This window comes from Dama dama, chromosome 25 (genome assembly GCF_033118175.1).
Source record: "Dama dama isolate Ldn47 chromosome 25, ASM3311817v1, whole genome shotgun sequence".
Classification (NCBI taxonomy): Eukaryota; Metazoa; Chordata; class Mammalia; order Artiodactyla; family Cervidae; genus Dama; species Dama dama.
In genome coordinates, this window is record NC_083705.1 from 71,527,698 (window position 1) to 71,671,876 (window position 144,179).

The 144,179-nt window shown below is 44.7% G+C and overlaps 2 long non-coding RNA genes across 2 annotated transcripts; both read right to left on the reverse strand.

Moving 5' to 3' along the window:
* Positions 1-47,337: 47,337 nt before the first annotated feature.
* On the reverse strand, positions 47,338-61,552 carry LOC133046468 (uncharacterized). The gene is made up of 3 exons (XR_009690512.1): positions 60,929-61,552; positions 47,688-47,860; positions 47,338-47,577 (listed from the first exon to the last, which is right to left on the reverse strand). It is a non-coding gene; the product is annotated as an uncharacterized LOC133046468 (long non-coding RNA).
* A 494-nt stretch (positions 61,553-62,046) lies between these two features.
* On the reverse strand, positions 62,047-93,521 carry LOC133046750 (uncharacterized). The gene is made up of 3 exons (XR_009690555.1): positions 93,400-93,521; positions 91,785-93,310; positions 62,047-62,576 (listed from the first exon to the last, which is right to left on the reverse strand). It is a non-coding gene; the product is annotated as an uncharacterized LOC133046750 (long non-coding RNA).
* Between the last annotated feature and the right edge of the window lie 50,658 nt (positions 93,522-144,179).

Here is a 144,179-nt window from a genome sequence, read left to right on the forward strand (position 1 = left end):
CCCATGGACTGAATTCTCCAGGCCAGAATACTGGAGTGGGCAGCCTTTCCCTTCTCCAGGGGATCTTCCCAACCCAGGGATCAAACCCAGGTCTCCCACACTGCAGGCGGACTCTTTACCAGCTGAGCCACCAGGGAAGCAGAAGTGTGTTTATGGGCAATTATACGCATCTTCGCACGCATGCATGCTGTCACTTCAGCCGTGTCCGACTCTGTGCGACCCCACAGACGGCAGCCCACCAGGCTCCCCCGTCCCTGGGGTTCTCCAGGCAGGAACACTGGAGTGGGTTGCCATTTCCTTCTCCTACATGCGTCTTAGTGGAGGGCATGGTTCAGTGTGTTTTGACAGGTACACACGTTTTTCACCACCTCCACAGTCCATATATAAAAATTCTATTCTTCACCATTCACCGTCTACCCTTTAAGCCACAGATAAGAACAGATCTGTTCATCTCACCTCTTCTAGAATTTCAGAGGCCAGCATTATGCACCCTGCATCATTTTCCCTGGTTTCTATCACTTAGCATAACGTTTTAAAAGTTTACCTCACTGTCTGCATATGCAGGGAGTCACATTTTTCAAGCCAAGTGAAAGGATATGGTTTACATAAAAAATTTATTATATTTTGCAGATATTGGGAAATGGTTTTGTTCCCACTTTGTGGTTATTTTGAGTAACTGCAGTGCATTTTCCTAGTGACTAAGAACACTTAGCACAATTCATCATGGGCATTCTTTCCCAAGAACTGTTGGGAAAGTTAGTTCAAGAACTGTTCTGTTCAAGAAAGTTCTGTTCAAGAACTAATTCTTGTTGAGTTATTTCCCTTTTAATATTTATTTTGTGTGCATGCTTCCTATGTGCCATATACCCCTATTTCACACATGACATACATGAAGACATTCAAAGACTTTGGTTATATAATTGACAATATGTACTTTCATATATTATCTATACATATATAATTTCCTTATGTCATATAAGCATAACGTGTACTTGTGTGTTTACTTGTGTGTGTATATGTTTCAATGTGCATGTATACATGCATGTGTTTTTCACTGATCAACCCTCTTACGTTGTTGTGATGGAGGAATAGTGTGTGTTTTGATAAAATCAGGCATTTCTTTTTCTAATTTTTTAAAATTTTTTCCCCTATCATATTATCTAAAGAGTCATTGCCAGGGTAGTGAGAATCCCCAAGGTCTGCCACAATGGCAACACGTCTCTGTTTCCAGGAACCATTTTTTTTAAAGCTATATTCATTTAATTTTCCCTAGAAGTTTAGATCTGTCCATGTTTATTCTCCTTTCAACATGACTTGCTTTCTATTTGCAATTTAACCTTGGAACTACTGCTCAGATTTAATGTGTAGACAAGCCATCCTTGCCACTTGATAGTTACTTGACCTTAGAGGATATATTTCTTCTCTTTTGAAGATCACATTGCTCACAGGCACTAAGGTTACAGCTCACACTTAATCTTTGGGGAGATACAAAGAAAATCCCAATTATATGTTAATTTTCTCATTATTTTAATCAACCATCCTGAATATGTTTTGTTTTTAAGGTTGAACGGAGAATGGGTAGCAAAACATGTCACAGGGAAAAAGAAAGAAAACAACACTTATGTTGTTGAAGGTAAGTATGACTGTTTCACTGGTCAGAGTATGTTTGGGTGGAAATCTTGGTCTCAACTTCCTTCAGTTATCCCACACATCTGAATTCTACTCCAATGAACAATTAGAGGTGTGGGCAAGCTGCAGTCCCTGAGATCTCCTAGCACTTTATTTTGTCGTGAGCAAAGGGTACACACACACACGTTAGAGGTCTCCTCCTAATTATGAGTGCTTCTTTTGAGAATAACATGTGCAGATGTATATGTCATATGGTTCTCACAGGTAATTTACAACAGCCTTACAAACTGACATCTCAGTGGTCTATTTGAGTTTGCACATCGTCATTCAATTTTTAAAAACAGTCTTAAAATATCTTAATTCACCCAAGATACGATGGATGAACTTAAATGCAAGGAAATCATCCTGAATTCAATCATAAAAGCAGCTTCTATTCAAAGCACTGGAGATGCTGCTAAGATTTATATCTGTAAGCTCTTAGTAACGGCAGTAAACAACATTCCTAATTTTACATGGCTTAAGGGATACCTATTTGACTAAAATTTAAATTTATCAGGTCAATTGTAAGGAAAGTAGGAATAAAAAAGTCTTGCCTGCTTTCCTTGACTGCTGTCATAACAACTGTAGCATTCAGCGCACCCTTGGAGTGAGACCCACATCAGGACAGGATGTACCATTGCTAATGCTCTCAATTGGCCATAATAAATCTAATTTAAAATAAATTAAGATTGGGTTGTACATATGTATATATATATACACACGTATGTATTTGTCTTTTCTCTCTCTCACAGATGAGGGTGAAAATAAATTTGAAGTTATTTATGCATCTGACACTGTTCTGGTAATAAGTGTTGTCAACAAGGATAAGAATAGAAAATGTGGGGAGATACAGTTGGCTGGAATATTTGGTACGTATGATACCCTCATATCCACATTGACATGGTCATGAAACATTTCCATTGTCAGTACTTTTCTTCAGAAAATCAGTATGTGGTGACAGTATCCATTATTCAGTGTATAAGACCTGCCTCTTTTTGTTCAGTGAGTTAAGGACCCTGGAACATAACCTACCAAGAAAGGAGATGGTAGGGATGGGAAGTATCAGGTCATCAAATATTTCTACATAATTCCCACCTGTTGACATTAAAAAAAAATTGAGTTTTACTAGAAGTAGTTTGTTTTTAATTGGAGGAAAATTATAATATCATGTTGGTTTCTAGATTTTTTAAAATACGTATCAATTAATTTCAATCCATTACTTTAATGAGGCTACTCTCAATTTCTTCAGCATACCGTGTTCTCGATGAACTCTAAGCCTTTTTAAAAAAAAATTTTAAATCAATTAATTTATTTATTTTACTTTACAACATTGTATTGGTTTTGCCATACATTGACTTGAATCCGTCATGGGTCTTTTATACTAAATCTTTGTTCTGCTCAATTTTCAAATGCACTGTTCTGTGAGCATCGACATCATCCCCAAATAACCACACAGAAGCACTGAGAGGTGTGTACCATTGGGACATCAGGGGTCTATTTCAGAAAAGGTAGTGGGTGGACTAGTGGGTTAATTAACGAATACATCGCCTCCCACTTTCATGTGTGATGTGATGGATGTGTCTCTGTCAGGGCAGAACCGTGTTTCCCATTTATCTGGATCCAGAACAAGACCTGAGTGGCAGGTACAGGTTCCAGGAAGTTGATAAAGGAGCAAGTAGGTTCCATACTGTGATGGATTGAGCCCCAAATTGATGGAGTTCCTGCGAGTCTTTGGGGTCCTCTTGCTGATGCTAGTGGGGTCCTAGTTAGAAAGTTGCACTGGGATTAATTCTTAAGACAGATATCTGTGTCATGGGAAATGATAACTCCTTGAGGCTTAATTTATAACAAGGGAAGAGCTGATTTGCACATTCTACTTCTTGTTCTGCTTTCAGAAATTTCTCTGGGTTCTAAGGGGCAAAATTCTGCTTTGTGTATGGTGTTTTTCAGTTAAAGTAAATGATATTGAAGAGAAAGCCTTGGAGATATTCAAGGAGCTGTTGAAACTGAAAGGAATTGAAGAAAAACATATTGTGGATTTCTTCAAAAGTGGTAATTGAATTACATTTTTTCATAAATATATCATTTACCTGATACAGAAATATACTATCAGGAAGCAGATCAATTTATTTGAAGTTTCTTTCTCCATAAATAATCTTTTATATATGTAATTACTTAAAACTTGAAAATACTGGGGAAAGGTAGTAATCAGTGGATCATTTTTTCCTGTTGTTTTGATCTTCCCCCAGATGACTGTCCTCCCTGTGCAAAACTATGGAGTTCAATAAAAGCTCAGTGTAAGTGAAAATATTTGTTACTAATGTCTTTCCATTAAATCAATCAGTAAGGACACATGGTGATTTCATACGTGCCAAACTTTGCAGGTAATGATTTTTTGTCCCAATAATTTATATTCTATAGCCAGATAATTTTTTCTGTTCCATTAGGTAATTTCTCTTCTCTTGAGACATGTTAAATTGCAGATGGGTTGGTTGATTAATGCTGAGCAGTTTTGGTGAAAAAGCGTTATCCTGCAGGAATCTTGCAAACCAGGGTCATCAGAGAGAAGCAGTGACTGCCACAAGTTGGTAGAAACTAGTTAATGTTCCCTTCAGTCCTGATCTTATGGTTGTCAATACACATCTCTACACCAGGAGAACTGGGATTAAAGAGAGCTCACGTTTTCTGCAAGACCAGTGTTTAACCTCACATGATTCTGATAGAACTAGTAAAGGCATTCCAACCACACTGTCTGAAACATGCATTTGGTTTACATTCCCCCTCAGAAGATTTTCTTAAAGTGAGATCTTTAACTTTCTACACGAAGACAGCCTCAGAAAATGAAACTGGTCTAGGCTAAAGTGTGGCTTTCGATTTTCTGTTGAGGAAAAAAAAAGTGGAAAAACAAGCAAAGAAAAACACTAGCTTCCTGGTGAATATGATAAGAAAGATGTGGTGCATATAGTCAACGGAATATTACTCAGCCACAAAAAAGAATGAAATCGTGCCACTTGTGGCAACATGAATGGACTATATACTAAGTAAAGTAGGTCAGAGGGAAAAGACAAAGACCACATGATATCACTTATATGTGGAATCTAAAATATGACCCTATGGAACTTCTTCACAAAACAGAAACACTCTCACAGATAGAGAAAACAGACTTGTGCTTACCAAGTGGGAGGAGGATTGGGGACGAGAAGGACTGGGAGTTTGGGGTTAGCAGATGCAAACCATTATTTACAGGATGGACAGACAACAAGGTCCAACCGTATAGCACAGGGAACTGTACTCAGTACTCTGTAAAACCTAAATGGGAAAGGAATCTGAAAAAGAACAGATATTAATATATGCATGCATAAACTAATTGTGTTGCCGAGCACCTGAAACTTAATACACCATCATTAGTCAAGTATACTCCCAAATAAAGTTAAAATTAACTCTTGAAGACCCAAAAGACAAAGCTTGTGGAATTAGAGGCATGTACTCCAATCACAGAGCCTGTAAATGACCTTTAGATGAACCATCCCAGTGAACATGCAATTGGAAATCTCCTAGAATGAATTCCAAATGGGAAAGGTCACCCTATATGAACATCTTTGGGAAAATTCCACCTGGACCAGCATATCACAGAGATGTGGAGTATTGAGGTCCACCGGGAATCTGCCCGTTGGATCGGCTACCAGCTCCTGTACCTTGGACAGCCTGCTGCCTGAGGCTCACCCTTGTCAGCCATCACACTGTTGGCTCTACTAAACTTTTGGTCCTGTTTTATTCACCTACAGAAAGAGTCACTGAGGCCAGACACGTCTTCTTCTGCATGGAATCAAGATCACCAAAAGAAGATGACTTTCGTGATTAACATGGTCCTTCTCTCCACCCAGTCACACTCCCTTTCCCATCTCATCTCTCCTGGTCACTAATCATGTCCTTTCTGGTGGTATTTTGATTTCTGAGGGTTTAAATAAATTGGTTTAATATACAACTGACATACGTGTGTCTGTATAAAAGTCCCCTATTTTAAAAGACACAAATATGCTTGCTAAATTTAACTCTCCAGAAAAACAAGCCTTTAATAAGATAAGTGTTCATCAGAGACAATTCTGATGAGGAGTAAATAGAGATGTCCTAGAGGTGTTTAGCGGAGAAGGAGAAAAATTACTAAATCACCAGGGCACAGGGTTATGGATCCTCTTATCATAGGGAAGGAGGCAGTCTGGTCATGAAAGATGTCCCTAGGGAGCATCTTATTGGCTACAGGGCAAGGAACTTGCATTCCACTCACTGAACTGCATAAAGAGAAAGTGCAGTACGCCATGGGCCATAACTGAGGGGGAAAATGCATATTCTGAGAGCACCAACACTTCTGCAATTGAGCTGAAGGACTGATATTTCTTAATGACTTTATCTCTAGTGATCAGTGGTGGCCAGCATATAGGCCTTGGTCAATCCATTGTACCATGAAGCCAGTGCAGGGGTTGGGGACAAGATGACTGACAGTTCAGTCAGGAAGTTGTCATTGTTCACAGCATCTAAGGATGCTCTTCCACTCTCCCACACGTCAAAGAACAGTGGACGCTAGTATTTTGAAGGAAAAGTGATTCCCACTGTCCTGGGCAGGGCACCTGATCACCCCCTTTACAATCCGAAAGATCTAGCACCCTCAAGACGTAGAACTTACGGGGCTTCCCTGATGGTCAAGTGATAAAGAAACCACAGGGGTTACTTTGCCAATGCAGGGTACACGGGGCTTGACCTCTGCTCTGGGAAGACCCCACATGCCTCAGGGAAGCTAACCTGTGCACCACAACTCCTGAGCCCGCACGCCTAGAGCCCACGCTCCAGAGAGAAGCCGCTGCGATGAGAAGCCTGAGCACCGCAACCAGAGAGTCGCCCCACTCACTGCTGCGTGAGGAAGCCCGTGCTGCAAAGAAGACCCAGCAGAGCCCAAAACAAGTCAATACATCTTTGGGGGGAAAAGGAAAAAAAGGTATAAAATCTATTTGAAAGTTTGGGCCAAAATTTAGAAATCTAGTCCAAGTTCTGGGAAAATAATACTAGACCAGCTGCTGCTGCTAAGTCACTTCGGTCGTGTCTGACTCTGTGCGACCCCATAGACGGCAGCCCACCAGGCTCCCCCGTCCCTGGGATTCTCCAGGCAAGAACACGGGAGTGGGTTGCCATTTCCTTCTCCAGTGCATGAAAGTGAAAAGCGAAAGTGAAGTCGCTCAGTCGGGTCCGACTCTTCACGACCTCATGGACTGTAGCCTACCTAAGTGATACTTAACAGAATAAGTGTTTTAGCTCCTACATAGACATGTCCTCCAAACCGGCTACAGCTGGCAAATTTGAAAGGCACAAGGAGCGAATATTTATGGTTTAGCTGGTAATAACAGAGGTCAAGGGCGGTGTTTAAATCCTCCCACTTGTATAGAACAGTGCCTACAACTGGAGTTCTGACTCCGGTCTTCACAGCTGGTCTGGAAATGCTGGATTCGATAGGTGGATACACATATGCAACTGAATACAGAGTAAGGGGATGAATCTCTTAAGGGATGTTGGAAGACAAGATCTGGCTTGGCAAGTCAAAAATTGTGAGATTTCATATATACACAGACATGTACATACAGACATATGTATGCATGTATTAATACATACATGTGTGTACCTGTATTTTTATATCAATATTAATAAGGAAAAAAAACAAATTATCACCACAAATCCAACAGTTAAAGAGCACAAGGAAACCATGAACAGATTTATGTTACTAGGATTAACACTCCTGATGAAATGAACACACTACTTGAAAAATGTGCAACTAAAATTGATACATGATGAAACAAAAAATTTCTACTGTCCTTTATCTATTAAAGAAACTGAATACAATTTTCCACAAAGTTGAAGGTCAAGAAGATTTAACTGAAATTTTTCCAAGAAGTAAGAAGAAATATCACTAAACTTAGAAAAAGTCATCCATAGATACGTATGAGTTCATATGAAATTATTCTCCATCCTAATTTGCTCCTTAATCCCCTAGACAGACTTAGGTACTTCCAATAGATATGTTTAAACTCTGTATATGTCCACATGTTTTTTCATGAACACACAAATATACTAAGATATTGGAGAGTTCAACAGTCTTGAAACGTATTCATGTTTATTTAAAATGCTAATATTTTTACAGATTGCATGGATTCATAGAGATCTAATTCATGAATCCAATTTCTTACCCTTTTCACTATGAATGTGTCATAGCTACTAGACCGCTAAATTTATTTCTAAATGTTTCAACACCACAATCAACAAACCTGTTAATGTCTTCTATGTGTATCAGTTGTTTCATAATCCCTTTGCACGAAATGCCTCCTCAAAGTGAATGCACTTCTGGGGACTTCCCTGGTGGTGCAGTGGATAGGATTTGCCTTCCAATGCAGGCAGTACGGTTTCTACCCCTGGTCGGGGAGCCAAGATCCCACATGCATCGGGACACGCATCCCAGAACATAGACAACAGAAGCCATTTTGTGACAGACTGAATAAAAACTTTAAAAATGTTCCAGGTAAAAAAAAAATTTCTGAACAAAAAGTGAAGGTACCGCAGAATTTTGATAGATGCAACCAGCCAAGGGGACCTTTCAAACCACATTTGTGTTTTCTGTTCTCACATCCTGCTGAGTTCTCACAGATTCACTCTTAACTCACTCTTCCAACGATCCTCAGAGGGTCACTTAAAACCCTTCCCTGTGGAAATGTTCTCTTTCTGAAAGTAGACCTCAAACACAAACTCTAAATTCCCACATTTTTTTTAAGCGAAGCATTCATATTTTATTTACCTATATTTAGGTAGCATTTATTTTTAAATTTGCTTTTAATTGAGGGATAATTGCTTTACAAAGTTATGGTGGTCTCTGCCATACATCAATGCCAATGAGTCATAATGAGACATATCCCCTCCCTCTTGAGTCTCCCCCCGCCCCACCCCCTCTGGGTCATCACCAGCACTGAACTGAGCCCCCTGTGCTATAGCGGCTTGCCACTAGCCATCTGTTTTACACGTGGTCATATATATATGTCAGTACTACTCGCGACCTCTTCTCCACCACCTGTGTTCTCAAGTCCATTCTCTGCATCTGTGTCTCGATTCCTGCCCTGAAAATGGGTTCATCAGTACCATTTCCCACCTCTCTTTATTCTTCATCCTACAACCTATAAACAAATGATTCAATTCGGCAATTATTTGAGGGCTGGTATGTATTCTATTTTCATTGGAAGACAGTTCACCGCATAATGCAAGTCTGTCTGCTTCCTGCTTATTTGTGAGGCTTAGGCTCTTGTTGGCGCCACACTTGCATTTGTTGAATTCAGGCCAACGGGTGGACAGGAGAATCTTACAGAGCACACGTTGTTTGTTACGCACATGTAGGTAAACATTCGCAGCACATTTATAGAACTTTTTTCCTATGTAGTATGCTACTGTCAGATAAAGGAGAAATCAAGACATTCTGCAAAGAAAGGAAACTTTCCTCCCTTGCGGCGCACACCTTGAGAAGGGCAGGTCACTGTTGTTGATGCCTTTGGTTTTGAACCTGGCATACGCTAACGCCATGACAACTAGAGTAGGGTGGACGGGTGGACAGCTCAATTCCTATTTAATTGGTAATAAAACGTTCGATCAAAGACTACATCCAGAGGGTAACCGACTGAAATACCCACAAAGGAATTAGCTGTCCATCATTTAAAAACAAAAACGCATGCTATATGAAAACAGACACTGGAACAGATCGTCCTCTTGGTTAGGAGGAGGATAGGGCCCACTGCGGGGCCGGAGGAGGCAGTGAACACTTTGTGCTCACACACTCCTCAGGTCAGAGAAACAGGAGGTTTTTAAAGCATCCCTTAGGAAATCATCTTAAATCACACACTCAATTTTAGTTTTAGAAAATAAATTTTGAGCCATCTCTGCAATGTTAAGAAAATAATACAGGAGAGGGGGATGTGTGTCCTGGACAGTTTATTCCAGTTTGGATCTCAAGGCTTAAAGGAAAATAAATGTTCCTGACCTTGAAATATGGGATCTGTATTGTGATTCTCACTCACTCTAAAGGTCAAATGTCCAGATTCACTTAAGTTTCCCCAATCCTCATTATTAAGAGGACAAAATGCCATAAAAGCTTATCCTTGCCAAGCAGGATATTGAAGATGACTTCTGTGTAACCTTGGTCTTAGGAGGAATGATCAGTGGTTCATGATGCGTCATGCTAACACACCGATTCTGTAAGAAGCGGCACTGATTCCCATCCTGTCCAGCCACTGGGACACCGTCAGCCTCACCAGAAGAACCACCAGGGCCACCAGATGAAGGTTCTAGTGCTGAGTCTTCTCCTCGGCCTGGTTTGTGCTGCCCAAGAACGGGAAGCTCAGAAAGGTCACTCAAAGGTACCAGGGGTAGTCTGAGCTGGGAGGAGGTCTTGGGAGTGTGTGTGTGTGTGTCTTTTTTGGGATTTTATTTTGTGTATCCTTAAGCCTAGCCATCTCCTTCCAACTCATAATCAGCTCATTAACTGGCTCTGTACCTGTTCTATTTGGTCTTTGTATTATCTCTACTGTCTGTTATTGACTCATGCATTTTTACTGCTCTTGTAACAGAGAAAGTTCTTGTTGTTTGGTCATATCCATCTCTTTGCAACCTCATGGACTGTAGCTTTCCTGGCACCTCCGTCCATGGGATTTTCCAGGCAAGAATACTGGAGAGGGTTGCCATTTCCTTCTCCAGGGCATCTTCCTGACCCAGGAACTGAACCTCCATCTCTTAAGTCTCCTGCATTGGCAGGCAGATTCCTTACCACTGAGCCACCTGGGAAGCCCAACAGAGAAAGAGGATCAGCTAAACAACTGTCGAGTTGGAGTTCTTGCATTTGACATCAGAGCTCAAGCTATATCAGAAATGTCTCAATTCCTTCTTTTGCTCTGACATTATTTTTTACATTATTTTATAAATCCTGCTTTGTTCAGTCAAGTTAGATAATGTGTGCTGATTTCCACAAGGGATGGTCAACTCATGAGGGATGGTGTTAGATGAGATAAAAAGATAAAGACAAAAATTTGAAAGGGGAATTTTGCCTTTAGCTTTCAAGAGAATGGAAAACCTTGTACATCACATCCAGTTACCAAGAGAAGACTGGTGAGGCTGGGCTGTTCAGGGTTGAACTTCCATAATCTTGAGTTTGATGTTAAAAAGGACTCAATAGACTTTAACTTTTACATTAAGTAAGTAAAAATAACCCAGAAGGAAAACGCATGTAAACCCCAAGCCTGAGGGAGGGTGTGGCTTCCACGTCTCCAGGGAACTCTCAGGATTATGTTGATAGCAGGACACCCTGAGTTGTGTGGCTGAGCAGGGTCTCTGAGCTGGGGGGTCTGGTGGGGGTGGGGGGCAGTTCCCCTAAGAGCCTCCAGGGAATGTTCTGGAGCCTTTGCTTAGACAGGAGAGTCCCCGAAGCTCCACTGGCATCAGCTCATTAAAGGAAGGAGGAACACAGCAGAGAGAAGAGGTCCGTGCCTCAAACCCCACAGTTCCAACCAGGGGCTTGAACCCTTCCTGCAGAATTTGCAAGAGAAAGTTCCCACTGAGCCCGAGAAGCTGAGGGCAGGGGGAGAGCACATGGTGACCTCTGCCCTGCGGGGCTTCCTCGGGGGGTGACTCATCACCACTGAGTTTACTCAAGCCGTCATAGCCCCAGGGACCACTCAGCGAAGGTCCACTAGACAGCAGATGGTTTACTAGGAACATGCAAACTCAGGTATGTATTTTGAGGAATAAACACATTAAGAAAATACAACTAAGAGCTTTTATGCTTGGAGAGATTGGTTTATAGATATATAAATACATATGATGTTATATTTTATATATCATATGTGCATATATTTGTTAGTATACTTATAATCAAATTGCAACCACACATAAAGATATATACTCTCTCTCTCTCTCACACACATATCCTATCTCAGGAGATATATCTGTCTATTTTCTCTAATTTTTTGTAATTTTGGCTCTCAAACTCTCTACTAAATCATTGCCATGATTGTGAGAATCCCCAAGGTCTATCATGATGGCTACACCTCTCAGTTTCCAGAAACTACTTAAAATTATGGCTTGTTCTTTTTTCCTAAAATTCTGGTTTTCTCAATGTTCATTTGTTTTTAAACATGTTTCATTATGTATTTGTACTTTATCTTTGGAACTAATGGTCAGATTTAATGCGCCAGCAAGACATCCTTGTCACTTGATAGTTACTTCACTTTAAACAATGTATTTGGAGAAGGAAATGGCAACCCACTCCAGTACTCTTGCCTGGAAAATTCCATGGATGGAGGAGCCTGGTAGGCTAGAGTCCATGGGGTTGCAAAGAGTCAGACACGACTGAGCGACTTCACTTTCTTTCTTTCTATATTTCCTTTTGGAGAAGGAAATGGCAACCCACTCCAGTGTTCTTGCCTGGAGAATCTCTTGGATGGAGGGGCCTGGTGGGCTAGTCTATGGGGTTGCAAAGAGTCAGGCAGGGCTAAGCAACTAACACACACACACACAAACAACGTATTTCTTCTCTTTTGAAGGTCTCGTTATACACAGGCACTAACGTGATACTTGATACAGGATCTTGGGGGTGAAACAAAGAAAATTCTAATTATATGTCAAACTTCAGTATTTTAATCAACCAACTTGAATGTGTTTTGCTTTTAAGGTTGAGAGGAGAATGTGTAAAATAAAGTGTCACGGAAGTAAAGCAAGAAAACAATACTTATGCTGTTGACTGTAAAGTTTGAGTCTTTCGCTGAAAAGAGAATGTTTGGGTGGGAATCTTGGTTTCAACTTCCTTCAATAACCCCGTACACCTGAATTCTACTCCTACTAAGAATGAGAGGTATGACTGGGCACCTGTCCCTAAGATTTCCACGCACTTTACTTTGTGATGAGCAAAAAGTTCAAACACTTGGCTTGGAGGTCTCCTTCTGATTAGGAATGTTATTCAACAAGAATAAGTGCGTGTGTAGTTCTCATGGACAAATCTTGGACATCTCATGGACAATAGCCTTACAAACTAACATCACATGGTCTATCTTGAGTCTGCCCATCTGTGTCAATCATCTGCAAAAACAATCTTACAAAGTCTTCATCCATCCAAGGTATGGTGAATGAACTTAAATCTGAGAAATTCTATTGAGTCCAGTCATAAATGCAGCTTCTGTTCAAAGCAGGGGGGATGTTGGCTGAGATTTATATCTCAAAGTCCTTATATAAGAGGATAAAATGGTTAGATAGCATCATGAACTCAACGGACATGAATCTGAGCAAACTCCAGGAGATAGTGGAGGACAGAGGAGCCTGGCGTGGTACAGTCCATGGGGTCTCAAAGAGTTGGACAGGACTTAGCAACTGAACAACAACAAGTTCTTTATAATGGCCCTAAACAACATTCCTGAAAGACCCTGATGCTGGGAAAGACTGAGGGCAGGAGGAGAAGGGGGTGACAGAGGATGAGATGGTTGGATGGCATCACCGACTCGATGCACATGGGTTTGGGTGGACTCTGGGAGTTGGTGATGGACAGCGAGGCCTGGCGTGCTGTGGTTCATGGGGTCGTAAAGACTCAGACACAACTGAGCAACTGGACTGACTGAAGTGAAGGGGTACTTGTGTGACTGAAATTCAAATATGTCAATATGTGATAAGACCCTGGCCTAATCTAAGCAGTGGTACAGTGCCTATATGATGAACACAAAAAAGTAAAATTTATCCTGAAATATTTTTCCATACTTTCATTAATGACTTTTAATAAATGATTATTTTTCATTTATGCTTTCATTTTCTTTTTTTTTTCCATTTATTTTTATTAGTTGGAGGCTAATTACTTTACAATATTGTAGTGGTTTTTGTCATACATTGACATGAATCAGCCATGGAGTTACACGTATTCCCCATCCCGATCCCCTCTCCCACCTCCCTCTCCACCCGATTCCTCTGGGTCTTCCCAGTGCACTAGGCCCGAGCACTTGTCTCATGCATCCAGCCTGGGCTGGTGATCTGTTTCACCCTAGATAATATACATGTTTCGATGCTGTTCTCTCGAAACATCCCATCCTCGCCTTCTCCCACAGAGTCCAAAATTCTGTTCTGTACATCTGTGTCTCTTTTTCTGTTTTGCATATAGGGTTATCGTTACCATCTTTCTAAATTTCATATATATGTGTTAGTATACTGTATTGGTCTTTATCTTTCTGGCTTACTTCACTCTGTATAATGGGCTCCAGTTTCATCCATCTCATTAGAACTGATTCAAATGAATTATTTTTAATGCCTGAGTAATATTCCATGGTGTATATCCATTCATCTGCTGATGGGCATCTAGGTTGTTTCCATGTCCTGGCTATTATAAACAGTGCTGTGATGAACATTGAGGTGCACGTGTCTCTTTCAGATCTGGTTTCCTTGGTGTGTATGCCCAGGAGTGGGATTGCTAGGTCATATGGCAGTTCTAATTCCAGTTTTTTAAGAAATCTCCACACTGTTCTCCATAGCGGCTGTACTAGGTGCTGGGAAAACTGGTCAACCACTTGTAAAAGAATGAAACTAGAACACTTTCTAACACCATATACAAAAATAAACTCAAAATGGATTAAAGATCTAAATGTAAGACTAGAAACTATAAAACTCCTAGAGGAGAACATAAGCAAAACACTCTCTGACGTGAATCACAGCAGGATCCTCTCTGACCCACCTCCCAGAATATTGGAAATAAAAGCAAAACTAAACAAATGGGACCTAATGAAACTTAAAAGCTTTTGCACTACAAAGGAAACTATAAGCAAGGTGAAAAAACAGCCCTCAGATTGGGAGAAAATAATAACAAACGAAGCAACAGACAAAGGATTAATCTCAAAAATATATAAGCAACTCCTGAAGCTCAATTCCAGAAAAATAAATGACCCAATCAAAAAATGGGCCAAAGAACTAAACAGACATTTCTCCAAAGAAGACATACAGATGGCTAACAAACACATGAAAAGATGCTCAACATCACTCATTATCAGAGAAGTGCAAATCAAAACCACAATGAGGTACCATTACACGCCAGTCAGGATGGCTGCTATCCAAAAGTCTACAAGCAATAAATGCTGGAGAGGGTGTGGAGAAAAGGGAATCCTCTTACACTGTTGGTGGGAATGCAAACTAGTACAGCCGCTATGGAGAACAGTGTGGAGATTCCTTAAAAAACTGGAAATAGAACTGCCATATGACCCAGCAATCCCACTCCTGGGCATACACACCGAGGAAACCAGATCTGAAAGACACATGTGCCTTCATTTTCTTATTCTAATATATATATATATATATATATATATATATTTTTGGCTGAATCATGAGTGCTCTACCGCCTTTAGTTTTCTGCATTTTTGCAATCCTTTTGAGCTGTATTTTCAGAGTGACTAAAAAGGGAGAAAAACAAAAAAGCAGCCCTTCTTGTAAGGTCTTGGGAACCAGCAAGTGCGGCCCCCAGCTTGGTTTGGGGGGGCCGTGAGGAGCACCCACAGCAAGCACAGCGCCAGCAGTGCCTCGATGGTGGCAGGACGCCCAGCGGATAGTCTTCCTCTCTCTGTCCCATCTCCGTCATTAACTTGGAACACAGTCAATTCAGTGATGCTGCAATGCCCACCTCTGTCACAGTTACACCACTGCTGATCACTGATAACCCAAGAGCATGCGTAATCTGACTTAAATTGTCACCATGTGACTCAAGACTCGTGGACAGAATGGGCTTGGGCCAGTTGTATGCACTAGTCTGTGGCTGTGAGACTGTGAAGCTGTTTGGGCTGCTATTTCTTCCCTTCCCCAAGCATACTGATGATTTTCAGTATTTCAGATACTGAGCAACAGTGTTTCCATGTTTCAGGAACTTGGCCAAGCAGTTTCACATCCCACCTTGCTAGGTGATTCCAAACAGATATGATGGAGTCCAGGGGAGAGAGAATGGATTTAGAAGGTTTAGAGGTAACACACAGAGGGTCAGAGCTGCTTCTTGTCCAGACACACTAGGCAGAGAGGAGGGGCAACCCCCGAGGTGGGGAGGGAGCTCATTGCTAGGTAGTCTCTGCCTGTACATCCCAGCCAGTAAGCCTGTCTTCACACCAATAGGCATGGCAGTGGGCTCTGTTATAACCCAGGCTGAGGGGCAGATGAAACCCAATAATGAAAATAAAGTGTTCAGAAGGTTGCCTGAACCAGCATAGGCACAGAGGAACACAAGGTTGTGAAAGGTAAATTGACTTTGGCCAGTGATCAGTGCCTGGTGGGTGCTCATTGATGGCTGACGACAGATTGACAAGAGAACAGGGGCCTGAGAAGCATCTCAGGAACAATTTCCAAAGCAAAATGGTGACTCAGCAGGGTTCTGTCTTTCCTTCACAACCAAGCCAAGAAATGAATTTTGTACATCACTGACTTTGTTTAAGTAACTGGGGGATCACACAGAGCTAGGAAACACCTCCTTTGGATGTAACAAACAGGAATGTTCTGATGGGCATGCACATCTAGACCATGACCATCAGGGTGAACCCCTATAAGCCCTGGAGCCACCCCTGCCTCCTTGACCCCGCCCATCATGGTCCATGCCTATCTGCTGCTCAGACACAGAGGGACCGTGATGGTGTCCATGCCCACCTGTCAGAGGGATGACCTCCTGTTTGGAAGCAAGAGGAAGACAGGACCCGCAAGTGGCTGAATGAGATGGAAAGAATGGTTTCTACCCTTTGGGCTCATGAATATGTTCCGGAAAAGGCAAGATCACCCAAACTGAAAGTAAGAAGGCACAGATACATATCTGAGAAAACTTCTCCAAGATTTTGGAAGACCAGAAAGCATAAGACTTCAGCATGTGATATTTTTAGTCAGAAGCAATCCTCAGAGAGAGGTTTTGGGAGACTATTTATCCAGGTGGCCTCAGATCATCCCCCCAGACCACAGTCTTTTATCTGAACACATACCGATTCTCATCCCATGCAGGCTTATTATGAATCCGCCTGCATTTCTTTATTCTTGTTTTTAGCATTTCCATCCCACGTTGACTATTGTATTTCCTCTGTTACTTGCAGTAAATACACCCCGAGTTTCTGCACATACTAAACCCCGCGACCACTATACCTGTCTTCTCGGGAGAGTCACCTGTCATCTCTGAAGGGTTGTTATTGTCATCACCTGTTTCCCTGAAACCCAGCATATGGTGTTTTATATGGAATGTAACGCATTGTTATTCAACAGTGAACCGTCAGGAGAGACGGAAACCAGGCTTGATATACCTGATTTAGAACAGGAAGAAATTGATTATACCCTTGGAAACCGAAGAATTATCATTTACTGTGCTCTGCTGTTCACGAATATATTGCACATCAGGAGCTGAAGGCGAGCTTCGGGAAATTAACATAAACTGGGGTTATTTTTACCTTGTCTGTAGTTTGAAAGTAGCACTCTTCGGAGGAGAAAGTCATGAAGCACTATTACCAGATGTTGTTTTGGGCAGACTTTAATTATCCTCCTAACTGGTGCCTGTCTTCTTAACAGTCTCCAACAGAGACAGCTACTAATTCATTCGTCCCTGCGTTGTTATCCTTGGAGGGCCGTGCCCCTGGGATTTGGAGCCCTTCCTATGTGTCTGCTGTTCCCCACAGGCCCGAATTGTCAATTACAGAATGCCATCTGCAACTCCAGCAAACAGGCCAAGGTTTGGGAGTGTAAGTGGGCAAAAGTATTCTCTGTGGATAACAAGTGCTAAAGATTGTGACAATGCTCATCTGGAAACACCAAAAACTGGCCATAGACAAATATAAGTGAAATAGTTTTAAAGGGGATTATTAAGGGATGGGTCACTTTTATGAGGACGAACTAGGCTGTACCACACGCAGAGGCAATGAGACTATGACCTGTAAACAGCGGACAGCCCCCTATAATTTAAAAACAGAGTTTCTGATATAAGCCATTGTGAAGTTTAACCAGGACATTACTTTCCACTTGTCTGACCTAAAAAGGATTGCTAACGGTGTATTAGTAAATCACCAAATTACCTAGAATATTCCAGGCTCAACCAAATATCTAACTCCTTTCCTCATAGAATGAATATCTTCCAATGTGCATCATTTACGTTTATTAAAATCATGTCACAGGCATACCAGCATGGGGTGATTTTTCCAATATTATTGCACAATTACCATTATAATACTAATAGAAATAAAACGATTTAAAGTCAATTGTAGTAGTGACAGCAAGGAAACCAACTCACTGTTGCCATTCGGAAATTTTGAAATCAATTGAAATAGTTGGTCATGCTTAAACCTTATTGAGGGAAATAGCCTTCAAATATATTTTAAGTCCCAAATCCATGTGTATTTCTTTTAAAGATTTTTGATGTGGACCATTTTTATAGTCTTTATTGAATTTATTCCAATATTGCTTCTGTTTTATGTTTTGGTTTTTGGCCATGAGGTACGTGGGGTCTTAGCGCCCCAACCAGGGGCCAGACTCACACTCCCTGCTCTGGAATGGGAAGTGTTAACCACGGAACCACCAGGGAAGCCCCGTCCATGCGCATTTTTAAAGGAGTCATTGGACTTTCCAATCACAGAGGTGGAGAGGAGGTGATGGAAGATCAACTTTCCAGACAAGAAGACCTGATAAAATTTAAATGTTTCCCTTCATCAAGTATCTTAGGGAAAAGACCAATCTCTTTTCTCTTAGATAATCAGAATCTGATGAAAAAAAGAGAAACTGAAGTCTGAAGCAAGTGATTTCCCTGCAGAAAGATCCTGTGAGTCTAAAATTCCATGATCACCTGTGTTAAGACTTTATTTCCAGAACCCATCTGGATTCGTGGCTAAAGCGTGGAAGCAAAACCAGCTCACCTGAGCTTCGGTTGACATTTATGTTGCTTGAATGTCAGCTTTCCTCCAGTCTAAAATGGGGAAGGTAAAATTCATTGCCGTTTTATTTTCTAACACATCATTTACAGAAATACTCTGAACTCAGGAAAAGATCAGCTCCTGTAAGCTGGAAGTTTAAGAAAATATCATTAACATACAAAATGCTACCTTGTACATTATTCAGAGTTTTCCCAAAAAATAACTCAAAATAAATTAAAGAATAGAAATTGTCATTTGAAGTCCTTTATGAAACAAGTAAGTTTTCCAGATTCATTCATGCCTGCATCCACATGAAAGTAAATAAAGTCAGTGTGCCCTAATGAGCAATTAATATGAGAATGATTTCTGGGAATTTCCTGGCAGTCCAATGGTCTTTTTTACCTCTTGCCCAATCCTGACCACATTATGCTAAGTGGTAACACCAACATTAAAAAAAAAAAAAAATGCATAGACTTCCCATTGGAATCATTTTATAATTAGCAGATTGTAAACCCAAAAAATTACTGTCAGAAACATCAAGTCTAGGACAAAATAGCTGCTAACTATGAGAGGAGCCTTTTTCCTTCCTCCTTAAGGAAAACATTTCTACTTATAAACTGGGTTTTCAAAAATTTCTGAAACAAAAAAAATAAAATTGCACATTCCTTCCCTAAATAGATCTATGACTAAGTTAGCTAAATATAGGATCTTTGGAAAAGAGCAACATCTTACAAATGTTAAAATTAGACTTTCTGCTAGAATAGTACTTGGATCACTGTTTGACCAAAACTGTCATGGGCATTTATTCACTGCAAGTGTCTCAGGAAGAAATGGAAGTGTAGACTAACGATAGGGCATTTTGAACACAATGGTAATCTGCACCATGGAGTATAGGAAGCCCCACCTGGTTGACTTCAATTCAGTTCAGTTGCTCAGTCGTGTCCGACTCTTTGCGACCCCATGAACCACAGCACGCCAGGCCTCCCTTGTCCATCACCGATTCCCGGAGTTTACCCAAACTCATGTCCATTGAGTCGGTGATGCCATTCAACCATCTCCTCTGCTATCCCCTTCTCCTCCTGCCCTCAGTCTTTCCCAGCATCAGGGTCTTTTCCAATGAGTCAGTTCTTCGCATCAGGTGGCCAAAGTATTGGAGTTTCAGCTTCAACATTAGTCCTTCCAATGAACACTCAGGACTCATTTCCTTTAGGATGGCCTGGTTGGATCTCCTTGCACCAGGGTTCACAGCAGAGTCCTCTGACAGCTTCAAGTCTGCTCAGCCCGCTTCTTTTCCATTGATGGACCAAACAAACCCTGTTCTCCCTCTCACTGTCCCATGGTTCTTCTCCATGATTTGTCACTTTCTGCACAAATACATGCAATGCTGCTAGTTAATGCACACAAAGAGCCAGAGGCCCTCCAAGGGAAACCGTCATTTTAAACAGCGCTCTCTGGCACTGTGAGAGCTATTAACTGTGAGAGAGAAGAAACAAGTTACATAACTCGTTGCTCTCACACATTGCTCTTTTTATCAACACCTGACTTAACTCGACCAGAAAGTGAGCTGAATTTCAGAAGTGTCCTTTCTGATTCAGGAAAAGGCACAGCAAATTTAGGAGACAGGAATGTGGGGAAAACACAGTCAGTCCCATGAACACGCACCAAAAAGACTCTGCAGTTGAAGGCCACATTTGATGGGCTCCACTTTGCTGAAAACACCTGTTGGCTTGAGAGGCAGAGATGACACAGGGCAACGTGAGGTTCATGGGATTGTCAACAGAAGGAAGGACAGGCGTGTCTCCCTCTGCACTGGGAGTGCTGGCTTTCAGACCAAGTCCAGCATGTGTTTACCTTGCCTCTCTTTATTTACTCATGTCTAGTTTCCTATTTTAGGGAATCCTGTCTGGAAAGAGCTCAAACCACTGACCTGCCATATTTTTTCACACCATACTCAAGAGCCAGTGGGTTTCTGGTGAGGATGGAAGCTACTAAAAAGCTATAAACACACTTAAGTTCTCTTCCAGTTATTCATTTTCTCCTTCACACTTAAATTTTTAGGAAGAAATTTGTATCATGATTGTTGATAGAAGGCATCTCATCCTCCAGTCCACAGAGCTGATGAAATGCAGCACCAACTTCGAAAACCTGAAAATTGCTCAGAGAAGAAAGCAGGTGGGTGAGAGGACTCCATGGCATGAAAGGAGCTGGGAATTCTGGAGAATTAGATATTTCAATCTTCCATGACGGAAAAGTTTTTACATTAGTCATGCAAACACTATTATTAATGACTCCACTCCACATTCAAACCACTGAGGCTTAACTTGGCTAAAAATGGAAGCCACTTCCAATTCCACATGCCTCTACTTAGCTGACGCCTGTAAGTAACAAAGCCCTTCACACAGAATAGTAAAAATAGGACATTAGTCCTCCTAACACATTTGTTCATCATAGGTAAGAAAAATCCAGGCAAACCAAATTCTGCAGGCTTTTGTTTCTTAGGGAAAATAATTCTATTTGTTTAATTCCATGAAAATGTCATCTCAATTTATAGATTTGGGCCAAACTGCAAAACTCATTTTAACTTTATTGATCGTCAACATCATCTGATCTTGCTATCATTTTGCATTTGGTCCCATACTGAAAAAAAATATGTTTTAAGGTAGGAGTAAAATTTAGGAGCTAGCGGCATTAAACTTGACCACTATTCCCATTAATTTTTCTAGCTATATTTTAAGTAAAGTGGAATTTTCACTTTTATGTTATATTTTATGGTTTGATGGACTTCATCCGTTGGTGCTGCTCAAATCTGCCAGTAAATACTTGCCTGTTCAGTGTTTTTAATTTTCCTGAGGACAAGCCCAGACAACATAAATCTTCATTCAGGGTCCAAGGTTTTAAAATCCAGTCCATGGTTCTTTGTCAAACAGAAATTCAGAACCAAACAGTGAATACTAACAGAAGGCAGAGTAGAAATGAAAAGGGACTGAGGTGGTCCAGGGGGTATAAAGGAACGTCTGAGTTGAGAGATGGACATGACCACAGGATGTGAAGAACCCTGGGAAGAGCTCCAGGGTGAAAGACAGTTGATCTGAGCCTTGGAAGGTGGGCTGGCTTTGCAGAGATGGGGAGGAAGACTGAGAGGGAGATTCCTACTAGGATTTCCTGGTGGCTCAGTCAGTAAAGAGTCTGCCTGCAATACAGGAGACCCAGGTTCCATCCCTGGGTGGGGAAGATTCCCTGGAGAAGGAAATGGCAATCCACTCCAGTATCCTTGCCTGGAGAATCCCGTGGACAGAGGAGACTGGTGGGCTATAGTCCGTGGGGTCGCAAAGACTCAGACATGACTGAGTGACTAACACTTTCCCACTTCCTATTAGGTAGGCAAAACCCTAACCTATTAGGGTTGGCAAAATTGGAGGCTTAGGAAGACTCGGAACAGCTGCAGAGGGTGGTTTCCAGGAGGTGAGGCTCATGGAGAGGAATAAAGGCCATAAAGAGAGTCTTGCATTAGACTATGAGAAGCCTGGAACACCAAGTCAAGGAGTTTGACATTGATTATAAAGAAAGTAGGGAGGGCCTTCCCTGGTAGTCCAGTGGTTAAGAATCTGCCTTCCAATGCAAGGGATGCAGGTTCAATCCCTTGTCGGGGACCTAGGATCCCATATGTCGTGGGACAACTGGGCCCACATGCTTTAACTGAAGCACCCACATGCTCCAGAGCCCTCAGGCCACAGCTGGAGAGCCTAGAGCCACAACTACTGAAAACTACACAACTAGAGAGAAGCCTGCAGTGAAGAGCATGCACACCACAGTGGAAAGATCCTGCATACCACAACTGAGGCTCATCACAGCCACAAATAAATAAACAGATACACAAACATTTTAAAAAAGAAACTAGGGAAACACTGAACATTTTAGGGTTGAATAACGACATAAGAGAGCATCATTTCAGAAGGGTTAGACTCACGTTTGTGTGTGTCATGGAGGGGCACGAAACGCTATGTGGAAAGCTGTGGTACAAGCAGCAGGCAGAAACAATAAAGACCCAAAATGGCATGGAAGGACTAAGTGGATGGAAGACGGCTGGGAGACTTGATGGCCAGAGAGGCAGAGCCAGAAGAGTCAGAAATGATGTTTTAACCTGAAGGGACTTAGAAAAAGGCTGTGGTTTTTCCAGTAGTCATGTACGGATGTGAAAGTTGGACTATCAAGAAAGCTGAGTGCTGAAGAATTGATGCTTTTGAACTGTGGTGTTGGAGAAGACTCTTGAGAGTCCCTTGGACTGCAAGGAGATCCAACCAGTCCATCCTAAAGGAGATCAGTCCTGCGTGTTCACTGGAAGGGCTGATGCTGAAGCTGAAACTCCAATACTTTGACCACCTGATGTGAAGAGCTGACTCACTGGAAAAGACACCCTGATGCTGGGAAAGATTGAGGGCCGGAGGAGAAGGGGACGACAGAGGATGAGGTGGTTGGATGGCATCATCGACACAATGGACATGAGTTTGAGCAAGCTCTGGGAGGTGGTGAAGGACAGGGAAGCCTGGTGCACTGCAGTCCATGGGGTCTACATGACCGAGCAACTGAACAGCAGCAGAATGAGGTCACTGTCCTAGGGAAGAACTGCAGAAACCAGACTGTGGGAGAAGCAGAGCCCCCTACCTCCACACCAGGCAACTCTGGAGCTTTCTTTCTGGAGAGGTTGAACCGCAGAGACATTAATCCCAGGGGCACCAGCCCAGACTAGGGGGATGAGGCTTGCCTTCCTGAAGGGGCTAGAACTAGAGCAGTGCCCTGCAGCTTTCTGAGAAGAGGATGGGAATCTATGTGAGCTGCCCAACCACTCAGAAGTCAGTTCTGCCCTTGAATACTTGAAACGTGACGAGTGCTATGGAAGGAGTAAAATTTTGTATTTGTATTCATTTCAGGTTAAATTTAAATAGTCACCTGTCACCCCATACAGGGCTTTCCTGGGGGCTCAGATGGTGAAGAATCTGCCTGCATTGCAGGAGGCCCAGGTTTGATCCCTGGGTTGAGAAGATCCTTCCTCCTGGAGAAGGAAATGGCAACCCACTCCAGGCTTCTTGCCTGGGAAATCCCATGGACATGACAGGTTATGGTCCACAGGGTCGCAAAGAGCTGGACAGGACTGAAGCAACTGAACAGGAAAGCAATAATCTCAGAGAGAAAATGAAAGATGGCACCTCCGTGGAAGGACAGGATGCTGCGGGCGGAAGCATGATGGTTATCAGAGGACAGAACCTCAGAGGCCACGAGGAACTTAAAAAGCAAGGGAGGGGACATTCAACAGGGATTAGAAGGCAAGAAAGGTGGAGGAAATCTCAAGATGAAGGACTGAGACCCATGTTAGGAACAGACACTGCACAGGAGAAGCCAACTCCAGGAGGAAACTCTGAACTGGCTTGGTTTCCTTGAAATTGAAGGGGTGGTTCAGGATGCCATGGGCTGTACAATTGCTACGGGGCAGTTTCAGGGATCAGATTCAGGCAAGTTTTCTCATCCTATGGGGCTGAGAAACTGTAGCTGACATCTGGATTTCGTTTGGAAAGTAGAGTAATTTAGCCCAGGAGCCTGTGGACTGCAGGGCCACTGGGAGTGGTCCCCTATGTGGTGATGAAGGGCAGCCTCCAAGCCCTGACAGCCTCCTTATCTCAGGACAGCCCTGAGTGGCTTGGGCTTCATTCACTGCCTCCCAAAGTAGGCATATGACAACGAAAACGCTGCAATTTAGAGCAGCTTCATACAAACGTTTATTTAGAACAAGGAGATAATGAGTGATTAGTTTCACTTCTAGAGCATCACAGATGTTGTTCATTAAAGTGTGTCAATCAGAAACAATTCTTTCATATATATGAGCTCATCTTTAAGAATTCTTGGGGGATTCATTTGAGCCAAACTAAAAAACTGCTTCAAAACCCAATTCTAAAATTGAAGGAAGCCAGCAAAGGGGAAATGTAAAGGCTGGGATGAGAACCCCTCACTGAGACACTTCAATTGAATCTTGGCTTAATAAACAGGGTCTTTCTATTTAAGTACCTCACAATCAATAGAATATTTTTCTAATTGATTTTTTGCCCTGGCTTTGCTTTTTTGTAAAATGTGAATCAAGTAAAACAACCTCCACATGTTAAAAACTGAAAAGCTTGGCATAACTTGCATTGCAGGTCAGACTCCGAGCCAGCATCCACTGTCATCAATAAACAGAGAAGTACCAGAAGACTGGTGTCCAAATCCTGGCTCTAATATTTGGTACCTGTGACTTCGGGCAAATCATCCAACCTGTCTGAGGTTTGGTTTCCTCCTCTGACACATGTGGTATTATGCTGTTAACTGAAAAATGTCACAAAAATGAAGACGGTAGTTATTGAAGAGAAGCCAGAGTCCAGAAAAATCATGTGTGTGTCCCAACAATGTGAATCTAAGAACATTAATCAAGACTTAGTTGTCCAAATAAAAATATATCAGTCACTTGTTTAACTGAACAGGGTATATTTAACACAGTATAGTTCTACCTTCATCAAAAGACATTCATCAGGAATTGCATTCCAATTCCCTGCCTATTGAAGTTTCACAGAAAATTGCTGTTGGTGTTTTACATAAAATTAGCAAACAGCGTCTTTTTGAAGCTATTTTTAAAAATATTGCACATCTCTGCCAACACACACACACACACACACACACACACACACACGCACGCACGCACTGTGCATACTCACCCACATCCAGAGGATGCTTCATTACAAAATGCTACTCATTTACTGATTTTGCTTGCTTGTTTCAGATTGGTTGAACTAAGGAAACTATTATTCATTTCCCCCCTTGATATTTCTTGAAGACTGCGATAATGGACTATCAAGGACTTCCCTGGTGGTCCAGGAGTTAAGAATCCACTTGCCAATGTAGGAGACAAGTGTTTGATCCCTGGTCTGGGAAGATCCCACATGCCACAGAGCAACTAAGCCCCTTGCCACAACTATTTATCTCACACGCCCTAGAGCCTGGGCTCCACAACAAGAGAAGACACTGCAATGAAACGCCCACACCACAACAAAGGGTAAGTAACCCCTGCTCACCACAACTAGATAAAACACAGCAACCAAGATTCAGTGCAGCCAAAACTAAAATAAATAGATATTTTTAAAATGCACTTTATGACAAACCTAGACATCACTTTGCCAACAAAGGTGCATATAGTCAAAGCTGTGGTTTTTCCAGTAGTCTTGTATAGATGCAAAAGTTGGACCACAGAGCAGGCTGAGCACTGAAGAATTGATGCTTTCCCACATGAAAAAGACACATGTACCCCCAATGTTCATTGCAGCACTATTTACAACAGCTAGAACATTTAAAGTAACCTAGATGTCCATCAGCAGATGAATGGATAAAGAAACTGTGGCACATGTATGTAGTGGACTATTACTCAGCCATAAAAAGGGAATGCATTTGAGTCAGTTCTAATGAGGTGGATGACCCTAGAGCTTATTATAGAGTGAAGAAAATCAGAAAGAAAAATATTGTAAACTAACACATATATATATGGAACATAGGAAAACGGCACTGATGAAACTATTTGCAGGGCAACAGTGGAGATACAGACATAGAGAACAGACTTCCAGACACAGGGTGGGGGTGGGAGGTGAGATATATGGAGAGAGTGACATGGAAGCTTACATCCAGTTCAGTTCAGTTCATTTCAGGTGCTCAGTCGTGTCCGACTCTTTGTGACCCCATGAACCACAGCAGGCCAGGCCTCCCTGTCCATCACAAACTCCCAGAGTTCACTCAAACTCATGTCCATCAAGTCAGTGATGCCATCCAACCATCTCATCCTCTGTCGTCCCCTTCTCCTCCTGCCCCCAATCCCTGCCAGCATCAGGGTCTTTTCCAATGAGTCAGCTCTTTGTATCAGGTGGCCAATGTATTGGAGTTTCAGTTTCAGCATCAGTCCTTCCAATGAACACCCAGGACTGATCTCCTTTAGGATGGACTGGTTGGATCTCCTTGCAGTCCAAGGGACTCTCAAGAGTCTTCTCCAACACCACAGTTCAAAAGTACCAGTTCTTTGGTGCTCAGCTTTCTTTATAGTCCAACTCTCACATCCACACATGACCACTGGAAAAACCATAGCCTTGACTAGACAGACCTTTGTTGGCAAAGTAATGTCTCTGCTTTTTAATATGCTATCTAGGTTGGTCATAACTTTCCTTCCAAGGAGTAAATGTCTTTTAATTTCATGGCTGCAATCACCATCTGCTGTGATTTTGGAGCCCAAAAAAATAAAGTCTGACACTGTTTCCACTGTTTCCCCATCTATTTGCCATGAAGTGATGGGACCAGATGCCATGATCTTAGTTTTCTATCATTTGTAAAATAGATAGCCAGTGGGAATTTGCTGTGACTTAGGGAACCAAACAGGGGTTCTGTAATAATCCAGAGGGGCGGGATGGGAAGGGAGATGGGAGAGAGGTTCAGGAGAAGAGGATATAGCATACCTGTGGCTGATTCATGTTGATGTTTGGCAGAAACCGACAAACTTCTGTAAAGCAATTATCCTCCCATTAAAAAATAAAAAATTAAATCAAATAAATTAAATCAAAAAGTGAACACAGACAAAATGTACTAGAGTAAGACTTTGAAAATGGAATTAAAAGAAAAAACAAAAAATTGATGCTTTCAAATTGTGGTGCTGAAGAAGACTCTTGAGATTCCCTTGGACAGCAAGGAGATCAAACCAGTCCATCCTAAAGGAAGTCAACCCTGAATATTCATTGGAAGGATTGATGCTGAAGCTGAAGATCCAATACTTTGGCCACCTGATGCAAAGAGTTGACTCATTGGAAAAAACCCTGATGCTGGGAAAGATTGAGGGCAGGAGGAGAAGTGGGCGACAGAGGATGAGATGGTTGGATGACATCATCGATTCAACAGACATGAATTTGAGCAAACTCCAGGAGATGTTAAAGGACAGGGAAGTCTGACGTGCTGCAGTCCACGGGGTTGCAAAGAGTCAGACATGACTGAGCAACTGAACAAGAACAGCAACCAAGTTTTGGAAGTGATCACTGTTGCAAAGACCTCATTTGTCATTTTGAGCTGCAGCTCTGGAGACCTCACTTGGAGAACGACTGCCCTACAGAAAGCAAAGCCCAAGGAATCGGCTTCCCTACCCTGGTCCAGTTTGTAGACGTCACTCAGCAGAGCAAACAAAGAACCTGTTTCATACATTTGTGCCAAGTAATAACTGCTAGAGTCAATTATATCTCCAGTAGCAAAGCGATAACACACAAATGGAGGAAATAGCAAAATGTTCAAATGAGCATTACTGATCAGTGGAAAGATCCAAGGATCCTCACAGATATTGCCAAAGAATGCTTTGTGAAGGCAGCAGGAGGAGGCAATACCCACCACAGGGGTTCCGATGATCATTCTTGGATCTTGGGAACTCTGGAACGATTCTTCACCTAAAGGAAAAAATAAGATAGTCGAGTAGAAGGACCTTGAGCTCAGCTCCTCATGAGGGAACGCCAAAATCATGACCAACTGCTGAACAGCCATCGATAAAAACAGACTGGCACCTACCAAACATTTTCTACATCCGAAGACAAAGAATAAGCCACGACACAGCAGGAAGGGAGCACTTGCAAAGGAATCAAATCACATTCCCTCTGGGTAGGCAACCCACCAACTGGAGAATAATCATATTGTGAAGGTTCTCCAACAGGAGTGAGAGCTCTGAGCCCCTTGTCAGGCCCCCCAGACTAGGGGTCAGGCAGAGGGGGGGAGGCACTCAGACTCAATGTCATTTAATTCAAGGTCCTTTACAACATTCTTGACAAGTGTCACCAAGTCTCCACGCAGGGTCCCCAGCGGTGTAACGTGATCACAGTGATGATCATGGGCACCTGGTAGGCTAGTTGAGAGCTCTATCACAGTTAAGAGTTTATTGTATGATGAGTGGATCAGTGACTGCTGGCTACTCAGAAACCTATGGATAAGAAAGTGTCACAAAGGACAGTACTTTGAAAGGTTAAAAACCATCCATGTGCCTTTAGATTTTCCTTCTTCAGAATGAATGGCAAAGGAACTAGATGAAATTGAGCTCTGTCCCAATAAACATAAATTTTGCTAAGATGATACGGATGAAAAGTGTTGCTAGAAAGATTAACATTGGTGTTTTTAAGAACGATCAGTATGATGTTCATAGTTTCAGCCTTTAACCTCTTGGGTCATTTCTATAATGCTTACATTCATGTGAATAGGCTAAGATTTGTGTGAATATGTATCAGCCTGTAAAGCATATTTTGATAGTATCTACACGGCCAACTGTGAAAAATTCATAATCTGAGTTCATGCATGCTTGTTAAGTCACTTCAGTCACTGCAGTTATGTCTGACTCTTTATGACCCTATGAACTGTAGCCCACCAGGCTTCTCTGTCCATGGGATTCTCCAGGCAAGAAAACTGGAGTGGGTTGCCATGCCCTTCTCCAGGGGATCTTCTTGACCCAGGGATTGAACCCACGTCTTTTAAGTCTCCTGCATTGGTAGGCAGATTCTTTACCACTAGCACCACCTGGGAAGCCCATCATTTACTGTTTTTCCAAAACTAATAATTAAGCAATTCTAATAATCCAATCCATATATTAAATTATTAAGATCCTGATATAAGAAGCTTTCTCACTTCAGGCTTTGACAAAAATTTATTATCTGTTTCACTTACAGAACTCAATATTTAGAACCATCTGGTTTTACAAAAATCCTCCTTTTCTATTTGATTATCAAGAGAGAAAACTCAAAGTCCAGTATAGTCAGAAAACGCTTTCACAGTTCTTCAGGAGCAAGCCTGTTTTCCTCACAAGGGTCTGATCCATCAGGCTATAAAACTGGACATGCTCAGCAGCACCCCATCATCAGAAGGAAGTGGGGTACACAGGACGGGTCGAGCAGGCACGGAAGACACAAGTGAGTTACACAGAAAAGTGGCCCACGCGCCCATGGAGCCCCCTCCTGCTCCCCCACCTCCTGCCCCACTGCCTTCTTCTCGAAGGTGAGAATCCGTAAGGAAGTGAGTTTTCCAAGGTCACGTTGCTGGCTAGGGTCACCCAACTCCTGGTCTGAAAGTTCTCCATTCCACCTGGACCCTAAAGGGCAAAATAATATTTAATAAGCTTACCTTGAACCCAGATAATATCAGTGGGCACATTCACGAGACAAGCACAAGGCTTTATGCAGCTCTGCACCAGCAGAATTCTGAATTCTCTCTGATTTTATATTTTAACACTGGGCAGTGCTCTGAGTCATGAGTGGCTTTAATTATTCAGTTGCAAATAATAAATATTAAAAATAAGTTTTTACGCGTCACTCTGCGTTCTGGGAATAAGCACCTCTCCATGACTTGCTTATACACAGGTTGTTAAGGGATGAGAGGAGCATATGTCAGCTGCTCCAGTAACACTGCTGGACCCCAGACAGTGATGGGAGGTGGGTGCCATTGAGGGCGGCAGAGAAGCAAGTGTCTGTGGTTAAATATTCATATGTTTTGCATAGTCTTTTCAATAAGTGTTCCCTGATAGCCAGCTAGAGATCTGTTTACAACCCAGTCTCCTGAGCACTGATTACATTTTAGTCATTCCAATGTTGAAATACTCAGTCTCAGGTGAAGAAAGAAAGGAACATCTGGTTGTATTTGCTTTCAGTAACACGTCAGAATAGGTCCCTTAGAAAAATAAATAGTTGTAAACAAGAGTAGTTGAAAAGAAGTAGATATATATGAACTCTTTAAACAAAAGGATCTAAAGTGGTCATGGTGTTAAGGAGTTAAGAACTAAAATATGCAAACGCACAACTCAGCGTTGAAAAAGCAAACAATCTGATTAAAAAGTGAGCTGAGGACCTGAATTGATGTTTTTCCAAAGAAGGTATTAAAAATGGCCAACAGACACAGGAAAAGACGCTCAGCATTGCTAGTCATCAGGGAAATATAAATAAAAACCATGAGATACCACCTCACACCTGTCACAATGACAAGTATCAAAAAGATAACAAATGTTGGCAAGAATGTAGACAAAAGGGAATTCTAGTACACTGTAAACCATGAGTTGATACAGCCACTGTGGAAAACAGTATGGAGGTTCTTTTAAATTAAAATTTAAAAATTAAAAATAGAACTGCCATATTACTTCCCTTCTGAGTATTTTCCTAAAGAAAATAGAAACAATTAGAAAAGATGCATGCACCTGTATGTTCACTGCAGCATTACTTACAATTGCCAGGTTATGGAAGCAACCTCCATGCCCACTGATAGACGAATGGATAAAGAAATCATAGTGCATATCTATATAAAACGGAATGTTATTCAAACATAAAAAGGAATGAAGTTTCATCATTCTTGACAATGTGAATGGACATAGAGGGTATTATGCTAAGTTAAATAAGTCAAATAGAGAAAGACAAATACTGTGTAATCACTTATACGTGGTTGCTCTTGTTCAGTCGCTCAGTCGTGTCCAACTCTGCAACACCATGGACTGCAGCATGCAAGGCTTCCCTCTCCTTCACTATCTCCCAGAGTTTGCTCAAACTCATGTCCATTGAGTCAAAGATGCCATCCAACCGTCTCATCCTCTGTCGTCCCCTTCTCCTCCCACCTTCAATCTTTCCCAGCATCAGTCTTTTCCAATGAGTCGGCTCTTCACATCAGGTGACCAAAGGATTGGAGCGTCAGCTTCAGCATCTCCTTCCAATGAATATTCAGTGTTGATTTCCTTTAGGATGGACTGATTTGATCTTCTTGCTGTTCAAAGGATTCTCAAGAATCTTCTCCAGCACCACTGTTCAAAAGCATCAATTCTTTGGTGCTCAGCCTTCTTTATGGTCCAACTTATATGTGAAATCTAAACCAAAAACAAATGAAAAAATAAACAGAAACAGACTCACAGATATAGAGAACGAATAGGTTGTTGTCAGAGGGGAGTGGGATGGGCAGATAAGTAAAATAGCTGTGGCTTTCAGTTATAAAATAAATGAGTCATGGGGATGACAGGGACGACATGGGAAATACAGTCACTAATATTGCAATAATTTTGTGTGGTCACAGATGGTATCTAGACATGGTGCTCACTCTGTAATGTATAGACTTATGGACTCACTGCGTTATACACCTGGAAATAGTATAATGTTGCAGGTCAATGTTACTTCAATAATAAATAGATAAGTAAATAAATAAATAATTGAATAGTCATTCAGGCTACTATGACAAATGTCCCATAAACTGGGTGGCTTATGAACAGCAGACATTTTCCTCACAGTTCTGGAGGCCAGGAAGCCCAAGATACTGGTAGCTTTGATGTCTGGTGAGACCTTTTTCATCATTTATAGACAGCACTGTTTAGCTATGTCCTCACATGGTGAAAAGGGTTGGGAATATCTGTGCAGCTTCGTTTACAAGGACACTAATACCCTTCATGAGGGCTCCACCCTTATGACCTAATCACCTCCAAAAGGGTCCATCTTCAAACAGCATCAATTCAGAGTTTAGAATTGCAATATAAGAATCTAGGGTCAGGAAGGAGCAGCATAAACATTCAGTCCACTGCATAAACTTTTGGTTAAAAATGAGTAAGCAAAGAGCATGTATACCATGTAAAAGAAGCTGACCACTTTTACATTAAGGCTTCCCAGGGAGCTCAGTGGTAAAGAACCTGCCTGTTAATGCAGGAGACACAGGTTTGATCCCTGGGTCTGGAAGATCCCCTGGAGAAGGAAATGGCTAACCACTCCAGTATTCTTGCCTGGGAAATCCCATAGACAAGGGAGGCTGGCAAGCTACAGTCCATGGTATTATAAAGAGTTGGACATGAGTTAGCAACTAAACAACAACAGCAAATGCAGTCTTACTGCAGATAGGATGATATATTGAGCCAACCATCAGCTTGATGACACTGATCTTATTGTTAAACTGCTTTATTGAGTTATGATTGACTTTGAAAAGTCATACATATTTAATGCATACAACTAGGTGAGTTTTGAGATTAATATATACATATGAAACTGCCATCACAATCAATGCCATAAACATATCCATTTTTTCCAAAAGTCTCCTCTCACCTCAGGTATTCACTTGATAGTAAGATCACTTATAGTGAGACCACTTATAGATAGTAAGACCCATGAACAGTATGAAAAGGCAAAAAGACATGACACTGAAATATGAACTCCCCAGGTCAGTAGGTGCCCAATATGCCACTGGAGAAGAGTGGAGAAATAACACCAGAAAGAGTGAAGAGATGGAGCCAAAGTGAAAACAACGCCCAGTTGGGGATGTGACTGGTGATGGAAGTAAAGTCCTATGCTGTAAAGAACAATATTGCATAGGAACCTGGAATGTTAGGTCCATGAATCAAGGCAAATTGGACGTGGTCAGACAGGAGATGGCAAGAGTGAACATTGACATTTTAGAAATCAGTGAACTAAAATGGATTGAAATGGGAGAATTTAATTCAGATGACCATTGTATCTACTACTTTGGGCAAGAATCCCTTAGAAGAAATGGAGTAGCCCTCCAGTCAACAAGAGTCTGAAATGCAGTACTTGGGTACAATCTCAAAAATGACAGAATGGTCTCTCTTTGTTTCCAAGGCAAACCATTCAATATCACAGTAATCCAAGTCTATGCCCCAACCACTAATGCCAAAGAAGCTGAAGTTGAACAGTTCTATGAAGACCTACAAGATCTTCTAGAACTAATACCATAAAAAGACGTCCTTTTCATCATAGGGGACTAGAATGCAAAAGTAGGAAGTCAAGAGATGCCTGGAGTAACAGGCAAGTTTGGCCTCAGAGTACAAAATGAAGCAAGGCAACAGCTAACAAAGTTTTGCCAAGAGAATACACTGGTCATAGCAAACACCCTCTTCCAACAACACAAGAGGTGACTCTACACATGGGCATCACCAGATGGTCAACACCAAAATCAGATTGATTATATTCATTGTGGCCAAAGATGAAGAAGCGCTCTACAGTTAGTGAAAACAAGACCTGAAGCTGACTGTGGCTCATATCACCTGCTCCTTGTTGCAAAATTCAGACTTAAATTGAAGAAAGTAGGGAAAACCACTAGACCATCCAGGTATCAAATCCCTAAATCAAATCCCTTACAGTTATACAGTGGAAGTGACAAATAGATTCAAGGGATTAGATCTGATAGACAGAGTGCCTGAAGAACTATGGACGGAGGTTTGTGACATTGTACAGGAGGTAGTGATCAAGACCATCCCTAAGAAAAATAAATGCAAAAAGGCAAAATGGTTGTATAAGGAGGCCTTGCAAACAGCTGATAAAAGAAGAGAAGCTAAAGGCAAAGGAGAAAAGCTCTGAATGCAGGGTTCCAAAGAATAACAAGAAGAGATAAGAAAGCCTTCCTCAGTGATCAATACAAAGAAATAGAGGAAAACAACAGAATGGGAAAAACTAGAGATCTCTTCAAGAAAATTAGAGATACCAAGGGAATATTTCATGCAAAATGGGCTCAATAAAGGACCGAAATGGTATGGATCTAACAGAAGCAGAAGATATTAAGAAGAGGTGGCAAGAATACACAGAAGAGCTATACAAAAAAGATCTTCATGACCCAGATAACCCCGATGCTGTGATCACTCACTTAGAGCCAGACAACCTGGAGTCTGAAGTCAAGTGGGCCTTAGGAAGCATCACTATGAACAAAGCTAGTGGAGGTGATGGAATTCCAGTTGAGCTATTTCAACTCCTGAAAGAGGATGCTGTGAAAGTGCTGCACTCAGTATGTCAACAAATATGGAAAACTCAGCAGTGGCCACAGGACTGGAGAAGGTCAGTTTTCATTCCAATTCCAAAGAAAGGCAATGCCAAAGAGTGTTCAAACAACCAAAGAGTTGCTTTCATCTGACATGCTAGCAAATTAATGCTCAAAATTCCCCAAATGAGGCTTCAAAAGTACATGAACAGAGAACTTCCAGATGTACAAGCTGGATTTCAAAAAGGGAGAGAAATCAGAGATCAAATTGCCAACATCTGTTGGCTCATCGAAAAAGCAAGAGAGTTCCAGAAAAACATCTACTTCTGCTTTATTGACTATGCCAAAGCCTTTGACTATGTGAATCACAACAAACTGTGGAACATGCTTCAACAGATGGGAATACCAGACCACCTTACCTGACTCCTGAGAAGTCTGTATGCAGGCAAGAAGCAACAGTTAGAACTGGACATGGAATAATGGACTGGTTCCAAATTGGGAAAGGAGTATGTCAAGGCTGGATATTGTCACCCTGCTTATTTAACTTATATGCAGAGTACATCATGAGAAATGCTGGGTTGGATGAAGCACAAGTTGGAGTCAAGATTGCCAGAGAAATATCAATAACCTCAGATATGCAGATGATCCCACCCTCATGGCAGAAAGTGAAGAGGAACTGAAGAGCCTCTTGATGAAAATGAAAGAGGAGAGGGAAAAAAAACTGGCTTAAAACTCAACATTCAAGAAACTAAGACAATGACATACAGTCCCATAACTCCATGGCAAATAGATGGGAAAACAATGGAAACAGTGAAAGATTTTATTTTCTTGGGCTCCAAAATCACTGAAGATGGTGACTGCAGCCATGAAATTAAAACACGCTTGCTCCTTGGAAAAAAAGCTATGACCAACCTAGATACCATATTAAAAAGCAGAGATGTTAGTTTGCCAGCAAAGGTCCATCTAGTCAAGGCCGTGGTTTTTCCGGTGATCATGTATGGATGTGAGAGTTGGACCATAAAGGAAACTGAGCACCAAAAAATTGATGCTTTTGAACTGTGGTGTTGGAGAAGACTCTTGAGAGTCCCTTGGACTGCAAGGAGATCCAACCAGTCAATCCTAAAGGAGATCAGTCCTGAATACTCATTGGAAGGACTGATGCCAAAGCTCCAATCCTTTGGCTACCTGATGTGAAGAACTGACTCATTGGATAATACCCTGATGCTGGGAAAGATTGTAGGTGGGAGGATAAGGGGATGACAGAGGACTAGAGGGTTGGATGGCATCACCATTTCAATGCACATGAGTTTGAGCAAACTCTGGGAGTTGGTGATGGACAGGGAAGCCTGGCATGCTGCAGTCCATGGGATCACAATGAGTCAGACATGACTGAGCAACTGAACTGAACTGAAAGACCACTTATCATAAGATATGTAAAAGTGCTGAACATAACTAATTATCAATGAAATACAAATGTAAATCACAATGTGACATCACCTCATGCCACTTGGGATGGTTACAGAAAACAGAAACAAGCAAACAGAAAATGACAAGTGTTGGTAAAGATGTGGAGAGAAGGGAAATCCATGTATACTGCTGATGGGGATGTAAGTTGGCACAGTCACTATGAAAAAGAGGTTCTCAAAAAATTAAAAATAGAACTACTATATAATCCAACAATCCCTCTTCTGGGGATATAGCTAAAGGAATTGAAGTCAGAATCTCAAAGAAATATCTGCTCTTCCAAGTTCACTGCACAATAGCCAAGACATGGAAGCAACCTCAGTGTTTATCGATAGACGCATGGGTAAAGAAAAAGTGATGTGTACACAAAATACAATATTATTTGGCCTTAAAAGAAGAAGGATATTTTTCCATTTGTGACAACATGGATACACCCGGAGAATATTATGTTGAGTGAAACAAGCCAAACCCATACAGACAAATACTGCATGATCCCACTATATGAAGAGTCTAGAATAGTCAAACTCATAGAGACAGAGAGAAGGCTGGTTGCTAGGGGCGAGGGGAGGAGTAAATGGAGAGGTATTGGTACAGGGTTTCAGTAATACAAGATGGATAAGTCCTAAAGATCTAATATATGAAATAGTGCCTATGGTTAATAATGCTGTATATGGTACACTCAATAACTTAGGAGCGTAGACACTGATTTTAGACAAAGATTAGAAGAATTACACAAATAAAACTTTATTTCAGTCTATTATCTGCAGTAATTTGAATCCATATTCTGAAAGGTAAACTCACTTTAATATTTTTGAGCTATAAGTGATAGAAACACCTCTGTGACAATTAGTAATATTAAAACATCTCATGATAAGAAAAATAAAATATCCAGGGACTAGCTTAACAAGGTACATACAGGACTTTTATGAAGAAAACTAGGAAGATATTTCTTAAAAGAAAATAAAGACGATTTGAAAATATGATATATGGTGTTAGAAAGACTGACCACAATAGTTATTGCAAATTTCTTAAAAATTAAATTGTGAAGTAATTAGCCTCCAACTAATAAAAAAATTTTAAAAAAAATACAAAAAAAAAAGAAATATAGATTTAGATATGGAGCCTTACTATTAAATGTTTTCCAAATTAAATGGCATTAAAATGTAAATAAAAAAAATTAAATTAAAATTCCAATGGAAGTGAAAGTGTGTTAGTCACTCAGTTGTGTCTGACTCTTTGTGGCTGCAACCCCATGAACGGTAGCCCGCCAGAGCCTTCTGTGCAATTCTCCAGGAAAGAATACTGGAGCTTGAGGGCAGGAGAAGGGGACGACAGAGGATAAGATGGTTGGATGGCATCACCGACTCAATGGACGTGGGTTTGGGTGGACTCCGGGAGTTGGTGATGGACAGGGAGGCCTGGTGTGCTGCAGCCCATGGGGTTGCAAAGAGTCAGACACAGCTGAGCGACTGAACTAAGCTGAACTGAACTGAGGTAGATAGATAAATAATCTAGTGTTAATTTTATCTACTCATTCTAATAACTACGAGTCAATCAAGTAGAATTCGTGCTTTGTTTTAGTGATGGCGCTCCTTTGATCTTTTGTCTGACAGACATTTTTAGCATATGGTCATTTTTCTTACTATTTAGTTCTCTTTCTAGATGCTATACAAGCTATGGTCTTTTACCCTGCCAGTAATTTTCCAGAAGGTGCAGTTAAATACATTGTCTCAGCTGATATTAGTTGTGCTCTAGTGCCCTGGATGAGATTAGAAACAAATCCTAAATCTTTGATGAGACAAGAAGAGCAGTCTACTGTCAACAGTGGGAAAGGTCTTGAGGGAGAGTTTGGCGCTGTTTGCACACACACACAGACGCCAACTGAAGCCTAGCTCCGCCTGTCTGGTCACTTCTAGTGATTGATTAGCTAAGGCAGAGGGTAAACCCAGAGTTTGGCATCAATGTGTTGGCATCTTTAGAAGCAATGCACAAACACCAACTTGGGGAATAGCAATCCCATCCACACAAGGTCCAAAGTGCCCACCCAAAACCAGACACCCCAGCTGCTGGGGACCAGTAAACACAGCTAACAGCTCTCTTTAAGGGGAAATGGCACATCTGGGCCAATGAACTGGAAATAAAAACCCCTCAATTGATATCCATCCTTCTCTCAGCCATGTGATGATCTGACAAGGAATGAGACCACAAGAAATGAGTTTAAGACCATCATTTAGGATTGTTGCTGTCCAGTTGCTGTCGTGTCCGACTCTTTGTGACCCCACGGACCACAGCACGCCAGGCCTCCCTGTCCATCACCAGCTCCCAGAGCTTGCTCAAACTCATGGCCATTGAGTCGGTGATGCCATCCAGCCATCTCATCCTCTGTCGTCCCCTTCTCTTCCCTCCTTCAGTCTTCCCAGCATCAGGGCCTTTTCACAGATGGCATAACTGGAAAGAGTCACGGGGCTTGTCATCTCACTGAAATATTCCTCAAAACTCCTAAGAAGCCTTATTAATGGGGAAATAACTGCAGAACTCAGAAAAAAAGCTGTGTGTGACAGGGTCAGAGTTGGCCGGTTCATCTCACAGCACCTATTGGGCAGCTAAGGCTACATTGATGGCTAACAGACACATAATTAAAAGTTTTGTTAAAGGGTCCGAGAACCCATGGGTCTTCCCTGGTGGTCCAGTGGTTAAGAATCCACCCTGCAATGTAGGGGGTGTGGGGATCAACCCCTAGTGGCAGAACTAAGATCCCACAAGCTGCAGGTCAACTAAGCCCAAGTCCTGCAACTACTAAGCACACACACTGTAACTAGAGACAGCCCCCGCGCCGCGAGTAAAGACTCCACATGACGCAGCTAAGGCCTGATGCAGCCATGCTAATTATTGGAAAAAAAAAAAAAGGTCCAAGAACCCCAGCAAGTCAAAGAAATAGCCCCACCACTTGTAGCTGCTTTAGTTCATTTCGCTTGCCTGTGTGGAAATCTCAGCGGATATTTGACGAGGAAGCTCCTGACTGTTAAGCGTCACCCGCACGGTGATGGCTTTGCCTGTCGGGTGGCAGGGGGCAGACTCACTCCCAGGGTGACAGTGAAGCTCGTTCTTGGCCCGGTTGGGAAGGCCCACCTGAGCCCCAGGTGGGCTAGTCACCCCATCCAGTTCCAGCTGTCAGCAAGGAAATGAGACTATCGAGAACAATAGTTTGTTGGCAAAAGCATTAAGCATAAACCAAGAACAAATTACCTCCATAAATCACATCACTGAGCAAAACTTCAGAGCCCGTGCTCACTGTTTGATAAAACGTGTAAATAAATGACAAGCACAATGACAAAACCATTCTTTCTAGGACCCTGTACACATTTCACTTGAAGAACTTCCAACTTGTGGCCAGAAGAAAAGGTTTAGCATCTTTTTTTAAGTTAAAATAAATGAATTTAATTTTTGTTTTCATCAGAGTAACAAGTTGTGCATAGATTAACAGTCAAATAGCACCACAAGGCTTAATGTGTAAAATCATAAAACAAATGGAATGGCTTTCCCCTCTTTACCATCTTTTTAAAGAAAAGTTTCCAAGGATCTCCTGTTCCTGTGGACACACCAAATGTACAGCCATGTGCTTGCAAATTCGCTTCAGTCATGTTCAACTCGTTGCAGCCCTATGGCCTGTAGCCCACCAGGTCTGTGGGCTTCTCCAGGCAAGAATACTGGAGTGGGTTGCCATGCCTTCCTCCAGGTGATCTTCCCAACCTAGGGATCGAACCTGCATCTTTTATGTCCCCTGCATAGGCAGGCAGGTTCTTGACCACTAGCACCACTTGGGAAGCCCATGTATAGCTACACACAGAGGACTTCCCTCTGCGAGAAATCCAGAAACTACCCAAGTGACTCACCCATCAGGTGAATGAGGAAACACTGACCTCTAACAGGTAGGGAAGGCTGAGACACGCTCTTGCCATAAACCCCTGCCTCTGGCACAGTGCTGTAAAAGGAGGCAGGAACTCCTAATTCCTAGCTTCTCTTTGAAGAGCAGAAGGTTTGCACCTCGCATTTAGCACCCCAACTTTACGACTCCCACCCGAGGGATGGGCCCCAAACACCTAGCTCTGAAAGCCAGTGAGGCTTGCATCCTCATGGTCCATGAGACTTTAGCAAACCAGGAAGCAGCGGTTGCTAGGCTGGGAGGAGAGCCTTCAGTGACCCAGTGGGGGCTCAGGCAGACACGTCCAGCTCCCAGTCCCTCCCTGAAAGGGGTCCATCTGCCTTACTCAGAAGCTGCTGCCTGGGGGTCCGGTTTCTGGTGGAGGCTGGCCACGTCTCCCCAGAGACAGGCAAGCTAGCAGACACCTCTCTTGCCACCTCCCTCTAGCTTGACCCACGTCACCAGCGTCACCCGGAAAGGAGCTTGCACACACATCTGCACCCTGGCTTTCACAGCAGCTTCCTGAAGCACAGACGCCTGGGTGACTCGGCCCTGACAGCCAACGGGGCTTGCAGGTAGTGCCAGAAAATGATCTCATTTTCATGAATTGCATCAATGTAAAAAACAGAATGGTATTTTTTCAAAAGATTAATCACCAAGAATCAGAGAACTAACATAGAGCTTTTTGAAGATGATCACACGTACCAAGGGTGCTGGGTGCAGGAGTTAAGAGGGAATCAGAGGAGATCGGAATAGCTTGGAAAAGGGTCAAAAAAAATCTCTGAGGCTCAAAAAAGTAGGAAAAAATGATAAATGGAAAACAGGAGGACAATATCAGAAAATAAGGTCAATTTGATAAGTTTAGAATCTAAATAAAAGAATTTCTGAAAGGCGATAGAAGAAAGGACTGAATTATCATGTGAACTATATAACATAGTTCCATAGAATTGAAAAGCATGACTTCCCAGATTAAAAGGACCCACAAAATGTCCAATCCAGGGATTTTAAAAAGTGGTTCACACCAATACACTTAACTGTGAAAGTCCAAAACACTGGAGGTCTCAAAAACTGAAAGAAGAGGATGAAGGATCCTAGTGGCATTAGGCGTTTCAATAAGGTGACTGAAAGCTAGATAATTGAAAAGAACCTTCAAATGCAAAAGGGAAAGTCATGACTGAACCAGGATTCCATACCCAGAGAATAAACTGTCAGGTATGCAAGGGCTTTAAGTATTTACTTCCTGGCTCCTCAGCGAGGAAGACACTAGGAATACACTTTACCAAATGAGTTTACTAAGGAAGAGCAAAACATGAAGCCTGAGAGATAGTGGATCCAACAGAGGAAAGAGAGACGATGAGAGTCCCAGGGTTTCCTTAAAGTGGATCCTCAGAAAACCAGCTCTGCAGGGTCTAGAAATCTCCAGAATGGTGGAGGAAGATGGAAAATTCTGGGGAAAAGAAATGAAATACGATGGATAGGCCCCCAGTGTGATGGAGAGTTTGATATGGGTTAACCTTGATATGGGGCTTCCCAGGTGGTGCTACTGGTAAGGAACATGCCTGTGAATGCAGGAGATGTAAGAGACACAGTTCAATCCCTGGGTCAGGAAAATCCCCTGGAGAAGAAAATGGCAACCCACTCCGGTATTCTGAGGAATTCCATGAACAGAGGTGCTCTGTGGGCTATAGTCCATGGGGTCACAAGGAGCCGGACATGACCAGTAGCTTAGCATGCACACATGCACAGCTTCTGATATACAGAGAGCTAAACAAAGTAAAAATATGGCATGATTAACACCAGAAGCAAAAAGTTGTCCAGCAGAAGATCCAATCCTAGCATATTCTGTAGCTCAGTCATAGACAGCACTCAAGCAGACATGATAATGCAGTCTCTGAATACTTCTTTAACCAAAAAATATTGGTTAAAAATATACCTATGTCCAGAGGATTGGGAAAGTGGGTATATGTTGGGGGTGGGTAAGAGAGTGTTAAATCTTCATCTTTGGTAGTATGAAGTTAAAAGAAATTCTTGTAACTAGAAGTTCAAGCAATAGGTTTGTTGTTTAGTAGACAAGTTGTATCAGACTCTTTTATGACCCCATGGACTGTAGCCTGCCAGCCTCCTCTAGGCAAGAACCCTGGAAGAGGTTGCCATTTTCTTCTCCAGGGGGTCTTCCCAACCCAGTGATTGAACCCATGTCTCCTGCATTGCAGGCAGATTCTTTACCACTGAGCTAAAGCAACAGAAATAAAGACCAAATGTCAGAAGAAACGGCCTAAAGGAAAACAGTAGTCCTCTCTAGGGGAGAAGACTCTAAAACAGGGAACAGCAAAATATAGGACACTGTTTTGCTTAGCACTTTTTTCTAATAGTAAACCTTTTCAACATGCATATGTACCACTTGGATAAAAATTGAAGGAAGCTGACAATTGACATTCCTAACTCAAATACATCTCACTTAGTCTCTAATTAAGGTGTCCACTCTTTCATTCAACCATCCTTCAACCTATGGGCTCAGTTTTGAGTCATCAAGAAATTGTGTCACAGCTTATAAAGTTCAAGTAATAAAAGTACGCTCTTGTGACATTGACAGTAAAGACCTGCAGAAATGCAAAAGGGGTCTTGACTGATGATTACAAATAAAGTGCAGATGGTTTGCTTGTTTTATTTAGCACACCCTTGTGAACTAAAAACACCAGTGTGGAAGCCAACTCAATCAAACTAAACTGTGTTTCTCCATTTCAATAAAAGAAAAAAAATCATTCTATGCTTCCAAACGAACTAACTAAACTGTACATAGAAGGAAAGTCACACCAAACAACAAAAAAAGGTCAATACAACTTAAGAGCCAAGACTGATGTGTGCTTTCCAGACCAGTCAATAGCCTTACTCAGTACTAAGGATGCTCCATTGTTGCACTGACCATAACTTTTCAAACACAAAATTACAAACCCCTGTCTCAGTGCATTTATGAGGATAATACTAAAAATAAACACTTGAAAATGATCAGGTTCTCTACAGACAGAGATAGAAGAACCTCAAGAATACCAAATTAATCAAGTATTTTTGGACAAAAAGTTAATTCCAGATTATTTGTACTCAGCATATTGCCGTTACAAAACTCTCATTAGCCAGAAAGCTGGAAGTTATCCTGATGAAAAAAGAACAAAGATAAAGGAATCCAGGATTAAATGTTGTGTCAAGTTATCATTCATACATTGAGAAGTTGAATTTTTTAAGACAACTATAATTTAGCAATGAGAGGGGTCTTTGTTTCCATTAGAAATATAATTTCTAAGACTTTACTTTTAATATATGAAGAAAGAATTTTAAATCATAATGAAATTTAAGCCGTTTTAAGTTAAAAGGTACACATTAGCAATGATTTCACCTTTTATGCTTACTTGAGCCAGAACTTAGCAGACAAACATACACACACATACAAATGTACACACACAGCATTTGGGCCATTCTTTTATGATTTTACCCATTTTGTGAAGACAAATAACAAAGAATACCACAGATTTCTTTGACTTGTTACAAAGTAATTTTGACCACCATCTACTCCACCAATGAAAATGGATTACAGCTTTCTATGATCCTCAGGAGTAATTGGTCTTGGGAAGGACAAAAACAAATAGAAATACTTCTGCTGGCTTGGGCAGAAGGAAGATTTTGCTTTCTGAATTCTTATCAAACTACTGATGTTTTGTTTTTCACTTGTAATTGCCTTGCGTGTTTCAAGTAGACACAGCCTTATGGTCACAGAGGAGAAATATTCTTCTTATTAATTAGGAAAGGCTTTCAGCCTAGGGACAGAGTTCTTCCATTAGAACGGGTGGGAATTTGTGTCTTTAACCCCTCCCAATGACCTTCCTAATGGACTGAGCCTCATCAAATAGACCGAGACAAAAATTACCCCAAACAGAAAAGCTAAAGTTTTATCGGTTAAGAGGAAGTGGGGACCATGACTCACAGCGCAGCCCTCAAGGGTTTGCTTTGTTTCTTTTTTATTATTATTGTTATGGTAAGAACAAATGTTTACATGCACAAACAGTGCTATTAACCACAGGAACAGTGTGGCACCGCAGAGTTCTAGAACTTCTCTTACGTGTGTGTGCTTGATCACTCAGTCGTGTCCAACACGACCCCGTACGCGACCCCGTGTACCACTGTCCACCAGGTTCCTCTGTCCATGGGATTCTCCAGGCAAGAATATTGCAGTGGGTTGCCATGCCCTCCTCTAGGACATCTTCCCAACCCAGGGACTGAACCCACGTCTCCTGCACTGCAGGCAGATTCTTCACCATCTGAGCCAACAGGGAAGCTTTATATCCACTGAACACATTTCCCTCGTCACCAGGCCCTGGCAGCCCTAGTTCTGTTCTCTGCTTGTACACATTTGACTATTTTAGATTCCTCAGATAAGTTGAATCATGTAGCATTTGTCTTTCTGTTACCGGCTTATTTTATGTAACAAAACGTCCACAAGTTTCATTCATGTTGTTGCATATGACAGGATTTCATTGTTTTTATGGCTGAATAATATTGCCAACAAAGGTTTGTAGAGTCAAAGCTATTGTTTTCCCAGTAGTCACGGACGGATGTTAAGAGTTAGACCATAAAGAAGGCTGAGCACTGAAGAATTGATGCTTTTGAACTGTGGTGTTGGAGAAGACTCTTGAGAGTCCCTTGGACTGCAAGGAGATCAAACCAGTCCATCCTAAAGGAGATCAGTCCTGAATATTCATTGGAAGGACTGATGCTGAAGCTGAAGCTCCAATCCTTTGGCCACCTGATGTGAAGAGCCAACTCATTTGAAAAGACCCTGATGCCAGGAAAGATTGAGGGCAGGAGAAGGTGGCGACAGAGGATGAGATGGTTGGATGGCATCACCGACTCAATGGACATGAGTTTGAGCAAACTCCAGGAGATGGTGAAGGACAGGGAGGCCTGGCGGGCTGCTGTCCATGGGGTCACAAAGAGTCAGACACAACTGATGGACTGAAGAACAACAAATACTCCATGACATGTATATTCCACTTTATCATTATCTGCTTATCCACAGAGGGCCACTGGGGTTGTTTCCATAGCTTAGCTCTTGTGAATAAGGCTGCAATGAACATGGAATGCAGATATTTCTTTGAGACCCTGATTTCAATTCTTTGTATAAATACCCTGAAGTGAGGTTGCAGGATGGGATGGTAGCTCTATTTTTGTCTCTTGAGGAACCTCCATATTGTTGTTCATAGTGACTGCACCATTTTACATGTCTACCCACAGTGCACAAAGATTCTGGTTTCTCCAGCTCTCACCAACAATCATTATATTCTGATTTTCTGATAACAGCCATCCTGGCCAGTGTGTGATGATATCTCATCGGATGTTTGATTTGCCTTTCTCCTGAGGATTACTTGTTATAAGCGTCTTTTCACAGGCCTGTTGGCCATCTGTGTGCCTTCCTTGGAGAAATGTTCTATGCGATTCGTTTACTATTTAGGTCAGTTTCGATGATCAGATTCCAGCTTGAGGCTTAAAATCTTGATTAGTTTATTTTTAGGAAGAAAAATGTCACCAGTAGCAAATACATGGTTTGTTACAAATGTTCATGGAAATGCAGAGTGTGCCAGTAGTAGTGTGTTAGTCACTCAGTCGTGTCCGATTCTTTGTGACCCCGTGGACTGCAGCCCGCCAGGCTCCTCTGTCCATGGGATTTCCCAGGCAAGAGTACTGGAGTGGGCTGCCATGCCCTCCTCCAGGGGATCTTCCTGACCCAGGGATCAAACCCACGTCTCTTATGTCTTCTGCGTTGGCAGGCAGGTCCTTTACTACTAGCATGACCTGGGAAGCCTACCAACAGTTTATACTTTTCACTAAATAACAAAGTTTAAAAGATTTGGGGGATTACAAGGGCTCACGGAGGGTCAGCATCTCCCTGCATCTCAGTGAGTAAACCTGACCGATCCTGCTCTGTTCAGAGTGGCCAAACCCATTCAATAAACACTTTCTCTGGCTACAGTCCATCAGCTCTGTGAGTGTGTGAGCTTATGTGGCCTGCCTTTTGGATGAGAAGCTGAAAATCTGAGCTGGCCAAACGGGAGCATTGTTCAGGATCAGCCTCTTTCCTCAAGGTTGTGCCATTTGGCCAGAAGAAAAATGATTAGCCTTCAGCCTTTGTCTTCTCTGCACAACAGACATCATCCCTGGCAGAGAAATTCGATACCTTCCTCAAACCAACACACCTGTCCACTTGGAGGACAGAGCAATGAAAGGTGTGTGCACGACCATGCCAGTTCAACCCTCTGAGCAGCAGACACCAGGAAATAACTCCACAGACAGAAGTTTCTAGAAGAAGTGCCTATGAAAGATGAAGGGGAGGGAGCAGGGGTGAGCATGGAGAGTCTTCGTCTCATGAGGCAGGCCGGTGGGAGGAGAGAGATGGCAGCGCTGGGCGGAAGTCTCAGGGCTGAGAAAGCCTCGCCCCGGGGATGAAGCACCTGGACGGACATGACCTGATGGAGAAACCCTGCACTGAGCCTGGGTCCAGGGCTTCCCCCGTGCTCCATCACCGGCCTCGAGCAGCCCCAGCAGAGTGCGGCAGGCAGGACCTGTGCCCACAGACACGGCTGCTGGAGGCTGCCCGGCCATCATGTTTCCACCGCCAGCGTCTCTTGAGGGGAGGTCTGAGGAGGGCCTCACAAGGGCCCTGCTCACTTCTCTCCTTCCTCCCGAGCCTCTGCTGCAAGAGGCATCTGTTGTTTTTGTAGCTGGCATTCATTTCCCCACCTTCAGGTCACAATGCCCAGATTTGGCGGGGGAGGATGGGAAGGAACCACAGCAACACCCTAGTCTGTTTGGATCGGGTGAAACTGACATCTCCCACCTGCCTCTGTTGTGGTCATTTGACCCTCAACAACCAGAACACGGTCCGGCCCCACTACAAGGGGTTGATGAGGGGATGGACACAGAGTCCAGAGCCACCGAAACCATCGAGGGCTTTTGTGTGTGTGTGTGCTACATAGGAAATCAACCCTGAATATTCATTGGAAAGACTGATGCTGAAGCTAAAGCTCCAATGTTTTGGTCACCTGATGTGAAGAGACAGCTCATTGGAAAAGACCCTGATGCTGGGAAAGATTGAAGGCACAAGGGGAAGAAGCCTGCAGAGGATGAGACGGTTGGATAGAATCACCAACTCAATGGACATGAATTTGAGTAAACTCTGGGAGACAGTGATGGACAGGGAAGCCTGGCGCGCTGCAGTCCATGGGGTTGCAAAGAGTCGGACACGGCTGAGCGACTGAAAAATCACAAACAACTGAGCTTTTAAAATTTAAAACATAAGATGTTGCACCAACGTTATTTTTCATGTGTTTTAACTAGACACAATTCTTTACCAACTGAGCTACCTGAGAAGTCCTTAACCAGACACAAGAAATAAATAGTTTTTTAAAATTAAATTTTAGTGGTGTAGAGTTTCTTTATAATACCATGTTAGTTTCTACTATACTGCAAAATAAATCATCTATACATATACATACATCCCCTCTTCTTTAGATTTCCTTCCCATTTAATTCACCACAGAGAGCTAAGCAGAGTTCTCTGTGCTATACAGAGGTTTACACCAGTTATCTATTGTCTACATAGTATCAACCATGTATATGTGTCCTCCCGGACTTTTGATGGCGATGTTGAAAGCAGGGACTGCTTCTTTCTACTGAAGTTGCTGAAGGAATAAGGATGAGCCTGAAGCTGCCAGTCCTGAGGTTGGCATCACAAAGTAGAGACTGCCTGAGAAGGAAGCCAACAGAGAGAAAAGTGAAGGCAGGGAATGGGGGAAACAAGATGAAGGTATTGTGATTAATCCCCTTGATCCAGCCATGCTTAAAGACAGGACTCACCCTGGGATTCTTCAGTCAGTGCACCCATGTCTTCCCCTTTCTCAACAGGTAAGATTTTCCGTCATTCTTCATCTTGAGTTTTGGTTGATGTGTCTACTCTTCACCATTAGCTTCGGTGGATGAAGCCAATATTTGGATCCTTTCCGCAGCAGATTGAGAATATGATTTTGGCACTGTAAAAACATTTTTTACTAGATTAAATTTGTATGAAACCAATGATGAAGGAATTTTACTTAGAGCCATTAATGATATCATCCAAATCAGTTAGGATTCAGATAGCATACCAGTTAACATAGCAGAGTTTAATATAAAAAAAAAAACATTAGCTAGATATCTCCAATACTTTGGCCACCTTATGCAAAGAGCTGACTCCTTGGAAAAGACCCTGATGCTGGGAGAGATTGAGGGTGGGAGGAGAAGGGGATGACAGAGGATGAGATGGTTGGATGGCATCACTGACTCAATAGACACGAATTTGAGCAAACTCCGGGAGACAGTGAAGGACAGGGAAGCCTGATGTGCTGCAGTCCACGGGGTTGCGAAGAGTCAGACACGACTGAGCCACTGAATGGTAACAAGATATTAAGAGTGGTTAACTAGATAGCTGAAAAGGTAAAAGGGACGAGCACTAATGTATTTCTTGCAGGTACAAACTGAAGGAAGTAGCCCACACACGAAGGCTGCAGGGAAAACTGGACTTGTTAGAGCTTGCAAGCTTGGAGAAAGAGCCCTGCGGAGCTGAAACTCAGTCTCGGAGGAGGGTGTCTCTGGGCTCAGAGAAGGGGCCCCATGGGCCTGGGATCGGGACATCTTGAGGAGGGTCACCCACTGGCTGGCGCTGTATCTCTGTTTAGGGTGCAGTAAGGCATGTGATCAAGTGTTGAAAGAAGAGCACAAGCAGGATCCCACTGTCTCTACAGGAAATAGATGTCACAGCCAGTATTTGGTGGCTTAAAGGTCACAGGAAGGAACCCAGCAGGAAGCAGCCAGTCTTGACTTCCTCCTCCGGTCTCCAGTCTCTACCCCAGTGGGCAGCCATCAGGGATTAGCGGACAAATGACACAGCTGGTTCCCAGGGCAGCAGCAGGGAAGGGCGTATTGGGAACAGAGTGTCGGAAACTCGGCAGCTGGCACCGGGCCAGACAAGCCAGGGCCTCCAGCAATCCTGGGCCGAGATGGAGCTCCTCGGAAAGATACACGACCACAGGGGACTGAGAACACACACAGTGCTGGTCACAGCAGTGATCGCAAGCTTGGCTCTGCAGGGAATGCCCAGGAGGACAACTGCAAACTGGAGAAAGGGTCTGTGAGCTGGAGAACAAGATCATCAGACACAGACCAGTTTATTGACGGGGCCTCACAGCTCTCAACCCCCACCTCCTCATGACCTGACTGTACTCTGAACATGACAGCCTCCGTTTTCAGTGTAAACTGGGAATGATTTGTCCTGGGTTCAAGTTCAAGTGAAAGTCACTCAGTCGTATCCAACTCTTTTCAACCCCATGGACTATACAGTCCAAGGAATTCTCCAGGCCAGGATACTGGAGTGGGTAGCCTTTCCCTTCTCCAGGTCCCTTCCCGACCTAGGAATTGAACCAGGGTCTCCTGCATTGCAGGCGGATTCTTTACCAACTGAGCTATCAAGGAAGCCCCTGGGTTCAAAAGCAAAGCTAAATAGGTAGCTAGATCTTTTAAAATGATATGCATAATAAGTATATATGGGAAAATATATAATATTTATATATAATAATAATTAAATTATATATATATACACGTTAATGCCTTTTAACATACTGTTAATTCAAACAGGATGCTATAAAACATCAGATCTCTAAATTTACTCTTTCTATACAATAAACTTTTTGAAGAATAACTACATTACGTCTTAAAGTCCTAAATGGAAAGGTATTTTTAAATTATTTTTATTCATTTATTTTGGGGTTCCCAGGTGATGCTAGTTTAAAGAACCCACCTGCCAATGCAGTAGAAGCAAGAGACATGGGTTTGATCCCAGGGTCAGAAAGATCCCCTGGAGAAGGGTATGGCAACCCACTCCAGTGTTCTTGCTTGGAGAATCCCATGGACAGAGGATCCTGGCAGGCTATGGTCCATGGGGTCGCAAAGAGTTGGACACGACTGAAGCGCCTTAGCACATTTATTTTTGGCTGCACCGGGTCTTCATTGCTAACTCACAGGCTTTTCTCTAGTTTGAGCGAGCAGGGGCGACTCTATAGTTGCAGTGCTTAGGTTTCTCACTGCAGTGACTTCTCTTGTTGTGGAACACGGGCTCTAGGTGCCCAGGCTTCAGTAGTTGGGGTGCACGGGCTTAGTTACCCTGCAGCATGAGGTTTTCCCGAAGCAGGGATCAACCCTGCATTTGGCAGGCAGATTCTTCATAGCTGAACCGCCAGAGAAGCACGAAAAGGATTGCTTTTGTTTTCTTTTCTTTTTTAACCTCAAAAGATCCACTTATCATTTTCTATGAGCAGCAGTTCTGATATATATAACATGGCATACTTTTCACACGGGTCCATAAGTAGGAATATGCTTTTAAAAATCCAAACTAATTGAGATTGAATTCTGACTTTCCCTAATGGATTTCTAAGATGCAGTGTGATGGAGTGAACGATTCAGGACATTGCTGTTGTTTCTCACACCCCAGTGATCAGGGCACAATCTGCCATTTATAATGATTACCACGTGGGGATAGACAGCGGCAGAGAGCACATGGCCGGGCCAGTCCTTGGCACAAACTCCTGATAGAAGGAGAATTGATGAAGCCCATTCATGTGTCAGCCCCTGCCCTGTCCCCCCAGACTCCAGATGCGTGGGCTCAGTGGAGGTGGACATACTGTTAGATCACCTAAAACAGCACTTTCTTTCTCTCAATGGCAAATTTTCATATTAAGTGTCTCTCCAGGGACGGTGACCTCCAGCTGTAAGCTGCCCTCCTTTACTAACTCTAGAGCCCAATTTTGCTGAGACTTCAGTACTCAAGTCCAAATATTGGAGAGAGTTTTGTCGACTTTCATTTCAATCACAGTAGGTGTCCAAAAATTGCTTCTCATGGTAGACTGTTATCTTTGTCTCTAAACACTGCAGTTTTGTTACAAAGAACTTCCGGGGTTATCAACGTTATTCTAATCTCCTATGTGCTAAAGGGCTGATAACAGGCAGCTTGTTTCATATAATGCTTAAGCTGCTTGTTAAAGGCTAGGGAGATTTTAAAATTACTTTTCTCCTAGTGTTTCCAAGTACTTGGAGTTTTCATTCTGATTTTTCTCTAAGCTCAAACGTCCATTTAAAAATTATAAGATTCCACGGGACTCCCTGGAAATTCAGTCATGTGGTGCATACATGTATTCTGGAACAAAGAAATAACACATTTGAATGGTTTTCCTAAAAATCAAAAAGAAGAAGCACCCAAGAAGCACATATTCCTGGCAGTAGAGAGCCGGCCTCTGGGAATCTGAGTTGAGGGGTTCACTTGCCACCCCTGAAGACACAACCACCCAGATGATAACTGGGAAAATGCAGTTTAGTGTTAAAAAGAGCATAACCCTGGTTATACGACCTACTGTACTAACCAAAAAGCATCTGCTCAGGAAAGACATTTTGTAGTCTATTAATAATTTGCTCTCTCTCTTTGAAAAGTGCAAAGCAGCTTATTTCCGGAATTTAAAATTCTTAACTTCAAACAAGATGCATTTTTTGGAAAGGGTATTTTTTTTTTAATCAAAACAAGGACAAGATACGACTTGAGTATAAACTCCTTGAGGTAGGAATAGCAGAGGTGAGGGAGAAGGAGAGTGCGTGTGTGCAGGTGGAGAAGGGGTCATCCATGAAGACAGCTCGCCTTCCGGGCCCCCTGCCGTTTGCTCGCCAGGGCTCTGCGTCAGAAAGTCCCTGTGTTTCTTCCTCCCGGAGGGACATCTTCACCTAGACCCATGGGTTCTGTGAATCTTAGTTGCTTTTCATTATGGGCATGTAGAGGAGAAATACAGTTCCGAGGATGAGTGAGAGAGAAGGAAAATGGCAAATATATCAAGATGAACCAGCTTACTGCCTCACGACATTGCCTGCCATTCTTACATATTGATCTTCAGATGTTCTGTCTCTACAACCTGTGATCTCCCTAGAGACAAGAACAGTATTGCAGATTTCTTGTGGCACCGTCTAGTTATCCATGGACATCATTTGTACACATTGCATTGAATTCAGTGAAGCAAGCTATAATCTGAAAATAAGCCTTCTCCAAAACCTCAGGGACTGCTGTTCAGAAAGCTCTTTCTTGTCCAAAATCTTCCATGAAATGAATTAACTTTGCCCACTCGAAACTTGCAGCCAAATCAGACTTCCTTGAGATAGCAGCAACCAGGCACACTGGGAGAGCAATTTTGTAGGTAGGCAGCAGACTCATGTTTCCTCATGATAGATCCATCATAAAACTGGTGAATAGGGCCTTCTCCGGCAGTCCAGTGGCTAAGAATGCTCCTTGCAATGCAGGGGATGAGGGTTCGATTCCTGGTTGGGCAACTAAGATCACACATGCCACAGAGCAACTAAGCGACAACTACTGAAGCCCCTGCGTTCTGGGTACTGCACGCCATGACTGGAGGATCCACATGCCACAAGGAAAGCTCTTTCATGATGCACCGACCACGATGCAATGATCCCGAGTCCCACAACTAAGACCCTGTGCAGCCAGATAAACAAATATTAAAAAAAAAAAAAAAAAAACAGTTAAACCAATTTAATGAATCAATTTGGGAAATCATAGCTCAGTTCAATAAGGCAAGTCAACAGCACCTTCTTGAAGAGCTGTCTCTTTATTCACTTGGAAGGGAGAGGCTGCTCCCCTGGAAAGGATGACTGCAGACAGTGGGGTGGAAAGCCAGAGTCCTTTTGGCTCCTGCGGCTCAAGGCAGGCAAGCTCACAGGGTCATGCTCTGTCCAGCACCTTATCTGCTGAAAACCCGCCTAACCAGCCTCTTTAACCTCCTGAAGGGGAGGCTGCAAGAGCCACAACTGAAAGCCAACATGCCAACTGCCCATGGGAAACAACCTCTACTTCTAGACCAAGGGCCAGAATCCAGTAGCCATGGCCCCTGCTTCCGATGAGAAGAGAAAGAAAGCTTATGGGCTAGAGCTGTCTTCTCAGCCACCATGGGCGATAATTCCATGAGAGACATCTGTCAGGTGGAACATAGGAACCAAATTTCAGAAGTTCTCATTTATGGGCTTTTTCAGTTCAGACAGTACATATAATGGCCCTTCTCGGTCACTGCTCATGCAGAGAATTGAGTAGTGGCTCTATTGACTTAAATATGAAATAAATTAAAATTCACATTTTGCAAAATAGTTTTCACATTCATTTTTCCATGTGTACTATTTCATTAGCTTCCAGAATGACCCTATGAGAGAACCATTTCTTTTCTGGTGGAGGAAAATAATCAAAGGTAAAACTAGAAAGCCAAATCATCTGTCAGGTTACTGAAAGGCCCCAAGAAAGCAAAAGGGCTAACGCTAATATTGTGAAGACTTGTCTCTGTAATGCATCTGGCTGTGTCCAGTGGGGGGTGACGCTGAGCAGCAGGACATCCTGAGACCATAAGGCAGCAGGGTGCAGATGGCTTTCTTGCTCTGTTCTCAGAATTCTGCCATTCAAATGTCTGGGCTGGATTCAGGTAATGGGTCGCTGGCAACATGGCCTTAGAAACAAAGAATAGTGATCTTTTAGCAAGGGTCATCCTCCTTTTGAACTATAGCAAGAGTCATGGAGGTAATGTGGGTCATCAAGATAACAAAACATCTAATGTTCAATGCTAAATGTTGCTTGGACCTATGGCCAGAACCTGGCCTGGACTGCAGTCAAATCCCTAAAAACAAGAATACCTGGGACCAGGGCTGACCACTCTCCCGATGGAGAAGAGACACAGGAGGTGCCATTCAGTCCAGCTTGCTGGGGCCAGGTGGGTGGGTGGGGGAGTGTGTGGAGGCCGGGAGGAGAGGTTCCTGCCCAGTCAACCAAGCACAATGGCCACAGTGAATGCAAAGGCAGCTCAGAATCTAAGCAAGCTGTGAGCTGAGAGGACACTGTAACACGGGGCAGTGGCCAGCACAACACAGTGCTCAGGGATGTGGTGGAGAAAACTTAGACACGGAGACTGCAGACCATCAGCTCAGAGCATCTGCAGTCAGCAACTGTCCCCCTCTGGGAGAAAGGGCAGGACTACGTACAGTCTCTGGAAGGATTGTTACTGTTCAGTCGCTAAGTCATGGCCGGCTCTTTGTGACCCCATAGACTGCAGCACGACAGACTCCTCTGTCCCCTACTTTCTCCTGGAGTTTGCTCAAGCTCATGTGCATTGAATCAGTGATGCCATTCAACTATCTCATCCTCTGTCACCCCCTTCTCTTCTTGCCTTCAATCTTTCCCAGCTTCAATGCCCTTCCCAGTGAGTCAGCTCTTCATATCAGAAGGCCAAAGTATTGAAGCTTCAGCTTCAGCATCAGTCCTTCCAATGAATATTCAGGGTTGATTTCCTTTAGGATTGACTGGTTTGATCTCCCAAGAGATTCTCAAGAGTTTTTTCCAGCACCACAATTTGCAAGCATCAATTCTTTGGTGCTCAACCTTTTTCATGGTCCAACTCTCACATCTGTACATGACTACTGGAAAAACTATAGCTTTAACTATATGGACCTGTGTCAGCAAAGTGATGTCTCTGCTCTTTTTTCTGCTTTTTAATATGCTGTCTAAATCCACGAACCTATGGACACCTTATCTTTGACAAAGGAGGCAAGGATATACAATGGAAAAAAGACAACCTCTTTAACAAGTGGTGCTGGGAAAACTGGTCAACCACTTGTAAAAGAATGAAACTAGAACATTTTCTAACACCATACACAAAAATAAACTCAAAATGGATTAAAGATCTAAATGTAAGACCAGAAACTATAAAACTCCTAGAGGAGAACATAGGCAAAACACTCTCCGACATAAATCAAAGCAAGATCCTCTATGACCCACCTCCCAGAATATTGGAAATAAGCAAAACTAAACAAATGGGACCTAATGAAACTTAAAAGCTTTTGCACTACAAAGGAAACTATAAGTAAGGTGAAAAGACAGCCCTCAGATTGGGAGAAAATAATAGCAAATGAAGAAACAGACAAAGGATTAATCTCAAAAATATACAAGCAACTCCTGCAGCTCAATTCCAGAAAAATAAATGACCCAATCAAAAAATGGGCCAAAGAACTAAACAGACATTTCTCCAAAGAAGACATACAGATGGCTAACAAACACATGAAAAGATGCTCAACATCACTCATTATTAGAGAAATGCAAATCAAAACCACAATGAGGTACCATTACACGCCAGTCAGGATGGCTGCTATCCAAAAGTCTACAAGCAATAAATGCTGGAGAGGGTGTGGAGAAAAGGGAACCCTCTTACACTGTTGGTGGGAATGCAAACTAGTACAGCCGCTATGGAAAACAGTGTGGAGATTCCTTAAAAAACTGGAAATAGAACTGCCATATGACCCAGCAATCCCACTTCTGGGCATACACACTGAGGAAACCAGATCTGAAAGAGACACGTGCACCCCAATGTTCATCGCAGCACTGTTTATAATAGCCAGGACATGGAAGCAACCTAGATGCCCATCAGCAGATGAATGGATAAGGAAGCTGTGGTACATATACACCATGGAATATTACTCAGCCATTAAAAAGAATTCATTTGAACCAGTCCTAATGAGATGGATGAAGCTGGAGCCCATTATACAGAGTGAAGTAAGCCAGAAAGATAAAGAACATTACAGCATACTGACACATGTATATGGAATTTAGAAAGGTGATAACGATAACCCTATATGCAGAACAGAAAAAGAGACACAGAAATACAGAACAGACTTTTGAACTTTGTGGGAGAATGTGAGGGTGGGATATTTCAAAAGAACAGCATGTATACTATCTATGGTGAAACAGATCACCAGCCCAGGTGGGATGCACGAGACAAGTGCTCCGGCCTGCTGCACTGGGAAGACCCAGAGGAATCGGGTGGAGAGGGTGGTGGGAGGGGGGATCGGGATTGGGAATACATGTAAATCCATGGCTGATTCATATCAATGTATGACAAAACCCACTGGAAAAAAATAATAATAATAATAATAAAAAAAGAAAAAAAAAATATGCTGTCTAGGTTTGTCACAGCTTTTCTTCCAAAGAGCAAGCATCTTTTAATTTCATGGCTGCAGTAAACATGTGCTGTGATTTTGGAGCCCGAGAAAATATCCATCACTGTTTCCACTTTTTCCCCTTTATTTGCCATGAAGTGATGGGAGCAAATGCCATGATCTTTGTTTTTTGAATATTGAGTTTTGAGCCAGCTTTTTCACTGCCCTCTTTCACCCTCATCAAGAGGCTCTTTTGTTCCTCTTCACTTTCTGCCATTATAGTGGTATCCTGCACATCTGAGGTTGTTGATATTTCTCCTGCCAATCTTGATTCCAACTTGTGGTTCATCCAGCCCAACATTTCTCATGATGTACTATACATAGAAGTTAAATAAACAGGATAGCAGTATACTGTCTTGACGTACTCCTTTCCCAATTTTGAGTCAGTCTGTTCCATGTCTGGTTCTAAATGTTACTTCTTGACCTGCATACAGGTTTCTCAGGAGGCAGGTAAGGTGGTCTGGAGTTCCCATCTCTTGAAGAATTTTCCACAGTTTGTTGTGATCCACACTGGGTTTCACAAATACTTTCCATTTCTGCTATGAGGAAGCTTAATAGATTCCTATACTTGGCCTTAAGAGGTGGCTTCTGAGAGGAGCTTCAAAAGGCATCATCCATCCCTCCACCTCCCCTGGGATCCCCACTGTACTTGGTGAAAGGAGTGTGAGGAATTGGTACTGTGTCAATTATTAGGTGTTAACCCAGTTCTGGGAATTTATCCCCCCAATTTTTTTTTTCAGTGGGTTTTGTCATACATTGACATGAATCAGCCATAGAGTTACACGTATTCCCCATCCCGATCCCCCCTCCCACCTCCCTCTCCACCCGATTCCTCTGGGTCTTCCCAGTGCAGCAGGCTCGAGCACTTGTCTCATGCATCCCACCTGGGCTGGTGACCTGTTTCTGAGATGGATGAAACTGGAGCCCATTATACAGAGTGAAGTAAGCCAGAAAGATAAAGAACATTACAGCATACTAACACATATATATGGAATTTAGAAAGATGGTAACGACAATCCCCCAAATTTTTGATGCCTACACTTTAAATGGCTTCCCTTGTGGCTCAGCTGGTAAAGAATCTGCCTGCAATGCGGGAGACCTGGGTTCAATCCCTGTTTTGGGGAAGATCCCCTGGAGAAGGGAATGGCTACCCACTCCAGTATTCCGGCCTGGAGAATTCCATGGACTGTACCGTCAGTGAGGTTGCAAAGAGTCAGACACGACTGAGCGACTTTCCCACTTGGAATACTGGAGTTTGAGTGAATCCACACTGGAGTATGAGAAAGGGACATTTGGAAAGACATCATCCATTGACAAAGATGGAGGCACAATTGTTAGTTCTTCTTCATCCCGTCTCAGGTTTCAGGTTTGATGGGTGCCCATGATCAAGTGTTTGTGCATATAGGAATGGTTTGACTGAGCAGGTTATTCAGATTCAGTTTATTCTGCAGTGAGACCACCAACCTTCATTCCTAGAATCTGCTCAACCCTGACTCCACTCCTAAGAAAATTGGGACTGGGCTAACATACACTTCCCCATGTTGTTACAATGACTTTGACTTAACCTAGTGCCAAGTGCACATGCTGGGTGAATCTGAACTGGACTTCCAGCATGTTCTCATGGCCACTGGCCTGGCCCAGACCTTAGTGGCAGTGCCTTGGGACCAGAGACGCCTTTCTCTGTCCTGGCATACAGCCCCCAGGTCCACTTAGCCCGGGGTCTTTCAGGCACTGCTCTGGGAAAGTTGCCCCATTCTGTACATTCCCGCCTCCGTCAAGCGGCCACTGATCTCAGTCTCAGGCCCACAACTCACACAGTCAAAACCCACTCGACACGTATAAGTTTGAGACTTACCACAAATATAATATGAAAACTGCTAATTCCGGCATCACTCACCATCGAACATGTCTTTTGTGTGGACACTGTGTTTTCCTTTATAAATATTTGAATAACATTATCATAAATGAGACATTCCTTGTAAATTCCAGGGCAATATTGACACTATGCTTAGACAGCAGTATCTTTACAAAGTTATCTTAGAAATCATTGTATGTTAATAGAAAATGTAGCCATCAGACATTTCTAGGGCTCATCTGCATATTCTGCAATGTTCCAGTTTTGCCATTCATATCCACCTCTTAAATTCAACCATGTATGAGTTTGCACCTTACAAGAGACACAGTTCTTTAAAATATATTTATCACCTCTCTAAGTTCCCTCTGAGTTTCTCTATGTACTGATGGCCTATTTGAGTAAAGGCCAGGGATACATTTGATCATCTGGCCATCACTGCACAACCCAATCTTTTTAATGTTTGAAATTTCATGGCCCCCACAGAAATTATATTTCCCATCCCATTAGCATAAATATTGGGTCTGCTGAAAGCATGATCTGGCAGATATGGGGCTCCAGCAGCTTCAATGACCAAGGGAATCTGGGAGTCATTCCCAGCATGAGTTGGGATGCTGTTTCGGCATAATTGCACTGATGGCCATCTATTCACTGAGAAAAATAAGGACCTGTCCAGCCCTGTTCCAGGTGTGTGAAGGACACGTGTGTGTGCTAAGTCGCTTCAGTTGTGTCCAACTCCTTGTGACCCCATGGACTGTAGCCAGGCTCCTCTGTCCATGAGATGCTCTAGGCAAGAATGCTAGACTGGGTTGCCGTACCCTCCTCCAGGGAATGTTCTGGACCCAGGGATCAAACTCACATCTCTTCTGTCTCCTGCTTTGGCAGGGAGCTTCTTTACTACTAGCGCCACTGGGAAGCAGAATGGTTATTACACAATATTGAGCAGAGTTCCCTGTGCTACTCAGTAAGTCCTTGTTGATTATCCATCTTAAATACAGAGTGTGTACACATCAATCCCAAACTCCCAGTCTGTCCTTCCCTCCACACCCTTCCCTCTGGGCACCGTAAGTTCATTCTCTAAGTCTATGAGTCTGTTTCTGCTAAGGAAGCTTTCTTTTATAAGATAATGAGAGCAATGTGACACCTTAGTTCGATATAATCATGAAACAATCAACTCCTAAATACAATCATCTGCTAAATATACCCATGTCTATTAATGACATTAACTGTAAATTCAAAGAAACTGGCTGATACAGCATTTGTATCATATGGAATCAATAGTTGAAGTATTTATTAAAGAAAATTGATGAGCTCAAGTTTTACTCCCAAGTTTATTTTCTCCCAAGTTTTGTCACATGCAGGGGCCTCCCTGGTAGATCAGCTGGTGAAGAATCCGTCTGCAATGCAGGAGACCCTGGTTTAGTTCCTGGGTCTGGAAGATCCCCTGGAGCAGGGATAGGCTGCCCACTCCAGTACTCTTCGGCTTCCCTGGTGGCCCAGATGGTAAAGAATCTGCCTGCAATGTAGAGACCTAGGCTTGATCCCTGGCTTGGGAAGATCCCTTGGAGCAGAGATAGGTTACCAACTCCAGTATTCTCGGGCTTCCCCGGTGACTCAGCTGGTAAAGAATCCATCTGCAATGTGGGAGGCCTGGGTTCATGTTTTTGGCAAAATTTCAATCTGCCTTATCATGTCCTAAACAGTTGCTTAATCATTTTACACATTCAAAAGCAGTATAGACCTACTGGACTAAAGGGCAGTGGGGGGAGGGGATTTTATCTATTTTACAAATAATTCAACACGAGATTTAAAAATTGAGAATCCTGGGCCTTTATAGATGGTTCACCTTATAGATGGGATGGCCCAGGCTTCCCAGGTAGTGCTAGTCGTAAAGAACCCACCCACTTATCAACTCAGGAGACATAAGAGACATGTGTTCAATCCCTGGATCTGGAAGATCCCTTGAAGGAAGGCATGCCAGCCCATTCCAATATTCTTGCCTGGAGAATCCCATGGACAAAGGACCCTGGCAGGCTACAGTCCATGGGGTCACACAGAGTTGGGCACGACAGAAGCAGCTTAGCATGCTTGAACACTTTGGCCCACCCTCTAATTTTTCAGAAGGCAAAGCTGGAAGCCAATGAGGTTATGGGATTTGTCCACGATATGACTAGAGTTGGGGGAGGGGCAGCCCACCATAGAGGTCGGGCCTGGACACCCGCTGCTCAGAGGAGCCCAGACATGCACCTGCCACTCTGCGCTCCATCCTCAGGGCCTGGCACCCAACGGAGCCCCGACAAGTGCTTGCTACATAGGCTTGGACTCAATCCCTGTTATCAACACCACTGAAGAGTGTGAGAGAAAGATACCGCAAAGCATGAAACTTGCTCTCTAGGAGCAAGCATTCCTATGGGTGTCTCCAAAAGTTGATGAACAGAGTTGATGGCAAATTGGAGTTTGTTCCAGAAAAGACGAGGGAGGAGGGAGCAGTGCCTTGTCAGCTCAAGCTCTGCAGATGTTGGATGGTTTGGGACCTCAGTGATTCACAGAGAAAACACAGTGCGGCCTCGTGACCGTCACGAACGGGGTTATCTGAGGCCACCAGCTGATTGATGCACACGTAGTGAACACTCACAGCAAGAGCTGATACATAAGTATGGAGATCTATGCCAAAAATAAAAACTCAGACCTCTTCCTCCATCTGTCTGTGCCTCAGAGGAGCCCCCCAGCGCTGCACTGCAGCCGAGTGGACACCCCCGCCCCCAGGAGTGGTCACTGTGCAGAAGCAGGAACGTGCCTTGCCAAGCTTAGCCCAGCATGATCCACACCAATTGTATGAAACAGACGCCCACAGGGAGCATGAGTGTGGGACCGGGGAGGGGGCTTGATGCCATCCGCAGCCGAGTCTCTCTGGGCATGACAGTCAGCGTCTTCAGCTGCTGCCTTGGCCAGAATCGCAGCTTCCCAGAGGACCCACAGGCACCCAGGGCACAAAACCCACATTTGTGCAGGTCAGCTCTGCATGAACCCAGGTGTGGGGACAAGCTCGGATGTGGATTCTGGCTCCATTCCTCCTAGCTGCAGGACCTTGAGTAAGAGAGCGAACAATTCCATTTTCTGATGGGGCTAACGAGGTACCTACCTTTTGGGATTATGGTGAGTGGTAGAGGAGTAAAGGCATGTTCCACTGGGCACACAAGACGGACAACAGAAATGGAGGTCACTATTGTCATTACACAGACTCATGTCTCCTTGGAAATAAAGTGCAGCATTGAAGATGGCAGAGGAGAGGAAACTCCCCAGCTGCCACATCCTGCATCCTGTGTCTCCATCGGCAACCTCTGCTTACTTGCTGTTGTTGTTCAGTTGCTCAGTCGTGTCCAACTCTTTGTGGCCCCATGGACTGCAGCACGCCAGGCCTCCCTGTCCATCACCAACTCCCAGGGTTTGCTCAAACTCATGTCCATTGAGTCGGTGATGCCATCCAACCATCTCATGCTCTGTAGCCCCCTTCTCCTCCTGCCCTCCATCTTTCCCAGCATTAGAATCTTTTCTAATAAATCAGTTCTTCGCATCAGGTGACCAAAGGATTGGAGCTTCAGCTTCAGCATCAGCCCTTCCAGTGAATATTCAGGGTTGATTTCCTTCAGGGTTGACTGGTTTGATCTTCTTGCAGTCCAAGGGACTCTCAAGAGTCTTCTCCAGCACCACACTTTGAAAGTGTCAATTCTTCGGTGCTCAGCCTTTTTTATTGTCCAGCTCTCACATCCGTACATGACTACTGGAAAAGCTATGACTTTGACTATACAAACCTTCGTTGGCAAAGTGATGCCTCTGCTTTTTAATCCTCTGTCTAGGTTTGTCATAGCTTTTCTTCCAAGGAGCAAGTGGCTTTTAATTTCATTCTCACTTACTGGTTTCCTTATTTATCAACCACCCTGCCTTCCTAGAAGGCTGTGTCTTCTCCACCATTACATCCTTGACAGATAGAGGAAGCCAAGTTAAATACTTGTTGGATTAATGATTTTTCTCTGTCCTCCTTTGACCCTTCTTCCAGTTGTCTCCATTTTCTCAAGAGAAGTTTTAGAAAGAGAAAAAAGAGTTGAAAAAATTCCAGAGAAAAGTCCAAAGTTGGCTCACTGGCTCCTAGAGATAAAGCATGTAGGTATCTCCATATTTATTCTAAATCACATCGGTGAATATAAGCTCAACAGTAAAAGCATAGAGAACAGCTAAAAGGAAGACCCCAACCTACTGCTTTCCTAAAGGGATCAACCACACTTCAGAATGAATTTCCCAAGTCCAGTGGCCTGGATGTCAACTGTCAGTGTTGTGACGCCAAACCCACCCACAAGCCTGAGTGTGTCTGTTTCCTGCAGGCACCTTCTGCTTAACTGGAAGGGTTTAATCTACAGACAATACTGTAAATTACACAGCTCTCTCCATTGTACAGGCCAAGAAACAGACTCCAATCCATTGTGACTTGCCCCACCAGCTATCAGGTAAGTGAAAGAGGAAAGACTCTCATCAGGTTCTTCCAAACGCAAGTCCAGGGCTCCCCTCATCACCCCAGCCCTGGGGATCCCAAGCCCCACGGTCCCAGCTAGTATCTACAGTCTATTCTCACAGCTTTCAATGCCTGCCCCCTCCTATTGCTTCATGCTCTTCAGGCCTTGCTGACCACCTCTTTCCAGTCATCCTGCTCTTCACCTGCTGGTCACCAAGCCTGCAGTTCAAGCTCAAAGCAGAGTGAAGGTGTTAACAGGCATCTTTGAAGTCAAATATCAGATCTGAAAAAGAAGGAAGAAGGGAAGAATTTTAAAATTATATGACAACAGTGGCAAGTGTAGTTAATTTACCTTCTCTCCTTCCTCCCCTTCTTTCACTAGAACTCACTTCCCTTATCCCTGCTGCTACTACTGCTGCTAAGTCACCTCAGTCGTGTCCGACTCTGTGTGATCCCATAGACAGCAGCCCACCAGGCTCCCCTGTCCCTGGGATTCTCCAGGCAAGAACACTGGAGTGGGTTGCCATTTTCTTCTCCAATGTGTGAAAGTGAAAAGTGAAAGTGAAGTCGTTCAGTCCTGTCCGACACTTAGCGACCCCATGGACCGCAGCCTACCAGGCTCCTCCATCCAAGGGATTTTCCAGGCAAGAGTACTGGAGTGGGGTGCCATTGCCTTCTCCTCCCTTATCCCTAGACCTCATTAATTACTTCTTATTAGAGAGCATCCTGTCAGTGAAACAACTCAGAGGCAGGATGGAAAATGCTGAACTGTGCCACAATGCTCTCCTTTTGGTGCCTTGGCTCAAGGGACCCTGCACTTGTATGGGCAGCCCCTTTCCTAAATTATTTCATCACAGAAGGAACCCCAAATAGGAATACATCTTGTATTTGGAAGGAAGGAAGAGAAGGAAGGAGAGAGGAAGGGATGTAGGGAGGGAGGAAATAAAAAGGAAACTCTACTCGTGGCCTGGGTAGGCTTTTTCTTTAACTCTCAGAAAATTTCCAACACATGGTTATGAAATTGAAAACAAAAAGGTGACCAACCATGAAGCATGGCCAGCACCCAAGAAGGGAAACCCACCTTTCTCAAGCTTTTCTGCCTGGTGGTCATAGCGCCTGGTACGTGATAAATGCAGCCAGTGTCTGGTGAACGAATGCACACCTTACATGGTGCTATTGTCTTACACAAATTCTTTTAAGAATGGGAGAAAAATCTCAGTAGTCCCTTAAAAGTTTCTTGTAGCTATTTCATCTTCATCTGCCCTATCTACAGAAGCCAGCAAGCACAGTTGGAACAAATAGGTTAATAAAACCAAGCCAGATGGCCAGCCATTAATCTGGCTGCTTCTCCACAGCTGTTGCAAATTTATCTTTTAAAGTCTTACACTAATCAGGGTGTAAATTCCCCTGAAGCCTTTGGTGTCTTGGCAAATAAGCCAGGCCCATGAATTTCTAAGACTATTGCACGCACATTAGTCCCTATAGACTTCCCATATTCCTATTAGTGATGGTGAAAAATCAGCCATCTTGAAAACGCCATTCTAAAACTGGGAATTTAGGATTCTATCTTGATGCCACATTTTGGGGGTGATTTTTTTGTTGTTGTTGTTGTTGTTGTTCAGTCACTAAGTCTTGCCTGACTTTTTGTGATCCCACGGACTGTAGCACACCAGGCTTCCCTGTCCGTCGGTATCTCCCAGAGTTTGCTCAAATTCATGTCCATTGAATCCGTGATGTTATCTAACCACCTCATCCTCTGTTGCCCCCTCCTCCTCGTGCCCTCAATCTTTCCGAGCATTGGTCTTTTCCAATGAGTTGGCTTTTCCCATCAGGTGGCCAAAGTATTGGAGCTTCAGCATCCATCTTTCCAATGAATATTCAGGGTTGATTTTCTTTAGGATTGATTAGCTTGATCTCCTTTCTGTCCAAGGGACTCTCAAGAGTCTTCTCCAGCACCACAATTTGAAAACATCAACTCATTCTTCAGCACTCAGCCTTCTTTATTTTTATTTATCTCTCTTGCAATGTGTGACCATTAGCATAGTGCCTCAGCTACACCTGAATTCTCTGTGAAGAAGGGAAAGTGAACGTTTGGTTCATCTGGTGTGGAAAGCTTGTAGGTCACATGTTCCCTCATTCTATTACCATCATCACCAAATCTGGAGGAACAGAGGAGAACACCCCACTGAGAAGATTCCGAGGACACAACTGAGCACAGAAGCGGGACAAACATCTCTGTCGCCAGAAAAGAAAGGACACACAAAGGAGAAAGTGAGGCTGATCTTCCCCCAATGCTTCCCCGACTCTGGGGACAGGTCAAGGTGCCTGGGAAGGTGAATTCTGAGCCTGGTAGGTAACTGGGGTCAAAGCTAAGCTCTCAGTTTGAGTTGACTTGAGTCAGATTTCCTTGTCCTGAAGAGAGGACACATGCACCACAAGATTGTGCTCGGGAGGATGTGAGCTGCTTGTTTAGACAGGCAAGAGGAAGCTGACCCACCCTGGCAAGGTGGACTTAAGTCTTAGCACCACAAGGCTGTTCATGACTACATCCTAAATACCCAACGCAGAAGGACAGCACCTGTTCTGCACCGTGAGCTTCAGGGAGGCCGAGGATACCCAAAATGACAACCAGGGCAGGTGAAGAAAGGGGAGGGAGGTGGGAAGAGAAAAGTGAATACAAATCAAGAGTGAGAAACACGACTGCCAAGACTGACACCCAACAAAGTCCACTACCATGGAATGAAATGACCTCAGATGAAATAAAGAGAATTTAACAGTATGAAGTTCAGTTCAGTTTCTCAGTCACGTCCGACTCTTTGTGACTCCAGGGACTGCAGCACGCCAGGCCTCCCTGTCCATCACCAACTCCCAGAATTTCCTCAAACTCATGTCCATCGAGTTGGTGAGGCCATCCAACCATCTCATCTTCTGTCGTCCCCTTCTCTTCCCTCCTTCAGTCTTGTCCAGCATCAGGATCTTTACAAATGAGTCACTTCTTCGCATCAGGTGGCCAAAGTATTGGGGCTTCAGCTTCAGCATCAGTCCTTCCAATGAATATTGAGGGTTGATTTCCTTTAGGATTGACTGGTTTGATCTCCTTGCTGTCCAAGAAACTCTCAAGAGTCTTCTCCAACACCACAGTTCAAAAGCATCAATTCCTTAGTGCTCAGCTTTCTTTATAGTCCATCTCTCACATCCATACATGACTACTGGAAAAACCTTAGCTTTGACTATATGGACTTTGTTGGCAAAGTAATGTCTCTGCTTTTTAATATGGTATCTAGGTTGGTCATAGCTTTTCTTCCAAGGAGCAAGCATCTTTTAATTTCATGACTGCAGTCACCATCCACAGTGATTTTGGAGCCCAAGAAAATAAACTCTGTCATGGCTTCCATTGTTTCCCCATCTATTTGCCAAGAAGTGATAGGACCAGATGCCATGATCTTCGCTTTTTGGACGCTGAGCTTTAAGACAGCTTTTTCACTCTCCTATTTCATTTTCATCAAGATGCTCTTCAGTTCCTCTTCACTTTCTGCCATAAGGGTGGTGTCGTCTACCTGTCTGAGGTTATTGATATTTCTCCCAGTAATCTTGATTCCAGCTTGTGCTTCATCCAGCCTGGCATTTTGCATGATGTACTCTGCATGTAAGATAAGTAAGAGGGTGACAATATATAGCATTGACATACTCCTTTCCCAATTTGGAACCAGTCCATTATTCCATTTCCAGTTCTAACTGTTGCTTCCTGAGCTGCATACAGATTTCTTAGGAGGCAGGTCAGTTGATCTGGTATTCCCATCTCTTTAAGAATTTTCCACAGTTTGTTATGATCCACACAGTCAAAGGCTTTAACATAGTCAGTGAAGCAGAAGTAGATGTTTTTCTGGAATTCTCTCGCTTTTTCCATTATCCAACAGTTTTTAACAATATGAAAGGTGGTGTTAAAATAAATATTTTTTTTTACTACTCAGACATTAAAGTGAGAAACAGCATTCATGAAAAAGATAGACATTCTGAAACAAAAGCAGAATAATAACAATGAAAAAGAGCATCTGGAAATTAAAGCCAAATAATTTATGAATTAGAAAATGCCCAATAGAAGGAATAAACACTCAAACAACAAATTTTTTAAAACTAAAGAATTTGAAAATATTTTTGAAATTTATACATTATGTAGAAGGCCACCCATTCCAGTAGTCTTGGACTTCCTTTGTGGCTCAGCTGGTAAAGAATCCGCCTGCAATGCAGGAGACCTGGGTTCAATCCCTGGGTTTGGAAGATCCCCTGGAGAAGGGAAAAGCTACCCATTCCAGTGTTCTGGCCTGGAGAATTCCATGGACTATATGGTCCCTTGGGACCATATAGTCTGACTCCAAAGAGTCAGACACGACTGAGCAACTTTCACTTCACTCCACTTCAGAAGACAGCGATGAAGTTAAAATACAAAAAAAAAAGTGGAGAATCTCTACACACATCCTTGTAAACATGTAAAACACTATTGATATTAAGAAAATTTTAAAAGCTACCAGACTGAAATTACTGATTACCTACAAGGAAACCAACAATTAGTCTGAAAGCTAGTATTCCTTCAGTGACAATGGATTACAATGCCGGCAGAAAATATCTTCCCCTAAACTTGGGGGAAAGTAATATCAGGAAAGAAGCTGTCATTATATAGTGAAAGGAAAGACATTCTTTTCTGTATACTACCCTTGACCATTTCTACATAATAGTCTAAAACTATTAAGCAGAAAAAAACCTAGGGTGAATTAATGGTATTCAAGGAACAATGATGAGCATAGAAATTGATGAAATACATTGCATTTAACTATCAAGCATTATATATTTCATAAATACACTATAAGATAATGTACTTAACTATCAAGCAGTTAAAAATCAGAATGATAAAGAATTGATAATAATAACACGGAAATGGAAGGGAAAAATACTTAAGAAAGTGGGAGGAGGGAAGTTTAAAGCATACCAAAGTCCTTTTCTCTTTGAGGAGCATAAAAGAAATAATAAATTTAACTTTATTGGAAAGCTTTACATTGACACATATATATCAAAAAGTTAAACTGAAGGAATAGAAATGCAATCTATAGTTCCCAAACTAGAAGAAAAACAGGAACCAAAGAAAACTAGGTCAATACAGCAAAATACAGAAACAGAGGGAGGATATAAAAAGCAAGATAAACAGAAGAAATAAGAGAATAATGTTTGTACTAGGATGCTCTGGGTATGTGTGTGTGTGTGTATGTGTGTGTGTTCACGCACGCTCAGTCATGTCCAAGTCTTTGCGACCCCCATGGACTGTAGCCCCCCAAGTTCTTCTGTCCATGAGATTCTCCAGGCATGAATACGGGCATGGGCTGCCAGCTCCTCTTCCAGGGGATCTTCCCGACCTAGGGATCAAACCCATTTCTCTTCCATCTCCTGCACGGCAGGTGGATTCCTTACCACTAGCACCAAATTAGGGCTTGGTCTCAAAAGTGTGGATCCTCCCAAAGCATCTCCTGTGGCAAAGACTCGGGCAAGGCGGTCCCGCACGTACATGTGAGAATGGAAAGTAAGGAGCCCAGTAATGTTGCCCTTTAGTGCTCGTGCTTCGGACATTTGGGGCTCTGGACACGCGGGACCCTCTGAAACCTCTCTAATTGTCACCCGTCGAGCCCCGACCCCATCGGCCCCTTTTGCCTCCCTGCGGCTCTGATTCTCATTTCAACCCTGAGCCTGTGTACAGCAGGGCATTTCCCAGGGAAAGCTGAAGAAATCCTCATGAGAAAAGAGGGGACCACAGCACCCTGACATTACTTTGCCAAGAAAGGTCCGTCTACTCAAGGCTATGGTTTTTCCAGTGATCATGTATGGATGTGAGACTTGTACTATAAAGGAAGCTGAGCACGGAAGAATTGATGCTTTTGAACTGTGGTGTTGGAGAAGACTCTTGAGAGTCTCTTGGACTGCAAGGAGATCCAACCAGTCCATCCTAAAGGAGATCAGTCCTGGGTGTTCATTGGGAGGACTGATGTTGAAGCTGAAACTCCAACACTTTGGCCACCTGATGGGAAGAGCTGACTCATTTGAAAAGACCCTGATGCTGGGAAAGATTGAGGGCAGGAGGAGAAGGAGATGACAGAGGATGAGATGGTAGGATGGCATCACCGACTCAATGGACATGGTTTTGGGTGGACTTCGGGAGTTAGTGATGGACAGGGAGGCCTGGCATGCTGTGGTTCACAGGGTCGCAAAGAGTCGGACACGACTGAGTGACTGAACTGACTGACTAAACCGCCCTGTGTTCCTTCGGCAGCCTGCAGGGCCACCCCAGAGGAACTCAGCTGGGGACCTGGAGAGAGGCAGCCGCAGCATCTGTTGTGACACGTGATGGGACTGAAATCGCCCCCCGGGAAGACCGATTTTCAGACTGAAAAAGGAGAAGCCATATGCTTCTTACAAGGCAACCCCAACAAAATGAAGCAGAAAGTTTCAAACTATGAGGCACGGAAAAAAATTACATACTGAAGAGGAATCCTCACATTCTTGCATAAGAATGTGCACAAAGATGCTTGCTGGAGCAATGATTGTAATGGCAACAAATCAAATACCATTATGTTCAAGAAAGGAGAATAAAAAAAGAGAGAGAGAGAAGAGGACAGTCATAAAGAAGTATGCACAGCATCCATGCCCAAAGTATAAAACTCAAATGGGAAAACCTAGGGGAAACATTGTGACACTCTGCTGCTGCTGCTAAGTCGCTTCAGTCATGTCCGACTCTGTGCAACCCCATAGATGGCAGCCCACCAGGCTCCCCCGTCCCTGGGATTCTCCAGGCAAGAACACTGGAGTGGGTTGCCATTTCCTTCTCCAATGCATGAGAGTTAAAAGTGAAAGTGAAGTTGCTCAGTCGTGTCCGACTCTTAGCGACCCCATGGACTGCAGCCTACTCTAGTCCAAAAAGGGACTTAGAAATAGTGAAACTGTGTGTGTCTGTATATATGTGTGTGTGTGCGTATGTGTGTGTACACACGCGCACATGCATGCTCAGTTGTGTCTGACTCTCTTCGACCTCATGGACTGTATCCCACCAGACTCCTCTGTCCATGGGATTCTCCAGTCAAGAATACCGGAGTGGGTTTCCATTTCCTCCTCCAGGGGATCTTCCTGACCCAGGGATCGAACTCACATGTCTTGCATCTCCTGCATTGGCAGGCAGATTCTTAACCACTGTATCACCTATACTCAACTGTACACACATACAGATAAACCTGTAGTTCAGTATGCTTCACTACTTTCAACTTACTCTCTAATATAGTTCAACATGTTTGAACTCAGCATTGCTACAGATTTATGACTGGTTATATTAATTATAAACTTTCCCTTTAAATGATTAGCCATCTAAAGTTTCTCAAGAAGAAGCAGAATTTTAAACAAAGATATTGTCTCTTTTTTAATGTCATACGCACAAAGATGTTCACTGGTTTTACTAACAATTGAAAACTTAAATGTTATGCGTGAGTAAATAGTCACATGCTTTCAAAACATTAAGCATTAAAATGAAAGTTGTAAGGGGAACGTTTATGAACTGAGATATGTACAACATGAGTCCAATTAAGTTTAGAAAGAGATAGAGTGAAGGAGAGAAGTAAACAGAAAAATAAAGCAGAAAACTCAACTTCAAGTGAAGAAAAAAGAATTCAAGAAACAATGGTAATAAAAGAAATAGAAAAAATAACCTGGTTAATCTAAAAGTCTACCATATGCCATAACAGCAAAAAAAAAAAAATTGAAATACTTAGATTTAAATGAAAGATGTACAAGATTTCTATGCTAAAAATCACAACATGCCAAGAAAAAAATCATAGAAAACATGAATAAATGGGAATATACACCAAACTCATTGATTGGAAGGTTTTATATTGTCATTTTCCCCCAAAATGGTCGAGTGATGCAATGTGATTCCAATCAAAATCACAGCAGAAATTCTTGTTGATGAACTGATTGCCAAATTTCTACAGAAAGGCAAAGGAACTAGGTTAGTCAAAAAACATTTTGAAGAAGAAAAAATCAAGTTTAAAGACTCTCTATGGCCTGATTTCAAGGTTCATCATGAAGCTACGATAATCAAGATAATGTTGTAGTGATTAGAGGAGACACAGATCAATGGAACAGAACATGGAGCCCAGAGGTAGACTCACAAATACATGATCAAACGATTTCCAACAAAGTTGCAAAGATACATTACTGAGGGAAAGAACAGCCTTAACAAACAGTGCTGGAACAACTGGATGTTAATGTGCAAATAAATAAATAAAGCTGATCTAAGCCTTGCACCATTTACAAACACTGATTCACAATTTAAACCCCAAACTGTCTATTATGAAATATAGGAGAAGCTATTTATGAGCTCAATTTAGGCAAAAATTTCTTCAGCACTATAAGCATGAACAATAAAATTTAAAAATCCATAAATTGAACTTCATCAGAAGTAAAAAGTCCTTTTCCTTGAAGGACTATATTAATTAAAATTAAAAAGTCAGCTGCTGACTGGAAGAAAATACTTGCAAAGAATGTACTTGACAATAAACAACTTGCATACATAAGATATAAATAACTCAAAAACAATAAACAAACAAATTTTAATTTAATAAACATTGAACATATAGCAAAAAGATTTGTACACACACTGTACCAATAAGACACATGAATGTAAAGACATGAAAAAATGTTCAACATAATTAGTCAATGGAAAAATGCAAATTAGAACAACAGTTAGATATCATTACACACTATTTGATCTTCCCAGGTGACACTAGGGGTAAAGAACCACCTAAAAATGCAGGAGACTCAAGAGATGTGGGTTTGATTCCTCGGTCAAGAAGATCCCCTGGAGGAGGGCATGGCAACCCAATTCTGTAGTCTTGCCTGGAGAATCCCATGGACAGAGGAGCCTCTCAGGCTGCAGTCTACAGAGTCACAAAGAGTTGGACACAACGGAAACAATTAGCACACACTACTTAGAAAAACTAAACTTTAAACAAAAAATCTTTTAATTAATAATACCAAGTGCTGGAGATTTGGAGCAACTGGAACTCTCATACCTGGCTGGTGGCAATGCAGAAAGTTACAACCACTTTGGAAAAGCATTTGGCAACTTCTTATAAAGTTGCACTTACCATATGACCCAATAATCCCATATCTAGGTATTTCCCCAAAGAAAATGAAAACTAAAGTTCACAGCAAAGCTGCATATGAATGCTTACAATGACTTAGTTCATAATCACCAAAACTGGAGATGAGCCAGATGGCCTTTAGCTGGTAAACAGAGAACCAAATTGGGGTGTTGGTTCCATGACTGTGTTTGTAAAAACTAATAGAACTAAACATGAACGAGCGTGGTTTTACTGCATGAAAATCATGCTTCAATAAATGTTATAATTTTAAAAGGTACTTGTGAGTTTTAATTCTCACATCTGACTGTCAATGAGCAAAGAAGCTTCTTGAAAAATGCAGTTACTTCATCTGGCTAGGGACAGAACTCAATAGTTTAAGGTAGGAAGTTTCAAGTGAAAGGGCTGGTTTCCAAGGAAAGGCTGTGACTCTAAAGAGATAGTTCGTGAAGGGTGGAGAAAAGCACTTCTTCTACAGCACAGTCAGAGCGTTAAGTGTTAGTCACTCAGTCCTGCACAACTCTCTGGGACCCCATGGACTCCTCTGTCTGTGGAATTCTCCAGGCAAGAATACTGGAGTGGGTAGCCATTCCCTTCTCCAGGGAATCTTCCTGATCCAGGGGTCGAACCTGGGTCTCCTGCATTGCAGGCAGATTCTTTATCATCTGAGCCACCAGAGGAAGGTACTAAAGATGATGAGATATTTGGGACCATTTGTTTTGAAACCACTGTTAGAGAATCTGGAGTGACATGTAGGAAAAAAAGGTTTCTCAGTGAATTGAGGGACGGAAGTTAATTTAATTGATCCCAAAGCATTTGTCCTGGTTCCTTTTAATAAGAAGCTTAAATCAGTGCAATTCAATGAGTATCGTCAGACTCTAGGCTGGCCCCTAGGAGCCAGCTCCACAGTGAACATTGTTCCTTATAACACAGTGGCCCTCTCTGTTTCCCAGTTAAGTAAAAACACTTTAGAGATTAGCACCCTTTGGAGAGCCTCCCCGTCTGCTATCTGCTCCCAGGAAGCCCACAGAGAAGCTACAGCCCTTAGGAGATGAACAAGCTGGAAATCTACAGAGCACTTTGGACAACTATGTCATGTACCCACTAGCAGGGGTTCAAATTCTTCCCTTGAACTTCTTTAAACTGATTTGAACTATGTTATTTTTCGGTAGCTAAGTTGAGTCTGACTCTTTTCAACCCCATGGACTGCAGCATGCCAGGCTTCCCTGTCCTTTACTATCTCCCTGCTCAAACTCATGTCTGTTGAATCAGTGATGCCATCCAACCATCTCATACTCTTTCACTCCCTTCTCCTCCTGCTCTTAATCTTTCCCAGCATCAGAATCCTTTCCAGTGAGTCAGCTCTTCAAATTAGGTAGCGAAACTATTCGAGCATCAGTTTCAGCATCAGTCTTTCCAATGAGTATTCAAGGTTGATTCCCTTTAGGGTTGACTGGTTTGTGTTCTTGCTGTCCAAGGAACCTAGAGTCTTCTCCAGCACCCATTAGCTTTCTTTATAGTCCAGCTCTAACATCCGTACATGACTACTGGAACGACCATAGCTACATACATTTCTTAAAGCCTACAAGAGTGTATATGGGAAATATTACCTACCAGGATCCTCAGTCCATGGGATTTTCCAGGCAAGAATACTGGAGTGGGTTGCCATTTCCTTCTCCAGGGGATCTTCCCCAACCAGGGATCGAACCCGGGTCTCCCACATTGTAGGCAGACGCTTTACCATCTGAGCTACCAGGGAAGCCCCATATTACCTACAAGGGAGATATAAAGATACCTCAAAATGATGTTGGATTTTTAAGAACCTCGGCAAACGTGAAAGGAAGCTCAGTATAGGCTATTTGTTAAAACAATCTTCCTCACCTTGGTAATCAGACTAAGTACCAGACGTTCATTCAGAACCTCTTTAAAAATAGCACAGATACACTGAAGGCTCAAAAATTAGACCATGGAAATAGAATCATCTGTAGCAGTTAGTAAAACCATCAGGGGTAAAATGTAAAGAAAAACATGTAACATTTAAAATTGAACTTTTTAATAAGGCTAAGATCTCTAAGTCTATAATGAAACTGTCAGTTCTATACACAATTAATGGCTTTTGCCACCCGAAGTCATGAGAAAGTTAAAGCATTTCTTTGTAAAACCAAGTTTGGAAAAGAACCTCTTACTAAAATATTCACAAAACAATATAGCTACATAAAAGTAGAGAACATTAAAGAATACTGAAATCGACATTACAAATGAAAACGGGTCTAACCTACGCGGGTACTGAATTTTAGCAAAGTGAGAAAATTAAATAGGAGAACAGAAACCTTAACAGTAAGTATTCATTATTAACTGGAAACTTGTAAAAGTATGATCATCTCCTTCGCCCCTTTCTTTTTTGTCCTTATTTCCATTTAGATGAACATGAAGCAACCATGGAAGACAATCTAACTGGGTCGCATCTGGAAACTATTCATAAAATATCAAATATCTGTGGATGAGAACAGTGCACATGTCGGAGCAAAGCTGAAAGTCATGCAGGGTTGACCAGAATGGAAAACACAGACCAAGGGAACACTCACATTAAAGTCGAGTTCAACAGCTCTTGGTGATTTTTCCATAGAGAAACTCACTCTCTTGGTTAGTCACTGTATGAACCCTGGAATAAGTGGCATGTTTCATAATTGCCAAAAATGAAAACAACAAATATCTCAACAATGATAAATGGATAAACACATTGTGGTATACCTTTGTACAATGAAACGCAACTCAGCAATAAAAATAAACATGCATGTCAATGGGAACATAGTACTTTTCATATAACCTATTTCATTATTCTCCCATCCCCGCCAGAACATGGAATAATCTCTCCTGGTGAATAATAATAAAAGTAATCATGAAAAAGGACCATGGCTCATATTAATTAAGTGCTTACTGTAAGCTGAACCTTGTTCTAAATACTTAACAAGTACTCAATCGTTTAAACCTCACAACATCTCTATGAAGTGGGCCCTTTGATTAGCCCAATTTTCAGATGAGAAAATCCAATTACAGCAAAATCATTGGTGACTTACCCGGGGTCACACAACCAATAAGTGGCAGAGCCAGGGTTCAATCCCATCTGTATGAGCATCGCCTTAACTCTCGAGTCTAAAACTACCTTCTCTCACAAAAACCTTGGCTGTTCCCGAACTCCCCAAGAAGTTTTCCTTGGCTCCACCAGAATTCATTCTGGAGAAATGCTGCTCTGAGATGCTAAGTCATGTTTAATACACAGATGTCACAGCCTCCAGATTTTCGAACAGAGAAACGTATGCTAATCTGATGTGAGTTGCTTCTGAGTCTGAAATTTTTAAAGTTTATTTTATTACATATCATTTTTATAAATTGTTTACTTCAAGAATGCTAGCTTCCCTTAAAGCATAGCTTACATATCTCCATATGAATATTCCACTGTGCTGAAAATCACCTAATAAATTTGCACTTTGATTGGGATGGAGATGGGAACTGGCTTATAAATTTGCTTCATTCTCATTTTCAAAGAGAATTTTCAATGAAACAGAAAAAGAAATGGCACATGTCCCAAAGCAGCAAATGCACACCATCCCACAGGGCTTGCAGTGGGGCCCAGACTGAGGTGCTGTGCCCGCGGGCCCACGACCCGGTTCCCTGAGGCAAAGAGAGGGATGGACGGGCCACCTCCAGACAGACTCAGCAAAGAGCCTTCCTTCCACTTCTACAGCTGTGTGAGTCAGTTCCCGGAAGGTAGGGTAAGAGAGCTTGCTTAAGCAAGAAAATAACACCACCATTTGAGGATTCTTTTGAAGGTATTGAGTCTTTAGTTCTTACTGAAACATGCTGTTTTACATTAAATGATAACAGTACAGAAACAATGGGTAACTGAAGAATTCTGAAAAAGTTTGCTAGAAAATGGAAAAATTAGGGCACCTTTAAGATCACCTTCCTAGATGCATAGGCAAACAGTTAGAAGAGGCGTTTTCAAAGCCCGACCCCTGATCTGGCAGATGAAACAAGTTAGATTCAGGAAGGTCCACTTCCTTGCAAAATATCAAACAATTTGAATTCTTGAGCAATTCCCATTTGGATATAACTGACATACCCAAACAATACTATTTAGAGGTAAATATACAAATAAATGGGCTTCCCAAATGGCTCAGTGTTAAAGAATCTGCCTGCTATTCAGGAAATGCTGGTTCCATCCCTGTATGTTCCCTGGAGAAGGAAATGGCAGTTTACTCTAGTATTCTTGCCTGGGAAATCCCACAGACAGAGGAACCTGGAGGGTTACAGTCTAGGGGGTTGCAAAGAGCTGGATTCAATGATCAAAAAACAACAACATGCAAATATACAGATGATATACAGGGGGGATATAACACATAAATAAGAATTTGTTCAACTGCAGAAAAGAACTGAAGTCTGGAATCTTGGATCAGCTCAAAGTATAAAGGCTGCTAGTTATCCCAACATGCTAGGATACAGGGAGCTTATGTGGAAAAAATAAAGGGAGCTTCAGATTAAAGTCAGCTGTGTGTGTTTGGATAAATCCCTTCACCCCTAAGGATCAACGCCCTCTATCAAAAGAGCAAAAAAGTAATTCCAGTTCACCCACCTCGCAGTTACAGCAAAGATCAAATGACATCATCTATAGACTTCTTTAAAATGAGAAGTACTGTACAAATGTTAGCTCTTAGTATTGGGATTTTATCAATCAATATATAGGGAGAATGAATCAGAAAGATGGCCTTTCTTGTCAGGGTTAAACCTAAGTGTGGCAATAAGGTCTAACATATTTCCATACGACTATTCCATTGTGCTGAAAATCACCTAATAAACACTCTGACTGGGGTAGAGGTGGGGATTGGCCATGGGGCTTACCAGGTGGTGCAGTGGTAAAGAATCCACCTGCAATGCAGGAGACATGGGTTCAGTCTCTGGGTGGAGAATATCCACTGGAGAAGGGAGTGGCAACTCACTCCGATATTCTTGCATGGAGAATTTTAAGGACAGAAGGAGCCTGGCGGGCTACAGTCCATGGGGTCAAAAAGAATCAGACATGACTGAGCGACTGAGCTGGAGAGAATTTAGCATCATCATTTATGTTCTGGAGAAGGGGCAATGGCAACCCACTCCAGTACTCTTGCTTGGAGAATCCCATGGACAGAGGAGCCTGGTGGGCTGCAGTCCTTGGGGTCGCTGAGAGTCGGACACGACTGAGCGACTTCACTTTCACTTTTCACTTTCATGCATTGGAGAAGGAAATGGCAATCCACTCCAGTGCTCTTGCCGGGAGAATCCCAGGGATGGGGGAGCCTGGTGGGCTGCCGTCTATGGGGTCGCACAGAGTCGGACACGGCTGAAGTGACACAGCAGCAGCATTTATGTTCTCGACCTACCACGTTTGATTACCTTCCGCTCATACCTTCATTTCTACATGTAAAAGGATCTCCCGCTGGTTTAAAAATCATGGGTTCTGTTTTTATTATATATTACTTATTATTATTATACCCTTAAGTAGTTAAAAGCATACTCTTTGTTTATCCCCTACACAAGGCTAAAGTTGAGCAAAGTATCTGCCTCTTCTGTCACAAGAAAAGAGCCCAAAGACACACTCATCTCCCTCCAGATGGCCTGACCCAGCTACTCCTGAGGAACAGGTTGGTATTATCCAAAGTCTGGCCGTAGATCGTTAAGGTTGCAAATATCCTCTCTTATCTCTCTGAGGAAAGTTATCGTGCTCACTTTCAATTTCTGTTCTTTGTGCTGAAATAGCTTTATTTGACCTCCTAGCAGCTGTTCCACTGTTTGTTTGAAATCTGTCCCATAACGTTTTTCAATGAGCTCATCTTTATTCCTTGGAATGGCCCAGTGCCTTAGCTAGTGTTTTTGACTTGGGAAAAGGGCCAGGCGCCTTAGTCCTTAGGCCAGCTTGAGGGACAGGAGAACACTCCTCAGGGCAGAGAACCACTCATAATCTGACCTGATTAAGGCATGCCTGCCCCACAGTACTCCTCCCAGACCCATTGTCTTCAGCTCAGACTTTTTTTTTTGGTTCAGAAAGAGCTACTTTCCGATGGATTTCTCAGTATGTCTTGTAGGTTTGCACTTCACTGATTATTAGTGATGTTGAGCCTATTTTCATATGTGTCTCAGCCATTTACATGTATTCTTGGAGGAATATCTATTAGGATGTTTCGCCCATTTTTAATTGGGTTTTTTGGTTTTATTTTGCTATTAAGTTGTAACAGTTTCTTGTACACTTTGGATATTAATTCCTTATCAGGAATGTGGTTGGCAAATCCTTCCTCCTATTCAGTAGGTTGTCTTTCTCTCTGTTAACAGTTTCCTTTGCTGTGCGGAAGCTTTTTCGTCTGGTGTGGTCCTACTTGTTTATTTTTGCTTCTGTTGCCTTTTGGTGCCATATTCATGAAAACATTGCCCACACCAAATGAAGCTTTTCCTCTGTGCTTTCTTCTAGGATTTTCACAGTTGTAGGTCTTGCATTTAAGTCTTTCATCCATTTTGAGTTAATGTTTGTGCATGATGTAAGGTAGAGGTTTAATTTCATTCTTCGGCAACTGGAGATCCAGTTCTCCTGGATATCCTAAAGGAGATCAACCCTGACTATTCCTTGGCACTTCAACATCAGTGACACAAAGATCTGACTCGTTGGAAAAGACCCTGATGCTGGGAAAGACTGAAGGCGGGAGGAGAAGGGGATGACAGAGGATGAGATGGTTGGATGGCATCACCGACTCAGTGGACATGAACTGGGGACACTCTGGGAGATCTTAAGAGATATGGAGGCCTGGCATGCTGCAGTCTTTGGGGGTCACAAAGAGTTGGACACGACTTGGTGACTGAACAACAGCAAATCCATTTTTCCTGACACTACTTGTTCAAGAGACTGTGTTTCATTTTCTCAGCTGGAATTTCTGTTTTTTAAACCTCTTTCTCTTCTTGTAACTCCTAACATGCATGTCTGAGATGAAGCCCACCATCCATGTTTAGCTAGTAATCTTTTTTCACAATTAATATAAATTAAGAATCTCCAGAAAAATTAGGCAAATAATGATTTTCATAACCAAAAAAAAAAATATATATATATATACACAACCCTGGTGACTTAACAACCATAAATCTAATCTGTAGAACTACTGGGTATTTGTTTAGGCATGGACACACCCACCCACTAAATCGCCAGTAATATATGCTTGAGGACCAAGCGCAGTGGGCACCCCAAGGTGGTACCTCTGTGGATGACCGCCTGCCTCTATGCTTGCTCCCAGGGAAACTGGGGGGTGGAGCTCTGTTACTCAAAGTGAGAACACAAACACTGCAGTCTGCTAGCTTTGAGAAAAGGAGCTTCCACCTATCAAGTTTCTAAATACATAATTGCCATGTTTCTACCAACAACAGTTTTATTTCCATCTTCAAATCTTGTTTTAAAAACACAGGAAGGAATCTAAGGGATCAAAGTGCTGGAACAGCAAAACCTTGCCAAGGAGCACGCCAGGCTTAGAGGTTTTCTACCCTGCACACTCTCCGAGAATTGTGTCTGATTCTGAGGTGGGCTTTTCAGCGTTCCTTAATCTTGGGCAAGCATTAATCACTTCTTGCTCTATTGTTATAATTATTTGTGACATAAACATTATAGCTGTTGCTTAATCAGTAAGTCATATCTGACTCTTTTGTGCACCCATGGACTGTAGCCCTCCTGGCTCCTCTGTCCATGGGATTTGCCAGGCAAGGATATAGGAGTGGGTTGTCATTTCTTCCTCCAGGGGATCGTCCCATCCCAGGGATCAAACCCACGCCTCCTGCATTGGCAGGTAGATTCTTTACCGCTGAGCCACTGGGGAAGCCCAAATATTATAGTAGTGATATTAATGAAGTAACTTCTTTGCAATTCTCTATAGCTATGTGTACAACATAGTTAAAATTCTGTATTTTTTCTTACTATTATACAAAAAAAAAATTTTTTCCCATATAGTACTACTCAGACTTAGCAATTTTTGTTTAACAGTCTATCAAATCAACGCAATATATTTTATTCTCTGTTCCCCTATTTTTGTTTATATTTTGTTTGCACGATTTTAATAGTATTTCAAAGATATCTCTTTACTATTACTTTTCTTCTTGGATTAATATCCAGGTTGGGGGCTTCCCTGGTGGCTCAGTGGTAAAGAATCCACCTGCCAACGCAGGGGACATGGGTTCGATCTGGGAAGATCCCACATGTCGCGGAGCAACCGAGCCCGGGAGCCCACGTGATGCAGCCACAGAAGCCCGCGTGTCCCAGAGCCGCTGCTCCGCAGTAAGAGAAGCCGCTGCAACGAGGAGGCCACGCCCACCGCAGCTGGAGAGCGCCCCCTACCGCCCGTGACTGGAGAAAAGTCCGCAGAGCAACGAAGACCCAGCCCAGCCAAGTACATCTACAGGCCGGTTTTAGTTAAACCACGGTTTCCTTCCATAAAGACTTTACCAATTTACTGCCAGTGACAATGAAGAAGGACTAGGTTCACTAGCATTTCACTAGCCATTACTTATGGATAATTTTTGACAAATTAATGGGGGCAAAATGGTCTGGGAACCACTACTAGGATCTGGAAATATTGACTCCAGTCTACATCAGAAACAGAAAGAGACGTTGCAGAAGAATTTTCTCTAGACTCCAGTTTCTATACCTGCTTCTTAAAAAGTCGACCCAATAGGTCATATCACTGCACCTTGTTCCGACAAAACAGATTCAGGTCAGATGTCTGACTGCCTTCTTGACCTAAGTTAGAACTGGAAGCAGAAACATTTCCCAAGAAAGTTTTAAAATCCTGTGTAACCTAGCCTTTGTAAATGTCAGCTCTGAATAGGATTTCCAGTTCCTTTCCAAAGCCCTTCGCCTCCAGGGAGCGCGTTTCTCTTGTCATGGTAAAACTGAACTCCTTTAAAACATCTGAAGTCTCCTGAGTGTTGTGTCCTTTACAATTTCAAAACGGGAGATGATTTAAAATCAAAACGCGTTCAACAGGGAGATGACCATGAAGCCACCATCTGGAAAGAAAGGTCACCTCCTTGAACACCTGGGTCCAGAGACGCACCCAGAAGGCAGAGAGGCCACAGAAAGGGTGACGGCCTGCATTATAAAGACGACAGACGGTGTCATTCCAATATCATGTCACTTCCCAACGGGAAACACAGGACCGTGGGACTCCACTCGTTCCCAAAACTTTAAGGCTACGTAGATGTAAAAGCTAGCTCTGTTGTACTTTGCTTTACTGCATTTTAAAATCATAGAAATGCGGACATGAGAACCACCTTGTCTTCCTCCCTAGCAGTGAGATCTTTGTGCTTGCCACCCGCCCATCACCATTTTACACAGACTAAAAGCCCGCGGCCTAACCGATTTCCACATCATCAATCTTGGCCAGCCTCGGGAAATGTGCTAAGTGGGATGACGCTCTTACTTACCCTTTCTTTGGCCCCTGCTCCACCCGACCCTCAGACCTGTCATCTTCCACTTTTTTGGTACATGGATATTCATAGCGACTTTGATATCGTTTATATACCCTCCTAATTGTACACATTTAAAGTCTACATCTTAATAAATTTGGGCTTACGCATGCACCTGTGATACCGTCACCACAAACCAATGTACTAAATATACTGCTCATCACCTCCAAAAATTTCCCTGTGTTCTTTGGGTCTTTATTGATAAGAACACTTGAGACCTCTTCTCTTCACATGAAGTTTGATATACTGTTGACTATTAGTGCCATACATACAGCAGATCTCTAGAATTTATTCATCTTCCATAACAGACACTTTATACCTGGTTAAAAAGAAGACCTTCCACTTTTGCTATGACAGCCCGGAAGGGGTGGGTTGGGATGGGCAGTGGGAGGGAGGGTCACAGGATAGAGGACACATGTATACCTCTGGCTGATTTATGTTGATGTGTGGCGAAGCCAACACAACATTGTAAAGCGGTTATCCTCCAATTAAAGATAAATGAATACAAAGATTTTTTTTTAATTAAAAAAAAAACTTTGACTCGTTGTTTTTCAATTGCTAAGTTGTGTCCGACTCTTTGCAACCCTTATAGACTGCAGCACACCAGGCTGCCCTGTCCTTCACTATCTCCCAGAGTTTGCTCAAACACATGCCCATTGGGTCAGTGAGGCTATCTAGCCATCTCATCCTCTGCCACCCTTTTCTTCTTTTGCCTCCAATTTGTAAGATGGAGAGAATAAAATCCCTACTTCTTGGGCTGTTTCCAAAGTTAAATTATTTAAATAAACTAGTAAACAGTATGGTGTCCAGTATAAGTCTCATTGTCTATGCACATTGTCTATTTTTATTATTACTATTATTGAATTTCTGGCATTTCTGCCAGAGAGATCTTCAGATCTTGGGCCATCTTTAGAAATTTCAAACCATATTACATAAAATTTCCTACTCTGCTCCATTAACATGAAGTGGCAAGAAAATTACATGTCACAGTTAATCAAGAGTTATTAAGAAAATAGTTCTTTCTAGGATGGAAAGAAATTGCCATGTTAACAACAGTGGCCACAAAATGCCAGCCTATCCATATAACTCATTGTCTGTCTGAACCAGGATATTTCTGAGCGAAAGGAAGCATGAGTGATGATGACTAATGAAAGCCTTGGGACAGCAGGTGCCATTGAGGGCTGACGTGAGCCAAGCAGACGGATGGTTCCTGGAGGGGTCAGCTGACCCTTCTCCCAGGTTCCCTCCCAGCATCTCCCAGGACAGACCTTCACCAGAAATACAGTCGAACCACCCATCATCTCCTGAACATCCCCACTGCCTTTCCTGAGAGATGGCTTCAGAACTTTCTCTGTTTGGGAGGTCTCTCTGCAAAGCCTATCAAAATCCTACCCAGGGGGTTTCCCTGCTGGTACAGTGGATAGACATCTGCCTGCCAATGCAAGGGACAGGGGTTCGATCTCTGGTCCAGGAGGATTCCACATGCCGTGGAGCAACGAAGCCCATGGGCCGCAACTACTGAGTCCACATGCTACAATTACTGAAGCCGTGTGCCTAGAGCCCGCACTTCATTGCAAGGTAAGCACCGCCGTGGAAGCCCATGCACCACAGCCAAGAGCGGCCCCTGCTTGCACAGTGAGAGAAAGCCATGCACAGCAATGAAGACCCAGCACAACTGTAAATAAATAATTTTTTAAAATAATTCTACCTGGTACCCATTGCTGTCTGTGTCGCTCGGTTGCACCCAACTCTTTGCGACCCCTTGGACTGTAGCCCGCCAGGCTCCTCTGTCCATGGGGTTCTCCAGACAAGAATACTGCAGTGAGTTGCCATGCCGTTCTCCCAGGGATCTTCCCAACCCAGGGATCGAACCCAGTCGCCCACTTTACAGGCAGACTCTTTACCGTCTGAGCCGCCATAAACATCCCTTTATGAGGAGATGGCCACATACCTTCATTCAAACGAGCTCCCAGCTCTGGCTGTCCCCAGAAGTCCTCTCCTCTCATGGAATTTCTATACTCTTTGTTTTTTTATTTCTTTTACTTATTGTCTCTGAACCTATCAACTCGTTCACATCTGTGTAAGTTTCCAAAACCATGGTCTGTGTCTTACGTAACTGTAAGAGAAGAGGGTCACTTTGTGGCAGGTTGCAAACAATGAATACTTGACAAATGAATTAAATCAAGCACCTCTTGTTTGAAACAACAGCAAACATGAATTTGACTTTTCTTTTCTAATGTCCTTGAATACACCACATATTCGATCACATTGATGTTCTTTACTTTCCAACAAAAAACCTCTAGCAGAAACCTCCCGAAGCTCTGGGAAGTGTCTGTTGTTCTGAGGATAACTGACATTTGGACAGAAGAAAGTGGTTTCTGGAAGAGAGATGGTCCAGTGTGGTCTGGTGTGATGCACTCCAACTGAGTCAGGGGTTTTACACAATTAACAAGCTGTTTAATTTCAAAATGATTCCAAGAAGACGTGGGGTGGGGAGACCATAGCAAAGGTATCTTCAGATTTCTGCAGATAATGTGTACTTGCTACAGAGAGGAAAAAGAGATGAGGCAGACCACTGTAACTTTGGAGGCAAAATCCAAGTACATGAGATGCTGCTGGCCCGGAGTGCTCCAAATTCTCAGAGGAGACTGCCTAGAATGATTGATGGCGCTGTCTGAGATGAGTGAATGTGGAAAATTCACTTCGGATTTTATGCAGTTAGTCTCCCAGAGAACACCAATCGCATTCCTCATCTCGAGTGCCATGTCATTCCCGGCATCCATCAAGTGAGTAATCTAGTTCTCCAGCGAGAAGATGAGCCGGGGTTGACATAGCACTTTATGGCTTAAAGCTTCTAGGAGTTCATGAGGTCCTTTCTAAGCTGAATCACAAAGTCCCTGGGTCAAAACACTTGCAGAAATCAAAACTGGCAAGAATGACTGCATCACAACAGCCGACAGAGAATGCCACACGCCAGGGTCAAAGAGGCAACCTTCCCCCAGAACACAGCCATCTTTCTTTTACTGTAATCAGAAAGGAATCTGACTGCAGTGCAGAGTTGAAGGGGTGGACAAAACAGCATGACGCAGCCTCATGAGTCCCCTAAGTTGTACTACACGGAGATGGGTTCACTGGAGGATTTTAAAAATTCTCAAGCAAGGCCGTCATGCTAAACAGTGGTGATTTGAACATAACAAAAGCCATCCATCACTTCTGGGGAAGCAAGGTCATTTTTATTGCTGGGGAAGGAAGTAGATCTTTGTCCTGTTGCCTCTCAGGCATCTTTGAGCGGCCTTGGTTGTGTAAATATCCGATAAGGAAGAATTGATTCTACAAGGGAAAGGTTATGGATGAACTACCGTCTTTTATTATAGATTCAATATGTATTGCCTCACTCTGTGGGAGGCAAAGCTATTCATTCAGGAATCAGTGAACTACTTTGCATAAAAAATTCTAGGGTTTATTGGTAAGGAGGGGACTGACACCCAAGTTCTGCGCAAATTTGACATTAACAAGCAGAGTGAATGTGACAAGTTCCAAACAGGAAAAACAGCAAGTCCCTGAGATGAAACTGCCTTGAGCAGGAGCGAGCTGAGCTGGGGGCCCAGGTGGACTCATGCTAAAATCAGCCTCAGACTGACGTTTGGTAGCATCCTCACATCGCTATGGTATCATTGAATGGGGACCAAAGCAGACAATGGCTTCATCAGGTATTTAAGAATATGCAGCATGGATCAGGCCCTGTGCCACCCACGGGAGATGCAACTGCAAGTAATACAACCCTCCCCGAGTAGGCAGAGAACGACATGGAGATAAATATCTGTAATACGATTTGCATGCATGCATGCTAAGTTGCTTCAGCCATGTCAACTCTTCGCAACTCTATGGACTGTAGCCCGCCAGGCTCCTCTGTCCATGGGATTCTCTAGGCATGCATACTGGAGTGGGTTGCCATATCCTCCTCCTCCAGAGGCTCTTCCCGACACACGGGTGGAACCCTCGTCTCCTGTGGCTCCTGCATTGCAGCAGGTTCCTTACCACTCGCGCCACCTGGGAAAGTCCCAAGTGCAATAGCTAAGAGAATCTGAGTCTTCCCAGGTGGCTCAGTGGTAAAGAACCGGGAAGATTCCCTAGAGAAGGACATGGCAACCCACTCCAGTACTCTTGCCTGGGAAATTCTAAGGACAGAGGAACTTGGCGGGCTACAGTCCATGGGGTTGCAGAGCGTCCGACACGACTGAGGGACTAAACAACAACAGTGAGAATCTGAGATCCCCAGTGGGATCCATAATGACACTGAGAATTTCCTATGGTGTTTTGAAAGATTAAGTGTGTTTCTCTACATGACTTCAACTGGTAAAACACACAATACCGTAAGACAGCAGAAGATGAGGCAGGCCCAGGCTTGGGACGCACTCTTGTTCACCACGGAGGCTCCAGGGCCATGCCAGTCGGGATGTGATCCAGGAGAAACGGAGATGATCACAAAGGGACCACCCTCTATGGAAACTTTTGAAGCTCAGGTTTCCCGTCCTCTGTGGAAACTGGGAGACTTCTTGTCTCTCACGGCAGCCCTGCCAGTCCCGCCAGCCAGCACTGCAAGACCTTCGCTGCCCTGTGTCTCTGGCTTCCCGTGTGGGCACACAGTTTGCTTACAAAGACCTCGAGCAATGGCACCGTCCGGACACCGCGTCCTCCGCCCTCTCCCCTGCGCTGGCCCCTGATGCTGGCTGTGTTATCACACCATCGGTGAAGGTGGCAGGCTCCCACGCCCACTGACACAGGCACCCCATCCTCAGTCATGTCCGGCCCTTACTCGTGGGTTAGTATTCTTTTTACTTTGCCAAACACAAGCGGTGGCAAAAATTAAAGTGGGAAGTGAGAAAGCCTTAGTCTTTCAGTTGTGTCTGACTCGTTGTGATCCCACGGACTGTAACCCATCAGGCTCCTCTGTCCATGGGATTCTCCAGGCAAGAATCCTGGAGTGGGTTGCCATTCCCTTCTCCAGGGGATCTTCCCCACCCAGGTATCATACCTGGGTCTCCCGCATTGCTGGCACGTTCTTTACAGTCCGAGCCACCAAATTATTTTTATTTTGACAAGCAGTGATAAAAATTACATTAAACCATGAGCTAAAGAAAACCCACACTGATTCTTTCTGTGATTAAAAAAAATGATTTTTTTTTTTTTAAATTCCAAGTAGTGCACTGTTCGAAGGAAATTTCAGTGTCTCTGCACTACTGTTGCCCCAGGCATAAGCTCCCCTGAGTCCATGCCTTTTCCAAGACCAAGAATCAGCCAGAGAAGGCCTGGAAGGTCCAACAAGGCGGTCCGAGTCACAGAGTGGTGTGGTTGTCTCAGGGATCACTCACAGGCTGGCACCTCCCGGGGGGCCCTCTCTGGATGATGGTGCCACCTGTGTGCCACCCTCATTTCCCATCACAGCCCTCCCGGTCCGCACACTCCCTGCCCCTCTCTGCTCCCCCGCCTCCTCTCTGGGTTACCCGTTTCCTCTCTAGATCCCTGAGCCTCTGTCCACTTCAGCCCCTCCTCGTGATGTACCAGAAAACACAAAGAAACAGCAGAAGGCGAAATACAGCCATCGTAATTTCACGTATCTTCTTCTCAATAGGGTTTGCAAATCTATTGTTTATCTAAATATTTCAAATTTCGTTTCACAGCGATAACAGCTCATGAGTATCACCTCCGCAGACTCACATTGGTGCTTGATGAGTTTCTGCCGGCGGTGACACTGCCAATGTTTATCCACGCCGATGTATATAGCCCAGAGAATCTGTTCCCTCTCTCTTAGAAATGTCTCTCTTTCAGAAAATCTACTTAATAAGCTTCTTAAGACTGGGTTAAACTAATATCAATAAATAAATTTTAGTAAAATTTCGACGCGGCAGATGATTTCTGAAAAGAAGAGATTCCCTGCAAGAGGCAGTGTAGGGTCTGTTCTCATTAGCATCCAACGAACTGGGCGAGTGGAGTATCACTTATGTCCAAAGGGTCACTGGAGCCTTGTTTTTACTTTTTCATGAATCCAAATCGGCCGGAGAAGGTTAATTTACTTTAGAATAATTTTGGCTTTAAATTATTCAGTGATCATTTCCAACTCCGCAGGCCTGAGGGGGAAGTGCGCCTTTAATAGGTTTGTTTACTGGTAACATAGAAGGCAGATGGTCTCCTGCAATTTCTGTTACAAAGTTCGTGGAGCTCAGGAGGAAGAGGTGAGTTATAATTTAACCACCTTTAGATGAAAAGCAAACAGGGAGGCTTAAAGGGCAAGGTCTTGGTTTAGCCTCCACTGTGTCACAGGGTGCAGAGACTGGAGCCCCGCCCCCACCCCCCTCCCCCACCCCCTTCCATCCCCCTCCATCCCCCTCCATCCCCCTCCATCCCCCTCCATCCCCACCATCCCCCACCCCTGCCCACGGCTGCCTAAAAGCACGTGGAGACGGCAGGGCACAGCGGGGTGAAGCTCCCGGCCCCTCAGCTCCCCCGGGGATCCTGCCAAACCCACCACGAAATGCTGTGCTTTGCTTTGCTTGATCATTCGGGGAAGAGCAGGCACAGGTGATTGAGGGAAGGTTCTTGTAGGTTAGAAAGCTGACTCGACTTCCTGAGAAGCTAACACCGGAAGCACTGCTTTCCAGGAGGGCTGGGAGCCCCGCGGAAAGGATGCAGGTTCGTGGGTCCCCGGCCGGGCCCGGCCCTGTCCTCCTCTCCACCCGTCCACCCATCCACCCGTCCACCCGTCCACCTGTCCACCCGTCCACCCCACTCTGTCCTCTGTGGCGGCTTCCTACCTGGGGACACGGGCATCCTCTTCTGCTCCTTGAGCGGTGCCCGTCCACGGGAAACACTCAGGGGGGGCCCGGGGCACCAAACCATGGAGAATCCCTCCCAGGACAAAAGCGGGCCACCGCTGGAGTGGGGAAAAGTCCCAGAAAGAGAGTGTGGATGGTTGCTTAACGCTGTGAGTGGGACGTGGGTCACTAACGTGTGCCGCTGAAAGTGATTGCAGCGGTAATCACATGTGTGTTACATACACAATGTGCATATTAATACTATGTGTGCAATAAAAGTGTATACCTAACATACATAAGATATACATTGTTATGAAATTAGACAATAAATTACACATGATACATATGTTACAGGACCAAATTATATATGTGTATGCATGCTCAGTCAAGTTGCACTTTGCAGCCGCATGAACTGCAGCCCACCAGGCTCCTCTGTCCGCGGGATTTTCTAGGCAAGAACACTGCAATGCGTTGCCATTTCCTTCTCCAGGGGACCTTTCCCCCACCAGGGATCGAACCTGCATCTCTTTTGCCTCTTGCTTTGGCAGACAGATTCTTTACCACTTTGCCACCATAACATAATATAAATTCAACAAACAACAAAATTATAGTATGTAAATTATATGTACACTGTGTAATTACATATAACATTTATCATATAGTGTACATGATATATAATATATATAAACATAATTTAAAAGTTTTTTAAGTAGACCACAGCAATACAACGCTCTGTTGAGCAAAATGAGAAAACTTAAAAGAGTTAAAAAATTAAAACTCCCAGAAATGAGTTGCTCCCTTCTGAGAAAGGTAGGCGCCATTTTAGAGAATAATCAAGCATTCTACTTGCACATTGAAAAGAGAATAAATGAGACATTAAATTAACAGCAATTAAAAAAAAAAGATAGTTTTCTAACAAGGTTTTGTTCCCCTGAGAACCATAGGAGACGTCAGCATTCCTTAAGATGACAAATCATTTTTCCCTTAATTAGCATCTCTGCAAACTGCCCCAAACAGATGGCTATAAAGCCAGCTGCAATAGTATTTTTTTTGTAAAAACAAATAAAGGGAAGAAAATCAACAGCAGCAAGCCTAGAGTGTATTAAACTGCCTTGAATTCTATTTCCAGTTCAATTGATAATTTATTCTCTAATCCCAATATAATCACACAACTCAGCATTGGAAAGGAACATCATCAGTAAACAGGCTTACTGGCATCTGAGGCTCACTGCATTCAGTTGCGAATCCTCAGTTTTGAAAGCAGTCATGGCAATGCTCAATCTTTTGCTTCCTGACTTTTTACCATGATCCTCCAGAAATAGACCCAAGACATTTCTTCCTAAATATGCATGTAGCATCCTCTGGGGTCTCCCTGGTGGCTCAGATGGTAAGCAATCTGCCAGCAGTGCAGGCGACCTCTGTTTGATCCCTGATCAGGAAGATCCTCTGAAGAAGGGGAAGGCTACTCACTCCAGTATTCTTGCCTGGAGAATTCAGTGGACAGAGGAGCCTGGTGGGCTGCAGTCCATGGGGTCTCAAAAGAGTTGGACATAACTTGGCGACTAAACAACAACAACAATATATTACACATTATTAACTGTATGATATTGCTATTTGTTTTATTATATTATATCTGAATATATTTATTTTCAGTTGTATTTCAATGCAAATTTCTCATGCACTTACTATTTCAAAAATGTCTGCTGAGATATTTGATTATTGCTTTGCCTCAGTCATAAATGATGGGGTTATTCATCTCATACCTCCTTCAAAGTGTGAATTTATGGCTTTGCTCAGCTCTGTTCTAGGTCATTCTCTGTATTTGAGGGGAAAGCACTTAGCTGTCCTCAGTGTGCGCAGCATGAAGCAGCTTCATCTGTGTTCTCTGGGTGCCTTCCCTGGTGCCTTTGCCCAGGGTCCCCTGCGAAGCTGCCCACCCCCTTTCTCATATCATCAAGGCTGTCTGATGGGTTGACCCTCCACTGGAGGGAAATACATCCATTTAATTTACCTCATAATGAAAGCACCATGATTTAGGCTTCTGCTCAGTGCTCAGATGTGTCTGGCTCTTTGCAACACTCTGGTTTGTAGCCCACCAAGCTCCTCTGTCCATAGCATTCTCCAGGCAAGAATACTGGAGTGGGTTGTCATTTCCTTCTCCAGGGGATCTTCCTGACCCAGGGGTCAAACCTGTGTGTCTTCTGTATCTCTTGCATTGTGGGCAGATTCTTTACCCTGAGCCATCTAGGCTTCTGAAATGCAAGCCTTTGAATGTCTTTCAGTTAACAACTCAAAAGTTGAGTCACTAAATTAGCCACCATCCAACTCCTGAGAAGCTGTGTCAGACTTTATTTTCTGGGCTCCAAGATCACTGCAGATGGTGAATGCAGCCATGAAATTAAGACTCTTGCTTGTTCCTTGGGAGGAAAGCTATGACAAACCTAGACAGCATGTTAAAAAGCAGAGACATTACTTTGCCAACAAAGGTCTGTCTAGTCAAGGCTATGGTTTTTCCAGTAGTCATGCATGGATGTGAGAGTTAGACTATAAAGAAAGCTGAGCAGCAAAGAATTGATGCTTTCGAACTGTGGTGTTGGAGAAGACTCTTGAAAGTCCCCTGGACTGCAAGGAGATCAAACCAGTCAATCCTAACGGAAATCAATCCTGAATATTCATTAGGACTGATGCTGGAACTGAAGCTCCAATACTTTGGCCACCTGGTGCAAAAAACTCATTAAGAAAGTAAAAGTCGCTCAGTCGTGTCCAACTCTTTGTGACCCCATGGACTATGCAGTCCATGGAATTCTCCAGGCCAGAATACTGGAGCGGGTAGTTGTTAAAAGACCCTAACACTGGGAAAGATTGAAGGCAGGAGGAGAAGGGGCTGACAGAGGATGAGATGGTTGGATGGCACCACCGACTTGATGGACATGAGTTTGAGCAAAGTCTTCAGAGCTCATTATTTATTTATTTGTTCATTCATTCCATCAACAACTTTATGGAAAGTATAATCAAAACAGGAAAATTTCAGTGCACGAAAAATTAAAACAGAGTCCTCAGGAAGCTTGAAGAACCAGCTTAGAAATGTATTTTGACTCTAGAATAGAAGCTGGCCAGGAAGGACCTTGGAAGTAGGAGGCAGCATGTGCAGAAGGGGGAGGGAACAAGAACGCGTTTGTGGGCGGTTTGTGGGCTGAGATCAGACCGAGAGGGACACGGAGGGGGACCAGGACTGGCTCCCCTGGCCCGTGACCTGTGCTGCACACAGGCCTGGTGCTTAGAAGGACTGCATACTTGGTGTGATGCTCTGCTGTCATTGTCTTTACAGTTTTTATTTTTAATAAGTGTCCCTGCATCTTAATTTTGCATCAGGCATTGCAAATTATATAGCTGGTCCTGAAGAGAAGTAAATCAGGAGAAGCTGAGAGAGGGTGAGAGGCGGATACATGGATGGCTTTCCACACTGGGGGCTTTGATAATAGAGTCAGTGGGGGCCTTTAAAAGCCTCCCCTTCACAGTCACTCCTGCCAGCCTCCTGTTCACTGGGATGAATCATATCTGGGCCCAGTTCCCTCCCCACCCACCTGGACCAGAGGTTTCATTGCCAAGACTGCTCAAAGCCAACACGTTAACCCTCTGCTCACAGACCCCGCTGGGCCCGGTCCATCCTCGCAGCATCTCTACCACAGCGAGCACTGATGGGAAAGATGCATAGAGATGGAGACCGGGATCACAGGGAAATCATGCTTTCCCATCTTAAGCAGCACCATTCCTTTCGCTTGTCCTGCACGCTTCCCTCTCCATTACCTGCTACAACCCATCGGCCGTCACTATATTCCACATGCAGCGCCACCCTTGGACTTATTCCCTGCCTGCTTCATTCTGATGGACCTTCTGTTACTTCTCTCTCCAACCACATCCTCATCCCTGGTCAGGAGGAAGAGAACCCCAGGGTGTGGGGACAACCCTGTCTGCACTCACCATGGCGTCTTCACGTGACCACAGACCTGTTCGCAGACCTTCTTTCCTCTGCACTCAGTCTCTTCCTCTCTTCTGGAATCTTTGCATAAACCATTAAAAAAGCTCAGTTCAGTTCAGTCACTCAGTCAGGTTTGACTCTTTGCGACCCCATGGACTGCAGCAGGCCAGGCTTCCCTGTCCATCGCCAACTCCCGGAGCTTTACTCAAACCCATGTCCATTGAGTCGGTGATGCCATCCAACCATCTCATCCTCTGTCGTCCCCTTCTCTCTGAATAAATAAATGCATATGCAAATGCCCCCTCTTCCCTGCCAACCCCTTCAGGCTTTTCTTCTTGAGCTGTTGGGCCTTCACCATCCCAAACGCATGTCCGTGTCCAGCCTGTGCTGCTCCCCTCATGGGGTGTCTTCCTCCCCTGCTGCTTGACTTGGCTTTTTGTCCTGGTTCTTTCTCTCCATCACAGCTCAGGGATCACCTGTAGACAACTCACAGGTTTGCAGGATTCAAATCCAGTTCTGTCTGATTTCAAAGCAAGAGAGGAGATACCCAGATATGGAAGTGGTCACTAAACACGGTCCCGCTGACCTCCTTTTTCACCTGCTACAGCCTTATCTTCAATCTGGCAGACTGTGTTGTCCTCCAGAGAATATTCATCCCCTTCCCCTCTCCGTGACTTTGGATCTGCACACACGAGTCACTTTGGTTGATGGAATATAAACAGACTGATGCAAGTGGCTGCTTCAGATGCCACCTCATCCTTGGCTCAGCTCCTGCCATCACTCACCTGTCCCCAGTGACCTCTGGTCCAGGATGAGAAGACACCTGGAGGAGACGTGAGCCCAACAGACTGCAGCAGGCTAGTGTGCTGCAGCCCGCCCGACGCCACCCAACCCACGTGTCCTCAAGCAAGAGGAAGTCTTTGCTCTTAGAAGCCACTGATGTTTGGGTTTGTTTGATACACAGCATTATCACAGCAAAGCTGACTATTACACTCTCCCATGTGTTGATGTTCAGTTCAGTTCAGTCACTCAGCTGTGTCTGACTCTTTGTGACCCCATGAACTGCAGCATGCCAGGCCTCCCTGTCCATCACCAACTCCCAGAGTTTACCCAAACTCATGTCCACTGAGTCAGTGATGCCATCCAACCATCTCATCCTCTGTCGTCCCCTTCTCCTCCTGCCTTCAATCTTTCCCAGCATCAGGGTCTTTTCAAATGAGTCAGCTCTTCACATCAGGTGGCCAAAGTATTGGAGTTTCAGCTTCAATATCAGTCCTTCCAATGAACACCCAGGACTGATCTCCCTTAGGACAGATTTGTTTGATCTCCTTGCAGTCCAAGGGACTCTAAAGAGTCTTCTCCAACACCACAGTTCAAAAGCATCAAGTCTTCGGCACTCAGCTTTCTTTATAGTCCAACTCTCACATCCATACATGACCACTGGAAAAACCATAGCCTTGACTAGACGGACCTTTGTTGACAAAGGGTGTTGATGTTACCAGTAGGAAATGACATATATCCACAGAGCCTGTAGAAAGAAAGAGAAAGAGAAAATGCTAAGACTTTAGACGACCCACAGACAAGATGAAGCCAGCTTTTAGTGAAAGTTGTGCTTACAACGGAAGCTCCTGAATCTGTATTCTGAAAAACACACCAATAACTGGCTGGCCCACACATCCCCCCTGAAGACTATCAGAAGGACCCTTTTCCCCTTGACCGTGTGTCTGCACAGAGACGGCTCTCCGGGAGAGGGCGGCTCCTCACTCACTCCACCCCAGGGTGGGGCCCGAATGGCTCTGTCACTGGTGGATTTGAGAGAAGGGACAGGACAGAGCCGTGAAGCCGCTTTTCTCTGCTTTGTCCACACAGACCATGCAGTCTGGTCTGTTCTCTACCGCCCTGTAAGGGGCTTTCCGCTAGGAAGGACTTAGCAGATGAGTGGGTAAGTCGAACTGAGGGGTGTGGGAGCAAGTCCACTTTATCAAAGTCATAATCACATTTTAGGTCAAAAAAAAAAAAAAGAGTTATTGGTAACAAGGTTTTATCCCCAGGGGCTTGACTACATTATTTCTCATCTGGTTCCTAGTTCAGGCAGGAAAGGAAAGGAAGTTAATCTCCTAAGACTCAAACTAAAATAATTTACTGTAACAATTTAGAGTAACATGAAAATTGTATATGGCAGGGAAGAAATTGCTGAGTTTACATCTGAGGTCCATGGAGGAGTAAGCAAGAGGTATCTTCTGTAAGTTATACACCGCCTAGCTCCAATGAGCATGGTGTGTGTGTGTTAGCCGTTCAGTCATGTCCAAACTCTTTGCGACCCCATGGACTGTAGCTGGCCAGGCTCCTCTGTCCGTGGAATTCTCCAGACAAGAATACTGGAGTGAGCTGCCGTTCCTTTCTCCAGGGGATCTTTCTGACCCAGGATCAAATTCGGGTCTCCTGAATTGCAGGCAGATTCTTTACCATCTGAACCACCAGGGAAGCCCAAACATGGTAGATCTGTCTCAAACACCCTTTGGTGAAGGGGGGTTTCCATATTAAACTGTGAAACAGGCTAAATTAATCAATTAAATTTGTGGTGGTTTGTCCTTCTGTGTTAGATAAATTGTAGCGTAAGTAGCAGTTTGAAGCTTGAAGAGACCCGTCAATGCTGCTTAAAGGCTAATGAGACAAAACTCCTGCTAATGATTAAAAAATTAAAGTCTGCTGTTCAGACATACTTGGAGCTTTCCGAACACTGCCTCTCGCCGAAAGGACCAACAGCAGTAATGAATCAGGGAAGCTTCTGTAAAAGGCACATGAAGACAGTTGATAATGAAAGGGGAAAGGACCTTTTTGAATTGCTGGTTGTTAAGGCTTGCCCCAAAGTTTCCATGGCGAGCTATACATCTCAGCTTCAACATACCTCAACCAGCTTTTCCACTAGGTTCTCTCACTCTCTGTTAGCACTGCCTGCCCTAATCACCCCAAAGTCAGCTCCCAGAGAGCTAGAGATAGCCCCCAGGCCCCAGAGCCCCAAAGTTATTCAAACTAGCCAATCCTAAACCTGCTTGCATGGCCTGTCCTGTCTCTCCCCTTAGAAACCACAATAAAGTTGCATGATCACACTTGTCCTGTGGCGTGCCCCCTCCCCACGGGAATGTGAGAAACAAACTTTCTTTTCAATGGCAAGTACCTCCTGATATGCTGGTCTTATTGCATCTCAAATTTTCTATGACTATTTAAAATGTATTAAAGTTATTTTAAAACCGGGGCCATGTGCAAGGACCAGAGAGAAAGTGAGGGGACCCCAGGAGTAGATGCTGTAACCCCTGGAAACTATCAAACAAGGAAATGGGGATTTTAGTCCTACAGACAAAAGGAACTGAATTCAGCCAACACCCAAGGGAGCCTGGAGAGGTCTTTCTCCTCCCAGCCCCCCAGGCAAGAGTCTTGAGGGGTCATTCCATATTTCAGCCTGGGAGATGCTGAGCAGAGAACCCATCGACGTCTGCCCAGACTTGTGAGCTAAGGACCTGTACTCTGCCACATAGCATAGAAAGCTAATGCGATGTACATAAAGATACCACACCATGCACCTTCGTACATTCTACGTGGACTGCCTTTAAACGCCCGTACAGTTTAAATTTGGTATCTTTCCTCAAATCTGAAAGCATACCATCTTGTTTACATTTTCAGGACAGAGGAAGCATTTTCCTTCCAGTTTTTAATAGAACTCAAGACTCCAAAAACAGTCACCAAAGCTCTGAACATCTCCAAGTGGCTCATTAAAGGTGTTAGAGACTCAGGGACAACAACCCCAGGATGTATCTATCTGGGGTTCCTTGATGAGGTGTGGACTGCTCAGCTTTCAATACTCAGATTCCCATGCCAGCTGGAAGTGTGCCCACAGCACCCTTCTCCCCTCTGGCCCCGTGAGCATGAGCATGGAGAAGCAAACATAACGTGCCCAGCAAGGCCGACATTCTCGGCTGTGAGCAGCGACCAAGACAGACCTCAGGAGGACATTGACAAAGTGGGATGCCTGCTGCATGACAGATCCCTTCAGCGGAACCATCCTGTCTCGGACGGCATCCAGAATCATGCCTTCCTGAAAATACAGCCCATTTTGACAAACAGTTGCTTATAACCTTAACCAGAAGGTTTGTTGTTCAGTCACTCGTCGTGTCCGACTCTTTGTGACCCGAGAGACTGCAGCATGCCAGGCTTCCCTGTCCTTCACCATCAAGTCGGTGATGCCATCCAGCCTTCTCATCCTCTGTCGTCCCCTTCTCCTCCTGCCCTTAGTCCTTCCCAGCATCAGGGCCTTTTCCAGTGAGTCGACTCTTCGCATCAGGTGGCTAAAGAATTGGAGCTTCAGCATCAGTCCTTCCAATGAATATTCAGGGTTGATTTCCTTTAGGATGGGCTGGTTTGATCTCCTTGCAGTCCAAGGGATTCTCAAGAGTCTTCTCCAGCACCACAGTTTGAAAGAAGGTTATTGTATGGATATAAATTTCTAAAAGTCAATTTTAAAATTTAATGCACGTGTATCACACACCTGTCACATTTATGGTTCTAAGCCAGGAGCTGGGACTGGGTGGAGTAAGATGGATGCAGCCCCATGTCTCCCTTCAAACCAACTCCAGCCTCAAACCTTCTCCTTCTGCACAGATGCTCTATTCAGAAAGATCTGAAGGTCCAACACCCCTGGATCAGGCAACATCTGTGAGGCACCTGCCTCAGGAGTTTGGGTCTGAATATCCACAGCTGCCCTTGCATCAGAACCACCTCCCGGGGCATACATCTGCTCCCCATGACACTGGAGGTTTCTGTTCCACTGCACATCACCCTCGGGTGTCTGCCAATAAGCTGTCACTGCCCCTTGTGCCAGGAGGGCAAAGAATTAAAGTGTGGCATTCTTTGAGATGCTCAGAATAAAAGCTTTCCTTCTGAGCTTTTTCATTTGCTTCCCAGTCAACATCATGGCTGTTGTTCTAATTTGCTTCCACACTAATTGTCATTTCTCAACCTTAATGGACCGGGGACCACACTGAGCAATTGCTAACTGGCTCTGCATGACTCATGGGGCCAGAGACTGGAGTTCTCCTCTGGGTGCAAACCAGCTGCCCCTCCCCACAGGGGAGACACCCTGGCCTGGGGCAGCCTGCATCACAGGACACCCCCAAGCCCCTCGGTCCAGAAGGATGTGGCCGCAAAACCTCCAGTTTTCAGCAACAGACTCTCACTTGCAGGAGCCTGAAAAGGTCTGCTGGGCTCAGGAACTGGTTTCAGAACTGCTGGAGCTAAGCCCAGATGGAGCTGGAGAGAAGTGGGGAGAAGTGAAGTCTTATATTCTCTACTCCAAAGCACACAGCGCCTGGAGGAGTTGTTTATGAATTGGGGATATTCAGTCCATGGGAGCAATTGGAAACCATGTACAGTTTTAATCAGACAAAGTGATTTGACAATATAGAAGCAGAAACACTTTGTGGTAGAGATGCCTATTGTCCCCCTAATGTCTCTTTCTCCCTTGATTCTTGGTAACAGGATCCTGACTCTACTTAGTTCAGCAATGTGCTAAAAAAAAAACAAACAAAAAAAAAAAACACTTCCCATCCACCATCCACCCTTGCAACAATGTGTGGTCATGTGACTATACTGCAGTCATTGAAATATCTGAAGACTTCTTAGAAGTCTTCTTAAAAGGGGTTCAAGTGAGTAGGAGGGGCACCCTTTTTTCTCTTCTCCCAACTTCCATTTCTGCACTATAGGATGCAGATGTGATGGCTGGAGCTCCAGCAGCCTCTTAGATCATGAGTTGCATACAGTGATAGAAGCCATATGCCAAGAGCGATCAAGCAGGAGGAGACTGGGCCTGAGGACATGCAGACACTGTTATGTCAGACTGGACTACCCTCCACCCAACTTGACCTATGAAAACAAACCTTTTTGATTTGAAGCAGTATTATTTGGGGGTTTCTGTTAAGTGTTGTCAAGGTCTTCTAGCTAACAGCCATCAGGGACACATCTGCAGCTAAGCAAGTCATGTTTATTATCCATTGCTGTAAAGGGGAATTCACACTGGGGGAATCCACAGGGCATTACAGTAAGGCATAGGAGACAAGACATTATAGGATTTGGCCTTTGTGCCTCACAGAAAGCCAATACTACAAAAATGTGGTTGAATGAATAAAGTGTAAAAAAAAAAAAGAAATCCGGGATATGACGTAGCTCTTTTATATCTGGCAAATACAAATTTAAACTTTTTGTTTTATGTAAACTAATAAATTGCTAATGTTGCTCAGATTTTTGTTCAAAGTCCATGTATTTGTTGTGGCATTTTTATTTTACATTCCTTAAGTCCTTCATTTGAACATGAACAAATTTCAGAGTTTGATCCATCAAAGTTGATGTGACTCATAGCTGTCTGGAATTAGATTAAGGAAGTTTACTCACTTCCCTTTTCAGTATAATCAAATAACCCACACTCAGGTTCCCAAGTACACTAAATCAGAATTGGGTGATATTTGAACTAGCCTGGGGACTGCAATAAAGAATCTATTTTGAGTTCATTGTTTCCAGGTGAAATATATTGCTTTGTGCCTGAAGCAAAAAAAAAAAAAACACCAAAGCTGCTGTGTAATCACCATCCAATATAGATGTTGTTGAAAGAAAATAAATCAAGTTGATCCAAAATGCAAGGAAAACAGCAATAGTCCATTCACTTAGCTATTCAAGGAAGCAAGGGTGATTTCAAACAGTGGATAGGGAAAACTCATTGTTCTATAAATGTGTTTGTGTGTGTGATTTTTCTAAGCCTGTTTCAAAATATGAGAGTATAATGTTGCAAGATTTCGTAACATGAACTCAGTAATGAAGAGATACTCAGAAACAGTCATCCAAACACAAATCCATTCATTTACTCAACAAATATTCGCTGAGCATATAGAATAGGCTTGATCCCATCCAAGTAGCTGAGAATAAACCTTCTGAATTCACAGGGCTTACAATCTGCTGGAAGAGGCAAAATAAGAATAAAATATTTTCCCCCGAAAGCATGCAAAGGGTAGTGAAACTGGGGTGATGGAAAGGCAGGTTACAAGGTCCTAATCTACCCTGGAAAGTTAGGAGGCTTTTGGAGATAGGGAAGCCAGCGCTGAGTCCCGGGAGTCCAATGGAGCATGCCAGGTGGAGCAGAGGGAAAGACTTTTCGTGCAGAAGAAAGCGTGTGTGTGAAGCCCAGAGGGAAGAGAGGAGACACCTTGTCCAGGATGCAGGCAATAGTTCGGTGAAGATGGATCTAGTGGGGAGAAAGAATACTGAGGCCAGAGAGAAGTGGATCTGAGTGTGGGGCAGAGCCTCCCAGGCCATGTGTGACATCACCGTTTGCAGCTCTTCCTGTCCTCTCTATTTGAATTCTACATCCCTGCCCACTTCCTCAGACTGCAAACTATCATGCTTGGGTCCATGATGAAGCCTCTTATACATATTCCACTCTCAAGCAAGTAACAATGCAGCTAGGAGCCTCTGTGTAGCTGCTTGGAGCACTATAGTTGGTGGTACTCTACAGTACCAAAGAATTGTTCCACTCCAAAACTCAAATTGGGAAATCCTCTATAGGATATCACGGGAGCCATAATCAAGATACTGACTCCAAACTTCAGCAGGGCTGCCATGCCTCACAACTGCCGGAAGCACAGCACATGTCAAAATGATAATGGCACCCCCAAGACGTCCACACCCTCATCCCAGAACATGTGAATACGTTAGGTTACCCGGCAAAGTGAATTAGGTTGCAGATGTAATCAAGGCTGCTAATCAGTTGACTTTGAGATGGAGACAACTACAGGGGTTATGCAGGTGGGTCCAACATAATCACAAGGGCCAAAAGTAGAGGAGGAGATCAGAAGAGAGAACCACAGAGATGGCAAGACAAGAAAGATTCAGTTCCAAGTTGCTCGGTTTGCGGATTAAACAGTCATGACCCTAGGCATGTGAGCAGACTCTAGCGGCTAGAAAAGGCGAGGATTTTACAGAAACAAATGAAGTCCTGCCAACACCTGGATCCTAGCCCAGTGAGAACCATATCTAGACCTCTGACCTACAGAACTATAGATTTTTTAAATGCATGTTAAGACATGAGGTGTGTAGTCATTTGTTAGAGCAGCTGTAGGAAACCAATATGGGCTTCCCAGGTGGCTCAGGGGTAAAGAATCCGCCTGGAAGTGGGGGAGACCCGTGTTCGATCCTTGGTCTGGGAAGATGCCCTGGAGGAGGAAATGGCCACCCACTCCAGTGTTCTTGCCTGAGAAACCCCAAGGACAGAGGAGCCTGGTGGGCTGCAGTCCTAGGGGTCACAAAGAGTCAGACACGGCTGAGCATGCAGGCACAGACAGGAAAGCAGGGTCCTGCCTCCCAAATCGTATGATGTGGACGATGAGAGGAAACCAGAGACCAAAACTGGCAACTGCGTCAGAAGCCACAAGGTGATGTCTGGGGAAAACTCCTCTCCCTACAGCAAACACGGAAATGGATTCGAAAGCCGCCTGTCTAAGAACACACCACGTGTTTCCCTCTCAGTACCAGAACAAGACAGATCACTGCAAAGAGATTACTGACTGCCTTGTTCAGGAATGTGGCCATTTGCACCAACCAGAAATGGGCGACTCCCCACCCAACTCTCGTGGATTTAGAAAAGGCAGAGGAACCAGAGATCAAATTGCCAACATTCACTGGATCATAGAAAAAGCAAGCGAATTCCAGAAAAACATCTTGCTTCTCCTTCATCAACTATGCTAAAGCTTTTGACTGTGTGGATCACAACAAACTGGAAAATTCTTCAAGAGTTGGAAATACCAGACTCACCTGACCTGCCTCCTGAGAAATCTGTATGCAGATCAAAAAGCAATAGCTAGAACAGGACACATAAGAATGGACTGATTCCAAATTGGGACAGGAATACATCACGGCTGTATATTGTCACCCTCTTACTTAACTTATGTGCAGAGGACATCATGCAAAATGCCGGGCTGGATGAAGGACAAGCTGGAATCAAGGCTGCCTGGAGAAATACAGATATACAGATGACACCACCCTTATGGCAGAAAGTAAAGAAGGACTAAAGAGCCTCTTGATGAAAGTGAAAGAGGAGAGTGAAAAAGCTGGCTTAAAACTCAACATTCAAAAAACTAAGATTATGGCATCTGATCCCATCACTTCATGGCAAACAGATGGGGAAACAGTGACAGACTTTATTTTTGGGGGCTCCAAAATCATTATGAATGGTGAGTGCAGCCAAGAAATTGAAAATGTTTGCTCCTTGGAAGGAAAGCAAACCGACACAGTGTATTAAAAAGAAGACACACCACTTTGCCAACAAAATTCCGTATGGTCAAAGCTGTGGTTTTTCCAGTAGTCATGTATGGACGTAAGATCTGGACCATAAAGAAGGCTGAGTGCCGAAGAATTGATGCTTTTGAACTGTGGTGTTGGAGAAGACTCTTGAGAGCCCCTCAGACAGCAAGGAGATCCAACCAGTCCATCCTAAAGGAGATCAGTCCTGAATATTCATTGGAAGAATTGATGCTGAAGCCGAAACTCCAATACTTTGGCCACCTGATAGGAAGAGCCAAATCACTGGAAAACACTCAGATGCTAGAAAAGATTGAGGGCAGGGGGAGAAGAGGGTGACAGAGGATGAGATGTTTAGATAGCATCACTGACTCAATTGACCTGAATTTGAGCAAACTCCAGGAGATAGTGGAGAACAGGGAAGCCTGGTGCGCTGCGGTCCATGGAGTTGCAAATAGTTGGACATGACTTATCAACTTAACAGCAACAGCAAAGCAAATATCCATCCAGGTAGCTAAATTTCCTGTGAAGAAACCGAATTTTCCTAACTCACATCGGTACTATTTTATAATGTAAGTATTTCACCAGAATTTCACTCTATTGCAAAATAGACCAGCTTCCTCCAGACAAGTTTTAAAATTCAGTCTTTTTTTTTTTCCCTTCTGTGACAATGGGAACCAGGAGATAATTCAGTTCAGTTCAGTCGCTCAGTAGTGCAACCCCATGAACCGCAGCACGCCAGGCCTCCCTGTCCATCACCAACTCCCAGAGTTTACTCAAACTCATGTCCATTGAGTCAGTGATGCCACCCAACCATCTCATCCTCTGTCATCCCCTCTTGCCTTCAATCTTTCCCAGCATCAGGGACTTCTCTAATGAGTCAGTTCTTCGCATCAGGTGGCCAAAGGATTGAAGTTTCAGCTTCAACACCAGTCCTTCCAATGAATATTCAGGACTGATTTCCTTTAGGATGGACTGGTTGGATCTCCTTGCAGTCCAAGGGACTCTCAAGAGTCTTCTCCAAGACCACAGTTCAGGACAAATTAAAGCAGATGACAGTTGCATGTACAGGGGACTAAATCTCTATCAGAAGGAGCGGGGAGGGGGCCTGGCGGGTGTGGTCATTAAATGAGGGAGGCAGGCTGGCCGAGAGGACAGTGAGATCCAGCCCCAATCTGCTGAGGGACCATGTCACCACGTCCACTTCTGCCTCCCACCAGGCAGCTTCAGCCTCCTGCTTACTTTAAAAAAAAAAAAAAAAAAAAAACTGCTGGGGACACATGAAGGTTCTGGGGATTAAATAACGATGGCATGGGAAGTTACAGGATCACACTGAGAGTTAATAGGTTTCCACTAAAGTGAGGCAGCTGCCTGACAGGAGAGTTGAAGGTGACTGGGAAATGCAGCAGAATCTAAGCTGATTGGACCTCCCAAGTCGCTTAGAAAGGAAGTGTTTGACCTTGAGTGCTCAGCAGCTGAGAACAGGGTAGAGACAGGGTAACAGACAACAGTATGGACCCCGGGGGCACCATCCAAGGGCAGGACTCAGCGTGCCGAAGGCAGGGGGCTGGGTCTAGGAGGGAAAGTACCACCACTGCCTGCAGAGAAAAGATAAGCAGAGGGAAGTCCAGGAGCACATTGTAGGCACCTTTTTGCTCCTTGTCCTGAAAACCTCTGTGCAGTTTGTACATTTAGAAAGTCAATTTCAGCAATTCCACTCCTGGATATATATCCAAAAACAAAAACACTAACTCGAAAAGATATACGTGTATCCCAATGTTCATAGTTCATAGCTACACTATTTATAATTGCCAGGACATAGAGACAACCTAAGTGTCCATCAACAGAGCAGTGATTGAAGATGTGGTGCGTGTGTGTGTGTGTGTGTGTGTGTACACACACGCATATATATATGAAGGAATAGTACTCATTTGCAGCAACATGGATGTACTTAGCATTATTCCAAGTGAAATAAGTCAGACAGAGACATACTGAATGATATCACCTGTATGTGGAATCTAAAAGATACAGCAAAGTATTGGAGCTTCAACTTCAGCATCAGTCAGTCAGTCAGTCAGTTCAGTTGCTCAGTCGTGTCCAACTTTTTGTGACCCCATGGACAGCAGCACTCCAGGCCTCCCTGTCCATCACCAACTCTCAGAGTTTACTCAAACTCATGTCCATTGAGTTGGTAGTACCATCCAACCATCTCATCCTCTGTCATCCCCTTCTCCTCCTGTCTTCAATCTTTCCCAGCATCATGGTCTTTTCCATGAGTTACCTCTTTGCATCAGGTGGCCAAAGTATTGGAGTTTCAGCTTCAGCATCAGTCCTTCCGATGAATATTCAGGGTTGATTTTCTTTAGGATTGATTGGTTTGATATCCTTGCAGTCCAAGAGACTCTCAAGAGTCTTCTCCAACACCATAGTTCAAAAGCATCAATTCTTCAGTGCTCCACCTTCTTTTATGGTCCAACTCTCACAACCATACATGACCACTGGAAAAACCATAGCTTTGACTAGACAGACCTTTGTCAGCAAAGTAATGTATCTGCTTTTTAATATGCTGTCTAGGTTTGTTATAGCTTTTCTTCCAAAGAGCAAGCGTCTTTCAATTTCATGGCTGCAGTCACCATCCACAGTGATTTTGGAGCCCAAGAAAATAAAGTCTCTCACTATTTCCATTGTTTCCCCATCTATTTGCCATAAAATGATGGAACCAGATGCCATGAACTTTGCTTTTTGAATGTTGAATTTTAAGCCAGCTTTTTCACTCTCTTCTTTCACCTTCATCAAAAGGCTCTTTAGTTTCTCTTCATTTTCTGCCATAAAGGTGGTATCATCTGTGTATCTGAGGTTACTGATATTTCTCCTGGCAATCTTGATTCCATCTTGTGCTTCAACCAGCCTGGCATTTCACATGATGTACTCTGCATATAAGTTAAATAAGCAGGGTGACAATATACAGCCTTGACGTACTCCTTTCCCTATTTGGAACCAGTCTGTTGTTCCATGTCCAGTTCTAACTTTTGCCTCTTGACCTGCATACGGATTTCTCAGGAGGCATGTAAGGTGGTCTGGTATTCCCAACGCTTGAGGAATTTTCCACAGTTTGTTGTGATCCACACAGTCAAAGGTTTTAGCATAGTCAATGAAGCAGAAGTGGATATTTTTCTGGAATTCCCTTGCTATTTCTATAAGTCCATGGATGTTGGCAATTTGATCTCTGGTTCCTCTGCCTTTTCTAAATCCAGATTGAACACCTGGTAGTTCTTGGATCATGTACTGTTGAAGCCTAGCGTGGAGGATTTTGAGTATCACCTTACTTTGGACAATATTTTGGCCACTTAATGATTTTTTAAAGAACTAACTCCTTGGAAAAGACTCTGATGCTGGGGAAGATTGAAGGCAGGAAAAGAAGGAGACAACAGAAGATTAAATAGTTTGATGGCATCACCAATTCAGTGGACATGAATTTAAGCAAGCTCCAGGAGATGGTGAAGGACAAGGAAGCCTGATGTACTGCAGTCCATGGGGTCGCAAAGAATCGGACACGACTGAGTGACTGAACTAAACTGAAAAGATACAACAAACCAGTGAATATAACAACAACAAAAAGTCAGACTCACAGACATAGAGAACAGATTTAGAGTTACCAATAAGGACAGGGGAGGGGGGAGGAGCCATACAGGAGTAAGGGGTTAAGAAGTACAAAATATTAGGTATAAAATAAGCTACAAGGATATATTGTACAACATAGGAAATATAGAGAATATTTTATATTCTGTATAAATGAAGTGTAACCTTTAAAAATTGTGAGTCTCTGTATTACACACCTGTAACTTGTATAATATTATACATCCACTGTGGAGCCCTATTCCAAGGTCACAGGTGTGGAACTGTGTACCAAGGTCATAGGACAAAAATCGGTCACTGTCCAAGCCCCATAGCAACTGTCACCATGAGCCCCCAGATCTAAACTGGCCAGCTCCCTGGCCCCCATATTAGGTAAAATACCCTGTTAGGGGAAACACACTGACCCAAGCTGCCCACTCTGGCCAGGCGCCATAGTAACCATCTGTGTGAGTTATTTTAAACAGGAAGTCCTGGCAAGGCGCACAGAACTAATAAGCCACCACCAACCAGAAGAGTCCGGGAAGGGTCAAAAGGAACGTGTCTGATCACCTCCCAGAAGCCTTCTCGTTGGAATCCATCTCTGCTGAGCAATGCGTGTGCCGCCAGGAAGGACTCTGTCACAGTGACTGGTCAGAGACAACCCGGAAACTAACCCGGTGACCATAAAGCCGGAGACTGTGAGCCGCGTGGCAGAGCTGTCCTGCCAGGCTTCTTCACCCTGCTACACCCCAGGAGCCCCTTCCCAACAGAGCTGATTGCTTCGTCAGCTCGTGTGTCTCCTCGGACAATTCGTTCCCGAGTGTCTGAACAGAGCCCACTCTTGGGCCCTGGAAGGGGTCCCCCTTCCTTCAAAATCCCTATTACCCACCCTATAGCATCTTATCCAATCAACTATCGCCACCATTCCAGTAGGAACTTCCTCCGTCTCCAGGCTATAAAAATCAGCCACTAGCCGGAGAAAGGGGTCAGCTCTCCTTTTAGCCGGCCTGCTGTTCTAACAGCATCTCCCACGCTAATAAACTTTATTCTCCTCTCATCCTGCCTCATGTCTGGAAATTCTTCTCCAACCCACACACGGACCATGACATCAACCATACTGCAATCAATAAATAAAACAAGAAAAGTAAAATGGCACATATTAAATTTAAAAATGTTTAAATTTTATTTTATTTTAAATCTAAAGCCAAAATTTTATTTTAAAAAACAAAAAGTAAGCTTCATTTGTACCTTGTTAGTAAGCATCCCATAATAACTCCTGTCGAAAGCTGTGAAGTTTCCCGTATCAACAGAAAGTCTGACCCGTTTCTCTGCCCCTCAGCACCTCCTGGCTGTCCTCAGGTCCCCAGTGAAAGAGGCAAGCAATTTTGGTGACAAGTGTCACTGGCAGCCACCTCATCTGTGATGGAGACCCCAGTACCTCCTTACACCCCTGGCTGAGAGGTACTATCATTACACTCATGAGTCCAGCTCACAGGAATCGAAGGCTCAAGAACCAAAGGCTTCCTGGCAATGACCATCCAGCCCTCCATTAGCCCAAGAGTCAGAACATCCATTTTAACTTTTTTAAAAGAATTTGAATGATGGAACCAAGGGAAATTAAACAGCCCCTGGGTCAACAGAGACAGTGGTCTCCCTAAGAGATGATGGGTGACTCTCAGCTGCAGAAAGAGGCTCTGGGGGAATCAGAGAGGGACCTGCAGAGAGATAGTGGGAAGAAACACAGTCTTGGACAAAAAAAAAAACACATAAAGAGAGAAAAAACAGCTGGATTTCTGTGTTTCCAAGAAAGGGTAAGTGGGCAGAAAGCCTGAGGAGAATCTTGCAAAGTGGTGTGATTAGCAGGGAGTTAGAAAGTTTAATCAAAGGGGAGTATGGGGGACTTCCCTAGCCGTCTGGTGGGTAACACTTTCTCTAGCAAGAGTTGCAGGTTCCATCCCACGTGCCTTGCAGTCAAAAAACCAAAACATAAAACGGAAGCAGTATTGCAACAGATTCAATAAAGACTTTAAAAATGGTCCACATTAAAAAAAAAAAAAAAAACTTCAAAAAAAAGTAGAAGAGTTTAGGAAGGAGGCTAGATTTCTAAAAATCAGAGCAGCATGATTCCAATAACAGGAAGAAAGCAGGGCAGGGAAGGGGTGGGGGAGGGAGGGAGGGAGATGGAGCCTCTTTTTCTCCAAGATGGATCCAGGGAGCTGCAGAGAGGATCTGGGTGTGTGATAAGAGAGACAGGGCCCCAGATGGCTCACACTTTTCAGCGCAAGGAACCTTCTTAGAGCAGAGCGAGGCCCGCACGGGCTGGCGTGTCCCTGTGTTTGTCCTTTGAGTGCAGTGGCTTCTGCGAGACAACCCAGGCTGAGTTCTCAAGGCCGCAAGCCCCGCTCTGCCTCAGGGCTGGTCTCCACACTTCTGGGGCTGGATCTCCCCAACACCCCCGCCCAGACACCCCTCCCTGCTGGTCCTCTGAGGAACCCCAAAAGGAGCACTTGAGGGCTTGGAGCCACTGCGTAAGGGTCTCCTTTGTGGCCCAGGAGTTTCAGCTCCTGCCTCCTTGGGTGAATCCAGTCACACCTGGGATGTCCCCGGTGGCCCAGTGGTTAAGACTTCACCTTCCAATGCAGGTGGCCCAGGGTGGATAACTGGTCAGGCAGCTAAGATCCCACACTCCTTGCAGCTAAAAACTCAAAATAAAAATTAAAAAATTTTTAAAAATTAAATGGAAACAATATTGCAAGAAATTCAATAAAGACTTTAAAAATGGTCCACATCAAAAAAAATTCTAGTCATACAAATCACACCCTAATCCAGCATGCACGTTCAGTCACCTCAGTCGTAACCAACTCTCTGTGACCCCAGGGACTGTAGCTCGCCAGGCTCCTCTGTCCATGGGATTCTCCAGGCAAGGATACTAGAGTGGGTAGCTGTTCCCTTCTACAGGGATCTTCCAGACCCAGGGATCGAACCCATGTCTCTTCCGTCTCATGCATTGGTAGGCAGGTTCTTTACCACTAGCGCCACCTGGGAAGCCACTAATCCAGTATTTTCACCATCAAATCAGACTATTCCATACAATCCTGTCTAGAGTCCCAGTTGAGGTAGACGGACTAGGTGTTTTTAAAAATGACATCTTGTGGTCCATCCAAGGAACATACCGCAAGTTCTCTGTATCAGGCATCAGTCAACAGGGACAGAGAGGCAGACGCTGTTCGACTTCCCCTACGTTTGCCCAAAACGCTGTGACCGACGGGTGAGTGAAAGTGAAAGTCACTCGGTCCTGTCAGACTCTTTGCGACCTGTGGACTATACAGTCCGTGGGGTTCTCCAGGCCAGAATACTGGAGTGGGTGGTGTTCCCTTCTCCAGGGGATCTTCCCAACCCAGGGATGGAGCCCAGGTCTCCTGCATTGCCGGCAGATTCTTTACCAGCTGAGCCACCTGGGAAGCCCAAGGGTGACTTGGAAAGACCAGAAGGGAGCTTTCTAACGTTCTTTACTTTGTCCTCAAAACTGGTAACGAAAATTGTTTTTGTATTTCAAATTATGATGTAAATAAGATGCAAAATAAGCTCTCAGGCAGGAACTGAAACTGGGGTGGGCTGCGGTCCGTGCCTGCCCGTTTCCGAGCAGAATCCCATGGAAGCGCAGTGTGCCCACTTTCTGCGGCTGAATGACCTCGGGTGGTCTTTCAGGGGGGCTATCGCGGTAAAGCTGTGAGGACACTCAGCTGATCAATCCTTCAGCCACATGTAGACCACGTCTCACCCAGCCTGATCTTCATCCGATCCGTCTCATCAGCCAAGGAGATGCTGGTCACCTTCTCCAAAAGCCACCAAACCCACCCCCATCTTCCAGCACAGCCTAGAGCTGCGAGGGGCGGCGGGGGTCGGGGGGTGACCCCTCTGGTCCCGGCTAGCTCTCCACGTCTTTCCCGCGCACTCACACGAGAGAGGACCTCGGTAGGGCGGTTCCAGGCTTCACCCACCAGCAGCCTGCCCAAGGGGAGAGTCCCCTTCTGGGTGCCTGGAAGACTGGCATCACCACCAGGATGGAAGGTGACACGGGGGAGGCGGTGGTCATGACCCTGTGGCGGAACAGACAGCCGCCCTCCCCCGCCCCCCAGACCCCACATGGTACCTGGTAAGGCTCCAACATGAAACCAAAAGAACAGTAGGACATTTGCATGTGCGCACGCGTGCACATACACACACACACACACACACACACACACACACACACACACACACACACACACGCTAACTTCCATGATCACGGGGATCAGAAACAGCACAGCCGTCCTGCGTGCCCGGCAAGAATCAGAAGCCGCAGGAGAGGAAGCAGCCAGCGCAGGCCCACCTGGTGATCCCTCCGCAGAAGTGGGTCAGCCCCGCGCAGGGGAGAGCGCGGCGTGGCCTCCGGCCTGAAAACAGCAGCGCCTCCACTGGAGCGGCCCCAGGCGGCCTCTCAGCCCTGCCGTGAGGGTCAGTGCTCCGGGCGGCAGGGGCCAAAGCCAGCCAGGCAGGTCTGCCGCTGTCTTGGGCCCAGCCGGACGCCCGCCCCAGTAACGCATCTGCAGCTCAGTTCTTCGTTGTTCAGTCACTCTCCCTGTCCGACTCTTTGCGACCCCATGGACTGCAGCACGCCAGGCTTCCCTGTCGTTCACCATCTCCCGGAGTTTGCTCAAACTCATGCCCATCGTGTCGGTGATGCCATCCAACCATCATCCTCTGTCAGCTTGGTTCTACTTTTTCCTTTTTCCAGGAGACAAAATTAAGCCTTAAAAAATCAAGCCTCTTGTGCTAGAGCCTGTATAAACGCCTCAAGCTTTGAAGGGTGATGAACTTAGTCCTTCCCGATTCCAGTGGAGCAGAGAGCAGACACACACACTCACACACACACACTCACACATGTGCACACCACTCACACATATATAGACCCTTGCATGAACACACATTCTGACTCACCTCTACATGTGCAACAGACATGCTTACACATATACATGTGGGTGTTCACCTACATGCACCCTAGAGAAACAGCCAGACAACAGCCAAGAAGTTGAGAAGATCTCCAAGAGCAGGAACCAGGCTGTAGATGAATCAAGGTGTCAGATGGATTAACTGCATTCTAGCATCACTGTGCTCAAGCAGAGTTTCCCACAAAGCTTAGATCCTGTGCATATTCTTGGCTGGCCTTGTCCATCAAGAATGTCTCTGGCATACTCTCATACCCAAGTCCCGAGAAACTGCTCTCCATAGACCTCACTAGAGCCGCTCCATATTCCAGACAGAATACGGAGGGAGACGTGCACCGCATCAATATCACGCCCTGACTCAGCCCCAGGGCTTCCAATTCCCTCAGCCTCTCCATCCAAAATTGCAGATTCCCTCTTGGGAGAATCTCACTGGCACTGCTGTCTGGCCCTAATAAGTCAGCAGCAGCTGTGGGCCAGGATGGACGTCCACAGACCCAGGGTGGACGTTGTGGCTGGAAGGTGGCGTGTGGGATTGAGCTTGCACTCAACAGAGCTTGCACAGTTGGGGGTTTGCGGGACAAACCCAGAAATTTAGACACCTCCTTACAACATTTGCTGTTGTTGTTGTTCGGTCAGTAAGTCATGTCTGACCTCACAGACTATGTAGCCCACCAGGTTCCAGGGATTCTCCGGTAAGAATACTGGAGTGGGTTGCCATTTCTTTCTCCAGGGGATCTTCCCAGACCAGGGATGGAACCTGCATCTCCTGCATTGGCAGGCGGGTTTTTTACCACTGAGACATCAGGGAAGCTCTTCTTACAACCAACCATTGGTGTTTCTGCAGGGTCTTTCCCATTGCTACCCTGAGGTCCTTGAGCCACAGTCCTCACAACTTTTCCATGTTCTCCTAGAAACCCTGGTGACACATCATCCCCATCAGTTTGGAAGGAGGAAGAATACATAACCGTAGGGACGAGACTCCATTCTTCAAGCCCTTGGCCCTGGGAACAGACAGGTAAATGGCAACACCTCTGTAATGAGGACACCAAAGCTCTCAGCCAGACGCCAGGAGAGCACAGAGAGATATACCTGAGCAAGAGTCAGACAGGAGGCTCCCCAAAGGAGGCCAGGGCCAGCCTGTGCCCCAGAGAGCTCACAGGGTCACTCAGCAGAAGGATGCATGAGGTGTATATTGGGTGGCGGAGGTATATCAGTTAGCTATCACTGCATAACAAATTTCCCCCAAACTTAGCAACTTAACATCACAAACATGTATTGTCTTTCGGTTTTCATGAGTTAGGAATCCAGGTGCAGGTAAGCTGAGTCTCCTTCATCAGGGTCTCTCATGGGCTATGGACCTCTCAAGGCTCAGCTGGGGAAGGATTTCCCCCACTCACGTGATTGCTGTAAGGATTCATTTCCTCCTGGGCTGCGGATCGCAAGCTACACTCAGGTCCCTGCCACCCAGGCTCTTCCAACATGGCAGCTGTTTTCCTCAAAGCAGGAGGCGAGAAGAGCCAGAGAGAGCAAGGTGGAAGTCATCCTCTTGGGAAGCCGGTCTTCCTGCACAAGGTCATCCAGCTGGAAAGAGGACTGAGTTGTGAGCAGCTGCACGGCTAGCCCTCAGGATGAAGAAGCAGAAACAGTCCCCTCACTCTGCAAAATGACTAAGATAGAATGTGAATCTAGTGATAACTACTGCTATTATGAAGAATGTGGTACAGACAAGGATATATTTATTATTCATCACACACTAACTTATATTATTGAATTTAAACACCATTAATAAGATGCGGGAGCCATTTCCCAGCCTCCAAGATTCCTTACCATGTGCCTTAAATGTTATTCATAAATATCCTGAATTTAACATATGGAGAATAAAAGTTGAGCTTAATTCTTATCAAACAGATAGAAAAAGCACAGACACGTTTTTCTGCAATTCAAAACCAGAGAGAAATCAGCAATTAATTTGGAAATAATGTTTGGTTCTGCAAAGGTGAAAGGCTGTACAATATTTGAAAAGTACAATCTTGAAAAGTACATTTTCCCAAACTGATGCTTTATTTGTTGATAAAGCTGAATTCAACAATACTCACCATTGTCTGTTTTAAGTCAAGTATAATCCACTACAGTTTAATCAAATTACTATGGAAGCAAAAGATTAAAATATTAAGAATCACAATATGAATGGATTAAAAGCTCTTTCTACCTAATTATTCAAGAACTAACCAAACTTTTCTACTTTATTTTCTCTATCATTCAGCCTCTCTTCAGCCTACTTCAATTATTTGCCAAAATCATTGTCAAAACTGGTAGTAAAGAGTGAAGCTAGGAATCAGAATTCAATTCAGGCTACTTTAACGTAAAGTAGCTCTGTTTATGGTGCTTCAGATGAGATGGTAAAGATAGTGATTTAAACTGTGTTTGTAAACTTATAAATTACAAATCTTTATTACTCCTAAACCCTGGCTTACACAATGTTTTTCTAGTTCCACTGGAAAAGGAAAATGGTTTTTATGCAAAGCAAATGACCTCATATCTTGTTGAATCCCATATAAAAATAAGAGGTCTTCAACCCAGGAGACATAAAAAACAGATTAACACACTACTAAAAGCAAAAAATAATTCCAAGCAGTAGAAAAAGAAAGACCAAAGTTATAAAACAAATGGAGAGCTAAAAGAAATATTTGCAACTAACTTCAAACATAAGAGTTTATTTTCTTAACACATAATAAGTTCCAATAAATCTTTAAGAAATAGGCTAACAGTGCAATAGGAAAAACTGGGTGCAGTATATAGCAAGAGAGTTTAAGGAATAAGAAATGTAAATGGCTCTAAAGCATGAAAAAATTCTCCAACCTCTACTTTCCAAAACGTGGAGTCATCCTGAATCTTCCTCTCCCATGCCCCCATATCTAATATGTTAATGCTTCCTATTAGGGCTTCTCTGGTGGTTCAGACAGTAAAGAATCTGTCAGTAAAGAGATGGCATCATTGACTCGATGGACATGAGCTTGAGCAAACTCCGACCTCAAGTAGGGTTAGGGTTAGCTATCCAAGGAAACTCTTGAAAGACAGGGAAGCCTGGTGTGCTGCAGTCCACGGGGTCATAAAAGTTGGACGTGACTTATCAACTGAACAACAATAACGATGCATCCTATTGGCTCTGCCTTCTGAGGAGATCCAGAATCTTACCCACTCCTCACCACCATCACCTTTGCTTGGAGTCTTGTGATTCCTCACTGAGTCCTCTGCTTTCATCCTTGTTCTCTATGCCATTCTCCACAGGGCAGGCAAAGTAACCCCTTTGAAATGTAACCCTACATCGGTTTCCCATCTCAGATCAAAGCCTGCAGTCCAGTGGCCCCGGAGCCCAGGCCTCTGGTCCCTTGAAACCTCTCTACCCTCCTTTCCTATTGCACCGCCCCCGTCTCCACCCATTCCAGCAGCACTGGCCTCCTTCTTCTCCAAGCTTGATGTGGAAGAGCTCCCCAAAGATGGCAGCCTCAGTGTTGCCTGTGATAATTAATTTTGTCTGTCAATTTGGCCAAGCCATGTACACAGAAGTGAAGTGAAGTCGCTCAGTCATGTCTGACTGTTTGTGACCCCATGGACCAGGGCTCCTCTGTCCATGGGATTTTCCAGGCAAGAGTACTGGAGTGGATTGTCATTTCCTTCTCCAGGGGATCTTCCTGACCCAGGGATCCAACCCAGGTCTCCCTCATTGTAAGCAGACACTTTTATGGTCTAAGTCACCAGGGAATGGCCATGGTGGGGGTTGGCGGGGGGGGCGGGGGGTGGTGGTGCTCATCTATTCAGCCGAATAGCTTAAAATAAAAATGGTACACAGATATTTGCTCAAACACCAGATTAGATGTGGTTGTGAAAGTATTTTTTAGATGACATTAACCTTTAAGTCAATGGACTTAACATAAAGCCAACTACTTTCCATAGTTGGGGGGGTGAAAGTGAAAGCTGCTCCATTGTGTCCAACTCTTTGAGACCCCATGGGTTGTAGCCCACCAGGCTCCTCTGTCCATATGATTTCCCAGGCAAGAATACTGGAGTGGGTTGCCATTTTCTTCTCCAGGAGATCTTTCCAACCCAGGGATTGAACCCACATCTCCTGCATTGCAGGCAGATTCTTAACCATCTGAGTCCCCAGGGAAGCACTGGCGGAGTGGGGGTTTGTGGGGGCGGTGCTCATCCAATCAGTTGAATACCTTAAAATAAAGATTGGGGTCCCTAGAGGAAGAGAGAATTGATGCTTTCAGACTTCAGCTGGAACACTAACTCTTTCCTGGGTCTTCAGACTACCAGCCTACCCTGCAAGATTTTGGACTTAGCCCCTACAATTGTACGAGCCAATTCTTTTAAAAAAACATATTCTTTCCCCTCCTCTTACTCTATGTATCTATAAAGGCATATATAGAGAGATAGATAAAAGATATAGGTAGGTAGATAGATCCAGATAAATAGATAGACAGACAGATAGGGAGACGATGATAGACAGATAGATCCTATTGCTTCTGTTTCTCTGAAGAACCATTACTAACTCATTGCCCAGTAATGTGACTTCATTTCTCCCCTGAAGAGGTTGCGCTCATGACCCTGCCCTGGGAGTGTGTCTGTTTTGATCAACAGACTGTGAATTCTGAGTTTAGGTCATAAAAAGCCCTTCAGCTTCCACTTGGTGCTCTTGGAACACTCGCTCTCAGAATGCCCCCGTTCAGAAACTGCTCAGTAAGTCAGAAGAAGCCCCGCTGTCCAGGAGGAATGAAATGGGGACTCTGTGTGACAGTCCCAGCTGACCCGGCCTTCAAACCAGCAGCCCGGGGCCAGCATGTGAGCAGAGGCCTCCGTGTGATCTGACCTCAGGTTAGACCTAGCTCTCCTCCCAGGTGAGGCCCCAGCACCACGGAGCAAGGGGGGCATCCCCACGGTGGCCATCCCAGTTCCCGACCCACAGAACCCCCAGCATAACCGAGTGACACTCTACTTGGTTTGGGCTGGTTATGCAGCAACTGATAGGCAGCGTGGGTGCCAAGCGTGGCTCCAAACTTTCACGCCTGCCATGCCATCCTCCCGGAACTCCTCCTGGAAGCTCACCTGGCTCTCTTCCTCACCCCCATCAGGGCTTTGCCCCAATGCCCACCACTGTCCCCATCTAACACCACAACCCTGCACCCTCCCTCGGTTTCTTTGACTTCACAGAATTTATTACCACCTGACATTTTCCTCTGCCGGTCTGCTCTGACTAAAATGTCCACTCCCTGAGAATCAGGTGGCGTTTGTGGTTCATTCCGTTCCAGGCTGCATAACTAGTGAATAGCAAAGTGTCTGCACACAGTAAGCACAGTCAACTAATATTAGCAGAATGAACAAGCAAATGAGCAAACCTCACTTCAAGAGGCCCACAAATGGAGGGAGGTCCAAGAGGGAGGGGATATATGTAGACCGATGGCTGACTCATGTTGAGGTTTGACACAAAACAGCAAAATTCTGTAAAGCAATTATCCCTCAATTTAAAAATTAATAAATTTTAAAAAATAAGATATAAGGATATAATATACAGCACAGGGAGTATAATCAACATTTTATAATAATTTTAAATGGAATTTAATCTATGAAAATATTACATCACTATGTTGTACACCTGAAGAAATATACCATAAGCAATTATCCTTCAATTAAAAACTTAATAAATTTTAAAAAATAAGATACAAGGATATAATATACAGCACAGGAAGTATAATCAACATTTTATAATAACTTTAAATGGATGAGATGGAGAGGGAGGCTGGAGGGGGGACTGGGATGGGGAACACATGTAAATCCATGGCTGATTCATGTCAATGTATGACAAAAACCACTACAATATTGTAAAGTAATTAGCCTCCAACTAATAAAAATAAATGGAAAAAAATGGAATTTAATCTATAAAAATATTGCATCACTATGTTGTACACCTGAAATAATACCATAAATCAACTAATTTTAATTTTAAAAATAAAGAACATTTAATACAAAAAAGAAAAAGAGGGCCACAAATTAAAACTTGGCAGACATACAATTTTGTACATACTTGATTCATAAAAACCTAACCGTCTTGCAGTACACTGTGCTGGTGAACTCCTGGGGAAACAGGCCCTGTTGTACTTTGCTGGTGAAGAACAAACTGGTGTCATCTTTTCCAAGGATGATTTGCCAAGCCTTGAGGTACACAGCAACTTTGACTCGGCAGACTGTTTTTGGAATATATCCTACAGAAATGCTCACACTCACGTGAGATGGTATACCCTCATGGATTTTTATGGCAACACTTGTTTGTATGAACAGACGGTTCAAAAACCAAATGTTCTTCAGTGTGAACTATTAAATAAATGTTGGTTCATTCCTGCTAAGAGACTTGAACTGAACTGAACTGAAGTCGCTCAGTCGTGTCCAACTCTTTGGGACCCGATGGACTGTGGCCCACCAGGCTCCTTCTTCCACGGGATTCTCCAGGCAAGAATACTGGAGTGGGTAGCCATTTCCTTCTCCAGGGGATCTTCCTGACTCAGGGATTGAACCCGGGTCTCCCGCATTGCAGGCAGATGCTTTAACCTCTGAGCCACTTAGGAAGATATAAAAGAGAATGTGGCAGCTCCATACTTAAATAGAACTTAGGTAGAAGAAGCTCCTAGATATATTGTTAGATACATGTTAAACCACCTTCAGAACAGTATGTGTAGTAAGTCACCAGTTTAGTTATAACAGGCAGAGTATTTCCCAAAGGATAGAAAAGAATTGAAATGCAGGCATGTCATGTGACTTGCATTTAGTATCAGCTGGAAAAAAATGAATATATTTTTAAAACAAAGATAAAAAGCTGGAAATCAGAAAGCTTGAGAATGCATACACACACATACATATATATGTGTGTGTGTGTGTATCTACATATATATATCTACAAAGAGGGAGATGGAGATCTGAAACAGTTTGCTGTACACCAGCACAAAATTGTAAACAGTTAAACTTAAGCTTTTTTAAAAAGCTTGAAATATTTTCTCCCCTATCTTTTCTGCAAAAAGCAATCACTTGCTTCCCCTCTGCTTGTTTCAGGGACAGACAGGTGACACATCTGGTGGACAAACGAGGGGAAGGGAGAACTTTGGCCATTGCTCCAGAGAAAAGCATCTGACGTACTGTTCAGAAATGCTCACAGCCATCCCAACCAGTGCCAAGGACTTAGTCAAACAGGAAATAAGCCATAAACACTCCAGTAAAACTTGCAGCAACAGATGTAGCTGATAAGACTGAAGGAAATGTTCTCAATATACAGAAATTACAGGATAAACTGCTATTTATCTTTGCACATCATGTGATTTGTGGGTCATCACACTTACAAATGGGTACTTAAAATATGTAGAAATGGCCAGGCAGAAGGCTGAACCAGAATATATATTCATGGATATTCCCTTTGGGGCTTTTCTTCATTAACACTGTTAAGTGTTAAATGAATAAAGAAGATTCATTTAAAGCACATTACATTCAAGACATTTTTAACAAAGTGGCCTAACTGTATCAAAGAGCAAAGATTGCTACTGTTCAGTTACTCATTCCTGTCTGACTCTCTGCAACCCTATGGACTGCAGCACGCCAGGCTTCCCTGTCCATCACCATCTCCCAGAGCTTGCTCAAACTCATGTCTATTGACTCCATGATGCCATCCAACCGTCTCATCCTCTGTCGTCCCCTTCTCCTCCTGCCTTCAATCTTGCCCAGCATCAGGGTCTTTTCTAATGAAAAGCTCTTCACATCAGGTGGCCAAAGAATTGGAGTTTCAGCTTCAGCATCAGTCCTTCCAATGAATATTCAGGATTGTCCTTTAGGATTGACTGGTTGGATCTCCTTGCACTCCAAGGAACTCTCAAGAGTTCTCCAACACCACAGTTCAAAAGCATCAATTCTTCGGTGCTCAGCCTTCTCTATTGTCCAACTGTCACATGCATACATGACTACTGGAAAAACCATAGCTTTGACTAGACATACATTTGTCAGCAAAGTAATGTCTCTACTTTTTAATAAGCTGTCTAGGTTGGTCATAGCTTGTCTTCCAAGGAGCAAAAGATATATTAGCTTTAAAAAACAAACATGATATGTTACTTAGTAACAAAATATTTTATGTCTTTCTCTTCCTCAGAAACCTTTCCAGGGTTAAGACAGTTAATGAGGATCATGCATGCAACTGGATTTAATCAACATCTAATCTGCATTTTTAGTCAAAATGAAAAAATATATCTACATTGAAAAATTTGCAAAAGTGTCATCTTCAGATGGAGTCCCATTCCATTCAGCATTCACTGAGCACACACCACTTAAAAGATGCTGTTCCTTGGACACCCCCTGTCTTTAAGCAGGTCTTAGGAGCAAACTCCTGGGTGGGTAATCCCAGTGCAAGCTCTGTGGATGCAGGACAAAGAAGGAAAAGAACCCAGGAGGCAAAGCTTTGTGGAGGTGCCAGTATCTGACCTATGCCTTGAAAAAAGAATGATGAAAAAATAAATACTCTTCCAGCAAGGGAGCAAGTCTGATGAGGCAGCATGGCTGACATGCCTAACTTCTAAACCCCAAGAATGGAGAACTGAAAATAATATTCTGACTGTGGAGAGTTGAACTGTGTCCTAAATCCTAGCATTCTGAATGAGACCTTATTTGGAAATAGGTGTGAAAGAGTTGGTTGTGTCTGACTCTGCAAACCCTTGGACTGTAGCCCGCCAGGCTCCTCTGTCCATGAGATTCTCCAGGCAAGAACACTGGCGTGGGTTGCCCTTTCCTTCTCTAGGGAATCTTGCCAACCCAGGGCTTGAACCCACATCTCTTAAGTCTCCTGCACTGGCAGGCAGGTTCTTTACCACTAGCACCACCTGGGTCCTTGCAAATATAATGAAGTGAAGGATGATCTCTGAATGAAATCACCTTAGGTTTAAGGTGGGTTCAAAAGTCATTGAACTGTGTCCTTGTAAGTATAAGGAGAGGGAGATTCCACATACAGAAACAGGGGCTGGGGGGGTAGCGAAGACCAAGGCAGAAGTTGGAGGGATGGGGCCACCAGCCAAGGAGAGAGCCGGCAGTCGCCCAAAGCTGGGGGAGACCTGGGCCAGATTCTCCCTTGGCACCTCCAGAAGGAACCAACCCTGCCCATGCTTTGACGTTGAACTTCCGGCCTCCAGATGGCAAGAGAACAAGTGAATCCTGTTTTAAGCCACCGAGTTCATGGTGATATTTTAGAGCAGCCCCAGGTGCCTGATGCCCTGCCCTTGTCTCCTGAGCTGGGTTACCCTCAGCATCACCCAGGGCCTGCCCTGGAGGGTCCTCCGGGAAGACTGGCTGAATCAGTGAGTCACGCAGAACAACACTAAAGAATAATGTCAAGGCAGACCGGGAGGGATCAGAGACACCCTTTGAGGTCGTTCTGCAAGCTGGAGGGGAATCAGGGGCTTTGGAGGAAGAGGATGACTTATCCAACAGGTGGGAGACGTTAGGCCAACAGCAGTGAGCGAGTTGGAAAGTAGGGAGTCGGGGCAAGCGACAGAGAGGATGGGGAGGAGTTTTGAGCTAGGGTGACGTCGTGGCCATGGGTACCAGAGCCCCTAAAACTACAGCTGACCAGGCTGGACTGAGAAGGGAAGAGGGAGGAGGTGTCTGCAGGGGATTGCGAGGTTTGGAAGCCTAGACCAAAGACTGGCAAAACCAGGAAAGGCGTGTTTGTGGTTACAGAGGGATCCTGGACCAGGCTTCCTGGAAAGCAGAACCAAGACCAGGCTGAGAGATTCCTGGACTGGGGGAGTTGCAGGCCCAGGCCCAGGTGATGAGCGTGAGGGAGAGGGGAAAGGGGGGAAGCCCACGCAGGACAGGGCAGGATGGGGCCAAGCCTGCCGCTCTGCAGAGGGACAGTTGCCTGGGGCTTCCATGGACAGGCCGGCCAGAGTGGTGGCCAGAAGGAGAGGAGGTTTCCCCAGGCCCCTCCCCTCCCCTGCCTGTCTTGGCCAGGCACGTCCCTGGGAACACGGGCCCCTGTGTTCCACAATGTGCCCCTAGTCCCCTTCAGCCTGCTGTGGTGACACCAGGTCCCTTCCCCAGGATGCTTCTGGGGTTCAGGGTCACTCAGAGTTAGGACGTGAGGGGTGGAGCTGAGGCGAGGGTCAGGCCCGCAAAAGAGCTGGAATCCGTGGAGGCGGCCCTGGGGTTGGAGGCACCCTGGGCACTCCAGGAGCACAGATCTGGGCAGGATGCAGGGCGCCAGCGGAGGTGAGGTGGTGCAGAGACCGACAGGATAACATGATGCTCGTGCGTCCTACTCGCCTGAACGATTTTTATGTCTTTGAGGCTCCACGGGTAACTTGATAATTAACTTGCCTGACCCATAGATTTCTAACATAAACAAATTTAATCACTGGATTTAAAAAAGCCAGAATTGTCTCAAATCCAGCAGTGGAATTGTGCAGCGATTTTTATTTATTTAGCAAACATTATAGAGCATTAGGGGTTTCCCAGGTGGCACTACTGGCAAAGAACCCGCCTGCCAATGCAGGAATCATTAGAGACATGGTTTCAATCCCTGGGTCGGGAAGATCTCCTGGAGGAGGGCATGGCAACCTACTCCAGTGTTCTTACCTGAAGAATCCCATGGACAGAGAAGCGTGGTGGGCTACAGTCCATGGGGTCACAGAGTCGGACACAACTGATGTGACTTAGCATACATAAAGCGTTAACTATGGGCCTGACTCTCCCCTATGGACACTGCAAATGTTAACTCATTTAATCCACATAACAAAGTTTTGGGGTAGAAATTATTGTTGTTCCCATTTCACAGAGGAGAAAGCTGAGGCACAGAGAGGTTGAGTGACAGGCCTGCAGGGCTCCATCCCTCTTGACTGCAAGGCTCGTTGTCTCACTCTTCAGTTACTGTGAGCTCTGTGCTTAAGGGGTGTTTTTATCTTACGAGCTCTCCACGGGAGTGAGATGAAAACACATGTGAGTCTCACGTCCCACCTGAGACAAAGGCCATCTGCTTCAATGTCTCCCCTTTTTCTTTCACCAGGTGCTCAACCAGGAGCAGAGAGCTTGTTTACCCTCAGACCTTTAAGAGCTTATGATTAATAAGCCAAACAGCAAGCTTCCTGGCATCATCTGTGAATTCAGCTTCCCAGCCAGTCTTCGGGCTGAACCTGAACAAACGTCACAATCGTGCCTTGGAGGAATCCAGAGCAGCCGTGTGTCAGGAGTATCACAGGAGAGACCGCGGACCCCCTGCTCACTGTCAGCTCTGCCACCTACCAGCCTGCGCCCTGGAAAGGCGTGTAACCTGCCCTGGGCTAAGCTGCTTGGTCCCCTCGTCTGCAAAACAGAGCAAACGCACACCTGCCCCTTAGGATCACTGAGCACCAAGCGGGTGAGAACATACAAAATGCTCAGAAGGCTGCTTAGTATGTAGTGGGCCCTTAGAGAAGCGTCGGATGCAGTCACAGCATCCTTACAGGAGCCCCACTCCAGGTCGGTAGGTCTGGGCAGGCTCTGGCGGACAGCTGTGTGCTGTCATCCCCACCCCGACACCTGAAGTCACCTGTGACTCCTCCTCCTGCCCACTGCACCTTACCTCTTTGTTCCGACGCGATGGATCGAGCCCTGCAGTCACAGCTCACACCCAACAAGAACCTGGGTTCTGCTATTCCAGTTTTCCGATCTCGATGGCCAGTGTGGGCTGGAGGACAGGCAGAGGAGGAAGTCCAAATTTGTCTCCCTGTCGACATATTCAGGCACCACCATCTCTGTGACCAGGATGCCAACTGGAGGCTCCCCACTTCTTTCTTGGGGTCCCCACGCCCAGTAAAGTGATGGATTCATCTTTCCTAAGTGGTTCTGTCTCTACAGGTGACTACCCCTCCTGAGGTTCTCTGAGTCTTGACCAGGTTGGGGAGGAGGGTCTTATCAGCTTCTTGACACAAACGGAACACAAGCCCCAAAAGACCAAACGCTGGGGCCGGCACAGCCCGGCACCCTCTCCCTGATGCTGCTGTCCTGCTCGCATTTGCCACTCACCTCGGATGCCTTATCCTATGGTCAGTAGCAATTTTTACCAGATGGCGTATCGACAGACTAATAAAAACACATCACATAAGTGGAAAGAGCTGGCACCCCCTTCAGGGTATTCAGGCTGACATCGTGTGATTGGGCCATGCACAGACTCTGCTCAGAAAATAGGGAAAGCACATATTAAATATTTGTGTTAAAAATGGAATTGGTGAGACAAGATGAAGGGTTTCATGGCTTATATTCTCTCTGGGCTAAGCAAAACATCCCAGATTTTAAGGCATTTGAGGATCGTCTGGAAATTGCTTTTTCCCAAACATTAGCAAGAGTAAGGGGCATTCATTTGCTTGTTGTTTCAAGGGAACTTCAGGCAAAAGACTTGGGAGCATACACAAAAAAGATGGAGAGAGGGGAGTTTGGGAGGGTCTGCAAGAGTTAGAACAAGGGGTGGTCCCCTGGGCTGGGGTGAGGAGCAGAAAAGAAGACGTCTCTGGGATCTTACTCATTTGAGACCTTGAAGAACATTAATGTGAGGGAATAAAGTGAAGAAAGTGCTCTTCTTCAAAGCTGCCTGAATATTTTCCTATCATTTTAAAGAAGCCACAGAATTTATCTTTGGAAGAATACTGGGCTGTTCATTGGGTGTGTGTGGGTGGGTGGGGGTGGGTGGGAGGAGGTTACTGTATGTGTTTGCAGATCAGGAAAACTTCTGCTTTTGTAATTGCTATGGGCTGAGTGTTTGTGTCCCCTACATTCAAGTGTTGAAACCTAATCCCCAGTGTGATCATAATTGGAGGCAGGACCTTTGGGAAGTGATTGGGTCATGAGGGTGGGGCCCCCATGAATGGGATTAGTGCCCTTATAAGAACAGACACAACAGAGGTGAGCTCTGTCTCTCTCACCTTCTGCCACCTGCAACCAGGGACACGGACACCAGGAGCTACACCCAAGAGGCTGTGGGGTGGGCAGCACTGGAGAAGAAAAGGCTCGTCTCCTTTGGGGGCAACTCTGATTCAAGGCAAGCCAGCACCAAGAAAGGCCCATCAGGGTCCCTCCTGCAGGGTTTCAGAGTCTAAATTAACATGGAGACAAGCCAGACATAGCCCCCTGTTACTCACTTCCTCTTTTTTTAATTTTCTGTCGGGGTACAGTTGATAAACAATATTGTGATAGTTTCCAGTGAACAGTGAAGGGGCTCAATCCATACGTATCTATGTATCCATTCTCCCCCAGGCTACCCTCCCATCCAGGCTGCCCCACAACATTGAACCGAGTTCCCTGCACTGTACAGTAGGCAATCCATTTTAAATAGAGCTGGTGTACATGCCCATCCCAAACTCTCTCACTGCCCCTTCCTCTGGTGACTATAAGCTCGTTCTCTGTCTCTCTCTCTGTTTTGTAGGAAAGTTCACTCATAGCCTTTCTTTTAGATTCCACATATGGGGGATATCATACCGTATTTCTCCTCTCTCTGGCATGCTTCACTCAGTATGACACTCTAGATCTATCCATGTTGCTGCAAATGGCATTATTCCATTCTTTTCAGTGGCTGAGTAATATTCCATTGTGTTATTTTCTTGACTGTAAAATATACTTAATGTCCAAACCAGGCCCTAGCTGCTAAGAGTATGCAAGTATGAGAAAAAGTACACTCCTAACATCCTCCATGTGCCGAAGGAGTCCCTCAGTATACAATAGATGGTCCCATCTCAGTGGCTCTGCTGTCCCTGCCGAGGTCCTGGGTCACAGACGCCAGCAGAGCTTCTAGGGGGACCTCTGCCTCCTCCTCAGCATGTCTTCACCAGAGGCAGGGAGAGAGAATAAGGAGGAGACAAAGAGAGTGTCAGAGATTGGGAGCTCACGTTTGACACTTTGCAGGGTCACCTGAAGACTGGAACATCAAGGAGGATCAAAAAAAAAAAAAATTTCATTCAACCCATGTACGGCCTGCAGAATTATTTTGGGCCCTAAATGGACATTAAGACACTCAGTGGAAATGAAGACAAGTCTCTTTCTCAAGTGAACTGATTTACTCCAAGATATACAAATATAGGACTCATGTACTATTTTAAACAAGCTATGAGATTTTTAAGCAAACATTCACACAGATATGTTTCATAGCTCTTGATTTTAATTTCTAAAGTACATGTGATTATAAAAACAGAAATATCCTTGTATTATTGTTCTGCACCAGGAAACTCCAAATGAGTGGGCTTTCTTATTAAAACATAAAAACACTAAATCTTGGGCTCCAACCCCTAAAATTCTGAATCAGTGTTCTAGGTAAAACCCAAGAATCCACATTTCTAACACATTCACAGCAGGTAGAGACCACACTTTAATAACTAGTAATTTAAGCTTTTTTGCCTGGCTTAAATCTGGGCACAGGAGTCTCATGAGGCTCACAATTTGGGGAACTGCTAAAAGATCACTTGGTTATGATCCTTGATTCTGTGTTTTCAATAGTTGATTTGAGGTAAGAGAACAACTTGTTACCTCTGAATTTATGCATTTTTAATCTAAAAGAGCTCAAGTCAGTTTAGCCATATGCATGTGTCAATAACTTAAAAAAAAATCAGTTTCCTGGTCTTCAAAGAGATGGGAATAACAGACCACCTTACCTGCCTCCTGAATCTGTATGCAGGTCAAGAAGCAACAGTTAGAACTGGACATGGGACAACAGACTGGTTCCAAATTGGGAAAGGAGTACATTAAGACTGTATATTGTCACCCTGCTTATTTAACTTATATGCAGAGTACATCATAAGAAATGCTGGGCTGGATGAAGCACAAGCTGGAATCAAGATTGCCAGGAGAAATATCAATAACCTCAGATATGCAGATGACGCCACCCCTATGGCAGAAAGTGAAGAACTAAACAGCCTCTTGATGAAAGTGAAAGAGGAGAGTGAAAAAGTTTTCTTAAAACTCAACATTCAGAAAACTAAGATCATAGCATCCAGTCCCATCACTTCATGGCAAGTAGATGGGGAAACAATGGAAACAGTGACAGACTTTATTTGGGGGGACTCCAAAATCACTGCAGTTGGCGACTGAAGCCATGAAATTAAAAGAAACTTGCTCCTTGGAAGGAACGTTATGACCAACCTAGACAGCATATTAAAAAGCAGAGACATCACTTTGCTGACAATGGTCCGTCTAGTCAAAGCTATGCTTTTTCCAGTAGTCATGAATGGATGTGAAAGTTGGACTATAAAGAAAGCTGAGCGTAGAAGAACTATGCTTTTGAACTGTGGTGTTGGAGAAGACTCTTAAGAGTCCCTTGGATGGCAAGAAGATCAAACCAGTCCATCCTAAAGGAAATCAGTCCTGAATATTCATTGGAAGGACTGACTCTGAAGCTGAAAGTCCAATACTTTGGCCACCTGATGGGAGGAACTGATTCATTAGAAAAGACCCTGAAGGCAGGAGGAGAACGGGACAACAGATGATGAGATGGTTGGACGGCATCACCCATTCAAGGACATGAGTTGAGGAAGCTCCAGGAGTTGGTGATGGACAGGGAGGCCTGGCGTGCTGCAGTCCACGGGGTCACAAAGAGTCAGATACAACTGAGCTTGACTGAACTGAACTGAAGTGTGCCAACAATGTATCTGTTAATATTCTTTCTCGTGGACTGAAAGTTAGTGAGTGGTATTACTACACACCAGAGCTCGGCTGTTTTTTTATACAGTCCCTATGTTTTAATGTCACAAATAAAATTATTATTAGGTGTAAGGCTGAGTACATTTGTAAAAGGAGTAAAGGAATAAATCCTATTACTTGGCATGTAGAAAAAAAAAAAAAAAAGATAACCTTGCCTCACATTGTCATCATCAGGAAAAATTTAAATCTTTTTTACTCATCATTTGAGTTTCCTAAAACTACCATTTCCATTAAAGCACTAAGGAAAAAAAGAATAAAAAGTTTGGTGTGTTACAACCTCGATGGCTTGGTACTTTCCAACCCAGAATGAATCTTCTCTGCAGGCTTTTCTGTTCCCAGTGGTAAGAGTTCACTAGGATTGTTGTAACCAAGTATCACAAACAGCGTTTGATAAGGGAACTCCATTTGCTCACAGCTCCAGAAGTCAATGAATGCTCAGCTGCTAAGTCGTGTCTGACTCTTTGCAACCCTATGGACTGCAGACTGTCAGACTCCTCTGTCCGTGGGATTTCCCAGGCAAGAATACTGGAGCGGGTTGCCATTGCCTTCTCCGGGGGATCCTCCCAACCTAGGGATCGAACCTGCATCTCCTGCAGACAGAAGCTTTATCGCTGAGCCACCTGGGAAGCCCAGAGACCAGAAGTTTGATATCCAGGTGTCAGCAGGTCGGTTCCTTCCGAGATTTGAGGGAGTTTCTGATCCATGCCTCTCACCTACCACCCAGCGGCATGTTGTGTCTTCATCTGCTCAGGCTGCCATATGAAAAAAACCACAGACAGGGCGCCTTAAACTACAGACATTTATTTTCCCACAGATCTGGAGGCTAGAAGCCCATGATCAAGGTGTCAGCACATTTAGCTTCTGGCTTCCAGACCACTGCCTTCTCTCTGTGTCTTCATCGGGTGGAAAGAGAGAACTGCAGTGTCTCTCCCTATTCTCATCAGGACAGCAGTCCTACCAAATTAAAGCGACCTCATTTAACCCTTATTACCTCCTTTTAGGGGGCTTCCCTGGTAGTTTAGCTGGTAAAGAATCCACCTGCAGTGCAGGAGACCCTGGTTTGATTCCTGGGTTGGGAAGATCTGCTGGAGAAGGGATAGGCTAGCCACTGTGGTATTCTTGGGCTTTGCTGGTGGCTCAGACAGTAAAGAATCTGCCTGCAATGTAGGAGTCCTGGGTTCAATCCCTGGGTTTGGAAGATCCCCTGGAGAAGGAAAAGGCTACCCACTCCAGTATTCTGGCCTGGAGAATTCCATAGACTATATAGTCCATGGGGTCACAAAGAGTCAGACATGACTGAGTGACTTTCACTTTATTCACTTTTCCCTCCTTGTAGACCCCCATATCCAAATACAGTAAGTCCCCTACATGCCCAGCTTCCCTGGTGGCTCAGACGGTAAAGAATCTGCCTGCGATGCAGGAGCCCTGGGTCCAGTCCTTGGGTAGGGAAGACCCCTTGGAGAAGGGAATGGCAACCCACTCCAGCATTCTTGCCTGGAGAATCCCAAGGACAGAGGAGCCTGGTGGGCTACAGTCCATTAGGTCACAAAGAGCTGGACACGACTGAGTGACTAACACTTTCACTTTCCCTACATACAAACAAGATTGGTTCTGAAAGCACATCATAAGTCCAACAAGATTAGCCTAGGTACCCAGCTGACACAATCAGCTACGTAGTACCATACTGAGATAGGTTTATAATATTTTTCACCCAAATAACCTATAAACAGCAAACACAAAAATAAAGAAAGCATCTTTAATCTTACAGTAGGGGACCTTGCGAAGTACAGTAGGGCCGTACAACAGCGGGCACGCAGGGGCTGGCATCCATGAACGGGCAAGAAGAGTGACTGGCTGGGGAGGGAGAGGAGGTGGGAGACGGCAGAGCTGAAGGGTCGTCAGCAACGGGAGACGCAGGGCCGGCTGCAACGTCACTCACGCCTGACGCTGATGGACCCCACGTGTGCACCTTTGAAAGTTCACAGCTTGAAGGTCTGGGTGTAGGGGCTTACAGTGGAGTCACATTGAGGGGGCAGGACTTCCATACATGGATATGAGGGAGACACCACTCAGTTGAAACAGCCTTCTGTGACTTGTGTAAACTCACACCATCTCTGCCTGCACACTCACATTCATTCTCCCTCCCTGTCTGTGTCCACTTTCTCTCCTTTTATAAGGACTCAAGCCACGTGGGGTGAAAACCCCTCCCAATGACCTCAATGTCATGTGACCACCCGCCAAGGCCCTATTTCCAAATAAAATCACGTCCTGGGGTCCTGGGGATTAGGGCTTGATTCGTCGGGGAAACAATACAACCCACACCACCGTGAGCTTGAGGCTGGCCCACGCGGTGACTCCCTTTCCCACCCTCAGACCCTTAGCCCCACTGCTGCCCGCCTGCCTAGAATTCCACCTTGCGCCCGTGACTCCTACTCAGAAACCTTGGGCGGCTCTTAGAACATCCGGAATGAGCCGAGACCCTCGGCTGCGGCATCAGCGTTCCCTCTGGGGCCCCTCCAGAGGACGGGCGTCCGCAGAGATGCCCCTCCCGCCACCCTGGGCGCCTCCACCCGACACGTGCGTGCGGAGCTCAGCCTGGCCCGAAGCTCACAATCCGCGGCCTCGGGAGGCTCACTGCCGGGGGCGTGTCGGTGGCCGCTTTGGGGAAACGGAAAGCAGATTGGCCTGGGATGGGGGGAGGGTGGGTGTTCAGGCCCCGGCCCCACCACCTGCCGGCCGTGGGCTCCGAGGGGCGGTGGTGGGGGCATCTCTCAGCCTCAGGGTCCCGGCCTGCCCCCCATTCCTGCCCTCACCCCCGAGCATGGACGCGCAGAAACGCTTAGGACTGTGCTCCGTGCCCCGCGAAGGGCGCCCGCCTCCCGAACACGCCATGCACCTCCCGCCCCCGACCAGTGGCACCTCGGAGACCCTCTCCCGGCTGCCTGACCCGTCCCCCAGCAGCAGGGTCTACGCCCCCGGAGGCCCTCCGGGGTGACCCAGCCAACCAGCCTGTCCCCCATCATTACCCCTTAACACTACCCAGCTCTGCTTTCCTTCTCAGCATCTGGGAATGCATTATTTACTCTTTTTTTTAAAATTTATTTATTTTTAATTGGTGGATAGTTGCTTTACAATGTGTTGGTTTCTGCCGTACATCCAGGTGAATCAGCCATAGGTATATATATATTTCCTCCCCTCTTGAACTTCCCTCCCCACCCCATCCTACCCCTCTAGGTTGTCACAGAGCATCAGGATTGAGCTCCCTGCATCATAAAGCAAATTCCCACTGGCTGTCTGTTTTACAATTGGGAAAGCATGGGATCATCTTATTTGCTCTTTACACGTCTGTGGTCGGTCTCCCCAGTGAAGCTTCAGGTTTCCCAGATTTGGCGGCTTATCTGTGGCCCCCACCACAGCCCGCCGGCACCCAGAAAGTTCAGGGCTGAACAAGCAGAGGAACGAACCAGGGCACCCTGACTCCATGACCCTCCGGCCTTGACTCTTCAGGGACGCAGCCCCGGTCTGACTCCAGGTCCAGTTACCCTGGCTCCCCTGAAGCCCTGTGATGTTCAGCCTCAGCTCGGCCCAGGCAGCTCTCTTTCCTACCTGACGGCAGGCTGTGAGCTGAAATCTCTGATCTCAACTGCTTGGTTCATCAGGCCCTGGAAGGAGCAGGGAAGAGCCGCAAATGAGGCTGCCACGTGGCTTCCGTGTTCTCGTGTGGGGCCAGCCCGACTCAGAGAGGAGTGGACGTCTGTGCTCCCTGCAGGGGCGCCCGTATGGAGGACAGAGCTTAGCAGGAATTGCCTGGCGGTCCAGTGGTTACAAATCGGTGCTTTCACTCAACAGGGCTGAGGTTCGATCCCTGGTCAGGGAACTAAGATCCCACATGGCATATGGCTTGGCCGCCAAATAAAGGCGGCAGAGCGTGGGCACTTCAGCAGGGCTCCTGGGGCCCCCGTGAGGTCACTCTGGTCCATGATGAGGTGGTAAGACCCTGACCCTAACCGTGGTCTTCCTATGCCCACCCTGGTGTCTACCACCTTCCTACAAAAGGCATTTTTCCCGGTTAGTCACCCTATTCATTCTACACTGTTCGAGTCATTGCTACCCTTTGCCTCCTGGTATCCATCCCAAGCACCCCCGGCCTGCCAACCCCACCATGGACCTCTTCCCTCCAGGTCTGGCTTAAGAGCCGCCTTCTACAACAACCTCACACACATGTACACACCACCTCCACCTTCACACCCCACAGCATCCTGGCCATCTCCCATCCATGGATGGATGGCCTGCCGGCTGATGTCCATGTCTCCTCTCACTCAGGACCGTAAGCCCCGGAGACCTCACCAGGCCGCACAGCCAACAGGGATGCCAACCACCAGGCGGGCCGGCTTCCTGCCCCGTGCCCAGGTTTCTGGATCATGGCAGCCGCCTGCCTGCAAGTTAAGATCACTCCCATCCTCCCAGTCCCTCCTGTCTGCGGGGTCATTCTCACCGGCCAGTCACAGCTCAGGGAGGCTCCGAGTTCCATAGCCTGATGGGTGCACCTCCATGATGAATATGCAAAAGACCTCGGGACTAATGAGCAGGCAGAGGCGGAGACTTCCCGCTGCACGTGGGAGAGATGAATCAGCAGTTACAGGCCTGCGGATGCAGCCTCTGAGCATGTGTTCCACGCCCCCTTCTGACCCCTCCGTTACTTCAGGGGCTCTGTAATTCATGTTGTGCCGCAGCTCGCAAACCTTCCCTTGACCTTCATGTACATCAGAGAACTGTAAAACTCCCTTCGGAGAAGAAAAGAGAAAAGTGATTGAAACGCTTTTGCAGGAAGGGCTGAAAACCAGAAAGCTCCTGAATTAAACATAACGCAGGAACCATGCAGCCCTTCATCCTCCTTTCACTCGGGAACCATATCTTTCCAAAAGGAAAAAAAAAAAAAAAAAATACTGGTTTGATTTAAAGAAGGTCATTTCCTAACTGGCTTTGACCAAAAATAAAGAGAGACCACTCTGCATTCATGTTTGTTTTACTTCAAGACATTGCAACTAAAGGCAGCCATGATACATCTGGATGGAAGTTTTATGCAATGCGGGAGACCTGGGTTTGATCCCTGGGCTGGGAAGATCCCCTGGAGAAAGGAAAGGCTACCCACTCCAGTATTCTGGCCTGGAGAATTCCATGGACTGTATAGTCCAGGGATGACAGAGTCGGACACGACTGAGCGACTTTCACTCACTCATTCAAGCATCTCTTGGGGCTTCCCAGGTGGTGCTAGTCGTAAAGAATCCTCCCGCCAGTGCAGGAGAGTCAAGAGACTGGGCTTCAATCCCTGGGTCAGGAAGATCCCCTGGAGAAGGGAATAGTGACCCACTCCAGTATTCTTGCCTGGAGAATCCCATTGACAGAGGAGCCTGGCAGGCTATTGTCCACGGAGTCGCAAACTTTCGGACATAGGTGAGCACAAGCATCTCTTGATCAAGTATCTTGGAAACCACGTAACAGGAGGTATGTTATTTTTTCCGTATGATCCAAAAACACCTAGTCCGGGGTCCGCCCTCTCTGCCCCTTCCTCTCTCCCAAGATCTTCTGTCTTGTGCACTGTTTCCCTCCACCTACACTACTGTGTACCTCTGCTTCCCCTTCCTCTCTGCTTCCCTTCTGACCATCCCTCTAGTCAGGACCAGCCGACTCCTCATCGAAAATGTGTGAAGCGTTTCAGGCCAGGCAGCAGCCCAGACCCGGCCCCCACCCGTGACCCTGCTGCCTGGGACCTGGACTTTCCCCTTCCCTTCCCCTCCCTCCCCCTCCCTCCTCTTTCCTGAAGGCATGCACTTCCCAACGCCCCCCCAACCTGGGACGTGAACTTCTTGCCTGAGGACCGTAAGGTGAAAATGGACCAAGAACCAACAGATTCTTCTCCAAATGTTTGTTGTTGGTTGTTGTTTGGTTATTCAGTCATTTCTGACTCTTTGGGACCCCGTGGAGGGTAACCCACCGGGCTCCTCTGTCCATGGGATTCTCCAGGCAAGAATACTGGGGTGGGTAGCCATTCCCTCTTCCAGGGGATCTTCCCAACCCAGGGATCGAACTCATGTCCCCTGCATTGGCAGGAGGATTCTTTACCGCTGAGCCACCAAGGAAGCCCCTTCTCAAAATGGCCTTATTTCAGAGGAGTTAATTTAGAAGGAAAATGGGTCAAGCTTTAAAAAAGACACATTACAGAGGGCCTCCAATTAAAACAAGAAGTTGAGAGACTGTAAAGCGGACAACCAGGGAAGGACGGTGGCTGATGGCGTGGGGGTCAGGCCCCTGCCACAAGAACCCTTCACCCTGAGTGCACGGTTCTGGTAGAGCAGTCCTGACCACCAGCAGGGGGCTACTGCCTAGAATCCCCCACCCCCGATCTCATCAATGGCAGAGAAAGCCCAGAAGAAACCAGCTACACATGCGACCTTGTGAACGCCCCCAGCTGTCTCTGTGAATCCAGGTGCGTCAAACTGTACCGCGCGCATCGTGACCCAAACTGTCCATAGAGATGATGCTGGAAATGTGAGGCCTGAGCCAAAGCCTGCAGGTGGAGAGTTTGCGGGAGTAATTTCCTCACCAAAAATGACCTGCTGCAGAGAGTGACGCTCTAGGGGCTGAAGAATGTCTGCCAGTGGACGCTGGAGTCTGTCCCTTCCTGCATTTTTTAAGGCTAGAGGACGGCGGCCATGCTTTTGTAAGCAAGACACCAGGCCTCCTTCACTAAGCCTTTGTATTCAGCTGAGTTTTCATGGAGACTTGAAATGAGCTTTTTCATAAAATAAAAGCAATGCAGAATGGGAAGAAGAAAAAAAAGAATTTCAAACCAGCGGCAACAGAGAATAATCTGAGGGTGGGGCCTCTGCCTGGAGCCTTTGAGACGGCGCAGGTCACAGGTCCCGGCCCCGAGCCCTGCCAGGCTGTAGGTCCTATTTCTAATATCCGTGGTCTCCATCACTAGACTTCTGCACCTTCACTCAGGCTCCCTGCTGCTACCGAAGTTCTGCCAAGAGTCCAAAAAGCAGTATCACTCATCAGCAGGGTGTGATTCCCTTCTCCCTTCCAACCAGGCCCTCAAGGGCTCAGAATCCATATATTTGCTCCCCAGAGGAGAACGCACTTCTCCCCTGACACCTTAAGGACAAAAAAAATCATATTAGTGCATTTGTTGTTCTCTGTCCTTTTAAACCAATGTTAGCTTTTCAGTGACTCGGCAGGTGGCTCAGTGGGTAAAGAATCCACCTGCAATGCTGGAGATGCTGGTTCGATCTCTGGGTCAGGAAGATGCCCTGGAGAAGGGAATGGCAACCCACTCCAGTCCTCTGGACGGAGGAGCCTGGCAGGAGACAGCCTGTGGGGTTGCAACTGAAGCGACTGACCACACATGAGTCGCTTTTCAACATCTGATTCTATCATAACTCAGGAAAAACAAACTGGCCGCTGAATGGGAAATGAGAAGTAGGTCTCGTGAGTCTACATATTTTGTGGAAACCTGCGCTTGGAGTCATGGCCCATGTGCTGTTCTGTCGGTCACACTGTTTCAGGACAGGTAGCAGCTTGCCTCGCTGAATAGCTCCGTTTCCTAGCTGATCCTCAGATCCAAAAGCCAGGTTTTAAAGACGATGTTCTCTGTGTTGGGGGGGGAGGGGTGGCCTTTTAAAGTTCAGGGCTAACGCTGCCTTCAAGATAAATGTCTTTAGACTCTGTTCTTGGCAAATTGAACTTATAAAATTCCTAAGACTGGTAGTTCCCCTAGAAGAGCTTCATGTCGCTTTATTGGAGGAGCGAGAAGGATCCCAATGCCCAGGTAAGGCCCCCCCTTACCCACCCTCTGGCCTCTCCCCCATTAACCGGACTTGGGGCACAGGACTCAGGGAAGGATGGGAAAGGGAGAGGGGAGCACAGGGCAGAGTTCAGACAGGAGCTGTCTGGAGCAAGAAGGGATCCCCCTTGGAACACACAGCAGGGCTGACTCAGAACAATAAAGGGGGCCTTGAATCTGAAAGGTAGGGGCTCCCGCCCTAAGCTCTACCTCAGAGAGGACGGACGAACATGTACACTCAGGCAGGGACTGAAAATCCTCAAGGTGGCCGCTGCTTTGGCTCACCGCCATCTAAATGAAAGATGTGGGCATTTCCTCTGCATCAAAATTACCAAGCACCATATGCCGTCTTCCAGCGGAGCCCACTTTAATTGCCTCTTTTATAGAATCATCTTAAACAGATGCCCTTCCCGCTTCTCTCCTCACTGGCCATTCTCCTGTAACAAAACAGCCCTGCCAGTGCAAAGAAAATGCAAGTGAATTGCCGCCAGTGTCCTGGGTTGTCTACTTGCAGGAGGACAAGAAAGAACTGCTATTCTCCCTGAATAAGCAGTGAATTAGCAAACGTCTTTCTCGATCATAAACATTTGCTGAAAACAGCCCCGGGTGATTGCACGAAGGATGCAGAGCAGCTATTTTTAACTAACAAATGAGAACCCTTGTGGCATCTGATGTTGGATGACTGCTCAGTCTTCGCGCCTGGAGCTGACTCTGTGAATGAAGGGAAATGCAGACGGCAATTTCTTTCTAGCCTGGCCCCGGTCAGCGACTATAACACACTCAGAGATGGCCAGTTCTGAGTCGCGGAGCCGTGGTCATTTGTCCCCCTTCCACGAGGTCATCAGTTGGGGCAGCACTGCTATTGAAAAGCCCCCCACCCACCCACCCACCTTGGTCCCCAGGTGACCTGGAAAGGGGAGTACATATTTGAGGAGACCCTGTGTGGAGACAGCCAGATCATCCACAGAAGGGACCCTGCAGGGGAGAAGGGGAAGGGCTAGGAGACCAGACTTCCTGCAAAAAATCCGACAATGAGCCCTATGCGATGAGAAACTAGACCTTCAAAAGGCTTTAACATAATGATCTGATGTTGCTTTAAAAATATAAACAGAGGGCATTGCTAGTGCTGAAAATAATGACAACCATTAGTCCCCAGAGGAAGCCCCCAGGTCAGCAGTTGTCCCAGAAAGCACTGTCAATACAAAGCTTATGGCATCAGACAAATGCCTGGCTTCCTCCTTCCGGCTGCATGAAGCCTTTCTCCTTTGCGGAGGAAGCTTCAAGTCCTGGTCGTTTAGTCTCTTCACTGAAGCAAGAGGGACAAGATCAAGAACAGAAGGAACCAAGATCTAGGTTAAAAGAAACACTTTCCAGGATGAGTCCCCTGCTAAATTCCTCTTTTAAAATATTCAGACCACTTCAATGGCATAAGCTCTGTGATCTGCTAACTGCAGACCTAAGAAGAATGTCCTCTGGAATGTGGCAGGACATCTCTCCATGAGCCTCTGCTGTTTCTGCAAATGCTGATGACTTTTCTGGGTCAGTTGTCTGTTCTGCAGACTGGATGGCCTTGGAGGATGGAGGCATGTCTCCCGCCAGAGAAAAGGAGAGGTATGCCTAGTGCTCATTGTTAAAAATTCGGGTTCCCTAAGCTCAGCACTGCTCCCCTTTAATAACACAGCCGACGGTGCGTGCGGGTGTCACTGGGCCCTCTTTACATCCCTCTGTGGGAACTGGGGCTTAGGCATGGGCAAAAGTGCTGATACTCTGACAGTTGAAGAAGAAATTGCCCTTTTTTTTTCTGATCCAAAGATTCTATGTCTTTTACCGGCACCCATGATGTCATAACAAACTAACATTTTAGCTTGCAAGTAGAGCCAATGCCAAAGAATGTTCAAATTACCACACAATTGCACTCATCTCACACTCTAGAAAGTAATGCTCAAAATTCTCCAAGCTAGGCTTCAACAGTACATGAACCAAGAACTTCCAGATGTTCAAGCTGGATTTAGAAAAGGCAGAGGAACAAGAGGCCAAATCGCCAACATCCATTGGATCATAGGAAAAGCAAGAGAGTTCCAGAAAAATATCTATTTCTGCTTTACTGACTATGCCAAAGCCTTTGACTGTGTGGATCACAATAAACTGTGGAAAATTCTCAAAGAGATGGGAATACCAGACCACCTGACCTTCCTCCTAAGAATCTGTATGCAGGGCAAGAAGCAACAGTTAGAACTGGACATGGAACAATGGACTGGTTCCCAACTGGGAAAGGAGTACATCATGGCTGAATATTGTCAACCTGCTTATTTAACTTATATATAGAGTATATCATGGAAAATGCCAGCCTAGATGAAGCGCAAGCTGGAATCAAGATTGCCAGGAGAAATATCAATAACCTCAGATATGCAGATGACACCACCTTTATGGCAGAAAGTGAAGAGGAACTGAAGAACCTCTTGATGAAAGTGAAAGAGGAGAGTTGAAAAAACTGGCTTAAAGCTCAACATTCAAAAAATGAAGATCATGGCATCCGGTCCCATTATTTCATGGCAAATTGATGGGGAAACAATGAAAACAGTGACAGACTTGATTTTCTTGGGCTCCAAAATTGCTGCAGATGGTGACTGCAACCATGAAATTAAAAGACGCTTACTCCTTGGAAGGAAAGCTATGACCAACCTAGACAGCATATTAAAAAGCAGAGACATTACTTCAGTGACAAAGGTCTATCTAGTCAAAGCTATGGTTTTTTCAGTGGTCATGTATGGATGTGAGAGTTGGACTATAAAGAAGGCTGAGTGCCAAAGAATTGATGCTTTTGAAATGTGGTGTTGGAGAAGACTCTTGAGAGTCCCTTGGACTGCAAGGAAATCAAACCAGTCAATTCTAAAGGAAATCAGTCCTCAATATTCATTGGAAGAACTGATGCTGAAACTGAAGCTCCAGGACTTTGGCCACCTGATGTGAAGAACTGGCTCATTGGAAAAGACCCTGATGCTGGGAAAGATTGAAGGCAGGAGGAGAAGGGGACGACAGAGGATGAGATGGTTGGATGGCATCACTGATTCAATGGAGATGAGTCTGAGCAAGCTCTGGGAGTTGGTGATGGACAGGGAAGCCTGGTGTGCTGCAGTCCACGGGGTCGCAGAGTCGGACACGACTGAATGACTGTCTCACAATTAGGGTTAGGGTTAGGGTTAGCTAATTGAGCTGACTGAGAGAAAAATCTTGGGCCACAGCAGTGTGGGAGCTTGGACTCGATAATGGATTGAGCAAAATGTATTCTTACCCCTGAATTTAGATGACTGTGGCTGACAGTTTTGGAGAATATGCTCGCAGGTATGTAAATAATGCTTCAGGCAGAAGGAGGCCACCAGTGGCCCTCCTTCAAATCTGTTTTCTCCTTTTTTCTACAGAAATAGAGTCAGGCATGGGATATCCAGAATAAAAGCTGCATTTTCCAGCCCCCTGTAGATAGGTGTGATCATGTGACTACAATTTATCCAATGGGATGTAAATGAAGTATTGAGATGCTTCCAGTAGCATTCCTTAGCAGAGTTGGTGCTCCACTGGGCACCTTTTCCAACCACTTTCTCCATCTTTTGGGTTTGACTATGGATGTCATAGATGATGCCACATCCTTGCTCCTGATAATGAAGACCATGTTTGGCAGCATGAGAAAGTAGCGGTCCAGATCTCCAATATCTTAAGGTATCACTTACTTAAGAAAATTTACTTGTGAAATGGAAATGAATCTTGCTCAAGCTGTTACTGAGTCCAAGTTCATACTGCTGGAGCAAGAAACAGCAAGTTTATTTGGAAAGCCAGCAGTTTGAGAAGATGATGGACTACTGTCCCAAAGAACCATCCTGTTTGAGTTAGAATTCAGACTTCTCTCATACTAAAAGGAGACGGCTGTGGTTGGTTGTTGCAAACTTTTGGTGCCAGAATCCTTTTTCTCACAGCTCTCCACTGAGATGGAGTCAGTGCTCCTATAAACCTCCAACAAGACAAATGTCATTCTCTGTTCTGAAATTTTTTTATCCCTATACAAATGGAAAAGTGTTACACCTTTAAAGGTCCAAGCCTTGAGAATGGGCTGTACTGTATATTTTGAGTGATAGGCAACATTCTTAACATCTAACAAAAGCAGAATAAAAAAGCAGTTAAAGTAAAAGAGACAGAAGCAATATGGAATCAAATTTGTTGTTCCCTATTGGTGTACTCAAAGCCACCATCACTTTGAGCCGTGCTGACTCATCCCTAACTGATGCAGCCAAAAGTGGACGCTCCAAGGAAAAGATCCAAACAATGGCTCGAACTATAGATGCCATTCAGGCTGACTCAGGCCCAACAGAGAGACATGCAATGTCTTCAAGAGCCCCCAGCCCTGGCACCTGCGCCATCTCTCTCCCAGTGCTCACCCGCCTTCTCGCCCCTCCACACCGAGGTCCCTGCACCCCCATGCCTCCCATTATAGGGTTCTCCCCACCCTGCTCCAGCTTCAGGTCCTCCTCCACAGAGACGGGCTCACCCCCATGAGATTTATTTCAGTGTCCCTTTCCAGAAGACTGGCTCCCAGTTTCGCATTGCTGCTTTGAAAGGGCCTAAAACTAAACCAATCTAGAGCCCATTTGCATGGGTCTTTTGTTTGTGGCATGACCCTTAGTAGTGGAAGGTGAAGTATCTGTCATACTTGGGTGGGAGACACGGGTTAGGGTGGAGGCCCCCCCAGTGCCTCTCAGAACCCCCACAAAGATAATTAGTAGGCAGCCCATGGCCAACACAGACAGGTACACAAAGGCCTGATGGAGCAACCCCCACCCCAGCACAGTCGCTCCGCCTTGAGAAGTAAAATAGGCAATTAATCACCCAAAGGGAAAGTCTAGAGTCTTCGGAGTGAGTTTTATTAGATGATATCACACTGGTGACATCAGGTGGGACCTGTCTTCTCACCCGCCCACTCACCCACATCACCTGAAGGTGAGGCCGCTTTGCGTTGAAATCCCCTCATTTATTCACTTGTTCGCTTAATGCGCTCTTGCTGAGTGCCTGCCCTATGCCAGGCCCTGCCGCACGTGGGAAATGGAAGCTGAATTTAGCGGGAACCACAGCTGCATGCATGCAGAATCGAGACAGCCAGAACTCCCCCTGGGCAGAGACTCAAACAGGATTATTTGGAGACCATTGTTTACATTGCAGCAAAGAAGGCAGGAGTAAAGGTGAACCCTAATTAATTCAGAGGAGAGATTTCTAAGACTAGTAGCTTAGAAACGTCCTGTTCCAGGATATACATATAACATATCCTATGATCTGTGACAACCTTCAAAACAAATCCGTTTCTGTGCTCTGCTGGCCAGGCAGAAACTCCCATCAAATCCTTGAAACAGTCAGCATTCCCAAGTGTCTGTCTGCCGACCAGCCAATCAGAAGATCAAAAATGGTCCATCCGTGTGTTTTTATACTTCCAGTTTCGTAATGCATCAGCTATGAATGCTTTAGGCTGCAGACTAGAGACAGATTCGATCAACCGTGCTGTTCAAAAATAGAAATTTATGGTGAAAGCTGAATTAGGTTGTAGTTGAGCTGATGGCATTGTGCCAGGGTTGGCTTCCTGTGAGGTTCTGTGGTTACGTAAGGTCATACACATGATAGCTGGAAATTTCTGTACTATCTTTGCAACTTCTTGTGAGTCCTGTGTGTTAGTCACTCAGTTGTGTCCGATTCTTTGTGATCCTAAGGACTGTAGCCCACCGGGCTCCTCTGTCCATGGAATTCTCCAGGCAAGAATACTGGAGTGGTTTGCCATGCCCTCCTCCAGAAATTGAACTCAGGTCTCCTGCATTGCAGGCAGATTCTTTACCATCTGAGTCATCAGGGAAGTCCCTTGTGAGTCCTAAACCATTTCAAAATAAATGATATTTTTGAAAAAGCTTTCATCATACTCACAGTGAGAAAGCCAGAGGTCACCGGTTTGCTGACGTGGGTTCAGATGTTTCACAACGCTGTCGATGACTGTGGCCCTTTCTACCTTATTTCCCCACCTGCGTTCTTGGCCCTTCGTCCCCTCCCTGTGGTCCTGTGGACCTGCATAGCGGCTGCGGCTCCGGCTGCAATCAGCTCTACAGCTGAGAAGGCTGAAGGAGAAGAGCCAAGCACATATGCTGTCTCTGTCAAGAAAGCAAGGGCTTGAAAATGTGCCCATCAATTGTCTGACTCTCTCCTCTTGAAATGTGAAGCCTCATCCCCTCCCTTGCATTCGAGCCAGACTTAGTGGCTCACTCTGCCTGAAAACTGTGGGACTTCCCACGTGGAGCTAGTGGTAAAGAATCTGCCTGCCAGTGCAGGCGATGTAAGAGACCCAGGTTCAATCCCTGGGTGGGGAAGATTTCCCGGAGAAGGGAATGGTAACCCACTCCAGCATTCTTGCCTGGAGAATTCCTTGGACAGAGGAGCCTCTGTGGGCTATAGGGCCGCAGAGTCGGACACGACTGAGCAAGTCAGCACGCAGTTCATGAACAGAGTAGAAGGCACAGTGGGAGGACGGTGGAGGCAGCCTTCCCACCACCCCCAGGGTGCCCCACAATCCCACCTCCTGACTTTCGTGCCCCTGCACAGTCCCCTCCCCGACTTGCTTCTAACCCCAGAACACGACAAAGGTGAAGAAGGTCAACTCTGTGCTTTTGTTACATAGGATGTTGGCTTCTGTCTGACTAGAAGACTCTCACTGGACCCTCTCCCCATGATTTTGATAAAGTGACCTTGCTATGGAGGCCCACAGGGTAAGGGACGAGGGGCCCAGAGCCAACCGCCGGTGAGGAGCTCAGTCTTGTTGAATGAACTTGGAAGGTCCTTCCCCATCCAGCCTGAAATGCAGTCCGGCTGACACCCTGACTGCAGCCTCCCAAGAGACCCTGAGTCGGGGGAACCCACTGAGACTCCTGACCCAGAGAAGCTGGGAGATGAGAAGTGTGTTTTCCTAAGCTGCTACATTAGGGGAATTTGTTACAGACCGCCACGTAATAGTACCGCGCTGCTACGGGCCTACGAAGCCAGGTCATAAAATGGGTAGTCTCTCTCTCTCTCTCTCTCCCTTCTCCCCACCTCTCCCGCTCCCTGACTCACCTTGCCTGCCCTGGGGGAAGCCAAGCACCATGTCCTAAAGACCCTGTAGAAGAAACCCAAGGGCAGGGCACGGAAGCCTCCAGCCAATGGCCAGCACCAACTTGAGAATTAGACCCCTGGATCCTACAGCCCCAGCAAGTCCTCAGGGAACCACGGCCCTGGTCAGCATCGGGACTGAAAGCTCTCAAGAGATCCTCAGTCAGAACCCCCACCACCCTCACCCCCCACCCCACCCAGCCACTCTCAGATTCCCTCCCTACAGAAACTGGAAGAATAACGCCCATTGTCACTCACACCACCATGGTGTCGGGCAAGTTATCAAGCAGGGATGATAACTAATACAAGTCCACGGGCTGGAACCAGGTCTCATGGCCACAGTCACTGGCAAAGAGGAGTGGGGTGACAATGGCTAGCTTAGGCCAGTCACGGTCCTTCTCCTGGGACCAGCCTTCCCACAGACCAAGGGTCTTCACCCACTTCAGATTGGGGTTTTATTAGCAGAGGAGAAGTAAGAGGCAGTAGGGAGAAATGGCTTTTGATAGACAAAAACTGTGTATCTGACACTCACAAGCGCTTACTTGAGGGTTAAAAATACAGGTTTAGACACAAATTTGCCCAATAAACTTTAAAAAAATAAAAGCAGAACTCAACAACAAATTCTGGAGGAAGATAAACTTGAGGGGGAAAAAAAGGAGCTTCTGAATTAGGATAAGTTAGAACCATACTCTCCTCCCTAGCTACCACCCCATCCAGGGCACCATGGAAATAGAGTCCCTTAAATAAAGTTTAAGAAGGAAGGCTATGACAAACCTGGACAGCATATTAAAAAGCTGAGACATCACTTTGTAGACAACAGTCCATAAAATCAAAGCTATGGTTTTCCCAGTGTCATGTATGGATGTGAGAGTTGGACCATATGGATGGCTGGGCGCCAAAGAATTGATGCTTTTGAAGTGTGGTGTTGGAGAAGACTCTTGAGAGTCCCTTGGACTGTAAGGAGATCAAACCAGCCCATCCTAAAGGAAATCAACTCTGAATATTCATTGGAAGGACTGATGCTGAAGCTGAAGCTCCAATACCTTGGCCACTTGATGCAAAGAGCTGACTCATTGGAAAAGACCCTGTTGCTGGGAAAGATTGAAGGCAGGAGGCGAAGGGGATGACAGAGGATGAGATGGTTGGATGGCATCACCAACTCGATGGACATGAGTTTGAGCGAGCTCCGGGAATCAGTGAAGGATGGAGGAGCCTGGCGTCCTACAGTCCATGGGGTCACAAAGAGCTAGACACGACTGAGCGACTGAACAAGAGCAAGAGCAAAATTAAGTTGATGACATCACTCGGGAGCCTCATCCAGCAGACCAAAATGCGAGCCCATCCTAACAGGGTGTCTTGGTTGTTAATAAACATGCCTCTGTTTTGCCATGACTGACTCGGGACCCCAAAAAGCCAGAGTGAAAGGAAAGTGAATCTGCAGAGAGGCCCCCAGGGCATGGTAGGACTCCCCCACTCCACTCAAGCCACTTGGTGAAAGGCATGAAATAAAACATAAGAGCCACCATTTATAAGGAGTCCATGAAGAATTGTAGTACCTGAGTTTCAATGAAAAAGCTTTTCGTAGAATTTTATATGACAAACTTGGTCACCAAGGCTACAGACAGCTTGGAAAGAGAATAAGGGAAAAAGCTTTCTTTTTCTGAAGCCTGGCTGGAGGGGCACTAGAACAATGGAAAGGGGCTGAAGTGAGAGACCCCAAATCTCAGTCCAAATGTGCTTGGAGGATTCAGCTTCGGGGACTATTCACATCAACTGTTGCCGCCTCAGCGATCAAGAGCCCAAGGTCACAGTCAATGTCAGTGAAGAATGTACTTCCAGGCACATTTATTAAAATCCCTCATCACCCCTCCTCACTCACTGCCTTCATCCAAGCCCCTGTGAATGTGAACACACTCCAAATTCCTTCACCAGAGACCAACTCCACTGACTTTTCGCAGCTTTAAGAATACACATTGAATGCAAGTCATACAAATGCTTACTTGAGGATTAAAGATACAGGTTTAGCTGCACATTCACCCAATAAACATAGTTTGGGTTCACAAGCATGTTTTTAAGCCTTCTTTATGAAAAAAAAAAGAAAATCTATCTTTAAAAACCAAGTTATTTGATAATGAAAATTATTTTTCAAAAGTTGATAGTATGGTATGATATTTTTTAAAGGCAATTATTTAAAAGGGAGGAAAAATAAAAATCGACCAGCAGAGAACAGATTTAATAAAGTATCTAAAAGCTGAGCTCTTGTGTTTGCTGCTAATCCTAACCCCTTATTCCTAAGAGAAATGAACACTCGGGGACCAATTTTCAGAAAAGTCTTTCTGAACAGTCATTTTGCTGTAGGGTCTGTGTTCATTTTAAGCCAGTGACAGTCATAAAACCACCCCCCACCCTGAGGACCTTTCAGGGTGGGACATAGCTCAGCAGGACCACAGGCAGTGCATTTAATCGTTGCCAACTGCAGCCACGCTAAACCTGCTAAGACTAGTAGCTTTAGGAGCGAAAATGTCAGGCTGTGAAAATCCCCAGCTCCCAGAACAAGAGGATTAAATATTTCTTATGCTTTTATCAGCTCTAATTAATAGTGGCTCTTAGCTTCAGTGATTAAGAGTCTTAACACATGAAGAATCTTCATTAGGCAGGAAAGTCAAAACGCTTTTCTTTCAATCCACCCTGAGCCAGCCTGACTCTACCAAGCTGCGTGCATGCAAAGGCACTTCAGTCATGCCCAACTCTCTACGACCCCATGGCCTGGCGCCCACCAGGCTCCTCTGTCCATGGGATTCTCCAGGCAAGAGTACTGGAGGACGGTGCCCTTTCCTACTCCTGGGGGTCTTCCTGACCCAGGGATTGAACCGACGTCTGTTCTGTCTCCTGCACTGGCAGGCGGGTTCTTTACCACTAGCACCACCTACCAAGCTGAGCTGCACTGAAATCATAGGGCGACTCAACACACTTTGGCGAGGGCCCCCTTCAGCCCCGGCCACCAGTGTGGTGGCCGGTGGAGCTTCTAGAGCTGAGTTGGTGCTGCTGGTCACTCCAATGAGTCCCAGAGGCCCTTATACAAGGAAAATATCTCCTTACCACAGAAGGGACCCGGGTCACGAGCAGACATCCAAAACAAGATGAGTGACATCGTTTGGGTCACCTGGGAGACCAGAGACCCTCCTCAGAATGCGGGAGCCTGGAGGACTCCTCTGGGGAGGAATAAATGGCACCCTTGTGGTCTTAGGACATTAACAAGCTTTCCGAGCTGTTGTTTTTTTTTAACGTGAATTTAAGTGCTGCCAATTTTCAATTATCTCTGCTAATGCTGGTGAGGAGAGGCACAGATAATTCAAAATTGTAGATGCTAAAGGTTGCTTGTATTCAGCCTGGAAAATCAACTTGCAGTGACATTTTTAGGAGTTTTTAAAACTTTTTATTGGAATATAGCTGATCGACAATGTTGAATTAGTTTCCGCAGTACAGCAAACTGAATCAGTTATGCATACACACATATCCCCTCTTTTTTAAGATTCCCTTCCCATTTAGGTCCCCACAGAGCACTGAGTAGGTTCTCGTTCATTAGTCACCTATTTTATACACAGCGGTATGTATACATCAATCCCAATCTCCCAGTTCACCCACTCCCCCATCCCCCCTTGGTGTCCACTCTTGTTCTCTATATCTGTGACTCTATTTCTGCTTTG